The sequence below is a fragment of the Salmo salar genome, chromosome 16, assembly GCF_965601325.2.
Source record: "Salmo salar chromosome 16, fSalSal1, whole genome shotgun sequence".
Taxonomy (NCBI): Eukaryota; Metazoa; Chordata; class Actinopteri; order Salmoniformes; family Salmonidae; genus Salmo; species Salmo salar.
The window spans coordinates 63,367,054-63,488,949 of record NC_138306.1 but is presented as its reverse complement, the minus strand read 5'-3'; the positions used below and the strand labels follow the sequence as shown (position 1 = coordinate 63,488,949).

At 44.5% G+C, this 121,896-nt stretch overlaps 3 protein-coding genes across 3 annotated transcripts; all 3 read right to left on the bottom strand.

The window, feature by feature from the left end:
- Window positions 1-600: 600 nt before the first annotated feature.
- Window positions 601-19,076, bottom strand: LOC100136408 (cysteine and tyrosine-rich protein 1). Its single transcript, XM_014150194.3, has 4 exons — window positions 18,507-19,076; window positions 15,071-15,170; window positions 13,542-13,702; window positions 601-4,402 (listed from the first exon to the last, which is right to left on the bottom strand). The coding sequence occupies exons 1-4, from the start codon at window positions 18,571-18,573 to the stop codon at window positions 4,269-4,271; spliced, it is 462 nt and encodes a 153-aa protein (XP_014005669.1). The 5' UTR covers window positions 18,574-19,076; the 3' UTR covers window positions 601-4,268.
- A 3,146-nt stretch (window positions 19,077-22,222) lies between these two features.
- LOC106574336 (A disintegrin and metalloproteinase with thrombospondin motifs 1) lies at window positions 22,223-28,352 on the bottom strand. Its single transcript, XM_014150195.3, has 8 exons — window positions 27,454-28,352; window positions 26,097-26,440; window positions 25,713-25,845; window positions 25,104-25,561; window positions 24,416-24,602; window positions 23,900-24,078; window positions 23,451-23,626; window positions 22,223-23,196 (listed from the first exon to the last, which is right to left on the bottom strand). Exons 1-8 carry the CDS (start codon window positions 28,076-28,078, stop codon window positions 22,458-22,460), a joined length of 2,841 nt encoding a protein of 946 aa, XP_014005670.1. The 5' UTR covers window positions 28,079-28,352; the 3' UTR covers window positions 22,223-22,457.
- Window positions 28,353-32,592: 4,240 nt separating this feature from the next.
- LOC106574337 (A disintegrin and metalloproteinase with thrombospondin motifs 5) lies at window positions 32,593-69,745 on the bottom strand. Its single transcript, XM_014150196.3, has 8 exons — window positions 68,243-69,745; window positions 54,186-54,318; window positions 53,350-53,517; window positions 52,668-52,951; window positions 43,716-43,899; window positions 43,321-43,496; window positions 41,780-41,955; window positions 32,593-37,349 (listed from the first exon to the last, which is right to left on the bottom strand). The coding sequence occupies exons 1-8, from the start codon at window positions 69,335-69,337 to the stop codon at window positions 36,680-36,682; spliced, it is 2,886 nt and encodes a 961-aa protein (XP_014005671.1). The 5' UTR covers window positions 69,338-69,745; the 3' UTR covers window positions 32,593-36,679.
- Between the last annotated feature and the right edge of the window lie 52,151 nt (window positions 69,746-121,896).

The following is a 121,896-nucleotide window of genomic DNA, read 5'->3' as shown; positions in this document are numbered from 1 at the left end:
ATATCAATTGCGCCCATAGGCTATTTAGTGTGGTCTCAATCCAATGATCCATAACCTATAGGCTATAGACTAGGAAGTGCATGCTCGGAGAAGCACAGAGCAAAGTTATATTTCTAAGATAGATGCCAGGATGGTGTAAATAAACCGTGGCTGTATTACACACTGCTTAACCACTACGTTGGCAGTTCAAGAGTCAAAGGTTTGTTCCGAAAATTATTTTTGATTAGGCCTATAATTATTTATTTTTAACTATGTTCTATTTAGTTTGAGGAGAGCGCGAAGATGAGAATGAGAACCGGAGGTCCACTTTGATAGTTTGCTACTACCATAATTGAATTTATTTAAAAAAAAAATGTTTCTGCCACATTATGTATTTATTACAGTTATTGACCTCACAATAAGCCAGATTTGAGTAATTTACATTGTGGTGCTGAACCTTGAAGCAGCAGACCGGGCACAATCAATGGACAGCTCATGGTGCAAATTCGAGTAGGCACAATTACACTTTACTAACAACAAGAGGGCTTGGAGTACTTCGTTATCGACTGGTGTACTGACTTTATACGTTTTCTTGGGTATTTATTGAGGCAGAGTAGACAATACGATTTGGAAACTTTAATTTAACTTTCATCCTGCACATGTTCATAGCGACAACATATAAACAACACTGAAAGATTGTTGAGAAACATCTCCATCACATTTTGTCATTAACTCATCATTCCCCAGTCCTCCGAGAGCAGGTCAAGACCCGTCTTCACTGTGCACCTACAGGCAGCCTTGATCAGTGTAGGGTGAAGTTGCCCCTAGACGCTGATCTGGACAATGGCGCCGGAGGGGATGGCTGCCGTTTTACGGGCTCCCAACCAAATATTAGTTTTTTCGCATTGTTTGTAACTTATTTTGTGGATAATGTTGCTGCTACCATCTCTTATGACTGAAAATAACTTCTGGACATCAGAACAGCGATTACTCACCTCGAACTGGACAAAGATTTTTTCTTTAATGAGTCTGACATGAAATATATACTGCTTTCTCGGGAATGGCCCCAAATCCCTGTCATTTGGATGAAGAAAAGACAGAGAAAAAAGGGGCGGAGGTTGGGCTGCCTTCTGAGAATTCGTAGACGAGTGAGTAAACCTCCACTACCATCCGTTCTATTGGCCAACGTGCAATCATTGGAAAACAAACCGGAATATATACGATCAAGACTTTCCTACCAACGGGACATTAAAAACTGCATTGGCAGGACAGAGAAGCTACGTCTGGTAAGACGAGGGGCGAGGGTGTGTATCCATTTGCAGCAATTACAGCCTTGCAGACCTTTGGCATTGTAGTTGTCAATTTGTTGAGGTAATCTGAAGAGATTTCACCCCATGCTTCCTGAAGCACCTCCCTGTTGTAGGAGGAGATTGGCTCCAATTAAGCGCCGTCCGCAGGGTATGGCATGGCGTTGCAAAATGGAGTGATAGGCTTCATTCTTCAAGATCCCTTTTACCCTGCACAAATCTCCCACTTTACCACCACCAAAGCACCCCCAGACCATCACATTTCCTCCACCATGCTTGACAGATGGCGTCAAGTACTCCTCCAGCATCTTTTCAGTTGTTTATGCGTCTCACAAATGTTATTCTTTGTGACTCAAACTTCAATTAGTCTGTCCATAACACTTTTTCCCATCTTCCTCTGTCCAGTGTCAGTGTTCTTTTGCCCATATTAATCTTTTCTTTTTATTGGCCAGTCTGAGATATGTATTTTTCTTTGCAACTCAGAAGGCCAGCATCCTGAAGTCGTCTCTTCACTGTTGACGTTGAGACTTTTGAGGCATCTGTTTCTCAAACTAGACACTAATGTACTTGTCCTCTTGCTCAGTTGTGCACCGGGGCCTCCCACTGCTCTTTATATTCTGGTTAGAGCCAGTTTGCGCTGTTCTGTGAAGGGTGTAGTAAACAGCGTTGTACGAGATCTTCAGTTTCTTGGCAATTTCTCGCATGGAATAGCCTTCATTTCTCAGAACATGAATAGACTGACGAGTTTCAGAAGAAAGTTATTTGTTTACGGCCATTTTGAGCCTGTAATTGAACCCACAAATGCTGATGCTCCAGATACTCAACTAGTCTAAAGAAGGCCAGTTTTATTGCTTCTTTAATCAGAACAATAGTTTTCAGCTGTTCTAACATAATTGCACAAGGGTTTTCTAATGATCAATTAGCCTTTTAAAATTATAAACTTGGATTAGCTAACACAACGTCCCATTGGAACACAGGAGTGATGGTTGCTGATAATGGCATCTGTACGCCTATGTAGATATTCCTAAAAAATCTGCCGTTTCCAGCTACAATAGTCATTTACAACATTAACATTGTCTATACTGTATTTCTGATCAATTTGATGTTATTTTAATGGACAACAAAATGTCATTTGCTTTAATAAACAAGAACATTTCTAAGTGACCCCAAACTTTTGAACGGTAATGTACATATCCCAACCAACCATATCCCAACCAGCAACATCTGCATTGAGCTAAACGCTAGAGCAGCCGCTTTCAAGGAGTGGGACACTAATCCGGAAACTTATAAGAAATCGCGCTATGCCCTCAGATGATTCATCAAACAGGCAAAGTGTCAATACAGGATTAAGATTGAATCCTACTACACCAGCTCTGACGCTTGTCGGATGTGGCAGGGCTTGAAAACTATTATGGACTACAAAGGGAAACCTAGCCGTGAGCTGCCCAGTAACACAAGCCTACCAGACGAGCTAAATGCCTGTTATGCTCGCTTCGAGCCAAGCAACACTGAAGCATGCATGAGAGCACCAGCTGTTCCGGAAGACTGTGATAATGCTCTCAGTAGCCGATGTGAGCAAGACATTTAAACAGGTCAAGATTCACAAAGCAGCGGAGCCAGACGGATTACCAGGACATGTACTCAAAGCATGCTCGGACCAACTGGCAAGTGTCTTCACTGACGTTTTCAACCTCTCCCTGACCGAGTCTGTAATACTTACATGTTTCAAACAGACCGCCATAGTCCCTGTGCCCAGGGAAGCGAAGGTAACCTGCCTAAATTATTACCGCCTGTAGCGCTCATGTTGGTAGCCATGAAGTGCTTTGAAGGCTGGTCATGGCTCACATCAACAGCATCCTCCCGGACACCCTAGACCCACTCCAATGTGCCTAACACCCCAACAGATACAGCAAAACATGACACCATCATTAAGTTTGCTGATGACACAACAGTGGTAGGCCTGATTACCAACAATTATGAGACAGCCTATAGGAGGTGGTCAGTACTGGTACCCCCCATATATAGCCTCGTTATTGTTATTTTATTGTGTTACTTTTTATAATTTTTTACTTTAATTTATTTGGTAAATACATTTTGTTCCTTGAACTGCATTGTTGGTTAAGGGCTTGTAAGTAAGCATTTCATGGTAAGGTTGTATTTGGCGCATGTGACAAAAAGTTTGATTTAGATTTTAGATCTTGGGTCAGTTTTGTACTATCTCCACTAATAGTTAAGGTTAGGATTGGGGGGAGGGGGAAGCTGATACTAGATCTGTACCTAGGGGAAACTTCACCCCAGACACGTATGTTTACCATCCTATTTCTATGGTACAATTCATAGTTTTACCCAGTTTTCCTAGCCTGGTCCCAGATTTGTTTGTGCTGTCTCGCCATGTCCTCAGGTAATTTCCACATGAAACAATTGGCAATACAGCACAAACATATCTAGGACGAGGCTACAGTTCTCTCCTTTGCCTTGTAGAAATAAGATAGGCAAGAGCACCGACCTGAAGGAAAGTCAGCTAACAGGCATCTCTACCAGAGAAATGGTACAAGAGAGATCCACATCTTCAAATAAAGTTATGTACTTTGTCCCCTCACTCATATTCATTGCCATAAAATATATGAGTCAAATACACCTAAAGTGGTTTTCACCCACGAAAAGCTGATCAGTTGGATTGTCCACCACCCCCACATCAAATAGTCAAAAGTAGACCAGTCCACACAGTCATTTTAAGTGATTCAGAGGTTTTCACCCCCCACCCACCCAAAACACCAGTCAGTTCAATTGACCCAATCACACCCACAAGAAAAGGTCAAAGTGGTCCAGTCCACATGCAGTCATTTTAAGTGATCCAGAGGTTCGAAAGGCAATGCTTACAGTCTCATCTTTCTCTGCTAGAACACTGCATAAACTTAATCCAAGAAGTGCTCCTTCAGAAGGGCAAGTAGCCTGGTCAGGATTCTCCATTTTGTCTTCAAGTCATTTGCGATTACAGCCCGGATATGGAGGGGGAGGTGAGTAGCTGTCTATCCTGGGTGGGGTGGGGGTGTAGGGAGGGGGGCGCATGGCCGAAGGGTACATCTCATAGTCATAGGTGTAGGGAGGTGGGGGTCCTGGAGAAAGAGAGAGAGAGGCAGACAGACACAGAGAGAGAAAACTGTATGTTTGTTATCAGTAGTTGCTGGATAAATAAAGATTATGCCAATACACACATACAAGATACAAGTACAACAGACCCTGCCATGTCATTGTATCTGTTTTGATGGGCTTTAGAAACCAGTGGAGACTGCTGAGGAGAGGATGGCTCATAGTAAAGACTGTATGGCGTCAGAGGAGGCTGGTGGGAGGAGCTATAGGAGGACAGGCTCATTGTAATGGCTGGAATGGAGTTTCTGGAACAGTATCAAACACGTAAAAAAAACACCAGACTCCACTGGAGTCAATGGAATGGTATCAACCAATGGAAACAACGTTTCGATACGATTCCATTGTCTCCATTCCAGCCTTTATTATGAGCCGCTCTCCCCCCAGCAGCCTCCACTGGTAGAAACATTCTAGACCAGTATGAGTTGGTCATTGGTGGAGGAGCAATGTCCTCTAGTGATGCACTGCAGGGAAACGGGTAAATTGGTTTTCGGGTTCAGCCGGTTAGTGGAGGCGCAGTGGTTAAGGCATGTATTCATAAAGAGTCATAGTAGGAGTGCTGAGCTAGGATCAGTTTGCCCTTTTAGACCATAATGAATAAGATTAGGACATACACACCAAGTAGTGTCTGAGGAAGGCCTGAAAAATTACCAAGTCTCCAGCCACCCGTTCTCTCTTCTTCCATCCGGCAGGCGGTACCAGAGTATCAGGTCTCGTACCAACAGGCTCCGAGACAGTTTATACCACCAAGTAATGAGACTTCTACACAGATAGACAATAGCTGCCCACCCCCACCAAGGACTATATGCGCTGAAGGTCAAAAGTCAAAAGTTTGGACACACCTACTCATTCAAGGGTTTTTCTTTATTTTTACTATTTTCTACATTGTAGAATAATAGTGAAGACATCAAATCTACAAAATAACATGGAATCATTTACATTTAAGTCATTTAGCAGACGCTCTTATCCAGAGCGACTTACAAATTGTAGTAACCAAAAAAGTGTTAAACAAATCAAAATATATTTTAGATTCTTCAAAGTAGCCACCCTTTGCCTTGATGACAGCTTTGCACACTCTTGGCATTCTCTCAACAAGCCTTACCTGGAATGCTTTTCCAACAGTCTTGAAGGAGTTCCCACATATTCTGAGCACTTGTTGGCTGCTTTTCATTCACTCTGCAGTCCAACTCATCCCAAACCATCTCAATTGGGTGAGGTCAGGTGATTGTGGAGGCCAGGTCATCTGATGCAGCACTCCATCACCAAAAATCCAAAGAATAGATTTCCACTGGTCTGATGTCCATTGCGCATGTTTCTTGGCCCAAGCAAGTCTCTTCTTCTTATTGGTATCCTTTAGTAGTGGTTTCTTTGCAGCAAATCGACCATGAAGGCCTGATTCACGCAGTCTCCTCTGAACAGTTGATGTTGAGATGTGTCTGTTACTTCAACTCTATGAAGCATTTATTTGGGCTGCAATTTCTCAAGCTGGTAACTCTAATGAACTTATCCTCTGCAGCAGAGGTAACTCTGGATTTTCCTTTCCTGTGGCGGGCCTAATGAGAGCCAGTTTAATCATAGCGCTTGATGGTTTTTGCGACTGCACTTGAAGAAACTTTCAAAGTTCTTGAAATGTTCCTATTTGATTGACCTTCATGTCTTAAAAAAGGGATGGACTGTTGTTTCTCTTTGCTTATCTGAGCTGTTCTTGCCATAATATGGACTTGGTCTTTGAATGAGTATGTGTGTCCAAACTTTTGACTGGTACTGTATGCACACTCACAGGTCTCTACTCACACGCACACACACGCCTGCACTGACACGCTTGCACACACACTAACAACCACATAGACACTCACAATCATGCACACACCCACCACCACTCATGCTGTTGCTATATTGGTTACTATTATTATTTATCCTGCTACCAGTCACTTTCTCGTAATCCTTGCCTACATGTACATATCTACATGAACTACTCCATTATCCCTGCACATTGTTCATTTGGTACTGGCACTGACCCTGTATATAGCTTACAGTCTTATGTTTTTTTATTCCTTTCTTACTTCCCATGTTTTTTTGTTATAGTATTTTGATACTGAATACTGCACTGGGCTTGCAAGGTAGTAACCCTTTCCACTCATAGCCCCTGTCATCCTGTATACGGGTTGAAAATGGCATTGATATGCGCCTAAATTGGAACGCAGTGGCTGTACAGTAACATGCTATACATGACGCCAGAGCTCAGGTTCTCCGCTTCACAGCGCTGTATGGGTTTTGACTGACAGCAGTTATAAACTTGAGCACTGCGCGCGACAGGATCCTCCCATCCCTCCCTCTAATTGTGCTACTTTTGCACATTTGTTGTTGTCTATGTGAGGGAAACGCTGTAAATAGAGAGGAGTGGATGTGTTCTGAAAGATGAGACATTGGGGATTATAATAAATACGGCTTTGATGTCATACAAGCAAACCACACACCCGTGAGTCCAAATGTGCACTTCATTTTTCCATATTTGGAAACTCATGTAATTTACATTATCAACATTTGTGATCACTATGTTTGATCCACAGTTACAAGGATGACATGCATTATACCCTGGGTTGTCCTGAACAGATTAAGCCTATGTTTGTCATATTATATAAAAAATATCCACAGAACATGCACCTTTTTTAACATACAATCTACCTGCAGTGAAGCCGCTCAACATTTACATTACTTTCAGTCATCGAGCAGACACTCCCATCCAGAGCGACCCACAGGAGCAATCAGGGTAAAGTGCCCCTCCCAATGGCACAAGAATAGATCCCCACCCAGTCAAGTCGGGGACCCGAACCAGCAACCTCTCGGCCACCGGCCCAAGCTCCCAAATGCCAGGCCTCCAACCATCCAAGATCCCCCCACAGATCCCCTCGAGAGCTTCCCCTCAACCATCCAAGTCAACCATCCAAGAAACCCCCCATAAGTCCCCCTGAAAAAACCTCCCCCACCCCCCATCTCTACCCCCCCTAAGCCACCATCCAACTCAACCAAAACCACCACCGACCCAATGCGCCAACAACCAACAAAAATAACAAAAGAGAGAAAAAAAAAAAACAAAGGAAAACAACAACGCAAAAACAAAAGACATCAAAGACAACAAAAATCATTACAGCAAGGCCAACTGTATGCGTTTGTGTGCATGTGTGGCACTATTTACATTTGTGTATGTGTGTGTCCCTGTGTCTGTGCATGTGTGTTCGTTTGAATGAGAGTGTGTGTATGCATGAGTACGTGCATACAGGCGCTTGCATGGCATCAGTCTTAGGCAAACAGGCATTTGATGTAACAATGTACCTTTTTAGTGTCAGTTAAACATGCACTTGAATGCGCTAATGACTCCTCATAATCCTGGACTATTGGACCAACATTTTATTACGTTTGCCATCGCAACAAATAATCTGCTCAGACCCCAACCAAGGATCATCAAAAGCAGTGCTATAAATTCTCGGACAACCCAAAGATTCCTAGATGCCCTTCCAGACTCCCTCCACCTACCCAAGGACGTCAGAGTACAAAAATCAGTTAATCACCTAACTGAGGAACTCAATTTAACCTTGTGTAATACCCTAGATGCAGTCGCACTCCTAAAAACAAAAAAACATTTGTCATAAGAAACTAGCTCCCTGGTATACAGAAAATACCCGATCTCTGAAGCAAGCTTCCAGAAAATTGGAACGGAAATGGAGCTACACCAAACTGGAAGTCTTCCGACTAGCTTGGAAAGACAGTACCGTGCAGTATCGAAGAGCCATCACTGCTGCTCAATCATCCTATTTTTCCAACTTAATTGAGGAAAATAAGAACAATCCAAAATGTATTTTTGATACTGTCGCAAAGCTAACTAAAAAGCAGTATTCCCCAAGAGAGGATGGCTTTCACTTCTTTGACAAAAAGATCATGATCATTAGAAAGCAAATTACGGACTCCTCTTTAAATCTGCGTATTCCTCCAAAGCTCAGTTGTCCTAAGTCTGCACAACACTGCCAGGACCTAGGATCAAGGGAGACACTCAAGTTTTTTAATAGTATATCTCTTGACACATTGATGAAAATAATCACGACCTCTAAACCTTCAAGCTGCATACTGGACCCTATTCCAACTAAACTACTGAAAGAGCTGCTACCTGTGCTTGGCCCTCCTATGTTGAACATTATAAACAGCTCTCTATCCACCGGATGTGTACCAAACTCACTAAAAGTGGCCAAACCTTGACGCAGAAAATATAAAAAACTATCGGCCTATATCGAATGTCCCATTTCTCTCAAACATTTTAGAAAAAGCTGTTGCGCAGCAACTCACTGCCTTCCTGAAGACAAACAATGTATACGAAACGCTTCAGTCTGGTTTTAGACCCCATCATAGCACTGAGACTGTACTTGTGAAGATGGCAAATGAACTTTTAAATGGCGTCAGACTGAGGCTCTGCATCTGTCCTCGTGCTCCTAGACCTTAGTGCTGCTTTTGATACCATCGATCACCACATTCTTTTGGAGAGATTGGAAACCAAAATAGGTCTACACGGACAAGTTCTGGCTTGGTTTACATCTTATCTGTCGGAAAGATATCAGTTTGTCTCTGTAGATGGTTTATCCTCTGACAAATCAACTGTACATTTCGGTGTTCCTCAAGGCTCCGTTTTAGGACCACTATTGTTTTCACTATATATTTTACCTCTTGGTGATGTCATTCGGAAACATAATGTTAACTGCTATGCGGACGACACACAGCTGTACATTTCAATGAACCATGGTGAAGCCCCTAAATTGCCCTCACTGGAATCCTGTGTTTCAGACATAAGGAAGTGGATGGCGGCAAATGTTCTACTTTTAAACTCGGACAAAACAGGGATGCTAGTTCTAGGTCCCAAGAAACAAAGACATCTTCTGTTGAATCTGACAATTAATCTTGATGGTTGTACAGTCGTCTCAAATAAAACTGAAGGACCTCAAGCGTTACTCTGGACCCCTGATCTCTCTTTTGACGAACATATCAAGACTGTTTCAAGGACAGCTTTCATCTACGTAATATTGCAAAAATAAGAAACTTTCTGTTCAAAGATGCAGAAAAATGTATCCATGCTTTTGTCACTTCTAGGTTAGACTTCTGCAATGCTCTACTTTCCGGCTACCCGGATAAAGCACCAAATAAACTTCAGTTAGTGCTAAACATGGCTGCTAGAATCTTGACTAGAACCAAAAAATGTGATCATATTACCCCAGTGCTAGCCTCTCTACACTGGCTTCCTGTTAAGGCAAGGGCTGATTTCAAGGTTTTACTGCTAACCTACAAAGCATTACATGGGCTTGCCCCTACCTATCTTTCCGATTTAGTCTTGCCGTACATACCTACACATACACTACGGTCACAAGACACAGGCCTCCTTACTGTCCCTAGAATTTCTAAGCAAACAGCTGGAGACAGGGCTTTCTCCTATAGAGCTAAATTTTTATGCAAATGGCCTGCCTATCCATGTGAGAGACGCAAACTCGGTCTCGACCTTTAAGTCTTTATTGAAGACTCATCTCTTCAGTAGGTCCTATGATTGAGTGTAGTCTGGCCCAGGAGTGTGAAGGTGAACGGAAAGGCACTGGAGCAACGAACCGCCAATGCTGTCTCTGCCTGGTCAATTCCCCTCTCTCCACTGGGATTCTCTGCCTCAAACCCTATTACAGGGGCTGAGTCACCTGGCTTACTGGTGCTCTTCCTTGCCGTCCCTAGGAGGGGTGCGTCACTTTACTGGGTTGATTCACTGATCTGATCTTCCTGTCTGGGTTGGCACCCCCCCTTGAGTTCGTGCCGTGGGGGAGATCTTCGTTGGCTATACTCAGCCTTGTCTCAGGATAGTAAGTTGGTGGTTGAAGTCTTCCCTCCAGTGGTGTGGGCTGTGCTTTGGCAAAGTGGGTGGGGTTATATCCTGCCTGTTTCGTCCCTGTCCGGGGGTATTGTCGGACAGGGCCACAGTGTCTCCCGACCCCTCCTGTCTCAGCCTCCAGTATTTATGCTGCAATAGTTTGTGTCGGGGGGCTAGGGACAGTCTGTTATATCTGGAGTATTTCTCCTGTCTTATCCGGTGTCCTGTGGGAATTTAAGTATGCTCTCTCTAATTATCTCTTTCATTCTTTCTTTCTTTCTCTCGGAGGACCTGAGCCCTAGGACCATGCCTCAGGACTACCTGGCCTGATGACTCCTTGCTGTCCCCAGTCCACCTGGTCGTGCTGCTGCTCCAGTTTCAACTGTTCTGCCTGCGGCTATGGAACCCTGACCTGTTCACCAGACATGCTACCTTGTCCCAGACCTGCTGTTTTGAACTCTCTAGAGACAGCAAGAGCGGTAGAGATGCTATGAAAAGCCAACTGACATTTACTCCTGTGGTGCTGACCTGTTGCACCCTCTTCAACCACTGTGATTATTATTATTTGACCCTGCTGGTCATCTATGAACATTTGAACATCTTGGCCATGTTCTGTTATAATCTCCACCCGGCACAGCCAGAAGAGGCCACTCCTCATAGCCTGGTTCCTCTCTAGGTTTCTTCCTAGGTTCCGGCCTTTCTAGGGAGTTTTTCCTAGCCACCGTGATTCTACACCTGCATTGCTTGCTGTTTGGGGTTTTAGGCTGGGATTCTGTACAGCACTTTGTGACATCAGATGATGTAAGAAGGGCTCTATAAATACATTTGATTGATTGATTGATTGAACAGTGTAATGTTTGGAATCAGTCTCGTGTAAGGTGAACTGTTTTGTCCTCACCTTTGGTCTGACAATTTCCCCATAATCTCCAAAGTGTTCTCTTTCAATTGCTACCATGCATATGCTTTTTATAGTTATTCTTAAATAAATATATATGTATATATATGGCCCTATCCATATTGGCCAATTTCCACAAGTGTAAGGGGTTAAAGGACCAGTGCAGTCAAAAATGAGATTTTTTTGTGTTTTATATATACTGCTCAAAAGAATTAAGGGAACACTAAAACAACACATCCTAGATCTGAATGAAAGAAATAATCTTATTAAATACTTTTTTCTTTACATAGTTGAATGTGCTGACAACAAAATCACACAAAAATAATCAATGGAAATCCAATTTATCAACCCATGGAGGTCTGGATTTGGAGTCACACTCAAAATTAAAGTGGAAAACCACACTACAGGCTGATCCAACTTTGATGTAATGTCCTTAAAACAAGTCAAAATGAGGCACAGTAGTGTGTGTGGCCTCCACGTGCCTGTATGACCTCCCTACAACGCCTGGGCATGCTCCTGATGAGGTGGCGGATGGTCTCCTGAGGGATCTCCTCCCAGACCTGGACTAAAGCATCCGCCAACTCCTGGACAGTCTGTGGTGCAACGTGGCGTTGGTGGATGGAGCGAGACATGATGTCCCAGATGTGCTCAATTGGATTCAGGTCTGGGGAACGGGTGGGCCAGTCCATAGCATCAATGCCTTCCTCTTGCAGGAACTGCTGACACACTCCAGCCACATGAGGTCTAGCATTGTCTTGCATTAGGAGGAACCCAGGGCCAACCGCACCAGCATATGGTCTCACAAGGGGTCTGAGGATCTCATCTCGGTACCTAATGGCAGTCAGGCTACATCTGGCGAGCACATGGAGGGCTGTGCGGCCCCCCAAAGAAATGCCACCCCACACCATGACTGACCCACCGCCAAACCGGTCATGCTGGAGGATGTTGCAGGCAGCAGAACATTCTCCACGGCGTCTCCAGACTCTGTCACGTCTGTCACGTGCTCAGTGTGAACCTGCTTTCATCTGTGAAGAGCACAGGGCGCCAGTGGCGAATTTGCCAATCTTGGTGTTCTCTGGCAAATGCCAAACGTCCTGCACGGTGTTGGGCTGTAAGCACAACCCCCACCTGTGGACGTCGGGCCCTCATACCAGCCTCATGGAGTCTGTTTCTGACTGTTTGAGCAGACACATGCACATTTGTGGCCTGCTGGAGGTCATTTTGCAGGGCTCTGGCAGTGCTTCTCCTGCTCCTCCTTGCACAAAGGCGGAGGTAGCGGTCCTGCTGCTGGGTTGCTGCCCTCCTACGGCCTCCTCCACATCTCCTGATGTACTGGCCTGTCTCCTGGTAGCGCCTCCATGCTCTGGACACTACGCTGACAGACACAGCAAACCTTCTTGCCACAACTCGCATTGATGTGCCATCCTGGATGAGCTGCACTACCTGAGCCACTTGTGTGGATTGTAGACACCGTCTCATGCTACCACTAGAGTGAAAGCACCGCCAGCATTCAAAACTGACCAAAACATCAGCCAGGAAGCATAGGAACTGAGAAGTGGTCTGTGGTCCCCACCTGCAGAACCACTCCTTTATTGGGGGTGTCTTGCTAATTGCCTATAATTTCCACCTGTTGTCTATTCCATTTGCACAACAGCATGTGAAATTTATTGTCAATCAGTGTTGCTTCCTAAGTGGACAGTTTGATTTCACAGAAGTGTGATTGACTTGGAGTTACATTGTGTTGTTTAAGTGTTCCCTTTATTTTTTTGAGCAGTGTATATTTCCACACTATGAGTTTGGAATAATACTGTGAAATTGTGAAAATTATGATAATTCCCTTTTAGAGTGACATTTCTGGGATCTTTTATTTCAGCTCAAGAAGCATGGGACCAACACTTTACATGTTGTGTTTATATTTTTGTTCAGTGTAGTTAATAGACCAATAAGAAAGAGAGTTCCAAACCTCTCGGACAATAACGGATCGTTTTCAGTTTTCCCCTCCCCACTTAGACCACTCCCAGACAGTCCTAGCAAAATTCTTGCTTTAGAAATTTCTCTTTGCTAAGAAGCTAATCTTGTTTATTTTTTGCCATTTGAATGGAAAATAATCACAGTAAGGTACTTAATTGTTACCTGGAAATTATTTGATATTGAGATAAAAATGACTGCATTGGACCTTTAAGCATTTCACTGTACTTGTGCATGTGACTAATAAAACTTGAAACTATATGGACTCAGAGCTGGCCTAGGATCAGTTTAGCCTTTTCGATCAAAATGAATAAGATTATATGGACGGGGGGACCTGATCCTAGATCAGTCTTACCTGGGTAGCCCTGGGACACAGTGTTGATGTACGAGGTGTTGAACACGTCCACCCGGGCCCCTCGCCCGTTCTTCACACACATGCACACACACAGGAAGAAGGCCGCCAGCGCTCCCATCAGAAACACCACACCAAACACGATGCCTGAGATCGCTGTGCCCCTAGAAAAAGCACACACACACATGCATGCACACACAAACACACGTTTGCCATTTTGACTGAATGCTCCCCTTTTCATTCTAGTTTGTGGCTGCTGGTAAGTCATCTCATCCAATTCATCTTCTCACAAATCAATTCTGCATGGAATTTCAATTCACCTCCCTACCTCTTTAAAGAGTATCTTAAATAAATCCCATGGTCACCCCTCCCCCCAAAAAGGCTATTTTGTTGAAAACTACTTTGTTGAGGGAAAACGTACTTGCTAAGATTGTGATATGTTGTTGTCTCACCTAGCTATCTTAAGATGAATGCATTAATTTAAGTCGCTCTGGATAAGAGTGTCTTCTAAATTACTCAAATGTAAATGTATGATGTGACTTAATTGAAAAGTGAATTGACCCCAAGTTCGGGTCATATTCACTAGACACCAAATGAAAGAAAACAGACTGAAACAGGGAGGGTCTACCTGGGCACATGCAATATGAAACATTTCAGTTTTTGTTGCTAAATGTTTTGCTACAGTGTGCTCCAATGAATACAACCCTGCTCTATAGAGAAGCAGTGCATTTTGGGATAGGGCCATCTAGGGCTGAGAAAAAAGGCTGGGAGCAGCTGCCTATAACATACACCGGACCAAACATGTCTGTGGGCAACCATGGAGATCTGCTCAAACATCTGATTATATGACTCAGACCTGTGTGTGTGTATGTGTGTGTGTATGTGTGTGTACATATACGTGTGCTTTTGTGTATGTATGTGGTCAAACTCCATTTAAAAGGCTGTGGAGAAGCTGTAGAATGAGATGAGATATCTCTCCTGAAACAAGGAACCATTATTCCTCCCCATTACCTTATGACAACCAAGGCCTTGAAAGAGCTACATTGTATGGATAGATAAAACGAGTCCACATTCAATGGGCCTATTCAATAGCACTTTTTTTTGTGAAACCCCCACTTATTTAGCATCAACTTTATGAATCAAAAACTGTGAATTTGGGAATTTGAACTGCGACATGAATTAATGTTGCATGCATACACAACACTTTAATATCATTATTATCTTCATTGGTGGACTGTAGCAGGTAGCATGTGTTATACTCTGGTGAGGAAGAGGACAGAGAAAGTGAGAGGCCAGCTGTCTTGAGCCAAATGACGAAGGTGAAAACTCTCAGAGGGGTCATACGCTGCATGTGGAAAGGGCAGGTGGTGAAGTGGTAGAGAAGTGATTTTGTGTGTGTGTGTGTAGTTGGTGAGTGTGTGTTTATAGATTGAGGGTGACTGAGCATGTGTGTATGTATAGAAGGTGACATTGTGTGTGTGTGTGTGTGTGTGTGTGTGTGTGTGTGTGTGTGTGTGTGTGTGTGTACTTACGAGAGGACATCTCCCATATAGGCGTAGTAGGAGCAGCAGAAAGGGGGAGAGCCTTCACAGCAGTACTCCACACAGCCATCACACTGGGCCTCACTGTGACCTGCAGGAGAGATGCAATACATTATATGGAGACGCATACACACACACCTACCTCTACTACGGACACATGCACACACTCACACACACTCTCTGCATCTAACATGCTGAGAGAAAGGTAGAGTGTGCTCTTTGGAATCAAGATTTCCAAAACCCTTTAAAAGGACAAAATCACAATGCTATGTTCATATTACAAAAGGTTAAAACATAATGGAGAGCAGCTACGGCAGATACACTTAAAACTTTGTCTTTCGCTTAATTTAACCTTTCCTAAATATGGGAATGTCAGTAAAATCAAGGCTTTTTAAAGAGTAACTTAAGAGTTTTCACTAGAGCAAAACAACCATTTTGCACTTAAACTCACAAAACAAGAATTTAACTTCCTGACTGATGTCTTGAGATGTTGCTTCAATATATCCACATAATTTTCCTTCCTCATGATGCCATCTATTTTGTGAAGTGCACCAGTCCCTCCTGCAGCAAAGCACCCCCACAACATGATGCTGCCACCCACGTGCTTCACGGTTGGGATGATGTTCTTCGGCTTGCAAGCCTCCCCCTTTTTCCTCCAAACATAATGATGGTCATTATGGCCAAGCAGTTCTATTTTTGTTTCATCAGAACAGAGGACATTTCTCCAAAAAGTACGATCTTTGTCCCCATGTGCAGTTGCAAACCGTAGTCTAGCTTTTTTATAACAGTTTTGGAGCAGTGGCTTCTTCCTTGCTGAGCGGCCTTTCAGGTTATGTCGATATAGGACTCGTTTTACTGTGGATATAGATACTTTTGTAACTGTTTCCTCCAGCATCTTCACAATGTCCTTTGCTGTTGTTCTGGGATTGATTTGCACTTTTTGCACCAAAGTACGTTCACCTCTAAGAGACAGAACAAGTCTCCTTCCTGAGCGGTATGACGGCTGCGTGGTCCCATGGTGTTTATACTTACGTACTATTGTTTGTGCGGATGAACGTGGTACCTTCAGGCGTTTGGACATTGCTCTCAAGGATGAACCAGACTTGTGGAGGTCTACCATTTTTTTCTGAGGTCTTGGCTTATTTCTTTTGATTTTCCCATGATGTCAAGCAAAGAGGCACTGAATTTGAAGGTAGGCCTTGAAATACATCCACAGGTACACCTCAAATTGACTCAAATTATGTAAATTAGCCTGTCAGAAGCTTCCAAAGCCATGACATAATTTTCTGGAATTTTCCAACCAGTTTAAAGGCACAGTCAACATAGGGTGTGTAAACTTCTGACCCACTGGAATTGTGATACCGTGAATTATAAGTGAAATAATCTGTCTGTAAACAATTGTTGGAAAAATGACTTGTGTCATGCACAAAGTAGATGTCCTAACCGATTTGCCAAAACTATAGTTTATTAACAAGAAATTTGTGGAGTGGTTGAAAAACGAGTTTTAATGACTAAGTGTATGTAAACTTCCGACTTCAACTGTAAGTGGAAATATATAGTCTTTATGGAGGGTTTATGAAGGCTTCATTAAGCCTTAAAAGGTATTCATCCTGTAGAGTGGAACCTAACCCTAAACCGATAAGCACACAACACGACACATCAAAAAGGGTTATAACAATAAGATGAGTTGTGTGACAACAGGCCTATGTGAATAGGGATCATACAAGAAATTTCAGAAAATATTTTCTTTATATGAAAGGGGATACTTTTAGTCAACTACACTATTCACTAACTTCACCTCTGTGTTCTTTCTCTCTGCACTAGTCTAAACCTGCAGATACCTCTCTCTCGCCAAAGCTTTTCCCTTTGTATACCCTGTTTTTCAGTGGTTTAATTAGCCTTGGTTGGGTGGGGATTGTGTGTGTGTAAATCTTCTCTCTGTGTGTGTGTGTATATATATATTATATATATATATATATGTGTGTGTGTGTGTGTGAGTGTAAAAAAAGGCACTTCTCTTTTCTCACTAGAACTGACTTTGCAGATAAATACTTTGTTGAGGGAAACTGTACCTGATACGATTGTGATGTGTTGTCTCTCCTAGCTACAGTATCTTAAGGTGAATGCACTCATTGTAAGTTGCTCTGGATAAGAGAATCTGCTAAATTACTCAAATGTAATCTAAAAATGTGTAAACCTGTGTGTATAAACCTTATGTGTATGTGAGCACGACAAAGATGAAGCACTGAAGGTTACAGCCACTCTGAGGCTTTGGAGAGCTGGTGGTGAGAGTCCTTCAGTGGAGACACACGGATATGTGACAACTTGAAATGAAGGGGATGGCTCAGGGAGAGGGGTCTCAAAATGAGAAAGCACTTGAAATAAAGTACATTTGGAGACACTACTTGTGGTTTTGTATTTGATTATTATTTATAGAGTATTTGAACACACAGGGTCTGTCTAAAGGTGGTGTGTCCTATATCTCAGTGTTTTCCCTCCTCAACAACCACATAATTTAACCCAGACACAGCCCTGCTTTTTCTCAACCTTCAAGCATACTGCCACAAATTACTGGTGTGTGTGTGTGTTCAATGATTTTCATCTTCATTCCAGCTTTATTCTCACTTTGTTCAAAAGCTGGTGTATTTTCAACAGATCCCTCACAAACAGATGGCAGATTGTGTTTTCCAACCCCGAAAAGGAGTGTGTGGGCCTACAATAGTAGTCTTGAACAGAGTGGACATAATTTGGGTACATCCCTCTTCCCTATATACAGTAGTGCGCTACTTTTGACCACAGCCATTTGAGCTGCAAACATATTTCTCCCTGTGAAGTGTAACTACTTTGATGTGCGTGTCATCCAACGATGGGAGTCTATTTGGGTGGTCCCTTGAGGTCTAGCTCCTTACCTCCGGGTCCTGTCGCTTTTTACGCTGGGGACAATGGCAGTATAGTTCTGCGACTAGTGCTGACCAAGGCTTGTACACCCCCCCCCCCCCCTCCCCCACACACAAGCTCGCACACACTTTTTCTTCTTCTATGTAGATCGCTTCAGAGTTTTGATGTAAGGTTTTATGCATATTGTTGGGTTACATTTACGAGATTAAAACTCAATTGAGCATTTTTTTTTATTGTTGAGGAGGCGATACATTTGGTAAGCTACAGTACTTTTATTTATCGAGGGACTATTTTACCATTGTGTACATTAACGGTAGTATGTCTAAGTTAATGATCGGCTACATTAGCTACCGTTCGTTTACGTTGTGAAACCTTCCATGCATTGGGTTGATGAGTTCACATTCACAATTAGCCTAATAAAAAAGTAAACCATTGTTAAAGGAACACTTCTGCTGATAATAAAACATTTGCGCACGTTGAAGACGATAAACCATCCTAGAGAACCAGGGACAAATGAACGAACTCTTACCGGCAAAAACACAAAGTAGGAGAGAGTCCCGTAGGAATTTCCACCCCGCTGCCTCCGTTCTTTCCATATCGACTGATAATATAGGCCTACTTGTTCTAAATGTTGCGCACAGTTATTCCCAAACCATAACGTACGTGTTTTCCATTCATATGCGCCCACGAAGAAGACTATGGGATATAGTCGCTCGCCGAAACATCGCTGATATGCGCAATCAATTGAGTTCTCTAAAAAGTTCCATCGAAGAGCGCCATGAACGCAAATTAATGGATCTTTGCTCCAGTCATAAAAATGCTTAAATCAGAATGAAAAGTCTCATTCGTTTCTTCTTCCGTGTGTTCGTATCTCTAAAAGTGTTTCCTTCAGTCTTTCCTCGTTGTTTTCTTCTGTTCCCTTTTCCCCTGGAGTGGGTCCTAACGCTTCCCCTCCCCCGCAGCAGCTATTTTCTCAAATTACTCTGTTGACTGGGTGGGAAAAGGGATGGAAGTACCTCGATAACATTTGCATCTCTCCGACATAAAGGACGCCGCCGCCCCCACTATCACGACTACTTTGAAAATGAAATATATATATATTGGTCTATGTCGTGCACACACACCTCACGATCATTTTGAGAGGAAATGTTCTTTTTTTAAACTCTGTTTACCAACGTCCCTAGTCATAAACCAAACCATATCCACCCGCCCCTCTCAATATGTCCTACAAAACATCCATGAACCTCTATTTTAAATGTTCAAGGAGCACGACGTTTGTTTGATATAACTTAGAACTAAACTATTTCATCTTGTAAAATGTATTCTAAATGGGTTGCTCAAGCTTGTAGAATTGAATGACCTCCCTCTCAAACACCATCTTTAATCAACCTAGGCCTATTTACCTTGTGTGACAGTCAAACATGGTTATGCCTTAATATAGGGGCACTCATTCTGCATAAAATACTAATTGTTTTAGGTGAGAACAGTCCAGTATCTCTTTATTACGAATATATATCCTAATTCTAATAAAGACAGAATAAGCATGAATCGCGGTTTTGGCTTTGCCATGATGCACGAAAAGAGAGCTTGGATACATAGATAGATTCATTCTAAAATGTAATGCATTCGTTATAGTTAAAGTTTCCTCTAGGTGCAGTTTCCTCTAGGGAAATGCAAAACTGACCCACGACCATAGTCTAGGGGCAACTTCACCCTCATTCTTAACTTCATAGGGAACCGTGACCTTTTACAGAAATGCCACCCATTCATAATTGCTCACAGATGTCAGGGGTTTTTGGCAGTTAATTAATTAAGTGTGGGTTGGTGGGAGTTTTTGGTTTTGTCTTGCACCGGCAGGCAGAGATGAGAAAACTAAACAGAAGTACAACAATAGTGTAATTGTATTCTATAAAGAAAGTCCCAGTTCCCAAGGAAAGAAGCATTTTCCATTGGCAACAACAGCAACACCACTGTGGTAGGCTAACTCGGTGGCAACTCCACAGTGCTTATGGGAAGAGCACAGCATTTAATATATCTAGTCCTATACAGACTCGGTTGTAGTATATTTTCAATGCTCTTTAAATAAATTGTAAGTCAGTCTTTTCAGTGGTTGAAACGGTATATCACTGTAATGTGGACAAGTTAGCATTGAACTGTAACGGTTTGGGCTTCTCTTTTCATTTCCCTTCTTTGGCTCTTTTTTTTCTTATAGTCAGCATAAGCTAAATTTAGAGGGAATACAGATCCAGGACATTCTTTTTCTGTTCTGCAAACATGTTGTTTACAGAATCTGCTGACACATTGTGTGCGTCCCAAATGGCACCCTATTCCCATTATAGTGCAATACTATTGACCAGAGCCATATTGGCCATGGTCAATCAAAAGTAGTGCACTATATAGGGAATGGTTTGCCATTTGAGATGAGAACCATTATGGTGTTACCCAAATTACAGTGATGTTGGAGTCTTCTTCTCCCATAATTACAGCGTAATGACTTCCTTTGAGTCTTGGCCCGTAATCACAAAGTGTCTCAAAGTAGGAGTGCTGATCTAGGATCTGGTCTCTGCTGTCTATATAATCTTATTCATTATGGACCATTTTTTTTGCAAATCCTATATCCAAGGGCCATATTTATAAAGCTTCTCAGAATAAGTGTACTGATCTAGGATCAGGTTCCTGCTGTCTATGTTATCTATTAATTCATTATAGACTAAAAGGCTAAACTGATACTACATCAGAGCCTGTATAGGAGTGCTGGGATCATAATGCATAAGATTACATGGACAGGGGGGACTGATTTGAGATCAGCATTCCTATCCTGAGACTCATAGGAAGTCAGGAGGGGCCACTGAAACACTGCCATCCAGTGGATGATATGTTTATTACACACTGTCCATAAGAGAAATTTGATCAGACAATTGAGTATATAATGGGATTAGGTTTATTACACAAATCCACCATATATTTGCTGACGAGGGCCATGTTTGTGAGTATGTTTGCATGTGTGTGAGTGTGTGTGCACGCGCATAGAGTGGAAAAGATTGAGGTGTGTGTATAGAGTCAAATATATTGAGGTGTGTGTGTATGGATGTGTAAGAATACCAAGACACACCACACTCATGACAACAGTGTATAGGTCAACGTGATACTTTATTATTCATAAACCTAGGACCATATATATAATACTGTATAAATACTCTATATACTCTACATCCTTCTGTTATTTCAATATAATAACAAATAAAAATACAACAATAATAATAAAAAGCAACAAGATTATACTTAACAAAAATAAATAATGTTTGGATATTCTGTACAAAACGTCATCATAAAAAAAAAACCTTCTCGGAAGGCAGGAGAGACTTACTTATGAAGTAGTAGCAGGAGAGAAGACACACACACACACACACACACGTTCGTTGCTCACACACCTCTTTGGTCTAGGACAGGGCAGAGTGATATGGCTTTGAAATTGGTTTTGTTCAGTCCAGGATGCATATTGAATAATAAGTCTATTGAAATTAGTCTATTGGGAGATTCTACTGGAATATTAGCAGCACATATCAACTTGTTCAGGAATGACCAAAGTTGATTGAAATGAACTGTATTGAGTTAGTTTGGTTGCATACAAAGTCGTATGGATTAGGAGGGACAAGCCGGATTGTCTTTTGTTCCGCACCCTTTGAAACAGGAAGTGCCTCCAACCGATACAGGGAGTGGAATGTGTGGTAGTGAGACCATTCATTTGTTTCTAATACATATACATACATCCTCACCCCAAGGTAACCAATTCTGTACAGTGATACATATAGTCCCCCCAAGATGTCTGTCCAGTCCAGCTAGGACAGACAGCACACACACACACACACACACACACACACACACACACACACACACACACACACACACACACACACACACACACACACACACACACACACACCACACACACACACACACACACACACACACACACACACACACACACACACACAAGCATGTCATTGGCACCTAAAGCAGCATGCTTTTTCGAAAGGGAAGTGTCCATTTAAACTCTTCCTCCATCTCAGCTCCACTGACATGGGTGGGGGGTGGAGGGAGGGAGAAGGGCGCAGTGTGCCTGCAATGTGCCCCCGTGCCAGCCCAGCAGGCAGCTGCACCAAGTCTATGCGGTGTTCTAGGGGTGACAGTGCCACGGAGCAGACCCAAAAAACACTAAAGTCTACCCTCAAAGTGGCTGGAGGGAGTTGAGAGAGTTGTTGTTGGCTCTGCAGTGTCAGTCAATCAGTCGGCCACTTTGGACCCCTTGGACCCCAGAAAACACCCACGAAAGCACTCTGCTTGGGATGTAAACATTCTCATGATAGGTCAATGTGTTTTCAGACGCAAAGCTCATGACGATATGGTTGTTTTAGTTTCTTTCTTTCTTTCTTTCATGAGTTGTTCTTTAGGGATGTAATAATGAGGTGAGCTGACAAACTTAGCAGGCGCTCTGGTTGCACAAGTCCAGCAGTGGTCGAGGCCTGTCTTTGTGGTCGCAGCTCTCGTGGGCGAGTGTACGCCCGTTGTGTCCCACGCAGCGTAGCGGCCGCTTGCGGAACCCGCGGCCACAGCTCTTGGAGCACACCGACCACTCCCCCAGGAACCACGAAGGACAGGGGTGTGGGGCGCAGGGGCACGAAGCCAACGGGCGCAGCTCCACTGGGCACTCTCGCGATGGCCGCCCCTGGGGATCCAGACACAGCACCTCCCTCTGTTGAGTACCGCCCCCACAGCTCTGAGAGCATGGGCCCCACTCCCGCAGGGTCCACTCAGCTTCCCCCAGCTCCCGGATGGCATTGATGGACTGGCGGCGTGCCACCGTTCCTCCACTAGGTGACGTCAAAACGGTTCTCGGCGCAAAGTAGCTGTATTTGACACGGGGGCGGGGCGAGTCGCCTACAGACAACACCTGGATGGTCAGGGCCTCGGGGAGGGGCGAGAAGCTGCGTAGACGCTCCAGGGAGGCGGAGCTACCGCTGTATCGTAGCAACGCCCCCTTGAGGGCGATGTCTGATTCGAGAGTCCTCAGCTTGTAGTCGCCGTTCAGGAGGTAGGTGCCGTCCTGGCGCAACACTGCCAGGTAGCTGTTGTCATGGCGACCCCCGCCGGGGGCACGTTGCTTCACGTCCAGGTGAGTGGCACCAGCGGGGATGGTCACAACGTTCTGGTAACCAGGCCTGAGGGACAGAAACACACAAGGGTCAAACATAGCCAAGGGTAAAAAGTTATGCATGAGTGTAAGAGTTAAGTCTAAGAGTAAGAGACTGAGTAAAAAATATGTGGCAGTGCTAAGAGGTGTGATAGAGATAGATTCATTAGAGAAAAATAGGATTCTACAGACTGTAGTAAAAGATAGTAAATGGGTTCAACTAGAAAACAGTAATTTCAAGTCAAAGATGGCTGTTTTGAGGTCATAGGTCATTGTTCTCACCTGGCATGCTCCAGGGCACCTGACACTTTCTTGCAGGTGGAGCCGTTGCCTCCGCACACGCTGCACTTGTCGAAGCGACGGCTGGAGCCGATGATTCGGTCACAGCCCGCCTTCACACACTGACCCTGCACACACACTGAGGTGGAGTCCGGGCTGCAGGGAGTACCGTCAGCCACCTGACAGTTGCAGAGAAACAGATGTTAGCCTAGTTAGCCTAGACAGTGTTAGCCTAGTTAGCCTAGACAGTGATAGCCTAGTTATCCTAGAAAATGTTAGCCTTGTTTGCCTAGACAGCATTAGCTTAGCCTAGTTAGCCTAGAGACAGTGTTAGCCTAGTTAGCCTAGACAGTATTAGCCTAGTTAGCCTAGAAAGTGTTGGCTAGTCTAGCTAGCCTAGATAGTGTTTGTCTACATTTTTGCAAAAGTGTCTGTGGTGTGACCTGACTAACCTTTGGTTTCAGAATGAAGTAGTAGCCCGTGCCCTTGGCCTGGCACACCAGCTTGCAGCGGTCTTTGGGTGAGACGCCGGCATATTTGGGAACCCACTCCACGCCCTCTCCCGAACCGAACGACACCTGTGACGAAATATCGTTGTGGGCCAGACACTGCTCCTCGCGGAACGACAGACCTTTAGAGAAAGAGGGATGAAGAGAGAGAGAGAGAGAGAGAGAGAGAGAGAGAGAGAGAGAGAGAGAGAGAGGTGTGATATTCACTGTTAGTTTAGCTTGAGCCTTATGTTTACTTTACAGTAGGCTGTGATATTCAAATATGGCTATTCTCGAATGTGTAGAAAGTATAAGTATGGGTACAATATGCAAGTCAGTGGCCTATGTGCCTAAATAAGGATGTATAATATCAAAGTATAAATATATGAATATATGTGTGTAATAAGAGTAATTAGTGTATTAGCTATGTAATAAGCATGAACTAAGTATGTAATAAGTGAGGCTAGTAGAGGCTCTTACCGTTGCTCTCAGGGCAGATCTCTGTGTTACAGGAGCGATATTGGATCCTCTTGCCCTCGCAGTACTTGCCCCCGTTTTTGGGCAGGGGGCTATCACAGTCCCTGAAGGAGTACTGCACCCCTCCGCTGCAGGTACGGGAGCAGTCTCCCCATGGTCCCCATACACCCCAGGCACCATTGACTGGAGTCTGCAACAGGAGAGGACATCATCGTTATTCATAGTCACACACACTAGCCCATATAACATTTCAATAGTCTTATAGGTAGTCCTATAGCTAAAAAGCTAATAGTTACACACACTTTAGCCCCTATAGCAGGGGTCCTCAACTCTTACCCTATGAGGTAAGGAGCTTGCTGGTTTTCTGTTCTACCTGATAATGAATTGCACACACCTGGTGTCCCTGGTCTAAATCAGTCTCTGATAATGAGGGAACAATGAAAAAATGCAGTGGAACTGGCTTCAAAGTCCAGATTTGAGTTTGAGGGCCCTATAACATTTCAACACTCCAATAGCTAGCCTGATATTAAAAAATACATAACATTGGACCTAATCCTAATCCAATGTAGCTAACACTAGCCAATCCCAAAGCTGTATTATACTTCCTTTCCCCCCAATGGACCAATCCCATCACTCCCACTGGCTTTAAGACTTTGTCATAGGGCTGTGTTATAACAGTGTTAACACCCACCTGGTGACGAGCGGCCTCCGTCTTGCTCAGACACTGTCCCGCAAGGCAGAAGCTGTCATGGCCACACAGTGTCCCATCCGACCACGGGAAGTTCTTGGTCTGACAGACCAGAAGTCCGTTGGTTGTAGTCACTGTGCACCAGAGTGCCACACATGTGGTACTCAGGTCGGGACAGTGCTGTGACTCCTCCCCGAACGTCAGGCGACATTGGCGGTCGGCGTCGTACACGTTTCCGGGTAGCGTGGCAGGGAGCGACTGGGGCTTGTGGGGCTTGTCCAATAGGCACTGGCCATGTCCGTTGTCCATGAAGGAGGTGACCATGAGGGCGGAGCAAGGCGACCAGGGCTGGAGTTGGTCCAGGTTGGACAGGGTGGACGCCATCATGTGCGAGCCCCAATGGTCACCGTTGACGCTGGCACACTGCTTGGAATCGTCGTGGGGCATGTTGAACACGTGGCCTAGAGCGCAAAAGAGAGGGAGGAATGGAGAGAGGGGAGACAAGGGGTTGGTTTGGGACTGAGAGAAGAGATGTGTACTGTGTGTGGCTAGTGACAGAGATGTGAATGTATGGCGCATATGTGTCAGCTTGGCATCATGGTGGCATCTTACCGAGTTCGTGTGCCACAGTGAATGCCGCCTGCAGCCCGTCGTCCTCGATGATGGAGCAGCTCCTCTCCGGATCGCACACCGTGCCCACATCCGCCATGCCTAGCGTGTCACAGGAGTGGGCGCCGCACAGGTCCTACATGGGGTGAGAAGGGACAAAACACATCTGTCAAACTCACTGCTTTCCTACATACAGACACAGACACAAAACCCATTTCATATAGCAGAACTCTGTTTCAAATCAAAAGTAGTGCACTACATAGTGAATAGGGTGCGATTTGGAAAGCAGAATCAACCCTAGTAGTTGTGAAGGTGTTGCCTGTTACCACAGTAAACACTGGTGTAAAAACATTGTGAAAACAGTGCTAAAATGCAAAAGCAACATACCGTTCGTGTGAAGAGCACGGCCGTGTCATAGTGCTCTGGGTGGCGGTCGCTGGGCGGGTTGTGCTGTCGCTGCCACTGGCAGAAGTTGCGGAGGGTCAGGGCAGCGTTAGACGACACCTGGGGGCCGCTCTCCTCCTCGTAAACCACCAGGAGCTTGACCACGGCTAGGCTGATGGAGTTATGGATGGTGGGGTGGCGGTAGAGGCGTGATGCCACCGCCATGATGGTCAGCAGGTAGGGCTTGAGGCCGGCACCGTGGAACTCGGCCATGGACTGATCGGCCACGATCATGATCTCCACGAAGCGAGGCGTGGACACGAAGCGCTTGGACCGCTGGTGGTGGGCTGGATGGAAAGAGAGAAGAAGGGAGAGAGGTCAGACAAACTGGCCTAGAATCAGACTTTTAATACAGCTCTCTTGTGAGAGCCTGGTTTCTCTGGTTTAAATTGATGAACTGTTAGACTTAAAGATGAAATGTCAAATTGCTTATGGCAAATATCTGAGTAGTCACAAGAGATTTTATGTGAGTTGTACCATGTGATACTACAGGCCAATCATGGGTTTTGTAGGCTACAAATGTGTATTTTCTAGGGCAGATGAAGAGTTACTGAGCACGGAGCAGATCGACCTCTATTACATGTGAAAGGTTCCAAAAACACATGTTTTTACATGAGTTCACATGTGAAATTTCACGGGTGTCTTACCATCAGAGGCCCTCTTCCTAATGACTACATTCCCAAATTGACCTTCACTGGGCGGAAATTATGTGTGAGGGGGAAGAAAAAAAAATCTGGGAAAATGTCTGACAGTGCTGACCTGTAACGTGCAGTACCAGGAGGTGGCGAGACTAGTTTCCACGTCTCACCCCCACCAGCCGCCGTCCCGTACCTCCCTCCCTCCGTCACTCCCCGCTCACTTCCTCCGAGCTTTACCCTCCCCCTTCTTGCCTGAGTATACTGTCAAAGCTGAGCCCATTCCCCGTTAACACTCGCTGTGCACCGGTCAAATTATCGACTTATCCACTCTTACCTCAACATTTAAATATATAGCCTGCGCTGTGTAATTATTAGAGGCTCAGATGTTTGCGTAAAAGGGGTATTTTACGGATCACTCCAAGACAGAAGTTGAGGTAGTTTGGATAGACAAATCCTCCGTTCCACCGCTGGTACAGGAAATGGGCCAGAGTCCATTTCGTTTGCCATACATGATGTAGACACATAACACAACTAAGTGACTATGTGGAACAGCTTAGCTTATTGTTTTTCTTACTAAAAGACGTAGGCCTATGAATATGATTTAAAGTAAGCATATTCCTAAATGGATCCAAGTCAAAGGTTTTACAAGTGTTGATGCATACCTGGGTGGTCGGGGTTAGTGGTTGCATGGTTTACTTTTGTCTCCTGATTCTCTGGCAACCTGTCCTCGTCCTCGTTGACCCCGCACTTTGAGCTGCTCTCCTCTGCAAAATATTCCCGACCTCTCCGGCGAATGAGGTGGAGGTCCCCATCCACAGGCTGTGCATCACTCGAATTATTGGGATGAATGAAGTACTCTTCACCTTGGAGGTAGAAGCCGCCCCGTAGTCCGTGGCACAGGTTGAGAGCAGCTGCGGAGTCCTCCTCCCCGTTCACCGTGCCCGAGAAGAAGCACTGAGTCTCGGCTGCGCTGCTGTCAGATTCCCGCTGCGCCTGCGACTCGGGGCTCCCCACCACATGGAACACAAACCCAGGTGCCAGGAAGGTCTGATCCGGCTCTAGCTTCAAGACCAGCCGTTTGCCAAATACGTCCAACCGGTAGACCCGCATCTCCGACTCCTTTTCTCGCTCCTCTACCGAAAGGGTCCGGCCCTGCTCGGCTTCCCTCTCGGGCCAAACCGGGTCGAGTCTGACCGGTACAACTGTACATTCCTCCCATGTGCCGTGCGCAGCTCTCACGCACAGAGCCGTAATCAAACTGAACGAGACGCAAACGAACGACATCATATTCCGTGTCAAACCCTTCTAACTGAAAGAGAAAATGATATTGAAGTGTCTGGCAGAAGCAAGTAAAATCCGTAAGACTCCACTAATAACTAAACAACATCAGTCCAAGAACTAAAACACTTCCAGAAATGAAGTGTAAAAAAAAAACTAAAACGCAAACAAATCCAGTGCAAAACCCATTCAAAATATGCTACAGCTCAGACTTCATATCTTGTTGCTTCAAGCTCGAGTCTTCTTATATTCTCTTACTCAAAAAAGCTCAGAAATAGATCAATTCCAACTATTCGGAACGTTGGTGTTTCTTTCAGCCCTCTCTTGAATACTCAACAGCTGTTTGAGTTTCTAAGTGACTTCGGGGCAGGTTTTTTTTCTACTGTGCCGTCTAGTTTCTGCTCAGATTTCGCCTTAAAGACGGACAGACCCCGGCTCCCTATATACCCCCAAACTCGGGACCACCCCTTCCTGAAGCCGCTTTGATCTTTTAGAGGCGAAATCTCGTGCGCAACAAAACGCAGACATAGAGACGTGCCATAATAATCAATCAATGTGGAGTGGGACGCGTTTGGCCCAGGAAACTTTTTTTCCCCTGCTCCGCTTGTAGGCGGGACTATAGCCCTCACTCCTCTCCCCATACCCCGTCCTCACCCTAAATGTTCTCATCATTTACACAAAAAACTCTCATACTTTTCGCCCCGGCTACTTTAACGCTGTGCTCATATAGCCTACAGGCTATACCCACACGTTGAATATAAATTATACTTCATGAGGGTGGCAGTGGTTTATCTGTGGCAGGGTTGTGGTGTCTGTCAAACTGGAGATCTGGGGATAGCAGGTCAGACATGGCATCCATCGCACCGGGGCTCGAGACCCGGAGCTAGGAGTCGTTTGCATAGCTGCAGTGTCAAGCGAGCTGTGCGCCGTGGCGGCCTGGTGGGATTCCGTAGCTCTTCGGGGAGAGGGAGCGCAGAGGGGCCGGTGAGTTCTTAAGGTGGAATAGTCCCTTGGAAGCATCTCCTTCTCCACTCAGCTCTCCCATGCCGTGGCCCCTCTCCTTGGGCGGACACCCCCTCCCCGCGCTCGTCTTTTCAGCTCATCTTCTCAAACATACGGTGCAAACCGCATCTCTTGTGTAAATCCAGTACTCTGGAACCTTCCCAAAATCATTATGACGATTACTCGCCCCCTCCTAGTGACCGACACTAGCGGGTGGGAGGGGGCAACCCCAGTTGAAATGGTCTAGAACCGCCACTGGTGACCGTGTATGTATTTTCTAAGTATTATACATCACGTTTGAATAATGATACATGACACACCAATAAAATACAAAACCCAACCGTGTTTAAGTATGGTAAGTTTATTTACATGTACATTTTAGTTTATTCACCCAGATGACAGGACAGACAAGTGGTATGGGAACAAAACGAGACGTCACATGTACAGTGCAGGAACACCAATAGCCAAGAGATAAAGATCAAGAGATAAGATGGATAAAGTGCCATACACGGTGTTCTCAACCTCTTAGTGAACTGCGAGTCTGTTATGAATATGGCCTGGCAAGTAGAGTATATGAGGGAAGCATTTATAATCAATTCACTAAATGCGTTTTCAACGCATTAGTTGCAGTCCATCGTGCGAATTTAACTTACCATTTCGAGGGGAGAATTGTGATGGGCCACCTTAAGCGCAACAGGTCGGGGTGAGGGAATAGTTGTAGTGACATAGTTCTCCAACAGATGTCAGACGTGGACCGTGGAAAAGTATCAAAGGACCATGGCTATGGCTCTACTACTGCCAAAAATCCAATACATGGGACATGCTATTTGTGTGCATATCATGTCACACATGTAAGGGACGAAAATATGAATTGGCTGTATGTAAGATCATATATTCTATCTTTATTAACCCAGGTATGGAGGCATTAGGGATTCTAAATCATGTCCAAAAGGGCCACAAAATGAACAGGGCCATGATACCAGCCTCAACTGTTCACTTCTGTGGCATAGAACGGCATTTAGTCCCATTGTTTTGTTGAAGGGTTATTGATTGCCTAAATCCAATATCTTTGAATTAATTATGTATTATGAATAACATCTAGTCCTGTATGGCTCAGTTGGTAGAACATGGCACTTGCAACAGCAGGATTTTGGGTTCAATTCCCAGGGCCACCCACATGAAAAATGTATGCATACATAACTATAAGCTGCTATGGATAAAAGTGTCTGCTCAATGGCATATATTTCAATGGACACCTCTGCTGTCTCCAAATGACTTATTCTGAGGTCCAATGTTATTCTGGGAACACAAGTGAAGGCAATAGGTTGTTGTTGTTGCTTTTGTTTTTTTTGGGTATTACATTTAGGCACAGAAAAGGGTTTGCAAGGCATAGTCATGTAGTATTATTGTGTATGTGGAGATAATTTCTTGGTTACAAAAGCCCTATAGCCTGCAGATGGCAGCACAACATCACATTTGACCTCAATGTTCTGACTTCAGTACCACAGGACTGCAACTTCCATCAATTCATACACTCTACAGGCCACATAGGGACTTACAGTGACTCTACAGCATTCTTACTAGTCCCTAGAAAGGAGCAATAAATTACACTAGAACTTAGTGAACATATCAGCCCTTAAAGTGGCAATCTGGGATTGCTACATCAATTCTTCAACTTTTAAATGAGTGATCACTGAACCCCATATTGCCTCTGTAAAGGGAGTTAGGGCTATTACATAATAGCATATGCAGCTACACCATGATTCTTGTACACATATCAGTTTCTTAAGGGAGTAACAGTTATTACGCTATCTTAGCGGACATGTCATACGGAGAGCTGGAGTCTACTACACAACATTTAGCACACATATTAATTTACCTGAGGGCGTGAAGGTTAAGTACACTGCATCCCCATTGGCTATAAAAAGGAATGAATGTTACTACATTCTAGTGTGTGTGTAGTGGTGTGTGCGTCAAATCGGATGTTTGCACTTTTGCATATCAAACTCCATCCGCTGCTACTCATCGTGGAGTAGTTCATACAGTAGTCCCTGTGCCCTTTTGATGTCTTCCTAATAGCAACAGGGTAAACGCATGCATGCATGCCAGCACTGCACACACGCACAGACTACATTTACATTTAAGTCATTTAGCAGACGCTCTTATCCAGAGCGACTTACAAATTGGTGCATTCACCTTATGATATCCAGTGGAACAACCACTTTACAATAGTGCATCTAAATCTTTTAAGGGGGGGGGGGGGGGGGGGGGGGGGGGGTTAGAAGGATTACTTTATCCTATCCTAGGTATTCCTTAAAGAGGTGGGGTTTCAGGTGTCTCCGGAAGGTGGTGATTGACTCCGCTGTCCTGGCGTCGTGAGGGAGCTTGTTCCACCATTGGGGTGCCAGAGCAGCGAACAGTTTTGACTGGGCTGAGCGGGAACTGTGCTTCCTCAGAGGTAGGGGGGCCAGCAGGCCAGAGGTGGATGAACGCAGTGCCCTTGTTTGGGTGTAAGGGCCTGATCAGAGCCTGAAGGTATGGAGGTGCCGTTCCCTTCACAGCTCCGTAGGCAATCACCATGGTCTTGTAGCGGATGCGAGCTTCAACTGGAAGCCAGTGGAGAGAGCGGAGGAGCGGGGTGACGTGAGAGAACTTGGGAAGGTTGAACACCAGACGGGCTGCGGACTACTACTCTCATCTGACCTGGGATGGGGTACAATGATCTATCATCATCGTAATCATCATCAATCGTGTAGTGAACAAGTTAAAGACAACGCCTTAGTAAATGCAGGTATATGAGGTACAGCCATTGAATAATGAGAAGGGAAGCGCAAGGGTATGGTCTTCCCTGAACTCCATGAGGTGAGGGTGACACTAAACAATAGCCAACTAGGTTTTTATGTTGCCTTTCTTAACTGTGACTTTTTTTTTTCAGTTGTTTTCTCTCTTCTTCACAAAGAGTGGAAATGGCCTTTGAGTTCTTCTCTCCTAGCTGTTATACTGTTGTAGATCGGTGTAGTCTGGCTGTCCGTCTCCATCGTGCTCAAAATTCCAATTCACAAAATTAAAAATGCCATTCATTGCCAATTAAGATTTTTTAATGATTAAACTGGGATTTTAAATAAATTCCTGAATGGACTGATTACCGTACGTTCCATTTGACCTGAGTCCATTGTCACATGCTCTAACAGGAGTAGTTTTGATCACATTGTGATGGGGCACAACTTTCACTGTAACAGCTGTATGCATGGTTTCATGACCACAATCTAATAAGATCTGCCAACAAGGCTTTATCCTCTTGTATGTAATGTAAAAAGGCTGAGAGAGAGTGAGCGAGAGAGAGCGAGAGAGAGAGAGAGAGAGAGAAAGAGAGAGCGCGAGAGAGAGCGAGAGAGAGAGAATACTTTGCTACTTTAATTCAAGTCGCCCTTTCAAAAGAGGTTTCGTACCCCAAGGGTCTTTCCTAGTAAAATAAAAACAACTTCTGAACACGTCCAACAAATGAATGAAACAGACAGAGCTTTTAAATATATACATTTAATGTACATATATTCATTTAGATGACTAGAAAAAACAATCTTATTAAAAATGAATTATTCTGCACAGTCATATTCTTAGTTAAATAGTAAATATGATACAACATTGCCATAATAATAAATAAATTCATAACTTTTTTTCACATACCAGTTGTACAAACAATAAATTACAAGTTCAGTGCTGTGTTTCTGTCGTTCAACGAAAGGGTCTTTTCCCATGGGAAGAGTCAAACAGTAATACATATACAGTATATTTGTGTGTGTGTTTGTATGCGTGTGGTTTAATTTTCTTTACATATTTATGTGTGTGTGCAAAATGTATTCTGTACATATGTGATATTGGTGTTTCTATCTAAATGTGTATTGTAGTGTGTAAGTTAAAATGTGTGTATACATATGTGTGTATTATGCGTTAATGTGAGCCTAATACAGTGAAAATACTCGTAATTAAATAATTTGGGGGTGTTGTGTATTCTTTATGTGAATGTGTGTCTGTGTATGAGAAATAGTGACTTGTGCCTATGTGGCAAGAGCCCAAATGTATCCAGTATAATGCATGTCTATCATCACCCTTGAAAAGGTGTGTGGTTTAGCAATACAAGCTCATGAGGGACATAGGGATGACGGAGAAATGTGAGAGTGAGTGAAAGACTGAGTGTGAGAAATGGATAGCTTAAACAAGAATGTGTCAATATGTTGAATGAGAGATGGAGGGAGGGAGAGGGAGAGCGAGTCAGAGAGAGAAAGAGCGAGCGAGCCGTAGGAGTGTATTTGGTCAGGTATGACTAGGTTAGTTTCCCTCTTTCTGTATTTGTGAGTATCCAGTGCGCACATTGTCATACTAGCAATAATTGCTTTTTTCCTAGTCAGTCAGTCAGTCAGTCAGTCAGACAGACAGACAGACAGACAGACAGACAGACAGACAGACAGAGACAGACAGACAGACAGACAGACAGAGCCAAAGAAACACAGTGACATAATGGTAGCGACCCTCTAGCACCCGCATAGTGATACAAATGGAACTGAGGGTTAAAGTCCATTAAAAGAGTTTAGGACACTGAGTATGACAAAAACACTATATGTTCAAACTTGTATGTTCACAATACACACACACACACACACACACACACACACACACACACACGTCAAGCTTAGCCCCACACATTATGTAATCCCATAAAATTACAACCTTTAACCTCCACAAAGGTCAGAGTTGAAGGGTCACCATGGTCTTTTGGCCCAGAGTCACTCTATATGGGCCACTGGGCATTGGCAGTTGGTAGTGCTGAGCGATTAGTGCTTTTTGAGGTCGGTTCGGTTTCGGTTCGATTATTAAAATATCAATATTAAAAATATATATATTAAATGCACTATGCATTATGTGGGTTGAATGCTGTAACAACATTTATTCACATTACTTTAATAAAATATTTCTGTTGTGTATATTACATTTGTTTAATTTGATGATTTTATTATTTAATTCCAAGTTATTTCTATTGAGCTGCTACCTATGCTGTCTGACAAAAGTTCTTAAAAGTAAAATAGGCTGCTGAATACCAACTATCAACCACTTAGATTATGTATTTTCAGGTTGAGGTACTTCACAAAGTAACTGCTCTCTATCCCTCTCCATTGGTCTATAAAAAATGGTCAGATGAAGCAGATGCTAAACTACAGGACTGTTTTGCTATCACAGACTGGAACATGTTCCGGGATTCTTCCGATGACATTGAGGAATACACCACATCAGTCACTGGCTTTATCAATAAGTGCATTGAGGACGTCGTCCCCACAGTGACTGTACGTACATACCCCAACCCTGAGCTAAAGGGTAGAGCTGCCGCTTTCAAGGTGTGGGACTCTAACCCGGAAGCTTACAAGAAATCCCGCTATGCCCTGCGACGAACCATCAAACAGGCAAAGCGTCAATACAGGGCTAAGATTGAATCATACTACACCGGCTCCGACGCTCGTCGGATGTGGCAGGGCTTGCAAACTATTACAGACTACAAAGGGAAGCACAGCCGCGAGCTGCCCAGTGACACGAGCCTACCAGACGAGCTAAATCACTTCTATGCTTGCTTCGAGGCAAGCAACACTGAGGCATGCATGAGAGCATCAGCTGTTCCAGACGACTGTGTGATCACGCTCTCCGTAGCCGACGTGAGTGAGACCTTTAAACAAGTCAACATACACAAGGCTGCGGGGCCAGATGGATTACCAGGGCGTGTGCTCCGGGCATGCGCTGACCAACTGACAGGTGTCTTCATTGACATGTCCTTGATTGAGTCTGTAATACCAACATGCTTCAAGCAGACCACCATAGTCCCTGTGCCCAAGAACACAAAGGCAACCTGCCTAAATGACTACAGACCAGTAGCACTCATGTCCGTAGCCATGAAGTGCTTTGAAAGGCTGGTAATGGTTCGCATCAACACCATTATCCCAGAAACCCTAGACCCACTCCAATTTGCATACCGCCAAAACAGATCCACAGATGATGCAATCTCTATTGCACTCCACACTGCCCTTTCCACCTGGACAAAAGGAACACCTAAGTGAGAATGCTACTCATTGACTACTGCTCAGCATTCAACACCATAGTACCCTCAAAGCTCATCACTAAGCTAAGGAACCTGGGACTAAACACCTCCCTCTGCAACTGGATCCTGGACTTCCTGACAGGCCGCCCCCAGGTGGTGAGGGTAGGTAGCAACACATCTGCCATGCTGATCCTCAACACTGGAGCTCCCCAGGGGTGCGTGCTCAGTCCCCTCCTGTACTCCCTGTTCACCCACGACTGCATGGCCAGGCACAACTCCAACACCATCATTAAGTTTGCAGACGACACAACAGTGGTAGGCCTGATCACCGACAACGACGAGACAGCCTATAGGGAGGAGGTCAGAGACCTGGCCAGGTGGTGCCAGAATAACAACCTATCCCTCAATGTAACCAAGACTAAGGAGGTGATTGTGGACTACAGGAAAAGGAGCACCGAGCATGTCCCTATTCTCATCGATGGGGCTGTAGTGGAGCAGGTTGAGAGTTTCAAATTCCTTGGTGTCCACATCAACAACAAACTAGAATGGTCCAAACACACCAAGACAGCATTCTTCTGTACTAACCTAATGTAGCAGGCATAAAAGAAAGACACAGACCGGACAAGTACGCACGCAATCGATTATGATCATTGTAGTTAATCAGCATGTTTTCTGCACTAAATTATTTTGAATATTGGCCTGTTGGAAACTACAACTCCCTACAACTACATCGCACAGTTCGGGATTCAGTTGATTTATTTCTAGAGAAACTAATGTGCGCATTGAGTTCACAGAAAAAAACATAACTAAATGAAATTCAAATAATTGAAACGAAGTCTGTCAATTAGTTGTTTAAAAACCAAAATAATAAACACAATTTAGGTTAATCGCTCAGCACTAGCTGTTGGACACAACTCTGCCCCAACTCACTCCATCACTGTATGTCCATTTTCTGACCTAGGATGTTTGCAGTGCAGTTCAATCCCATTTCTGGACTGGTTACAGTACGGATTGGTTGCTCTTGCTTGTGCCCCCAGCCTACTTCCTGGTCCGCAATCCAAACAGGCAGTTGGATAGACCAATCGTATGTGGAGAATCGGCCATGGGAGGAGCAAGAAGAAAAAGGGGACCCCGAAGGGAAGTGGAGAAAAAGTGCCACGCATCAGACTAGTATGGAGGCCCATTGTCCAGAGGTGTGCAGTCACACAAGACAAAGAGACAAAGCGGACAATCATGAAAAACCCACAGTAGCAAGAACATACAGAAAAGCAAACAAAATGTGTCATTAACAGAGGAATACAAACGAAACCTTCAGATAGAGGAGGGATTTGGCAAGTGGGCGGTTGTTGATTGGGCGGCTGCACTATTCGGAAGTGTCCACATGTATCCCTCGTATGTCTGTAGCTGTGCCAAGCAGGGCTTGGCATAGTAGGTTGGGGGGTAAGGAAGAGGAGGGGTTGACTGTCAATAACCAGCGTCTCTGTCTGTGTGTACCTCCTACTTTCAGGGGAGTCTAGTTTCTGGTCCTTTCAACACTTTCTCACTAGGCATTGTTTGAAGGCGGAGGGGCGGTCCCCCAGAGGGCAACCCTTGACCAGCTTGGCCTGCGGGTCCTTGCACTGCACCGTGCGGCTCTGCCAGCCCATGTCACAAGTCCTGGAGCAGATCATCCAGGGGCCAGTCACCCACTGGGGCCCAGAAGCCGCCGTCGACACCCCTGGGGCTGTAGAGAGAGCCATGGCCGAAAACGGGGCCGATGTGGTTCTACTGCTTGATCTTGTAGAGGTGGTTGTTGTAGTAGTAGTGGTGGTGGATGTGGATGTGGAGGTGTGCGGGGGAGGTGGCGGTGGTGGAGCCGAAACCCGACGGGGCATGAAGAAGCTGTAGCGGATATCCAGGGGCCTCTTGGCGTCCGTGGCCAGAATCTGAACTGTAAGGGCCTCTCTGAGGGCCCCAGGGCCCATGCTGTGTAGCCACTCATCCCGCTGGCTCCAGCCACTGTAGTTGAGCACTGAGCCGTTGAGGGGGATGACTGTCTCTGAGGTAGAGATCATGAACTTGCCGTTGAGGAGGTAGTCGCCACCGGGACGACGCAGGGCCAGGTAGGCTGTGTACTGGGGCTGATCCTTGGGCTTGTGCTGGCGGACCTTGATGTGGGTGGAGCCCTCTGGGATCTTCACAACGTCTGTGTAGCCCTTACTGCATGGGGGAGGGAGAGAGGGGAAAAAGCAGTTACAGGAGAGTGTTTACAGGAGAGAATTTTACAAACTTGACTTGTTGGAAAGGTGGCATCCTATGATGGTGCCACGTTGAAAGTCACTGAACTCTTCAGTATGGCCATTCTACTGCCAATGTTTGTCTATGGAGATTGCATAGCGGTGTGCTCAATTTTATAAACTTGTCAGCAACGGGTGTGGTTGAAATAGCAGAATCCACTCATTTGAAGGGGTGTATATATAGTGTATGTCTATCTTCACCATTAGAAGGTGTGATTTAGAATTACAAACTCATGACGTACAGTGGAAAGAAATAGTATGAGAACCCTTTGGAATTACCTGGATTTATGCATAAATTGGTCATCAAATTTGATTTGATCTTCATCTAAGTCACAACAATAGACAAACATAGTGTGCTTAAACTAATAAGACACAAATTATTGTGTTTTTCTTGTCTATATTGTATACATCATTTAAACATTCACAGTGTAGGTTGGAAAAAGTATGTGAACCCCTAGGCTAATGACTTCTCCAAAAGCTAATTGGAGTCAGGAGTCAGCTAACCTGGAGTCCAATCAATGAGACGAGATTGGAGATGTTGGTTAGAGCTGCCTTGCCCTATAAAAAACACAGTTTTGCCTGATATGAACCATGCCTCGAACAAAAGAGATCTCAGAAGACCTCAGATTAAGAATGGTTGACTTTCATAAAGCTGGAAAGGGTTACAAAAGTATCTCTAAAAGCCTTGATGTTCATCAGTCTACGTTAAGTCAAATTGTCTATAAATGGAGAAAGTTCAGCACTGTTGCTACTCTCCCTAGGAGTGGCCGTCCTGCAAAGATGACTGCAAGAGCACAACGCAAAATGCTCAGTAAGGTTAAGAAGAATCCTAGTGTCAGCTAAATACTTACAGAAACCTCTGGAACATGCTAACATCTCTGTTGACGTCTACGATACGTATAACACTAAACAAGAATGGTGCTCATGGGAGGACACCATGGAAGAAGCCACTGCTGTCCTAAAAAAAACATTACTGCACGTCTGAAGTTTGCAAAATGTGCACCTGGATGTTCCACAGCGCTACAGTTTGTCTCTGTGAATGGTTTGTCCTCTGACAAATCAATTGTAAATTTCGGTGTTCCTCAAGGTTCTGTTTTAGGACCACTATTGTTTTCACTATATATTTTACCTCTTGGGGATGTCATTCGAAAACATAATGTTAAATTTCACTGCTATGCGGACGACACACAGCTGTACATTTCAATGAAACATGGTGAAGCCCCAAAATTGCCCTCGATAGAAGCCTGTGTTTCAGACATAAAGAAGTGGATGGCTGCAAACTTTCTACTTTTAAACTCGGACAAAACAGAGATGCTTGTTCTAGGTCCCAAGAAACAAAGAGATCTTCTGTTGAATCTGACAATTAATCTGGATGGTTGTACAGTCGTCTCAAATAAAACTGTGAAGGACCTCGGCGTTACTCTGGACCCTGATCTCTCTTTTGAAGAACATATCAAGACTGTTTCAAGGACAGCTTTTTTCCATCTACGTAACATTGCAAAAATCAGAAACCTTCTGTCCAAAAATGACGCAGAAAAATTAATCCATGCTTTTGTTACTTCTAGGCTGGACTACTGCAATGCTCTACTTTCCCGGCTACCCGGATAAAGCACTAAACAAACTTCAGTTAGTGCTAAATACGGCTGCTAGAATCCTGACTAGAACCAAAAAATTTGATCATATTACTCCAGTGCTAGCCTCCCTACACTGGCTTCCTGTTAATGCAAGGGCTGATTTCAAGGTTTTACTGCTAACCTACAAAGCATTACATGGGCTTGCTCCTACCTATCTTTCCGATTTGGTCCTGCTGTACATATCTACACGTACGCTACGGTCACAAGACGCAGGCCTCCTAATTGCCCCTAGAATTTCTAAGCAAACGGCTGGAGGTAGGGCTTTCTCCTATAGAGCTCCATTTTTATGGAATGGTCTGCCTACCAATGTGAGAGACGCAGACTCAGTCTCAACCTTTAAGTCTTTACTGAAGACTTATCTCTTCAGTAGGTCCTATGATTAAGTATAGTCTGGCCCAGGAGTGTGAAGGTGAACGGAAAGGCTGGAGCAACGAACCGCCCTTGCTGTCTCTGCCTTGCCGGTTCCCCTCTTTCCACTGGGATTCTCTGCCTCTAACCCTTTTACAGGGGCTGAGTCACTGGCTTACTGGTGTTCTTCCATGCCGTCCATGGGAGGGGTGCGTCACTTGAGTGGGTTGAGTCACTGACGTGGTCTTCCTGTCTGGGTTGGCGCCCCCCTTGGGTTGTGCCATGGCGGAGATCGTTGTGGGCTATACTCGGCCTTGTCTTAGGACGGTAAGTTGGTGGTTGGAGACATCCCTCTAGTGGTGTGGGGGCTGTGCTTTGGCAAAGTGGGTGGGGTTATATCCTGCCTGTTTGGCCCTGTCCGGGGGTATCATCGGATGGGGCCACAGTGTCTTCTGATCCCTCCTGTCTCAGCCTCCAGTATTTATGCTGCAGTAGTTTATGTGTCGGGGGGCTAGGGTCAGTCTGTTACATCTGGAGTATTTCTCTTGTCTTATCCGGTGTCCTGTGTGAATTTAAATATGCTCTCTCTAATTCTCTCTTTCTCTCTTTCTCTCTTTCTGTCTTTCTCTCGGAGGACCTGAGCCCTAGGACCATGCCTCAGGACTACCTGGTATGATGACTCCTTGCTGTCCCCAGTCCACCTGGCCGTGCTGCTGCTCCAGTTTCAACTGTTCTGCCTGCGGCTATGGAACCCTGACCTGTTCACCGGACGTGCTTGTTGCACCCTCGCCAACTACTATGATTATTATTATTTGACCATGCTGGTCATTTATGAACATTTTAACATCTTGACCATGTTCTGTTATAATATCCACCCTGCACAGCCAGAAGAGGACTGGCCACCCCTCATAGCCTGGTTCCTCTCTAGGTTTCTTCCTCGGTTTTTGGCCTTTCTAGGGAGTTGTTCCTAGGGAGTTTTTCCTAGCCACCGTGCTTCTTTCACATGCTTTGCTTGCTGTTTGGGGTTTTAGGCTGGGTTTCTGTACAGCACTTTGAGATATCAGCTGATGTACGAAGGGCTATATAAATAAATTTGATTTGATTTGATACTGGCAAAATATTCTGTGTGCAGATGAAACTATAGTTGAATTGTTTGGAAGGAACACACAACACTATGTGTGGAGAAAAAAGGCACAGCACACCAACATCAAAACCTCATCCCAACTGTAAAGTATGGTGGAGGGAGCATCATGGTTTGGGGCTGCTTTGCTGCCTCAGGGCCTGGACAGCTTGCTAAAAATGAATTCCAAAGTTTATCAAGACATTTTGCAGGAGAATGTTAGGCTATCTGTCCGCCAATTGAAGCTCAACAGAAGTTGCAACAGGACAATGACCCAAAACACAGAAATAAATCAACAACAGAATGGCTTCAACAGAAGAAAATACGCCTTCTGGAGCGGCCCAGTCAGAGTCCTGACCTCAACCCGATTGAGATGCTGTGGCATGACCTCAAGAGAACAGTTCACACCAGACATCCCAAGAATATTGCTGAACTGAAACAGTTTTGTAAAGAGGACTGGTCCAAAATTCCTCCTGACCGTTGTGCAGGTCTGATCCGCAACTACAGAAAACGTTCGGGTGAGGTTATTGCTGCCAAAGGAGGGTCAACCAGTTATTAAATCCAAGGGTTCACATAGTTTTCCCTTCCTGCACTGTGAATGTTTACACGGTGTGTTCAATAAAGACATGAAACCATATCATTGTTTGTGTGTTATTAGTTGAAGCAGACTGTGTTTGTCTATTGTTGTGACCTAGATGAAGATCAGATCAAATTTTGACCAATTTATACAGAAATCCAGGTATTTCCAAAGGGTTCATACTTTTTCTTGCCACTGTATAGAGAGATGAGGGAGAAGGGTGAATGTGAGAGGGAGTGAAAGAGTGAGTGTGAGAAATTGATATCTTTAAGAAGAATGTGTCGAATGAAAGCTGGAGAGGAAGACAATCTATAGATCATTCCTTCAAATGTACTCAAGATGTACAGATGTGTTAAAATACAGTTTACTCGCACCCTTTCACTTTACAATTGAGTACAACGGAGCGGAATGTTTTTATTTTTCAAATTTTTTTGAATGGCTATTTTTACCTATATGCACCTGCAACTTACTACAGGTGAGAGAAATTACACAATTAACAAGAATCATTGCCTCCAACCAAATATTTTGAATAATTAAGTAAAGGCCATTTTTTTACTTTGATGTGAAAAATCTCAGTTTTGATTTGTCTTTTCTTGGTGCTGTGCATCGGACAAATGCACATGTAAACACCAAATGTTTTTTCAATTTCAGTGTGTGTATGTGGGTTCCCTTACCTCTTCTTGGTGAAGTTGCCTATCACTCTGATGCAGCCAGTGCTGTCCCCTCCACAGATGCCACACTTGTCAAACTGCAGCTTGGAGCCGATGATGCCGTCACAGCCGGTACGCACACACTTGCCCTTCACACACACTGAGCTGCTGTACGGCCGACATTCTGTCCCGTCCACCACCTGGAGAATGAGGATATTGTCATATTTGTTGTTGTTGTAGTCTTCATCATCATAGAGGCTATGCCTCGTAGGAGATTGTTGCTGATTACTGCCGAGGTGCGGTGGTCTCACAGGCGCTTATAACTGCCGAAGCATTACCCGGGTGGGTGCTACAGATTTGGTGGTAGATGTTCTAGCCTACCTACAAAGGAGGAGTAGCTGTGAACTTCAATGACAGAGGTGCCTGATGAAGAGCCTGACCGTCTGACTGTTATTTTTCTCGCTGGCTGTATGATGAACTATCGACGCCACCTGCACTCAACTCTACTTTACTGAACTGCATCATTATTTATCTGTGGAAGACCATCTCCCTGAAATATATATTTTTAAAGCGCCTTTGAGATTCTGTATGAATAGCGCGGTACATAAAATAAATCTATCATATTCATCATCATCATGGGTATATTATCATATACAGTGCCTTCAGAAAGTATTCACACCCCTTGACTTTTTAAATGTTTTGTTGTGTTACAGCCTAATGTCAAAGTGGAATTTTGTTAGTAGAACATTTTTGAAATGAATAAAATTAAAAGCTGAAATGTCTTTGGTCAATAAGTATTCAACCACTTTGTTATGGCAAGTCGAAATAAGTTCAGGAGTAAAAAATTGCTTAAAACACATAATACGTTGCATGGACTCATTCTGTGTTAATAATAATAGTGGTTAACATGACTTTTGAATGACTACCCCATCACTGTACCCCAAACATACAATTATCTGTTAAGGTCCCTCAATCGAGTAATGAATTTCAAGCAAAAGAAGGGCACTGATTGATAGATGTGCAAAAACAAAAAAAAGCAGATGTGGAATAGCCTTTTGAGCATGGTGAAGTTATTAATTACACTTTGGATGGTGTATCAATACACCCAGTCACTACAAAGATACAGGCGTCCTTCCCAACTCAGTTGCTGGAGAGGAAGGATTTCACCATGCCTGTACACCAAGCATGTACTGAATAAAACATATTCCAAAACATGCATCCTGTTTGCAACAAGGCACTTAAGTAATCCTCCAAAAAATGTGGCATTACAGACTATTTTGTGTAGATTGTTGACCAAAAATGACAATTAAGTCAATTTCAATCCCACTTTGTAACCCAACAAAATGTGGGAAAAGTCAAGGGGCGTGAATACTTTCTGAAGGCACTGTATGTATATATCATTATCATGGCTATATCAATATCATCATTATCATACTAGCATAACGGACACTACAAGTCTTGCTAACATAGGTAGTGGACTAGTGGTAGTGGAAGACAGCACTCCAAAGTACTGTACCCTCACTCACACTCTTTCACTCCCCAGTGCCCTTCTCTTATTCACTCACCCTCTGCGAGAACACCACATAGTAGCCTGTGCCCTTGGCCCGGCATGTCAGCTTGCACACATCTTTGGGGAGCACTCCTGCGAACTTGGGTACCCACTCCACAAAGGTCTTCATCCCCTTAGGGTCTGTCTGGGGGCCGTTCCGCACCTCACACTGCTCCTGGCGGAAAGTCTTACCTAGAGGAGGAAAGTTCCACCACATGTTAGAGTGGGAACATTAGAATTTCAGACTGTGTGTGTTTGTGAGAGAGCGAGAGTCAAAATATTTACCATTCATTGATCTATTGTAAGCCTGTGTATTTACCTGAGCAAATGTATACTTGTGTGTGCTTATGCGTGTCTATACCACTATGTGATCACACACGTCAGCTAGTCAATCTGCAGTACTACACTCACTGGGCGAGGGGCACGGGTTGGCACTGCAGGACCTGTAGATGGCTCGCTTGCCGGTGCAGTAGCGCCCATTGTTTCGGGGCGGCGGGTTGTTACATAGACGCTGGGCGAACTGCACCCCTCCACCACACGTCCTGGAACATGCCCCCCATGGACCCCACGAACTCCAACTACCATGGTTAGATGCCTTGGAGAGGAGAATGAGGAGAGGAGAGCGGGAAGATGAAAGAGAAAGAGGAGACAGGAGAGATGGAGGTGATAGGAAAGAGATTGAGAGAGAGATAGAGAGAGAAGGAGGAGAGAGATAAGCGAGTACTGTTACAGTTGCCTAGTGAGCACGTTAAAAGTTGGATTGGCCGGCAGCCAAGCCACGTGTAAAATGTGTGTCTGTGTGTGTGTGTGATGCATTTGTCTCTGCATGTGTGATGCATGTGTTTATGTGTGTGTGTGTGTGTGTGTGTGTGTGTGATCCATTTGTGTATCTGCATGCACGTGATTGTCTGTGCAAGTTGAATACATTGAGAGGGTTGTGGGGCGGCATGATGATAGAAATGAAAGTAATGTTCGTAGGCGACCCAGTACTTCAAGGCAAAGTCAGACTGTTGCATTGTGCTATGCTAGCTCACATGCTAGCCTACAACATCTTGAGGGTGAAGTTGCCCCTAGATGCTGATCTTGGGTTAGTTTAGCATTTTCCCAACTAATGGTTAAGCTTAGGATTGGGGGAGAGAAAGCTGATCTGAACTGTCTTGATTTTTTACGATTTGTCTCTATTCTTCTTTGTTTGTTTGTTCTTATCCCAGAGATACATCTATCCTGATTTACCTCTATGACATGACCATTTACCATGGAAACGGATGGTGTAAACATTCCAATGTTACGCCATCCAGGCACAAATCGGATTCCATTTATTTTTGGACTGGTACCAACACTATCTGCTACTAGCTGCAAACACCTGCGAAATATTCAACATACTATTTAGCCTACTCTTTCTATTTTCTTGTACTCTATTTTTTGTACATTATATATTTCCTCATATTATTTGTTTTATTTGTTGCTTTGACTTTGTTGATTTTCTTGCTTTTTTTGTATATATTTGTATAGTACACTGCTCAAAAAAATAAAGGGACCACTTAAACAACACAATGTAACTCCAAGTCAATCACACTTCTGTGAAATCAAACTGTCCACTTAGAAAGCAACACTGATTGACAATACATTTCACATGCTGTTGTGCAAATGGAATAGACAACAGGTGGAAATTATAGGCAATTAGCAAGACACCCCCAATAAAGGAGTGGTTCTGCAGGTGGGGACCACAGACCACTTCTCAGTTCCTATGCTTCCTGGCTGATGTTTTGGTCACTTTTGAATGCTGGTGGTGCTTTCACTCTAGTGGTAGCATGAGACGGAGTCTACAACCCACACAAGTGGCTCAGGTAGTGCAGCTCATCCAGGATGGCACATCAATGCGAGCTGTGGCAAGAAGGTTTGCTGTGTCTGTCAGCGTAGTGTCCAGAGCATAGAGGCGCTACCAGGAGACAGGCCAGTACATCAGGAGACGTGGAGGAGGCTGTAGGAGGGCAACAACCCAGCAGCGGGACCGCTACCTCCGCCTTTGTGCAAGGAGGAGCAGGAGAAGCACTGCCAGAGCCCTGCAAAATGACCTCCAGCAGGCCACAAATGTGCATGTGTCTGCTCAAACGGTCAGAAACAGACTCCATGAGGGTGGTATGAGGGCCGACGTCCACAGGTGGGGGTTGTGCTTACAGCCCAACACCGTGCAGGACGTTTGGCATTTGCCAGAGAACACCAAGATTGGCAAATTCGCCACTGGCGCCCTGTGCTCTTCACAGATGAAAGCAGGTTCACACTGAGCACGTGACAGACGTGACAGAGTCTGGAGATGCTGTGGAGAACGTTCTGCTGCCTGCAACATCCTCCAGCATGACCGGTTTGGCGGTGGGTCAGTCATGGTGTGGGGTGGCATTTCTTTGGGGGGCCGCACAGCCCTCCATGTGCTCGCCAGAGGTAGCCTGACTGCCATTAGGTACCGAGATGAGATCCTCAGACCCCTTGTGAGACCATATGCTGGTGCGGTTGGCCCTGGGTTCCTCCTAATGCAAGACAATGCTAGACCTCATGTGGCTGGAGTGTGTCAGCAGTTCCTGCAAGAGGAAGGCATTGATGCTATGGACTGGCCCGCCCATTCCCCAGAACTGAATCCAATTGAGCACATCTGGGACATCATGTCTCGCTCCATCCACCAACGCCACGTTGCACCACAGACTGTCCAGGAGTTGGCGGATGCTTTAGTCCAGGTCTGGGAGGAGATCCCTCAGGAGACCATCCGCCACCTCATCAGGAGCATGCCCAGGCGTTGTAGGGAGGTCATACAGGCACGTGGAGGCCACACACACTACTGTGCCTCATTTTGACTTGTTTTAAGGACATTACATCAAAGTTGGATCAGCCTGTAGTGTGGTTTTCCACTTTAATTTTGAGTGTGACTCCAAATCCAGACCTCCATGGGTTGATAAATTGGATTTCCATTGATTATTTTTGTGTGATTTTGTTGTCAGCACATTCAACAATGTAAAGAAAAAAGTATTTAATAAGATTATTTCTTTCATTCAGATCTAGGATGTGTTGTTTAAGTGTTCCCTTTATTTTTTTGAGCAGTATATTTTGTATTGTTTTTGGTCTTGACGATGAAGGGGAGGTCACGAAGGCTGGCAGTCTCTAAATTGAGTGTCAAGTTTCTGTATTTTACTTGATGTATTTTATGTACTTTGTGTATTTGACTGTTTATAAACTGTTAGTAAAAAATAATCCATGATATTATTAGACTAATGGTAACAAGATCCTCATCATGGAAAGATATGTTGTTAGTAGATCTGGGTTCAAATAGGCCTAGTATTCTACATTTTCAAAGGAAATATGTAATACTTTGAGCATTGCTTAAGCCTGTCTGAGGTGCCAGATGGGCAGGGTTCACACTTTTGGGAGTATTCCATTGGTTCCAATGCGCCAGGCAAGCTCAATCAAGCACAGATTTAAACTCAGGCTCAGTAGTTAGATAGAATAAGAAGGATTCATTCTACAGGTTCTATTCATTCTAATTCTGAATTCTGTCTTACTACAACTATCAACCCAAAGAACTAGAATGATTTATTCTATGGGTTCTATTCATTCTAATTCTATCCCACTACAACTAACAACCTATATAATTACAATAATTAATTATAATTCTATATTCTATCACACTACACTTCATTCTATTGGTTTATTATATGGGTTCTATTTATTCTTATTCTATGGGTTGTTAGTTGTAGTGGGTTCAGACCTGGGTTCAGGACCTTGTCGTCGATTGAGCTTTCCTGGCTCAATGGACCCATAGAATAGTTCCAAAACAGTAAACCCCCCCCCATCTGGCACTCCAAGCAGAATAGAGCAACGCTCAAAGTATTTGAAAGATTTCATATAGTATTTGAACCCAGGTCTGAGTGGGTCATCATGACCAGCGACTGACTGTTGGACTGAAATAGGCTGTAAAATGAACATAAGAAAAGGTCAGAGTCCAACCAGAAGAAGAAGGAGTTAAGGAGGATGGAGGAGGAGTTTAATAGGAGGGAGGAGGTAATGGAGAAGAGGGAGTGGCGGGTGGAGAGGAAGGAGGTGGAGAAGAGGGAGGTGGAGGTGGAGGTGGAGAAGAGGGAGCTGCAGGTGGAGAAGAGGGAGGGGCAGGTGATGGTGGAAAGGAGGGAGGTAGCAGAGGAGAGGAAGGAGGTGGTGGAGGAGAAGAAGGAGGTGGTGGAGGAGAGGAAGGAGGTGGCGGAGCAGAGGTAGGAGGTGGCGGAGCAGAAGGAAGGAGGTGGCGGAGGAGAGGAAGGAGGTGGCAGAGGAGAGAAAGAAAGTGGTGGAAGAGAGAAAAGAGGTCAAGGTGGCAAGGAGGGAGGTGGAGAAGAGGGAGATGCAGGTGGAGAAGATGGAGAAGACTGCAGGGAGAGCAGAGAAGATTCTGAAAAGAGAGAAGCGGCAGATTGTTCTGAAAAGCAAGTGGCTGATGGAAGAGAGGATGGCTGTCAGGGAGGAAAAGGAGAATGTTCAGAACTGGGCAGAGGATGTGAAGGTGAAGGTGGAGGAGGTGGAGAGGTTGAGAGCGCAGCTGGAGAAAGAGAAAGAGTTGGCAGAGGGAAAGACAAGGAAGATGGAGAAGGAGAGGCTGAGGAAGGAAAGAGAGGAGGTGGAAAGAAACGGAGTGTAGATGGAGAGAGAGAGGATGAAAATGAATAGACTGGGACAGGAGTCAATGTTGAAGAGATGGAGAGAGGATGACTCTGGCAAATAAAGCCAAAATCCTGGACATAAAGAACGGAGACATAGAGAAGAGAGAAAAGGACATCGCAGACAAGGAGTGGATGAAGAAGGAGTTGGAGAGGAGGAAGAAGGAGCGAGAGGCGTTGGTGAATGAGAGACAGAGGCTGGTGAGTAGCATGGTCGAGAATGAAAGAGAGTTGAAATCCTACAGGGACAGTGGCTATGTAGCATTAAGGTCAGGAGTAGAACATTTTAGAGCCCTAACCCAACACATAATAAATAAACTAACAATGTACTGTAACCCCTCACCTTTGATCCTAGGATTAACCTAACCCCCCTATGTCCTGTTTTTATTTTGTTGCAGCTCTCAATGGGTCGTTGTACCCCCCTCCACTTCACCCTTAGGCCCCCTAGGGGGACCCCCCTCCAGCAGGTGTGAAACCTCCTGCCCTCTCCTATGGTCTCCTCACCTATCCTCCCATCCCATCACCTCCCCTCTCCTCTTCCCATCCAAAATAAACATGTATATTTTCATTTAACATTTTGTTTGTGATTACTTTGAAATAGATCATTGGTCTAGATAGATCTTCTGTATACTCTAGTTAGATGTCTAGCAAGTTGGTCTAGATATACAATATAGACAGTGTTTGGGAATCTACTCTGAATATATAGTTTACCAAGCTACCAAATACTGCAAACAGGAAGAAGTTAAACTACACTAAATCTACCCTTAAGAAAAATATAGTTTACTTAACTAAAGTTACTAAATCTGAAATTGCAAGAACAGATCACTCGAGTCAGACGTTAACAGAATGTGTAATTTTGCCTATTAAACACAAAAACTAATGTTTCAAGTGAGAATTAGGCAGGTCTGCTGCTGAAAAAGAAAGGGAATTCTTGCCAACAACCATATATTTTTTTCAAAGTAGTGTATATTTCCAGTAATTAGCTACACCACTACATGGCAAAAAAGTAATTAACAACTGAAAACACAAACAAGCTTCTGTAAAATGTAGTTAAATTACTAGTTGCACTACATGTAGTTCACTACTCCCCAACACTGAATATAGATATCTAGTTGGTCTAGAACTATATTCTAGTTAGGTGACTATAGCCTGACATATCATTAGTGTCAATAGCCTCAAGTCAAAATATGAATGCCCAAAGCATATATAGTAGGCTTTGTTTATTCTGTTGACAGTGATTCTGGTGGGATGTCTCTTTTAATAATTCAAAATTAAGTGACACTCACACCGTAACTCTAATAGAAGAAACATTTTTTGAACGTAATGTTTCAACATAAAGCCAACCAAAATGGTGGTGACGATTAAAGTGTAGTGAGTTCTGTGCTGCTTGTCATAAGACTGACTGAAAACTCAGGGACTCAGAAGTTGAAAAGACTCTATAGAAACAGCCTGCTAAGAGAACAGTCTGAGAGGAGGGAGACATAGTAAACACACAGGCATGCCCACATACAAAAGAAACATTCTTTCCCTCCTTCTCCGACCTGCCAAAAATACACCCAGTCACTCCTCTGGTAATCTTGTTCCAAATCAAATTCAATGGAATTAGATGAATTGAGAGTCTGTGACAGTAAAGCCTAAATAAATTACAATGTGCAGTAAATGTTACGGAAACCTTCTAATTCTTTCCAACTCTCTCCTACCCTCCCTCTACCGCTACACTGAGTGTACAAAACATTAAGAACACCTTGTACATGTAAAGACTAGATTAAATCAAGAATAGTCTGATGGGTGACAATATTAGCCTACCACTTGTGAATGATATATTATCACTTGTGAATGATGCCCAGCTTAAGACAAGAAACAGTGGCTGCTTTTTTTGGATACTTTTTTAAATCATAGTTACACACCTCATGTAGGCTAGCCCATAGGCCGATATATTTTGACAAGGTTTGTATCAAGACATTAAAGTGGCCAAATAACTTCTTAAAATTAAGCACATTAATCCGCTTTACAACGGGTGTACAGCCTAACTGGCATACATACTCAGAGCGTGAGTTTCAAGTTTGGGGAAGAACTTTTTCACCATAAAAATGCACCTTTATAATAAAAGCATTACATGCATAATCTCACTTGTGGTCACTATTGAAAATGGTGATTTCCAGCTAATGGAACATTCATACTTACACGTACTGTGTTTATTAACATTCATTCCTACTGCTGTGTGCACATTGCCGAGCTTATAATGTGAAGAAATAGCCTAATAGTTTATCAACATTTCAAGCTAAATGTTCTAATCTGTTGTGTCAGGCTCATTGCTTAAACAGGTTTTTTGATGCTAGTGGTTGTATTAATTTGGGATCCCACAATTGTCCCAGACTATGTTTGGAATATTTATTTCTTGCTCAGAATAGGTCAACTTTTGTACTATGAGGGATAGTAGATTGATGTAGGCTAGTGCTTTTGCTGTTTGTTAGGCCTAATCATCTTGTTGGCTGACGAAAAGTAAATGTGGACAGTTCTTCCAATATCTTCAATATGCACCTCGGAATTGGATAAGGACATGTGCAGTTGCATCCCCGATTTGTCTGTCTTCACTTCTAGCCTGTGAGAAAGACCCAATCACATGACGGGGAGCCTTATGAGTGAGAGGTGCTTTGTCACGCTGCCGGGAGAAGGGAATTATAATGATTATATTCAGCCCAAGGGCACAATGGCCACTGGCATGGACTTTTTTAGGGGGCATTACAGCCACACAAAAGGGATGGAGCTGGGAAATTCGAGGCACTATCATGTGCTTGTCAAATTGTGAATGAGAGACTGATGAAGTGTGTACAGCCTGCTCTAAAAAACAAAGCAGCGCTCATGCCTTTCATGTAACTTTTTTCAAATCATCATTAGAGTCACATCATGAAGCCTTAGAATGTATTAAAAATCAAAACATATAGCCCAACATTTATATCACAACTAAAGTTACATAAATATCTCTAAATTAAGCATATAGGAGTACTGTGTTTGTTACCCGCTCAACACAGACTAGCTGCAGAATATCCTTTCTACTATATTCAGTTATTTTCAATTCTATTCTTCATACTATAAAATAATATAAAATACTGCCATGGAATTCTAAGCAAATCTTGTCTACTAAATGAACTAGTGTAGCCCACAGCCATATGGCATAGCCACATCAGGACCTAACATAAGGACAACTCAGAGTATGCTATTCTGTTCTTCGGAAATAGACTACATTTTCTTCAAATCATGTTTCCTTAGACCTGTCTAAAATAAATAATGGATTTACTGTGATGGTGTAGCCTATGGATTTATTAGACTTAAAATGTAGATGTTCCAAAGGTCTGCATCAGTGGCTTGTAGGCTATGCGTGGAAGCTAGGAGATGATAAATCTGTTTATGGTAAATAGGGTCAATTACCGTAAGACTGGCAGTTATTTACATTTACATTACATTTACATTTAAGTCATTTAGCAGACGCTCTTATCCAGAGCGACTTACAAAATGGTGCATTCACCTTATGATATCCAGTGGAACAACCACTTTACAATAGTGCATCTAAATCTTTTAAGGGGGGGGGGGGGGGGGGGGGGGTTAGAAGGATTACTTTATCCTATCCTAGGTATTCCTTAAAGAGGAATTTATTTAAATATTTGCTTGACAATCACCGGCTGACAACATTTTATGACCGCCACAGCCCTACACCTGGCCCATCATAACATACCCCGTTCGTCTTGCCCATTCACCCTCTGAATGACACATGTACACAATCCACATCTCAACTGTCTCAAGGCTTAAAAATCCTTCTTTAACCTGTCTCCCCCCCCTTCATCTACACTGATTGAAGTGGATTTAACAAGTGACATACATAAGGGATCATAGCTTTCACCTGGTCAACCGATGTCATTGAAAGAGCAGGTGTCCTTAATGTTTTGTACACTCAGTGTATATTTCCTGTGGCTCTTGTCCACACTTTCCCCTAACTCCATCCCTGCCTCTCATTCTCTCTCTCCCTCTCTCTATACTCCCTCCCTCATTCCTCCTCTCCTTGTTTTATAATGTCTCTCAATGTGATTGTTGGCACTCTCACCCTACTCACCCTACTCCACAGTCCACCCGCCCCCCTCTACTACCACTCTCCCTACACTCCTCCCTCTCTCCCACCTTCATTCCTCTCACCAAGTAGTATAATTTGAGATGTTGTCACCCTATTGGGCAGGAGGTAGCCTAGCGGTTATAGCGTTGGGTGAGTAATCGAAAGGTCGCTGGTTTGAATACCCGAGCCGACAAGGTGAAAATATGTTGATGTGCCCTTGAGCAAGGTACTTAACACTAATGTGCTCCAGGGGTGCCATACTACTATAGCTGATCCTGTAAAACAACACATTTCACTGCACCTATCTGGTGTTTGTGACAATACATTTTATTTATAATTTTTGCATTGTTGCTTCCCGTTCCCTCTCTCAGCACTCTTCCTCTCCTTCCCATCCCCTCCTTTCCTTCCTCCCTCCTTCCCTCTCTAGAGAATAATACATCATAATAAAGTAGTACTCCGCTCTTTCACTATCTTCGACTCTGTCTATGCTGTCAGCCTATTGCGTTGTTGCTTCCCATTCCCTCTCCTCCCCTCCCTCCCTCTCTCCCTCCACCCTGTCCTTACCGAGTAGTGTCTCTTGCGGGTCTTGTCCACGCACTTGCCCTGGAGGCAGATGCGGCCCTTGCCACACGGCGTGCCCTCCACGGCGGGCAGCTTCTTGGTAAGGCACACCATCTGGCCCTGGCGTATCACTGCACACCACAGGCGGGCGCACACGTCCATGCCCGGGCAGACCGTGTACTCAGGCCCAAATGCCAGGCGGCACTGGCGCACGGCGTCGTAGCTCTGGCCGGGCAGCTCCTCTGAGCCGAGCATGGGCTGGCGAGGAGGGTCCAGGAGACACTCGGCTGTAGAGGAGAGAGGTGGACATGGTGTCCAATGCCAAAGGCTGTTTGTGTGTCTGGTTTGTCAAAGCTCCAATCATTCTATTCTGTCACTCGATAGGTGTGAAGGGACATTGGATTCAATTTGGCAAAGACAACAGCACATTAACTATGTACAGTAGGTGAGCCCAACCCTCATTGTTTAACCAAGTAAGTCATTGAGGTATTCTCCTGATATTTACAATAAAGGCTTGGTTACCTCCCTTACTGTTAGTTCATGGCTAGTCAACTCTAGGCCTGGAGTGCCAAAATACTTCTGGATTTCATTCTCTCCTCTCCTCTCTCCTCTTCTCATCCCCCCTCTATCCTATCCTGCCATTCTTCCCTGCTCTCCTTCACTCATCTCCCTCTTCATGTCTTACCATTGCCATCGTCAAAGAAGTCAGTGATGGTAGCTGAGGTGCAGCGGCTCCAGGGTTTGGAGGCGTCGATGGAGGTCAGGATGGACGACATGAGACGCTTGTCCGCGCTGGCTCCGAAACGCTCTTCGCAGAACTTGGAGTCGTCGTGGGACAGGCCCAGCAAGTGACCTTTGGTTCACAGACAGAGACGGACAGGCAGGCAGGCAGACAGAAATTCAAATTCTTTTTGGTGGGTGTTTGTTACACAGTGAGCATTGTGTTCTTGAAAGTGTGTAATTGTATTTGTATTTATTAAGATTAATGTATTTACTCTTCCTGGAGTCCAAACAAGATTAAGGCAAAAATAAATAAAAAACAGTACAACATACAACACATTATTACACCACTACTCTACCATTACATATCGACAATACAAAATGTATAATACCGCAATACAACAATATTGCAACATTACAAAGTACGTGTGTTAGCGTGTGTCTGCGAATGCGTGTGTGTGCCTGTGTTTGTGTCTCTTCACAGTCCGCTTCATTCCATAACCTGTAATTGCATCTGTTTTTTTCATCAGATTGTACCGCTCGCTTGAGTTACTTGATGTGGAATAGAGTTCCATGTAATCATGGGTCTATGTAGTACTGTGTGTTTTCCAGAGTCTGTTCTGGATTTGGGGACTATGAAGAGACCCCTGGTGACAGTGATAGCAATAGAGTTTGGATGTGTGTTTGCATGTGCTTGCGTACATAAAAAAATGTGTGGGAATGTGAGTGTGAATGTATGTATTGGCAGGTAATTGAGTGTGTGTGTGTATGTTTGTATGCAGGTGTGTGAGCGGTGCCCACCTATCTCGTGTGCCACGGTGAAGGCGGCATGGAGTCCGTCGTCCTCTATGACGGCACAGCTCCTCTCTGGTGAGCAGATGGTGCCAACGTCGGCCATGCCCAGTGTGTCACACGAGTGGTGCCCACACAGGTCCTATACAGGGGGCACAAGCAAATGGGTTGGTGGAAAGGGTGATATTACATAAAAATACATGCCTGCACATTGCTTTACATATTGCTTTACTTTGTCCATCACCTGAGATTGAATGTATGTATCATGTTAAATGTTGATTTTAAGTTAGTGTAAAGTTAGGGCACACATATATACTGCAGGACTCACACACTCACACCAAAACACAGACAATGCAAGGACAAGCCGGATAGATTACAGATGAGAAATGAAAGAAGATTATATGTCAATAGACCTTATTTGACCCATAATTGTTGATGCTATTGAGTTCACTATATTCACTCAGTCACTCAGTCACTCATAGGGAACTGTGTATTGACCAGTGTTCCAGCTCCCACACAGATCGATACAGATGAAGCCCAGAGGGCTTGAAGCTACTCTGCTGTGTAGAGGAATCAATCAGTCAATCAAACACTGTGTCCCTATGCTATCGACTGTCTCGTTCTCCGAAATACATACACACATGCACGCACACGGACACACACATGGAGACACAAGTATGCATGCACACACAGACACACATAGGCATGCACACACATAAACACACACACTCTCACAGTATATATACAGTGTGTACATTATTAACTGTAAAAGTGCATGTGTCATGTATGAATGAGATAAGGGCACACACACACACACTCCACTCCCCCCACCACCCCAGGCCCCCCTCCCACACACATCCTGGGGACAGGATGAAACCCTTGTTAAGAGGTGTTGACAGGCTCGCTGTGCCATTTGTGAGAGACTCTGGGGTGTGTATTTACTTGTCACAGATGGAACACTTCAGGAACAAACCCGTCTATGTTCTGTTCTGGGCTCTCCAACACATGACCAACAGGGTGGAACGCCTCATACACTTACTCTAGACACAAACTCCGGCTGTGTCCGAAATGGCATCCAATTCCCTACATAGTGCACTACTTTTGACCAGGGTCCATAGGGCCATTAGTGCCATTTCGGCCGTAGCCCTAGTGTGGTATCCCATTTACCCTATATAGTGAACATCTTAGGGCTCTGGACAAAAGTAATGCACTATGTAGTGAATAGGGTGCCATTTCGGACACACTCTTGCTTTAGACAGAAACTCTTAAAAGAGAAAGCCTTCTACTTACTAAAGAAGAAATAAAAACTAAGTCAAATACAGTCCAGTCCAATTCCATTTCACTAAATGCGTTGTGTTGGTCATTGTTCAGATTTTGCCCGCTGATGTGTGTGTAGATGGAGAGAATAGACATGACATGTTTTGAACTCCTTGTTGTCACTATCAGATGAACTAGCCAATCGGGAGGGACATTGTAGAAACCAACATGTTCACCATAGATGTGTTGGTTTTCACTCTCTTTTGTTCACTTGAACTTGTTGTCCCCAACTCGCTCTGCCTACCACTCCCCCTTACACTCTGTCCCTGTCTCTCTCATGTTCCCTCTGTGTCTTTCTCACTTTCACTCTGTCTCTCTTTTCTTCTCCTCTCCCTCCCTCTCTTCCAGCTTGGTATTTTCCTTTTTATCCTAAGGGGCTTTCACAGACATATGAGAGGGTGAACGAGAGAACGAAAGAGGGAGGGTGAGAAAGAGAGAGCAAGAGAAATAAAGTTATGGAATCAGACACCTGGGGAAAGGGATGGGAGGATGGAGGAAATGAAAAGAGAGGAGGAAAGAATGGAGGGAATGGGCAGTTATGGAAACATTGAGAAAAACAACCTCAGCACCAGTGGTAAGGTATTTAGGTCAGTAGACAATCATATAAGAAGGCTGAGGGTGTGTGTGAGAAAGAGAGTTAGGGTGTGTTTGTGTTTGCATGTACATGTGTACGTGTATGTGTACATGTGTGTGTGTGTGTGTGTGTGTGTGTGTGTGTGTGTGTGTGTGTGTGTGTGTGTGTGTGTGTGCATGCGCGCTAACACCACCAACTGACAGTGTGTGTGTGTGTGTGTGTCTGTGATTGACACTCTCCTTTACTCAGAGTGGAACTGTGTTTTTCGAACGAAGCTAGGGTGTGTTCCCCGGTTGACCCGTGTGTGTGTGTGTGTGTGTGTGTGTGTGTGTGTGTGTGTGTGTGTGTGTGTGTGGGTGTGTGAGTCTCGGGTCAACTGGGGAACACACCCTAGCTTCGTTCGAAAAACACACACACACCAACACACACACACAGTCAGTTGGTGGCGTTAGCGCGCATGCACACACACACACAAATACCACAACAACTTGTCACTCAAAAATCAGTGTCAGCAATGTAATCGTCAACTAACCGTGAAGTGAATGGCCTGCCAATCATCGGTGAGAGTGACATTAGCCTATTAAATGGCAATTGTACTAGGCTAGAGCCCGCCCCTTCAAAGCTTTTCCTGGTCAGGCCCTGACAAAACTCCTGGCCCAGTGACCTATGACACACATCTAAGCGGCTACCTTCTGTCACGTACTGACCAGTAAAAGGGGTTATTTGTCATTGTAGTTTGGTCAGGGCATGGCAGGGGGTGTTTGTTTTGTGTGTTTCGGTGTTTTTGGTTTATGTTCTATATTTTCTATTTCTATGTGTATATCTAGTTTTCTATTTCTATGTTGGGTTTTTGGCAATGACCTCCAATTAGAGGCAGCTGGTTGTCGTTGTCTCTAATTGGAGGCCATATTTAGTTGGGTTTGTTTTCACTTGTGTTTTGTGGGTGGTTATTTTCTGTATAGCCTGTGTGCCTTACGGAACTGTTTCGTCGTTTTGTTTATTTTGTTTAAGTGTTCACGTTACTTTAAATAAATTAAGAAGATGAGCACTTTACCCGCTGCGCCTTGGTCCAATCCTTACGACGCCTACGACAGAACCACCCACCAAAAGAGGACCAAGCAGCAGAAGAAGGAGCAGCAAGAATGGACATGGGAGCAAATATTGGACTGCAAGGGATCCTGGACATGGGAGGAGATCCAGAAGGGATTGAATCGCCGTCCATAGGAAGAAGTGGAGGCAGCAAGGGCAGAACGACGTTTCTGGGAGAGGGAATTAAGGGAGCTACATGAGGCCGAGAGGCATCCCCAAAAAGTTTTTTAGGGGGGGCACACGGGGAGTTTTGCAGAGTCAGGATGGAGACCTGAGCCAAGTCCCCGTGCTTATTATGGGGAGCGACGGATCAAGCAAGCACCTTGTTATGCGGAGATACGCACTGTGTCGCCCATACGCACGCACAGTCCGGTGCGGTCAATAAGGGCTCCACAGCGTTGCCGGGCGAGAGTTGGCCGGCAGCCAGGGAGAAGTGCGCCGGCGCAGGGCATCTGGCCACCAGTGCATCTCCTCGGGCCAGTTTACCCTGGTCATGCTCCCCGCACTAGCCCTGAGGTGCGTGTTACTAGTCTGGCGCCTCCAAAGCCAGCCCCACGCATCAGGCCTCTAGTGCGCCTGCCCAGTCCAGTACGTCCTATTCCTGCTCTGCGCACTAGCCCTGAGGTGTGTTACTAGTCTGGCGCCTCCAAAGCCAGCCCCACGCACCAGGCCTCTAGTGCGCCTGCCCAGTCCAGTACGTCCTGTTCCTGCTCCCCGCACTCGCCCTGAGGTGCGTGTTACTAGTCTGGCGCCTCCAAAGCCAGCCCCACGCACCAGGCTTCCAGTGCGCCTGCCCAGTCCAGTACGTCCTGTTCCTGCTCCGCGCCACTCACCCTCCAGTGTGCCTCCATAACCCGGTACAGCCAGTGCCTGCTGTGAGCACTCTGTCATTAGTACGTCCTGTTCCTGGCCCCCACACTAATCCTCCAGTGCGCCCCCATAACCCGGTACAGCCAGTGCCTGCTGTGAGCACTCGGCCTCCAGCGACGCTCTCCAGTCTGCAACCTCCGGCGACGCTCTCCAGTCTGCAGCCTCCGCCGATGCTCTCCAGTCTGCAGCCTCCGCCGATGCTCTCCAGTCTGCAGCCTCCGGCGACGCTCCTCAGCCCCGAGCCTCCGGCGACGCTCCTCAGCCCCGAGCCTCCGGCGATGCTACCCAGCCTAGGGTCTTCTGAACGGGAGTTACGCCCAGAGCCAGAGCCACCTCCGTAGTGGGAGGATTGGGAAGGGGGGGTGTAGCACAGGGACTGTTGACAGTGGCCACCCTCCCTTCCCTCCCTTTAAGTTTGGGATTGTTTTTGTGGGGGTTTTTGTTTTTGAGGTGCTTCGGGGTCTGCACCTTTGGGGGGGGTACTGTCATGTCCTGACCAGTAAAAGGAGTTGTTTGTCATTGTAGTTTGGTCAGAGCGTGGCAGGGGGTGTTTGTTTTGTGTGTTTCGGTGTTTTTGGTTTATGTTCTATATTTTCTATTTCTATGTGTATATCTAGTTTTCTATTTCTATGTTGGGTTTTTGGCAATGACCTCCAATTAGAGGCAGCTGGTTGTCGTTGTCTCTAATTGGAGGCCATATTTAGTTGGGTTTGTTTTCACTTGTGTTTTGTGGGTGGTTATTTTCTGTATAGCCTGTGTGCCTTACGGAACTGTTTCGTCGTTTTGTTTATTTTGTTTAAGTGTTCACGTTACTTTAAATAAATTAAGAAGATGAGCACTTTACCCACTGCGCCTTGGTCCAATCCTTACGACGCCTATGACACCTTCGTCCAATAACATGATAGGCTGATATGGTTGAATATGAAGGATACTATCAGAGAGACTGTGATTGTCTTCCAGAGGTAGGATATAAAAAGGAAAAATCCTAGAGCAGCGGTTCTACTCTGAGATGCTTTGTGAATATCCTCCCAGACCTTAACTGCCAGTTGATCATTTAACTTCATGGCATTGTTTTGTCTACTAAACAAATCAGATAGCGACAGACCCCCTTCCAAAACATCCATATGTCCATACTCTATCATTCCAACTCCATTGCACATGCACACACTCTATCATATGAGCCGTGGAGAATTGAGTATGTACGCAAGTGTATTATTTGACTTGAACAGAGTGTGTCCTATGTGCTCGCCTGTCTCTTCTCCTCCTCGCTCAAATTTGTTTTGAGTGTGTATGTGCGAGTGTGTGTCGGCGTACAGTGTTTCTGCTTATAGTGTGTGTGTGTGTGTGTGTGCTTTTAGATTGTGTGTACAGTGTGTGTCTGCTTCAAGTGTGTGTGTGTGTGTGTGTGTGTGTGTGTGTGTGTGTGTGGTGCGTGTGTGTGCGTGTGTGTGTGTGTGTGTGTGTGTGTGTGTGTGTGTGTGTGTGTGTGTGTGTGTGTGTGTGTGTGTGTGAACATGTGCGCATGTGTTTAAGGTGTGTGAGTTTCCCGGTCCTCTCCTCCTATAGGTCGGCCTATATCTCCTATGTTCGTTATAAGACTGGGGTATTTCACAGGTCCTATATTTCATGCCTATATAAACTCTGCCATTCAACTTTCGACCTATCACTCGGTCCACGTGATTGGTCAGGAACATCTTGTTATATGCCATAGCTGCCTAGTAAGAGTGTGTGATAGGCTACTCTGCATCACAGAACCGGCACCTGCATAAGGTGATTGTGTGTTTTGTGCATAAAGTGACAATGGCCTAGGTGTTATTGGTTTGAGCAAAGCCATCGGCCTGTGCATCACTGGGGTGCAATGTCTGTCTGTCTGGTGAAACTAACAGGGACATCTGCAGGGTACTGTACTTTAACATGGAAACAACAATAATTGAAGTTCTCATTATGAATAAGAGGGAGGATCTGATCCTAGATCAGTAGTCCTACTTTGGGACGTTTCGCGAATACGTGCCCTTAACCGTCAACAGATACGTAACCTTCAACAGATACGTAACCTTCAACAAAAAGGAGATGTAGCCTAACATTTCTATGCTTTCTTTGCTCTCTGCATACACACCCTCTCATTCTCAGAGTTCTCCCTCTGTCCCTCTCTCTCTCCCCGTCTCTTTCTCAGAGTCCACACACACTCTCGCTTCTTCTCTCTTTCTCTGCATCCTCTCTCTATCACTCTAGCCCCCACTATCTTTCTCTCTCTACCTCTCTCTGGCAACAAGGAAACCTTAAACACGTATGTCCTAGTGCACGAGGGAACAATCAAAGAGACTACAATAAACATGATCATCTCAATTGACATACAGTACAGTGTAATGAGAGAAGGTGATATTGACCTAGTTATGAATCACTGTTAGGCTATGAAAAGACAACTGACATTTACTCCTGAGGTGCTGACCTGTTGCACCCTCTACAACCACTGTGATTATTATTATCTGACCCTGCTGGTCATCTATGAACGTTTGAACATCTTGGCCATGTTCTGTTATAATCTCCACCCGGCACAGCCAGAAGAGGACTGGCCACCCCTCAGAGCCTGGTTCCTCTCTAGGTTTCTTCCTAGGTTCTGGCCTTTCTAGGTCTGTATTGCTTGCTGTTTGGGGTTTTAGGCTGGGTTTCTGTACAGTACTTTGTGACATAGGCTGAGGTAAAAAGAGCGTTATAAATACATTTGATTGATTGATTTGATTGAGGATGTAATATTTATGGTGAATATTTCCATGCTGCATATTCATGTAATTAATTATGTTTTCTTGGTTATTTCAAGTGGATTATTTCTGGGCTCTTTGTCTCTCTCTATGTCAGGGTTCCTTAACTGGCGGCCCAATTTTATTTGGCCCCCCAAGTTTTCTGAGCAAAAAACTAAAGTGTTTTTTTTTATTACTTTTGTTATTGTTGGACATAGACCGTAAAAACACCAACAAATCAACTCCAAGTGATTTTAATTTTGGAAATCTGTTTCAAAGTATTCTCACACATAATAGAGAGATATATGTGATCATATACAAATGTAAGCAATGCTTGAAATAATTATGTTTTAGTCAAATATTTGTTTGGGCTTCTTGCGGTTAAATTGCAGTCTAAAAATTATTTATAATTATGTCCCGGCCCCCTGATCATCCGCTCAAGAAAAAAAAATAGGCCTGTGGCTGAATCTAGTCGATGATCCCTGCTCTATGTTCTGTCAGTAGAGAGCTCTTCTCCTCACAGTAAGGCTTTGTTTAATGTCCCGGTCCCTGGCGAGAGCAGTCATGCGTCAGGTCACAATGTGACGTAACCTCTAATAATCACACACAGGCACGCACATACACACGCGCATGCCCACACGCGCAATCCCACAAATGCACACACATACAAATTACAGTCCCCTCAATGTGTCTCTTGTTCTGTCCTGGTGCGGCATGCACAGAGCCCGGTGACACAGGCACACGGGTCAGCTCACTCAGGACATGGGGGTGTTGGGACCGGAGTAATTGGACCCATGCATGAATAACCTCATGTTCCAATAAACTCCCCCCCTCTACATCTCCAAAGAATGGATGGGTCTTGTCTCTGACTGCGAGAATGCAGTCTGATGATGGATTTGACTTCTATTGAATGAGCGTGACTCACCCAAGCTACGACACTTACTTCTTTGATGACAAGCTACAGCAATGAGAGACAACTGAATGGAAGGGTTGTGTTTTAAAGATACAATGATCTAACACTACAGCCAATCATGGAATCAGAGTTCAAATCCTATTGGCTGAGGGGATTCACTGACCTTTGACCTTTTGATAAGTCATGGTCCACTCCAAACACCTTGCAGGTGTTATAATGTTGTTATTCTATGGAGTTGTTACTGTTGTTATGACCTGTCACTTGCCCCTGGGTAGTGCCAGCGCCAGGTATCTCAGTGCCCGTTGTTCCAACCACTGTACCAACCATGCCACCCTACCCCCTGCCGGTGACACAGAGGGAAACCACTGCCAAGTGGGTGGAAAGTCCATGCCCATGTAGGAGGTGGTGGTAATAGTTGGCACACCGTGCTCCGCCAACTTGCCAAGCCCAGGTATGCTCACGTGGCGCTGCCAACAGCATCCACCTGGGCGCCGGTGCCAAAAAAAGTTACCTCGGTATTCCCTGGTATTAGCTGCCGTCTCCAGCACAACAAGACCTTGCATGACTTAGTTACATGCACCACAATCCTGACACCTCAACCACAGCCGACAGACCAAGAAACCACACCAGAGGGCTGAAAAATGCAGAGAGCTTAGTGGGTTTGAGATGTGTGTGCTATAAACGCAGGCAGACCGCTCAAGATTGACTTAGAAATTGGAGGTTTGTCCTTGTCCTGAGGACGTCCGGAAATGCCTTCACAACCGGCCACTAGGGGCAACAGTGAGCGCAATTACCATCATAATTAGAGGTTGACCGATTATGATTTTTCAACACCGATACCAATACCGATTATTGGAGGACCGAAAAAAGCCGATACCGATTAATCTGCCAATTTTCTTTAAATTAATTTGTAATAATGACAATTACAACAATACTGAATGAACAATGAACGCTTATTTTAACTTAATATAATACATAAATAAAATCAATTTAGTCTCAAATAAAAAACGAAACATGTTCAATTTGGTTTAAATAATGCAAAAACTGTGTTGGAGAAGATAGTAAAAGTGCAAGATGCGTTTAAGTTCCTTGCTCAGAACATGTTTACATATGAAAGCTGGTGGTTCCTTTTAACATGCGTCTTCAATATTCCCAGTTAAGAAGTTTTAGGTTGAAGTTATTATAGGAATTATGACCAGTCGACTATTTCTCTCTATACCATTTGTATTTCAAATACCTTTGACTATTGGATGTTCTTATAGGCACTTTAGTATTGCCAGGCTAATCTCGGGAGTTGATAGGCTTGAAGTTATAAACAGCGCTGTGCTTCAAGCATTGCTAAGAGCTGCTGGCAAACGCAGTAAAGTGCTGTTTGAATGAATGCTTACGAGTCTGCTGCTGCCTACCATCGCTCAGTCAGACTGCTCTATCAAATATGAAATAATAGATTTAATTATAATAAACAAAGAAATATGAGCCTTTAGTCATTAATGTGGTCATATATGGAAACTATCATTTCGAAAACAAAACGTTTATTCTTTCAGTGAAATACAGAGTCTAAATATTGCTGTTACATTGCACAACCTTCAATGTTATGTCATAACTATGTAAAATTCTGGCAAATTAATTACGGTCTTTGTGAAGAAATCTTCACACAGTTCGCAACGAGCCAGGAGGCCCAAACTACTGCATAAACGCTGACTCTGCTTGCACTGAATGCAAAAGAATTTCCCTAGTTAACATTTCCTGCTAACATGCATTTATTTTAACTAAATATGCAGGTTAAAAAAATATATACTTCGGTGTATTGATTTTAAGAAAGGCATTGATGTTTATGGATAGGACCATTTGTGCAACAATTGTGCTTTTTTTCGCGAATGTGCTTTTGTTAAATCATCATCCGTTTGGTGAAGTTGAAGTAGGCTGTGATTCGATGATAAATTAACAGGCACCGCTTTGATTATATGCAACGCAGGACAAGCTAGTTAACCTAGTAATATCATCAACCATGTGTAGTTAACTAGTGATTATGTGAAGATTGATTGTTTTTTATAAGTTTAATGCTAGATAGCAACTTAGCTTGGCTCCTTGCAGCCACAAGGTCCTTTTGATGCTGCTCTCGCGTAACAGGTGGTCATCCTGTAATCGGTCATAATCGACGTCCAAAAAGGCAGATTACCGATTGTTATAAAAACTTGAAATCGGCCATGCCGAACTTAATTTTTTACTTATTTAGTACATAATGTTGCTGCTACCGTCTCTTATGACCAGAAATAACTTCTGGACATCAGAACAGCGATTACTCACCACAAACTGGCAGAAGCTTTTTTTTTCCTTTAACCTCTTGTCGTTCGCCTAGGATAGGGGGTGCTACAGCGATTTTTGAAAAAAAATTCGTGCCCATTTTAAACGGCCTCCTACTCAAACTCAGAAGCTAGGATATGCATATAATTAATACTTGTGGATAGAAAACACCCTAAAGTTTCTAAAACTGTTTGAATGGTGTCTGTGAGTATAACAGAACTCATATGGCAGTCAAAACCCAGAGACCGATCGTAACAGGAAGTGGAATTCTGAATTGCGGACTCAACTTCATCAGTTTGCCTGTAAATCACACAGTGAGCAATGGTTCATTGAGCACTTCCTATTGCTTCCACTAGATGTCCCCAGTCTTTACAAAGTGATTTGAGCCTTCTACTGTGAAAACTGAATGAATGAGACGCAGTGGAACGTGGTCACACGGAGAGGGCCATCACCATTATGACGCAGGCGCCCCTGGCTACCCTCCCCTTTTGAAACGTTTTGAAACACAATGCAATCGTCCCCCTTGAATCTTATTGGAGCTCTGGTTGAAAAAGGCCCTAAAGATTTATGTTATACAACGTTTGACATGTTTAAACGCACCTAAATTAAAAAAAAATGCATTTTATTGAAAGAGTAGTCCCGCAGCCGACGGAAGTTTTGGAGCAGCCTTCAGAACGCGCTAACAAGAACAAACTATTGGGACGTAAAGGATTAACTTTTTCGAACGAAAATACATTTGTTGTGGACCTGGGATTCCTGGAAGTGCTTTCTGAGGAAGATAATCAAAGGTAAGGGATTAATGACAATAGTTTTCAAGACTAGATTTGATATGCGATTGTTCCAAGATGGCGCTGACCTGTAACGGTAGCCTATTTTTAAATCTGGCATTACAGGTGCTTTCAAGAGATATTCATCTATAAATCTTAGAATGACAATATTACATTTTAAAAATGTTTTCGAATAGTAATTTAGTAAATTGTAGCGCTGTTTCACCGGATGTATTTGAGGGAAAATAGTTAGTCAACGTTACGCGCCGATGTAAAATGCTGTTTTTATATATAAATATGAACTTTATCGAACAAAAGAATGCATGTATTGTGTAACATGATGTCCTAGGGGTGTCATCTGATGAAGATTGTCAAAGGTTAGTGCTGCATTTAGCTGTTTTTTGGTTATTTGTGATGCATGTGGTTGGTCGGAAAATGGCTATGTGGCTACTTTTACAATATACTCCTCTAACATAATCTAATGTTTTGCTTTTGCTGTAAAGCCTTTTTGAAATCGGACAACGTGGTTCGATTCAGGAGAGGTGTATCTATAAAACGATATAACATAGTCCTATATTTGAAAAAATATATATATTACATTTCGTTATGCTAATGGCGATAGGATTTTTCACTGGATGGAGCCCGACCAGGGGTTAACGAGTCCGACGTGCCCGACTTGAATGACATACTGTTTTCCCGGGAACAGGCCCAAATCCCCGTCATTTGCGTGAAGAGACGACGGAGAAAAAGAGGACGGAGGTTGGGCTGCCATCTGAGAATTCGTAGGCGATCAAATAAACCCCCCCTGCCTTCAGTTCTACTAGCTAATGTGCAATCATTGGAAAATAGAATCGCTGACCTACGAGGAAGATTAAACTACCAACAGGACAATAAAAACTGTAATATCTTATGCTTCACGGAGTCGTGGCTGAATGACGACATTATCAACATACAGCTGGCTGGTTATACGCTGTATCGGCAGGATAGAACAGCGGCGTCTGGTAAGACAAGGGGTGGCGGACTATGCATATATGTAAACAACAGCTGGTGCATGATATCTAAGGAAGTCTCAAGGTTTTGCTCGCCTGAGGTAGAGTATCTCATGATAAGATGTAGAACACACTTATCTACCTTGAGAGTTTTCATCTGTATTTTCGTAGCTGTCTACATACCACCACAGACCGATGTTGGCACTAAGACCGCACTCAATGAGCTGTATTCTGCTATAAGCAAACAGGAAAATGCTCATCCAGAGGCGGCACTCCTAGTGGCCGGGGACTTAATGCAGGGAAACTTAAATCTGTTTTACCAAACTTCTATCAGCATGATAAATGTGCAAGCAGCGGTAAAAAAAACTCAAGACCACCTTTACTCCACACACAGAGATCTCTCCCTCGCTCTCCCTCGCCCTCCATTTGACAAATCGGACCATCATTTTACAATCAAAAATCAAATCAGGAAGCCCCATTGACCCTGTCTTTCAAAGATAATTCGTAAAAATCCAAATAACTTCAGAGATCTTTATTGTAAAGGGTTTAAACACTGTTTTCCATGCTTGTTCAATGAAACATAAACAATTAATGAACATGCACCTGCGGAACGGTCGTTAAGACACTAACAGCTTACAGACGGTAGGCAATTAAGGTCACAGTTATGAAAACTTAGGACACTAAAGAGGCTTTTCTACTCTCTGAAAAACACCAACAGAAAGATGCCCAGGGTCCCTGCTCAACTGCGTGAACATGCCTTAGGCATGCTGCAAGGAGGCATGAGGACTGCAGATGTGGCCAGGGCAAGAAATTGCAATGTCCGTACAGTGAGACGCCTAAGAAAGTGCTACAGGGAGACAGGACGGACAGCTGATCGTCCTCGAAGTGGAAAACCACGTGTAACAACACCTGCACAGGATCACACCTGCGGGACAGGTACAGGATGGCAACAACAACTGCCTGAGTTACACCAGGAACGCACAATCCCTCCATCAGTGTTCAGACTGTCCGCAATAGGCTGAGAGAGGCTGGACTGAGGGCTTGTAGGCCTGTTGTAAGGCAGGTCCTCACCAGACATCACCGGCAACAACGTTGCCTATGGGCACAAACCCACCATCCCTGGACCAGACAGGACTGGCAAAAAGTGCTCTTCACTGACGAGTTGCGGTTTTGTCTCACCAGGGGTGATGGTTGGATTCGCGTTCATTGTCGAAGGATTGGGCGTTACACCGAGGCCTGTACTCTGGAGCAGGATCGATTTGGAGGTGGAGGGTCCGTCATGGTCTGGGGCGGTGTGTCACAGCATCACCGGACTGATCTTGTTGTCATTGCAGGCAATCTCAACGCTGTGCATTACAGGGAAGACATCCTCCTCCCTCATGTGGTAACCTTCCTGCAGGCTCATCCTGAAATGACCCTCCAGCCATACTGCTCGTTCTGTGCGTGATTTCCTGCAGGACAGGAATGCCAGTGTTCTGCCATGGCCAGCTAAGAGCCCGGATCTCAATCCCATTGACCACGTCTGGGACCTGTTGGATCGGAGGGTGAGGGCGGGGCCATTCCCCCCAGAAATGTAAGGGAACTTGCAGGTGCCTTGGTGGAAGAGTGGAGTAACATCTCACAGCAAGAACTGGCAAATCTTGTGCAGTCCATGAGGAGGAGATGCACTGCAGTACTTAATGCAGCTGGTGGCCACACCAGATACTAACTGTTAAATTCGATTTTGACCCCCTTTGTTCAGGGACACATTATTCCATTTCTGTTAGTCACATGTCTGTGGAACTTGTTCAGTTTATGTCTCAGTTGTTGAGTCTTGTGTAAATATTTGTATGAACATAACATGTTAAGTTTGCTAAAAATAAACACAGTTGACAGTGAGAGGATGTTTATTTTTTTGCTGAGTTTAGTCCCGCTATTGTTATTTTACTGCTGCTCTTTAAAACTACTTATTTGATTTCTTATTCATATTTTGTAAACTGCATTGTTGGTTAGGGGCTTGTAAGTAAGCATTTAACTGTAAGGTCTACACCTTTGACTAATAAAATTTGATTTGATATATGTGTTTGAGTTTTTGACAGTCCCAGCTCTGCTCAGAAAAAAAATGTAGGAGGGGGAAAAAGGAAAACTGGAAGTTAAAAAACCATAGGGCTGAGGTTTGACTGCAGTTTCTGGGTGAGAGAAACATTCTGAACTCTAACCTTCAGCTGACTTCAAGTACATCCCTTCAACCCTGGAAGAATGTGCGTGCGCAGCGGGTGCGTGAGATCACACGGGCTCGAGACATTGTTTGTCAGGGGACTGGGAGAGTCTGAGACAGAGGAGACTGCCCATAAAAACACAAGCGGAGGAAACGCTCTTTTTTAGGGTTGTTATAAGACATGCGCAAGAGCCCACACAGAGGAGGGAGGATGTGCAAGACAGACAGAGAAAAATAGAGAGAGAGAGATAGAGAGAGGGGGGTGGGGGGGGGGGAGTCGAACTCTGTGGGGTTGTTTGTTTGTTTACCTGCCTGGTGAAGAGGATGGCGGCGTCGTGGTGGTGCTGGTTGTCGTCGTCCAGTGGGTTTTGCTGGTTCTGCCACTTGCAGAAGCTCTTGAGCGTGGCGGCAGCGTTCTTGGACACCTCCAACCCCTTCTCCTTCTCCGTGACCATGGTCACCTTCACAACGGACAGACGGATGGGGTTCTCGATGCTGGCATGGCCGTACAACTTGGAAGCGATGGAGGCCAGCGTGAGCAGGTAGTGGTGCAGGTCCTTGCCGTACTTCTTGGACATGGACTCGTCAGCGACCAGCAGAAGCTCCACGTGCCTGGCGCGCGAAACTGACCTCTTGCGCCGACTTCCCAATGAGGGCGGAGAGGCAGGTTTGGAGAATTGCTTCCACCATCTTCTGCCGTGCACTCTGCTTCGCTCCTTGCCCCTGTCCAGGGTGACACCGTGCGGGTCGCGTTTCCCGTTCTCTCTGCCCTTACGCCGGTGTTTCCTCGATGCATCCATGCGCCCACGCCCTTCCTTGGTCCCACAGCTCTCGCTCACAGGCATGGCTTCGAAGCTGAAACTCTCCTGCGTGAAGTAGTGGAGAGCGCTCTCTGCATCCTTGTCATCCAGCGAACGCACGTCGCTATCGTGTCCCATGGCTCGGATGAGGGGTGTGATTGTGTAGCGTGCGTGTTTCAAAGCGAAAAAGCCCTCTAGACCCCCACCACAGAGGCTGAAAACCGCCAGGGACTTGGGGTTGGAGTCCACGGTTCCCCGGTACACACACTCCCGGTGCAGAGGCGCGGCGCTTTCTCCCGCTCCCATCAGGGCCATCACATATTTCGGACTGAAGTGATGTGACAGAATTGACTCATCCCTCTCCATATCTAACTGAAACCTTCTCCCGTCCATGTAGAGTAGGTAACCAACCTTCCCACCTCCATGGTAAATCCGATCGACGGTCCGCACAACACCCTCTTTTGCAGGTGGAGCGAAAGCCCTGAACGTGGAGAGACCGGCGGCGAGCACCGCATCGCAGCCCGTATGCAACTCCACGATGCACAGCAAAAGAATCCGAAACACCAACATGACTCCAGCAAAAGCACAAAATACACGGGTCATCTTTACCCCAAAACAAGCAGTGCACGGCGAAACATTTATATTCCAACTAAAACAGTAATGGAAACGAAGAACAAACAATTTTCAGAACAGGTCCCGTTTGAATGCGCATGGTCTCGATATCCAGAATTCCCATGAAAAGTGTAAAAACTCTGAAAAATGAAGGCATCGGAGGGAATGGAAGAAAAGACGCCGCGGAGATGTAAGAAAGGAGCAGCGGAGAACAGGGCTTGAGGACCGAGCTGAACTTGGAGAACAAAACACAAAAGTTTCCTCTTAATAGAGGAGAGAAAAAAAGTCCTGCCCCTTTGCACTCACTCGCCACTCTACCCCCCTCTTCTCTCTCTCTGCTGCGTTCTCGTGTCTGCCGAAATCAAAGCAAAGTCAAGTGCTGGAGGCTTCCAAGTCTGCCGTCCCACTCAACTCCATTTTTTGGTCCTATCCCCGGCGCCGAGACGCAAACACAAGAGTAAAGGAGCACTATAACAAAGCATTTTTCAATAATGTCACCCATATCTTCAGCATTCCCACTAGTGGGGACAGCAAGAGCGTGGCAGTCTATCTGTGTGCGTTTTTAAGCGCGCGAGCGTGTGTGTGTAGTGTAGATATGAGCGCGCGCAAGGGGGTCATCCGTCAAAGAGGTCATCCCTCAAAATCTTCTTCCTTTGTGAGATATAAAAAAATACACTCGTGTTTTGGAAGGCGATATAAAAAAACGTGCCGTCATTTACAGTCACATGGAGTGCTATGTCATTTACAGTCACTCTATGTACTGCTATGGAAAACCAGCGCTATAAAACAACGCTCCAGCTACCCCAGTCGCCCGCGGGTTTAGCCTACTCACTGTACAGAATAACGGCTATTGTGCGATGGGAGCAGGGGCAGGGGCATTCACTCTGGTGATGTGTGGGTCTATTGGAGCTCATTTCATCATCACTACTACCAGCCACACAATGTCAACTATAACAACAACACCAGCCACCACCACAACTCATAAGCTTCTGCTCTTGTTATAGTAGGCCATATAGAAAATAGCACTCTTTATCTCAGCATTTGAATGGGTGTATTAAACACTTATCTGTTATTTTTAAACTTCCTAAGTGTGTCTCTTTTAATAATTGAAGGAGCAATTGTAACAGTGGGCTGTAGAGTGTCTGAAGTCAGAATTATACAACTGTAGAGATGGATAATTTATGGCATTTTCAGAATAGAAGTTCTCACAGTTCAACTGTCTGAAAAAGTGTGTGTGTGTGTGTGTGTATGTCCTGTCCTATATTCACAATGCTGAGAACTCATCTTTCTCTTTGTGTGCGGGAGGAATTTCTTCAACATCCTGAAGTTGAAGAGTCGCTGTTGTGTTTTCTTCACCAAGGTGTCCAGGTGGTTTGACCATTTCCGCTCCTCTGAGATGTGTACGCTGAGGAACTTGACGTTTTTGACCGCCTCCAAGGCAGCCCCATTCATGAGGATGGGGGCGTGCCCAGCCTGGTTCCTCACGTTCACAATCAGTTCCTTTGTTTTACTGATGTTGAGGGAGAGGTGATTTACCTGGCACCACGCCATCAGAGTGCCTACCTCCTCCCTGTAAGCCGTCTCGTTGTTGGCAATCAGGCCTACTACTCTCGTGTGGTTGCTGGTAATCAGACCTACTACTCTCGTGTCGTCAGCGAACTTGATAATGGAGTGGGAACTGTGTAAGGCCACGCAGTCATGGGAACACAAGGAGTACAAGAGGGGACTGAGGATGCACTCTTGTGGAGCACCTGTGTTAAGAATCAGAGTCAAAATCAAATAAAATCTTATTGGTTACATACACGTGTTTAGCAGATGTTATTTTGGGTGTAGCGAAATGCTTGTGCTTCTAGTTCCGACAGTGCATCAATATCTAACAAGTAATATCTAACAATTTAACAACATATACCCTATACACACAATTCTAAGTAAAGGAATGTAATTAAGAATACATAAATATATGGATGAGCAATGTCAGAGCGGCGTAGACAATGATATTGTAGACTAGTATAGAATACAGTATATACATATGAGATGAGTAATGCAAGATATATAAACATTATTGAAGTAATATTAATAAAGTGACTAGTGTTCCATTTATTAAAGTGGCCAATGATTTCAAGTCTGTGTATATAGGCAGCAGCCTCTCTGTGCTAGTGATGGCTATTTAACAGTCTGATGGACTTGAGATAGGAGCTGTTTTTCATTCTCTCGGTCCAAGCTTTGATGCACCTGTACTGACCTCGCCTTCTGGATGATGGTGGGGTGAACAGGCAGTGGCTTGGGTGATTGCTGCCCTTGATGATCTTTTTGGCCTTCCTGTGACATCGGGTGCTATAGGTGTCCTGGAGGGCAGGTAGTTTGCCCCTGGTGATGCGTTATGCAGACCACACCACCCTCTGGAGAGCCCTGCGGTTGTGGGCAGTGCATTTGCCATACCAGGTGGTGATACAGCCCGACAGGATGCTCTCAATTGTGCATCTGTAAAAGTGTGTGCGGGTTTTAGGTGACAAGCCACATTTCTTCAGCCTCCTGAGGTTGAAGAGGGGCTGTTGCGCCTTCTTCACCACACTGTCTGTGTGGGTGGACCATTTCAGTTTGTCCATGATGTGTACGCCGAGGAACATAAAACTTTCCACCTTCTCCACTACTGTCCCATCGATGTGGATAGGAGGGTGCTCCCTCTGCTGTTTCCTGAAGTCCATGATCATCTCCTTTGTTTTGTTGATGTTGATTGAGAGGTTATTTTCCTGGCACCACACTCCGAGCCTTCACGTCCTCCCTGTAGGCAGTCTCGTTGTTGTTGGTAATCAAGTCTACTACTGTTGTGTCTGCAAACTTGATGATTGAGTTGGAGGCGTGCTTGGCTATGCAGTCATGGGTGAACAGGGAGTACAGGAGGGGGCTGAGCACACATGCTTGTGGGGCCCCAGTGTTGAGGATCAGCGAAGTGGCGGTGTTGTTTCCTACCTTCACCACCTGGGGGCGGCACAACAGGAAGTCCAGGACCCAATATCACAGGGCGGGGTTCAGACTCAGGGCCTCAAGCTTAATGATGAGCTTGGAGAGTACTATGGTGTTGAATGCTGAGCTATAGTCAATAAAAATAATTCACATAGGTATTCCTCTTGTCCAGATGTGATAGGGCAGTGTGCAGTGTGATGGTGATTGCATCGTCTGTGGACCTATTGGGTCGGTAAGTGAATTGAAGTGGGTCTAGGGTGACAGGTAAGGAAAGGTCGAAGAGGTTATGTTGCCTACCATCACCACCTGGGGGCAACCCTTCATGAAGTCTAGGACCAGGTTGCAAAGGGAGGAGTTCAGTCCCTGGTCGGTGAGAAGGGACTGTCAGTGTGTGTGTGTGTCTTGGCAATTGATTGTGTCTTCAGGGAAGTGTATGTGTGTCAGGGGTGTCATGCCTGTGTCTTTGGAGAGAGCTGAATCATACATAGCAGTCTAGGGCCAAACTCTCAGAGGGGAAGTGTGACTCTTCATGCGTCTCCAGCACTGTGTTTGTTTGCTAGTTTACTGGTGGCTGAGTCACAGAACAGTGTTTTCCCATAGGAGTCATCAAAATACACAGAGAGAGAGAGGGAGAGAGATATGGAAACTTTCTTCTGTTTAGCTGCAAACACCCATGCAAACACACACACACACACACACACACACACACACACACACACACACACACACACACACACACACACACACACACACACACACACACACACACACACACACACACACACACCCTCCCTCCAACCCACCAGTCCCCATTTGTCCCCTTGAGAAAGGCCTAGCTAAAAACTTTAGGTTATCAATAAATGTGTATTTTTGTGTGGGTGAACCCTTCTCTCCTCTACTGAGCGCCCATCCTCCCCCTCTAAAATCCTGAGATGTCCCTTGTTGTACTAATCCAGTAATACTGTGGCCTAGTATGAGAGAGGGAGAGAGAGAGCGAGAAAGAAGGTGTGTGTGGGTGGACTTTTAAGCATGGCCAAAACATTAAACAGAACACCATGTGCTGACTGCCACCCTAAGACTCTCCCCCTCTCACACATCCACATGCATGACCCACACAACCAATGCCCCCCAAATTACAGCAGGTTAGCATTTTTTCCTCATGAATCTTGTTCTGGAGGCAGCTCTGCAGAGTGGTCACTAGCTGGCACAGCCACAAAGTCATACAATAGGATTTTAAACCTAATCCTAACCTTAACCACAATGCTAACCCTAATGCATAACCCTAACCTTAAATAAAAATGCAAATGTTGGTTTCATGAATTTTTACAATTCAGTAAATTTGTACTTTTCAGCTGGCCCATCTAGCGGAAATCGCTCAGTTCTGCCTCAAGGACAAGACTAATAAACATCAACCTGCCACATTACATGGAAAAGGAAAGGGTCCATTGTTGCGCGACGTCCCTCTCAATGATAAACAAACAAAAATAAATGCATGGTAATAGGTCACTTTTTTATATGAATTTGAATTCTATGAAAAATACATTTCCTGAGTTAATCATAACTTTCTCCCCCACTGACAGCTGAGGTTTGTGTCAGACCCAATGATGTGTATAAACTCTGGATGGCGGCAGGTACCCTAGCGGTTAAGAGCATTGGGCAAGTAACACCGAAAGGTTGTTGGGTTGAATCCCAGAGCCAAGTAGGTGAAAAATCTGTCGACGTGCCCTTGAGCACTTTCCTTAATTGCTCATTTAAGTCGCTCTGGATAAGAGTCTGCCAATGACAAAAATATTTCTTCCGATTTCACAAGCAACACAGTTCACAAAAAAATAAAAAATAAACATTGTAATAACATTGTAAACCACTGAGGGGAATTCAGAACACATGTGAATTTTACAACTACATGTAAACCAATGACAGTCAATGCTTCTGCCGGTAATTTGTTTGCTTACACAAAATCATGTGATTTGCTACACAAAGAACAACTTATAAAGCAATTGGTGATGATGGCAAAAAACCTATATGGAAGGGGAGAGAGGGTAGGAAAGGGATAGAAAGAGTAGCCTAGATGGCATAGAAAGAGGAAAAGGAGGTGGGTGGGTAACAAAGACAACCTAAACAATCATACAGTATGGCGCTTGGGCATGGACAAACTGCATCTGCCACACATCCTTCAATATGTTTCTGTCTTTCATTCCCTCTATCTCTCACACACACACACTGGATCCTTTCTAATCCTGATCAGATGAAATAGAGGATGCATGCTTGGGAAGCATATGGGCCTGAACTAACCACCCCCTCATCTCCGCACACACACACTACAATGATAGATCACATGTTCTGCGCAGGAGTCCCATAGTATCTAAAATACTCATCACCAAAACAACATGTGCATAACCACGTGTGCACAGACACGTGTGGAGCAGGGACAACCCAGTTCTATAGTCGCCTGCTGTGGGGGAATCCAATACAGCTAATTGACACCGGACCTTTTTACATAACCAACTGGCTAAGTGATGGTGGATGGTTCCAGAATTCCCAGAGCACAGCTCTTCATCTCGATGACTTTCTGTCTATGTCCCAAATGGCACCCTATTCCCTATATAGTGCACTACTTAGTGCACTATGTAGGGAATAGGGTGCCATTTGGGATGCACACACTCTTTTACTCACAAGCTCTCTCCCTCTCTCATCCATAATAGGCTACTAATGTCCGCTGGGATAAAAATACATCCGATAAAGAACGTTGGCATAATAATGAGGATCACAACATTTGTTCCCCGAGTGATGGATGACAAGTTGGCTTTGATCCTTTCTAAAGGAGCCCCTCCCTTTCTTCATCTCTCCTCCATCCATCTCTTAATCGCTCTAAAGTGTGGTGTGCCTGTTCAGAGGCGCTCTCTCTTCTGCCATCCGTTGCCGTTGCAGCCAGGGGGGTAGGTGACAAATACAGGGTGTCCCCCTAGGACCTAGGTCACAGAGGTAATGTACCTACGCCAGCGAAATAGGACTCACTGGGGCCCTTGCTCCCTGCCATCCAAAACCTCTATATCAGGTGGTGTGAACGAAAGGCCCGGAAAATCGTTAAACTCCAGCCACCCAAGCCATAGACAGTTCTCTCTGCTTCTGCACAACAAGTGGAACTAGTGCATCAAGTCTGACACCAAGTCTTCTGAACAGCTTCTATCTCCTAGCCCTAACACTGCTAAATAGCTAACAAAATGATTACACACACTGAGTTGACCCTTTTTTGCACTGTTTCTAAGCAAACTCAAAAGGACCCTACACACACGCACACTGACACTCCAACACACACGTAACACTCACTTCATAATTTGTTCACATACACACCCACTCACATACAATCATCATATACTCTGCTCCTACTCTGTTTATCATATATCCTGATGCCTAGTCAATTGATTATGGCAACCCCCCACACCTCTCTGATTCAGAGCAGTTGGGTTAAATGCAGAAGACACATTTCAGTTGAATTCATTCAGTTATACAACTGACTAGGTATCCCCCTTTCCTTTCCCTTTCCCTAGCCCTATACATATTTACCACTCCAGTATCCCTGCACATTGTAAATAAATATGGTACTGGAACTGACTGACCCTCTATATAGTATGATTACTTACTTTCTCATGTATTTCTTATTTTTATTTTTATTTATTGTGTGTTTTTGTTCTACCTTATGTTATTTTTAGTATTACATTGTTTTTGATTACTGCATTGTTGGGTTTAGAGCTTGCAAGAATGGCATTTCACTGTATTTGTGCACGCGACATTAAAACTTGAAACTCTGTGGATGAACAGTCTTCTGTACACACACATAGACAGGCACACACGCAGACAGGAACACACACAAAGACATACGTATGCATAGGGCTGCAAACTTAGGGTCGGAAATTTTCCGGTAAATTTCCGGAATAATTCTGGAAATTTTCCATGGGAAGTTAAGCCCTAGAATTTGGGGAATTTTGACTAAATTCATCAAAAAGGTTAACTTAACAGTGAAACTTTTTTGTGGGATACACATAAGGCAATTCTATGTCTTGTGGCATATTTTGGTTAAACTATCCCCAATTCAATGGAATTGCAACCTTCTGCATGCACAGTGCACTCTTCCATCACATGCACAGCTGATTCTCAAGATCTTGCACGCTAATGAGATGCTATTGAGCCCACACTACTACACTGTCTGAACCAAGGACTACATGCTTTCTGGTAAGTTTTGATTACAATACTGGGTGGGGTGAATATATTTTATATGACATACATGATTTTTGTTAACTTTTTAAGGCTAGGGGGCAGTATTCGGAAGTTTGGATGACTGAGGTGCCCAAAATAAACTGCCTGTTACTCAGGCCCAGAAGCTAGGATATCATATGCATATAGTAGTATTGGATAGAAAACACTCTAAAGTTTCTAAAACTGTTAAAATAATGTCTGTGAGTATAACAGAACTGATTTGGCAGGCGAAACTCCGAGGACAATCCATCCAGGATTTCTTTTCTTGTGGTCACTGGACTTTTCAATTTTTTTCTATGGGAAAGTCTAATAATTAGGACCCAGATTGCAGTTGCTATGGCTTCCACTAGATGTCAACAGTCTTCAGAAATAGTTTCATGCTTGTTTTTGAAAAATTAAGAAGTATTCGTATTCTTTCGAAGTATCCCTCAGAAGGACTCTAGTCTTTAGGCGCGCGTGAATGAGTGCACGCTCCTCGTTCTTTTTCTCCGGTATTGAACACAATATTTTCTGACTTTATCGATTATTTACATATTAGGGTACCTGAGGTTGGATTAGAAACGTTGTTTGAATTGTTTGGACGAAGTTTACAGGTAACTTTTTAGATTCCTTTGTAGGCATGTTGGGCAAGTTGGAACAGGTGGATTTCTGAATCAAATGCGCCAAATAAACAGACATTTTTGGGACATAAAGAAGGACTTTATCGAACAAAACGACCATTCATTGTGTAACTGGGACCCTTTCGATTGCAAAAAGATGAAGATCTTCCAAGGTAAGGGATTTATTTTATCATTATTTTTTAGTTTCGTGACACCTGTGCAGGTTATGAATTCATGTTAATGCAGGAAGTGGGTGTGGCGCTGTCCTCAGATGATCAAATGCTATGCTTTCACCGTAAAGCCTATCGTAAATCAGACAAAGCGGTTCGATTACCAAGATTCTAAGCTAAAGAATGGTGTATAACACTTGTATTTTTATGAATGTTTAATATTACTACTTCTGTATTATGAATTTTGCGTTCTGCAATTTCACCGGATGTTGTCGAGGTGGGACGCTAGCGTCCCAATGATCCGAAAGAAGTTAACTAGTAAATAGTAGCCTACAGCAAAGTGTGTTTAAATCATTTCTAACTTGTTAAAAATTTCTGCTAGTTAGTTTTTGTTACCATGTGGGGTTTAGCTTGCTTGAGCCTGCTAACTGAGAAGTGTTAATTCACCTATTTCCATACATGTTTCATTTTAAAACATTTATCTTACAAAGGAGTTGTTTAATCTAACGGCTTAATTAACTGTACATGGAATTGTATTAGTTTTTTTTACTCATTTTTTCAAATCTTTACAGGATAATGCCATGTGCACTATCTGATGTGTGGAGACATTTCACTGCAGCTGATGTAGAAGGAACAGCTGTGTACATTTGCAAATACTGTGCCAAATCATATGTGAAGAATGCAACACAGCTGCAGAATCATCTGGGCAAGTGCGTAAAGTTCCCTCAGCGCTTACAACAAGCAACCTCTGACAAAAGTCTTTCTACTTCTATTCGAGGTGAAAATGATGAATCAGAGACCTTATTGATAGCAACAGCTCATGATCCTCCTGGAATCAGAAGTTTTTTTGACTCAATGGAGGAACGTAGTCAAAGAAATGCTGATGAATGTCTTGCTTGAGCTGTGTATGCAACTGCATCACCTCTGATGCACCCAGGCAATGTGTATTGGAAGAGATTTCTGAATGTTTTTGACCCAGCATACACCCCTCCAACAAGACATGCTTTCTTTACTCATTTGCTGGATGCAGAGTTCAACAGAGTTCAACAAAGTTCAAGTGAACGTCAAGCAAATCATAGAGAAAGCAGGCTGTAATGCAATCATCTCTGATGGGTGGTCTAATGTTTGTCGGCAAGGAATAATTAACTACCTCAGACAGTATTCTACAAGAGAACAGACACAAGGGACAACAGACACACCGGTCTTTACATTGCAGATGAGCTTAAGGCAGTCATCAATGACCTTGGACCACAGAAGGTATTTGCACTGGTGACAGACAATGCTGCGAACATGAAGGCTGCTTGGTCTAAAGTGGAGGAGTCCTACCCTCACATCACACCCATTGGCTGTGCTGCTCATGCACTGAATCTGCTCCTCAAGGACACCATTGCACTGAAAACAATGGATACACTCTACAAAAGAGCCAAGGAAATGGTTAGGTATGTGAAGGATCATCAAGTTATAGCAGCAATCTACCTCACCAAGCAAAGTGAGAAGAATAAGAGCACCACATTGAAGCTGCCCAGCAACACCCATTGGGGTGGTGCTGTCATCATGTTTGACAGTCTCCTGGAGGGGAAGGAGTCTCTCCAAGAAATGGCCATATCACAGTCTGCCAATATGGACTGCCCCATCAAGAGGATCCTCCTGGATGATGTATTTTGGGAGAGAGTGGTAAGCAGCCTGAAACCTATAGCAGTAGCCATTGCATGGATTGAGGGAGACAATGCCATCCTGTCTGATCTGTTTTATCTCTCCCTCCCTTTCCCCCCACCCCCTCTCCTTCATTCACAAAAATAAACACAGTCAGGGGCATGTCACTAAGCCCAGTAGACATATCCCAGGCCCAACAGCATACAGGCTGGATTCCATCACAGTTTCAACCACCATCCTGTCTCCATTTACCAGTGAGGACACAACAGAGGGGCAGAGGCCTTCCCATCTCCATAAAAACATCCCCTGACCCCCGATTCCGTTCTGTCCATTGGCCGTATCATTGGCTAAACCAAGGGTATCATTCGCTAAACCAAGGGTGGTCGTCCCTTGGGTTTCCGGCGGTGAGAGCCAGACAGGGTTCAAAGGTGAGAGAGGTGGTCCAGTGGTCCATGGCCAAATTGGAGTCGAGGGCAGGATGACACAGCCGGCGGAAACGCTACGGGCCAACAGGAGAGATGGACGGGTTGTTACAACATATGCCTTAATGCACTGTATGCTTAGTACAGTCTTGTGCACTGAGTTACAGCATGATGGGAAGGTACAAGTTATTTTCAAGACACACTAACTAATGTCTTGTGTAGTCATAGGGTAAGTCACAGGGGAGATGGAGGTAAGTAAGTGTAGAGTCAGTCCACATAGTGCAGTGTTGGACGCTAGGGGCAAGAGTAACAGTTAATGTGGGAGTCAGGGTTATGGTCGGGCCAAGTGTAGTAGTTGGTTGTTGGTGTAAAAATGTCACTGTGTGACTGACCTGTGTTAGGCTGCAGGGGATGGTGGCCAGGGTGTAAAGTGCACAGGGGGGCAGCAGTGAGACAGAGGGGAGGGTGAGAAGCCAGCCCAGAGTTGTGGCCCACCCTGGGACTACTATGCACTTCCCCAGGGACAGAGGGATCCAGCACACCAAGGAGAACACAAACGTCGCCTGGAGAGAGAGAGAAGGAGAGTTGCACACACAGATTGCTTTTCTGAATATGACCCATTGGATTCATCTTGGACCAGTGTATCAGTTTGATCCATTTGTCGGGTAAGAAATGTACAGAGAAAAATCACAACGAGATTCTGCAAAAAAAGGTAACCAAATAATTCACACAATTACTCACATGTGTACACAGATATACAATTACAGACACAATTGGGATATATAAAGTTCACAGGACTCTTCCCACACACAGGGGTCAAGGGTTAAAGGTCACTCACCGTGCACATGGCTGACGTCAGGTAGCGCCAGCACAGCTTGAAGAAGGGCAGCGGGCTGTAGCCAATCATGTGCTTAATGTTGTCAATGAACCTGTCAGGCCCTAAGGAACAGGGCGAGGGGTCAGGGGTCATTACATGATTCTGTGGTCAAGGCCTGGTTCTGACCACAACAGTGGTTGAACCATAGTTCTGAATTGTAAGGACCATACAAGGTCAATCTGAAGTCCAGGCACAATCGTAAAGACTAGTAATTGAAAACCAGAAAATGGTCCTAGAGACCCCAAACCACTTAAATCGGAGACCCATATAAGACGGTAGAACCGTAGAACAGGATATTGTCTAAGGTCCTGAACAGACGACCTTTAAATCCCACGGAAGTAAAGACCATAGAGGAACCACTGACCTGACCGCAGTCTAAACAACCATGGACAAATGCCATTTCCACAGCTCTCCACGGGGATGCTCAGAGAGTAGTAAAGCATGGCTACCTCAACTCTCCCAAGTGCATTCGGGAAGTATTCAGACCCCTTCCCTTTTTCCACATTTGTTACGTTACAGCCTTATTCTAAAATGTATAAAATTTACTTTTTTCCTCATCAATCTACACACAATATACCATAATGACAAAGCGAAAACAGGTTTTTAGAAATGTTTGTACATTTTCACAAGTATTCAGACCCTTTGCTATGAGACTCGAAATTGAGCTCAGGCGCATCCTGTTTCCATTGATCATCTTTGAGATGTTTCCAACAACTTGATTGGAGTCCACCTGTGGTAAATTAAATTGATTGGACATGATTTGGAACGGCACACACCTGTCTATATAAGGTCCCACAGTAGACAGAGCATGTCACAGCAAAACCAAGCCATGAGTTTGAAGGAATTGTCCGTAGAGCTCAGAGACAGGATTGTGTCGAGGCACAGATCTGGGGAAGGGAACCAAAAATGTCTGCAGCATTGAAGGTCCCCATGAATACAGTGGACTCCAAAATTCTGAAATGGAAGAAGTTTGGAACCACCAAGACTCTCCCTAGAGCTGGCCGCCCGGCTAAACTGAGCAATCGGGGGAGAAGGGCCTTGGTCAGGGAGGTGACCAAGAACCCGATGATCACTCTGACAGAGCTCTAGAGTTTGTCTGTGGAGATGGGAGAACCTTCCAGAAAGACAACCATCTCTGCAGCACTCCACCAATCAGGCCTTTATGGTAGAGTGGCCAGACTGAAGCCACTCCTCAGTGAAAGGCACATGACAGCTCGCTTGGAGTTTACCAAAAGGCACGTAAAGGACTCTCAGACGATGAGAAACAAGATTCTCTGGTCTGATGAAACCAAAATTGAACTCTGGGACTGAATGGCCTGAATTCCAAGTGTCACATTTGGAGGAAACCTGACACCATCCCTATGGTGAAGCATGGTGGTGGCAGCATCATGCCGTGGGGATGTTTATCAGCAGCAGGGACTGGAAGACTGGATCGAGTGAAAGATGAACTGAGCAAAGTAAAGAGAGATCCTTGATGAAAACCTGCTCCAGAATGCTCAGTACCTCAGACTGGGGCGAAGGTTCACCTTCCAACAGGACAACGACCCTAAGCACACAGCCAAGGCAACTCAGGAGTGGCTTCGGGACACGTCTCTGAATGTTCTTGAATGGCCCAGCCAGAGCCCGGACTTGAACCCCATCGAACATCTCTAGACCGGGCTCCTGAGTGGCGCAGCGGTTTAAGGTACTGCATCTCGGTGCTAGTGGCGTCACTACAGACCCTGGTTCAGTCCTGGGCTGTATCACATCCGGCCGTGATTTGGAGTCCCATAGGGCGGCGCACAATTGGCCCAGCATCGTTAGGGTTTGGCTGGGGTAGGCCGTTATTGTAAATAAGAATTTGATCTTAACTGACTTGCCTACTTAAATAAAAAATGTAAAAAAGACCTGAAATAGCTGTGCAGCGACGCTCCCCATCCAACCTGACAGAGCTTGAGAGGATCTGCAGAGAAGAATGGGAGACACTTCCCAAATACAGGTGTGCCAAACTTGTCGCTGCATACCCAAGAAGACTCAAGGCTGTAATCCCTGCCAAAGATGCTTCAACAAAGTACTGAGTAAAGGGTCTGAATACTTATGTAAATGTTACATTTCAGTTTAAAATGTTTTATACATTAGCAAAATTGAATAAAAACCTGTTTTTGCTTCGTCACTATGTGGTATTGTGTGGAGATGGCTTTTTTTTTTATCCCTCATCTATTTCGTAACAAAATGTGGAAATAGTGAAGGGGTCTGAATACTTTACGAATGCACTGTAGGCACGCATGTATGAAGCTAAACGCACACACACACACACACACACACACACACACACACACACACACACACACACACACACACACACACACACACACACACACACACACACACACACACACACACACACACACACACACACACACACACACACACACACCTTCCCACTGCTTAGGAATCCACCAGAGCAGAGAGGTTCCCACCTCACACAGACTGCTCCTGTCCCCATCATCATTCCTATCTACAGCCCATGTCTCTACCTCCTGGCTAGGGCTCTTATCGTAAAACAACAATCGTCTCTTACGCTCTCAACTTACATGGAAACAAATTAAAGTAGAACACCCAAAATCCCTCTGCAGTTCCACTGCAGATTTTCACCCTGGCTTTTCTGTCTGAGCTTGTCTATGTTAGAGACACAGTGTTAGCATTTGAGGCAGATCTATGCCTAGGCTTTTCTGTGTCTGTAGCTTTTGGGATGTTAGCGTTAGAATGTTAGCATGTTAGCGTTCGAAGAAGATTTATGCTCAGGTTTTTCTGTCACCGGAGTTTTTCTGTGTTAGCGACTTAGCGTTAGCATGTTATCATCTAAGGGAGATTCATGCCTGAGCTTTTCTTTGTCTATGCTTTTGTGTGTTAGTATCTGAGGCAGCTACTGTGGGCTCCCTAGGGCCCCATGGCTGAGACTGTGTGGCGTAACGTTCAGTGGGAAGATTTAGGGGCTGGGGAGACAGTGACTCATTTAATAGGGCTGGCGCTGTCTCCACTACACTACAGCTCATACTGAATGTCTGCAGCCCGCAATAGACTACTCCAGATTCATATACTGTTGACCTGAGTAGGAATGTGGAAGGTAAGGGTAGAGGACATACAAGATTTGTGCATAGTTAAACACCACTGTTAGCTCACTTTGTGTGTATTTGCACAATTGAGAGAGAAAGCCAAAACGAGATCTATAGATAAAAGAAAGAAAGAAAGTACTGTGTTTCGAGGCACACGTCAGGTGTGTTCATTACAGGTGTACAGTGTTAAGTCTACATTAGGGTGAAAGATGTTGTGTTAAGGTTGTGTTAAGGTACTTATTGTGCATAACCTCTGGACTCACGGCCACCGACTGGAAGATGGACAGGAGCAGCAGACTGGCCCCACTGCAGGAGTGGTGGTCATAGGTCTGGAACACATAGAGACCACCCTATCCAAAGAGATTGAGAGAACATTACATCACAGATGTATCACCACATCATAGATCTATACAATTGAAAAGTTAGAGGGAGATAATTTAATTGGGAGAAGACATTTGGATAATGTACTAATTGTAACACAGTGTTTAGCGGTAAGTGGATATGTCAACTAGTCAGACATTAGTTCAAATAGACAGACAGACAAACAGACAACCAATCATGTAGACCGATAGACAGACAGGCAAGCAAGCAGACTGAAGTTAGCTAGCCAGCTACCCAGCCAGCCAGTCAGCCACCCAGCTAGCCATGTAGCCAGTCACGTAGACAGCCCCCTAAGCTAACCAGCCAGTTATGTGGCCAGTAAAACAGGCAACCATCCATTCACCTAGCCTGACGACTCATACTAAATGATTCTGCTGCTCGGTCATTCGCTACAGACTTTAGGGGCACAAGGGGCGTTTTACAAAACAAAGTAATCAGTGATTGGATCGTCTCTAATCAATCAAAGTATCAAAGCCAAAGACAAATTTTCAAACCGCCGCTTTACCCATGTGTGCTCTGGCTGTGGCCCAACCCATCGGTTTCTTGACCAATCAGATGGCCCTGAATGTGTTCGCATTCGGTGAAGGGTTGGGGAGGTACTCAGATTCAGACTTCCAGAGAAGAAACTGGAGAGAAACACACACAGTCAGACATACAGTCAGACAAACAGAGGCATACAACACAGAGTCAGACACTTATAGAAAGTATTCACACCCCTTCACTTTTTCCACATTTTGTTCTGTTACAAAGTGGGATTAAAATGGATATAACTGTACTTTTTGTCACAAAAATACTCTGTAATGTCAAAGTGGAAGAATTAAAAATAAATAAAACAGTAATATATCTTGACTATATAAGTATTCACACCCCTGAGCCAATACATGTAAGAAACACCTTTGGCAGTGATTACAGCTGTGAGTCTTTTGGGGTAAGTCTCTAAGAGCTTTGCACACCTAGATTGTACAATATTTGCCCATTATTCTTTTGAAAATTCTTCAAGCTCTGTCAAATTCGATGTTGATCATTGCTAAACAGCCACTTTCAAGTCTTGCAAAATATTTTCAAGACAATTTAAGTCAAAACTGTAACTCGGCCACTCAGGATTTGCCCCAAACATAATGCTTTGTATTCAGGCCAAAAAGTTAATTTCTTTGCCACATTTTTTGCAGTATTACTTAAGTGCCTTGCATTCAGGATGCATCCTTTGGAATATTTGTTATTTTGTACAGGCTTCCTTTTTTCACACTGTCACTTAGGTTAGGATTGTAGGATAACTACAATGTTGTTGATCCATCCTCAATTCTCATATCACAACTTGGGCTGTTGCGGTGACCGTATTATCGCCCCACCGGCGGTCACAAACTCCACATGACCGTTTAGTCACAGTAATTACACTTCTATACTATTGACTGTGTTTATTGATACACCATCCAAAGTGTAATGAGCAACTTCACCATGCTCAAAGGGATATTCAGCATTTGCTTTTTTTTTTTTTACACAACTGTCACGTCCTGACCAGTATAAGGTTAATTGGTATTGTAGTTTGGTCAGGACGTGGCAGAGGGTATTTGTTTTATGTGGTTCGGGGTGGTGTTTTGGAAAATAGGGTGTTTGATTTAGTGTTTCCGGGGTTTTGGTTTATGGTCTGTGTGTATGTATTTCTATGTGTTATCTAGTTAGTTGTATGTCTATGTTTGGTTAATTGGGGTGGACTTCCAATTGAAGGCAGCTGTGTGGTGTTGCCTTTGATTGGAAGTCCTATATTAGTTGGGTGTGTTTGTTTGTCTAATTGTGGGAGATTGTCTTTGGATTTGCTGTGTTGCCTTTAAGGCTGTCATTTTGTCGTTCGTTCTCTGTTGTTATTTTTGTGTTCATTTTGGATTGAATAAATGTTCAAAATGAACAACCGCATGCCTGCTGCGTTTTGGTCCTCCTTCACCGACGACAACTTTTGTGACAGAATCTCCCACCAACAAAGGACCAAGCAGTGGAAGAAGGCTGGCGAGGTAAGGGAGACCGAGAGCGACCCCCAAGAATTTTTTTAGGGGGGGGCACAAGGGGAGTTTTGCGGGCAAGAATGGAGCCCCAGGCCAGCTCCCCGCACTAGCATGGAGGTGCGTGGTCACAATCTGGTACGCCCAGTACCAGCACCACGCACTAGCCTTCAAGTGCGTAAACCCAGCCACGCCAGTCAACAGTCACTGGAGCTGCCCGCCAGTCAACAGTCGTCATCGGAGCTGCCCGCCAGTCAACAGTCGTCATCAGAGCTGCCCGCCAGTCAACAGTCGTCATCAGAGCTGCCCGCCAGTCAACAGTCGTCATCAGAGCTGCCCGCCAGTCAACAGTCGTCATCAGAGCTGCCCGCCAGTCAACAGTCGTCATCAGAGCTGCCCGCCAGTCAACAGTCGTCATCAGAGCTGCCCGCCAGTCAACAGTCGTCATCAGAGCTGCCCGCCAGTCAACAGTCGTCATCAGAGCTGCCCGCCAGTCAACAGTCGTCATCAGAGCTGCCCGCCAGTCAACAGTCGTCATCAGAGCTGCCCGCCAGTCAACAGTCGTCATCAGAGCTGCCCGCCAGTCAACAGTCGTCATCAGAGCTGCCCGCCAGTCAACAGTCGTCATCAGAGCTGCCCGCCAGTCAACAGTCGTCGGAGCTGCCCGCCAGTCAACAGTCGTCGGAGCTGCCCGCCAGTCAACAGTCGTCGGAGCTGCCCGCCAGTCAACAGTCGTCGGAGCTGCCCGCCAGTCAACAGTCGTCGGAGCTGCCCGCCAGTCAACAGTCGTCGGAGCTGCCCGCCAGTCAACAGTCGTCGGAGCTGCCCGCCAGTCAACAGTCGTCGGAGCTGCCCGCCAGTCAACAGTCGTCATCAGAGCTGCCCGCCAGTCAACTGTCGTCATCAGAGCTGCCCGCCAGTCAACTGTCGTCATCAGAGCTGCCCGCCAGTCAACAGTCGTCATCAGAGCTGCCCGCCAGTCAACAGTCGTCATCAGAGCTGCCCGCCAGTCAACAGTCGTCATCAGAGCTGCCCGCCAGTCAACAGTCGTCATCAGAGCTGCCCGCCAGTCAACAGTCGTCGGAGCTGCCCGCCAGTCAACAGTCGTCGGAGCTGCCCGCCAGTCAACAGTCGTCGGAGCTGCCCGCCAGTCAACAGTCGTCGGAGCTGCCCGCCAGTCAACAGTCGTCGGAGCTGCCGGCCAGACTGCGCTGAACTGCCGGAGTGGCCAGACTGCCCTGAACTGCCGGAGTGGCCAGACTGCCCTGAACTGCCGGAGTTGCCCGACTGTCCCGAGTTGCCCCGACTGCCTGGAACGGCCTGAGCCGGAGCCACCTCCAGAGATAGGTGGGTTGGGGAGGTGGGGTGTAGCACAGTTCCGTCGTTGACGGCAGCCACCCTCCCTTCCCTCCCTTTAGTAGGGGGGAATTTTTCTTTTTGGTGTTGCTTGGGGTTATTTTTGTTAAGGTGCTTCCGGGGTTAGCACCTTTAAGGGGGGGGTACTGTCACGTCCTGACCAGTATAAGGTTAATTGGTATTGTAGCTTGGTCAGGACGTGGCAGAGGGTATTTGTTTTATGTGGTTCGGGGTGGTGTTTTGGAAAATAGGGTGTTTAATTTAGTGTTTCCGGGGTTTTGGTTTATGGTCTGTGCGTATGTATTTCTATGTGTTATCTAGTTAGTTGTATGTCTATGTTTGGTTAATTGGGGTGGACTTCCAATTGAAGGCAGCTGTGTGGTGTTGCCTTTGATTGGAAGTCCTATATTAGTTGGGTGTGTTTGTTTGTCTAATTGTGGGAGATTGTCTTTGGATTTGCTGTGTTGCTGTCATTTTGTCGTTCGTTCTCTGTTGTTATTTTTGTGTTCATTTTGGATTGAATAAATGTTCAAAATGAACAACCGCATGCCTGCTGCGTTTTGGTCCTCCTTCACCGACGACAACTTTTGTGACAACATCTACCAATCGGTGCCCTTCTTTGCAAGGCATTGGAAAACCTCCCGGGTCTTTATGGTTAAATCTGTGCTTGAAATTCATTACTCGATTGAGGGACCTTACAATTATGTGTATGTGTGGGGTACAGAGATGGGACAGTCAATTAAAAATCATGTTAACCACTATTATTGAACACAGAATGAGTCCATGCAACTTATGTGATTTGTTAAGAACATTGTTACTCCTGAACTTATTTAAGCTTGGCATAACAGAAGGGTTGATTACTTATTGACTCAAGATCTCTCAGCTTTTAATTTTTAATGAATTTGTAAAAAAATAAAAAACACTGACATTATGGGGTATTGTGTGTAAACCAGTGACAAAAAAATCTTAATTTAATCAATTTTAAATTCAGGCAGTAAAAACAAAATGTGGAAAAAGTAAAGAGGTGTGAACACTTTCTGAAGCCGCTATCTATACAACTGCATATGTTACACACCTCTTTGGTGACAGACACAAATACAGATGTGTTTAAATAGTCAAACACATATATTGGCATAGAAAACAACTACAGAAGAAACCCAGCAATTAATCTTTCAAACAATACTATATAGCCCCATACAATTGATCAATCCAATCAATCAATGCAATCAAGACAGATCAATCAAAACAAGACATGAATCATTCCATAATGGTATAAAAAGATGGGATCATGTTCAAAAGAGTCTAATCAATTATCTTCATGGTCCGTCATCAGCTTCAACTTTCAAAGAGCTGTCCAGCTACAAAAGAAGCCTGGGTCATGTTTATTGTGCACCAACCCCCCCCCTCCCCCCCACCCCCAAAATGACTGAAACAGGGAGGGACTAACTAGACCTGTCCAATAAGAAACGCATATTTTAGAATTTCTGTGGCAAAATGCTTTAAAACGTTTTCCATTATGTTCCCTAATGAGCACGACCCTGGGTTTGTAATTGCCAGGACCTGCATGTCAGTGTGGGAAACAGAAGGTGTGGGATTTTGTTCTAGGTGGGGTACGGTCTCTGTGTTTTCCTCGTCAATCCAGGCATTCTTTATGTAAAATATCTGGCGACTGGGGTCCGGGATGATTCCTAAATGGCTCCCTATTACCTATTCCCCGGGTCAAAAGTAGTTCACTACATAGGGAATTGGGTGCCATTTGGAACAAAGGCAGGGAGTACCTTCAAAAGCAAAAGTTCTACAGATAAATTTGCCAAGTCATGAGATTAAAATTGAAAGGTGAAATTAATCCTTTACTTCATTTGTCTTGGTGAGCTAAGCTGATGAAATTACTACCACTTTGTGTGTATTTGGTTTCTAAACTCACCAAAAAAAGAAACGTCCTCTCACTGTCAACTGCAAACTATTCAGCAAACTTATCATGTGTAAATATTTGTATGAACATAACAAGATTCAACAACTGAGACATAAACTGAACAAGTTCCACAGACATGTGACTAACAGGGACTAGCAAGGAAGAAGCCACTGCTCCGAAACCGCCATATAAAAGCCAGACTACGGTTTGCAACTGCACATGGGGACAAGATCATACTTTTTGGAGAAATGTCCTCTGGTCTGATGAAACAAAAATGGAACTGTTTGGCCATAATGACCATTGTTATGTTTGGAGAAAAAAGGGGGATGCTTGCAAGCCGAAGAACACCATCCCAACCGTGAAGCACAGGGGTGGCAGCATCATGTTGTGGGGGTGCTGCAGTAGGGACTGGTGAACTTCACAAAATAGATGGCATCATGAGGTAGGACAATTGTGTGGATATATTGAACAAACATCTCAAAACATCAGTCAGGAAGTTAAAGCTTGGTTGCAAATGGGTTTTCCAAATGGACAATGACCCCAAGCATACTTCCAAAGTTGTGGCAAAATGGCTTAAGGGCAACAAAGTCAAGGTATTGGAGTGGCCATCACAAAGCCCTGACCTCAGTCCTATAGAAAGTTTGTGGGCAGAACTGAAAAATTGTGTGCGAGCAAGGAGGCCTACAAACCTGACTCAGTTGCACCAGCTCTGTCAGGAGGAATGGGCCAAAATTCACCCAGCTCATTGTGGGAAGCTTGTGGAAGGCTACCCGAAACATTTGACCCATGTTTAACTATTTAAAAGGCAATGCTACCAAATACTAATTGAGTGTATGTAAACTTCTGATGGAATAAATAAAATATGAAATAAATAATTCTCTCTAATATTATTCTGACATTTCACATTATTAAAATAAAGTGGTGATCCTAACTGACCTAAAACAGGGAATTGTTACTTGGATTAAATGTCAGGAATTGTGAAAAACGGAGTTTAAATGTATTTTGCTAAGGTGTATGTAAACTTCGGACTTCAACTGTAGGTACTGTAGGTCAAATACCTTCAAATACTTGGACCGGATAATTGAGCTGCACTTGATTTAGTTTTTCCGGTACAATGGAACCATTGGAATAGTTGCAAAAATGCAAACTCCAACCTAATCAACCACACCTCCAATGCTGTCAAGTATTTGATATGTATAGACCTATTTGACATTACCTCTTTGAAAATAAGATAACCTATCAAGATCCCCAACTTTCAGTACGGTTCCAGCAACTATTTTGGATGCATAATCAGGCCAGCCAAGTACCGTTTGGCTCAGTTTGACTCAGTAGTGTGAAAAGGGTATCAGTGCATGGTGTACCTGTGTTCCAGGTGTTGTTGCAGTGAGCCCAGGGCAGCTCTGACTGGAAGCTGTGGCCCAGGTAGAAGAGAGCCCAGGCCAGGACAACAATGTAGTACACAGACCATGGAGGATCATCACCTGACTGGCAAAGCCCAGACCTGTGGAAACACATTCCAAATTCTTTATTTAAATCTACAAATCACATTCCAGGTCTCTCTTGAAACTAACCTGGTTAAATAAAGGTTAATTCATAAATAAAACATTACATTCAAGGATTAAAACATTTCAAAAGTCACATGGACACTCATGGATACAAAAGTACCAAAAGTGTCTAAAACTTTGACAGACCTTTACTGCATTAATAACATCAGTTACACACCCACACACACAGGCACACAGACAAAACACACAAACCCACACACTCAAACACAGGCAGAGGCACACAGATAACACAAACGCAGGCACAGGAAAAAATACTGATACATTCTCAGGGATACACAGTTATAATTCAAATAGAACAGTTAGAGTGCATTTGCTGTGCTATTTCGTGAACAATGCACAGCTTGGCTTTTAACCAATCACATTGAGTGGTCGTTACTAACCGTTTTTATAACACACTAGACAGACCCACCCACACACAAACTTCAACTCCCATGTAAATCATGGATTAACAAGGGTAAAGAAAATATACACATACATTTGAGTTACATGCCTGCATAGTTTTCAAGATAGGATTTCACCCTTAAAACTTAGGACACACTAAAGAGCATGCACACATGCACAGCCATAGACACACACACATCTAAAAATCTACTAGTAGCTAGTACTAGATGTACCAAAACACAGATGTAGCAGCAGCAGCAGCAGTGTTTGTCCATCTGCTAACACTTGGCTCTGTTGGCCATCACACAACTCGCTGTAAACACTCCACGCCTGCTGTCTTATCTGGGCTCTGTGTGTGTCTGTACGAGCGTATACAGTGCATTTGGAAAGTATTCAGACCCCTTGACTTTTTCCACATTTTGTTACGTTACAGCCTTATTCTAAAATTGGATCAACTGATTTTCCCCCTCATTAATCTACAAACAATAACCCAAAACAGGTTTTTTGAAATGTTTGCAAATGTATATATATATATATATATATATATATATATATATATATTTTTTTTTTTTAAATATCACATTTATGTATGCATTTAGAACTTTTACTCAGTACTTTGTTGAAGCACTTTTGGCAGCGATTACAGCCTAGAGTATTCTTGGGTATGACGCTACAAGCTTGGCATACCTGTATTTGGGGAGTTTCTCCCATTCTTCTCTGCAGATACTCTCAAGCTCTGTCAGGTTGGATGGCGAGCGTCACTACACAGCTTTTTTCAGGTCTTTCCTGAGATGTTTGATCGGGTTCAAGTTTGGGCTTGGGTGGGCCACTCAAGGACATTCAGAGACTTGTCCCGAAGCCACTACTGCGTTGTCTTGGCTGTGTGCTTAGGTCATTGTCCTGTTGGTAGGTGAACCTTCACCCCAGTTTGCGGTCCTGTGCGCTCTAGAGCAGGTTTTCATCAAGGATCTGTCTGTACTTTGCTCTGTTAATCTTTCCCTCGATCCTGACTAGTCTCCCAGTCCATGCCGCTGATAAATATCCCCACAGCATGATGCTGCCACCACCATGCTTCACAGTATGGACGGTGACAGGTTTCCTATAGATGTGACGCTTGGCATTCAGCCAGAGAATGTTGTTTCTCATGGTCTGAAAGTCCTTTAGGTGCCTTTTGGCAAACTCCAAGTGGGCTGTCATGTGCCTTTTACTGAGGAGTGGCACCGACAGAGGAGGCTGAAGAAATGTGGCTTGTTAACCCAAAACCCTGACTAAATTTTACAGATCCACAATTGAGAGTATCCTGTTTGATCGAGAGCATCCTCTTCAAGATTGTTTCAATCACGCGGACTGGGATATGTTCCGGTCAGCCTCAGAGAATAACATCAGCCTATACGCTGACTCGGTGAGTGAATTTTTAGGGAAGTGCATTGGAGATGTTGTACCCACTGTGACTATTAAAACCTACCCTAACATTAGCGCAAAACTGAAAGTGCGAACCACTGCATTTCACCATGGAAAGAGGTCTGGGAATATGGCTGAATATAAACAGTGAAGTTGTTCCCTCCGCAAGGCAATCAAACAAGCCAAGTGCCGGTACAGGGACAAAGTGGAGTCGCAATTAAACGGCTCAGACACGAGATGTATGTGGCAGGGTCTACAGGAAATCACAGACTACAGTACAAAAAGAAAACCAGCCACGTCACGGACACCGACGTCATGCTTCCAGACAAACTAAACACGTTCTTTGCCCGCTTTGAGGATAATACAGTGCCACCGTCGTGGCCCCCTAACAAGAACTGCGCCCCCCCTCTTCTTCTACGTGGCTGACGTGAGTAAAACAATTTAAACCTCGCAAGGCTGCTGGCCCAGACGGCATCCCTAGCTGTGCCCTTAGAGCACGCCAGCTGGCTGGTATGTTTACGGACATATTCAATCGCTCCCTATCCCAGTCTGCTGTCCCCACATGCTTCAAGATGGCCACCATTGTTCCTGTACCCAAAAAGGCAAAGATAACTGAACTAAATGACGACCACCCCGTAGCACACACTACTGTCATCATGAAGTGCTTTGAGGGACTAGTCAAGGATTATATCACCTCCACCTTACCGGCCACCCTAGACCCACTTCAGTTTGCATAGCGCCCTAACAGGTCCACAGACGATGCAATCGCCATCACACTGCACAGTGCCCTATCCCATCTTGACAAGAGGAATACCTGTGTAAGAATGCGGTTCATTGACTAGAACTCAGCATTCCACACCACATATTACCCTCCAAGCTCATCATCAAGCTGGAGGCCCTGGGCCTCAACCCTGCCCTCTGCAATTGGGTCCTGGACTTTCTGACGGGCAGCCCCCAGGTGGTGAACACTGGGGTGGTCAACACTGGGGCCCCACAAGGGTGCGTGCTCAGCCCCCTCCTATACTCCCTGTTCACCCCCGACTGAGTGGCAATGCATGCCTCAACTCAATCATCAAGTTTGCAGACGACACAACAGTAGTGGGCTTGATTAGCAACAATGACAAGACAGTCTACAGGGAGGAGGTGAGGGCACTCGGAGTGTGGTGTCAGGAAAACAACCTCTCACTCAACGTCAACAAAACAAAAGAGATGATCGTGGACTTCAGGAAACAGCAGAGGGAGCACCGCCCTATCCACATCGAAGGGACAGCATTGGAGAAAGTTCCATGGCGTACACATCAACGACAAAATGAAATGGTCCACCCACACAAACAGTGTGGTTGAAGAAGGCTCAACAGCGCCCCTTCAACATAAGGAGGCTGAAGAAATTTGGCTTGTCACCCAAAACCCTGACTAAATTTTACAGATCCACAATCGAGAGCATCCTGTTGGGCTGTATCACAGCCCGGTACGGCAACTGCTCCGCCCTCAACCGCAAGGCTCTCCAGAGGGTGGTGTGGTCTGCACAACGCATCACCGGTGGCAAACTACCTGCCCTCCATGACACCTATAGCACCCGATGTCACAGGAAGGCAAAAAAGATAAGCAAAGAAAACAACCATCCGAGCCACTGCCTGTTCACACCGCTAACATCCAGAAGGCGAGGTCAGTACAGGTGCATCAAAGCTTGGACCGAGAGACTGAAGAACAGCTTCTATCTCAAGGCCATCAGACTGCTAAACAGCAATCACTAACTCAGAGAGGCTGTTGCCTACATGGAGACCCAATCACTGGCAACTTTAACAAATGGATCACTAGTCACTTTAAACAATGCCACTTTAAATAATGCCACTTTAATAATGTTTACATATCTTACATTACTCATATCATATGTATACATATCTTACATTACTCATCATCTATTGCACCTTGCCTATACCTCTTGGCCATCGCTCGTCCATATATTTATATGTATATATTCTCATTCACCCTTTCAGATTTGTGTGTGTCAGGTAGTTGTTGGGGAACTGTTAGATTACTTGTTAGATATTACTGCACTGTCGGAACCAGAAGCACAAGCATTTCGCTACTCACATTAACATCTGCTAACCATGTGTACGTGACAAATAACATTTTATTTTATTTTATTTGACTGGCCACTCTACCATAAAGGCCTGATTGGTGGAGTGCTGCAGAGATGGTTGTCCTTCTGGAAGGTTCTCTCATTTCCACAGAGGATCTCTGGAGCTCTGTCAGAGTGATCATCTGGTTCTTGGTCACCTCCCTGACCAAGGCCCTTCTCCCCCGATTGCACACTTTGGCCGGACAGCCAGCTCTAGGAAGTCTTCCATTTAAGAATGATGGAGGCCACTGTGTTCTTGGGGACCTTCAATGCTGCAGAAATGTTTTGGTACCCTTCCCCAGATCTGTCCTTGAAACAATCCTGTCTCAGAGCTCTACGGACAATTTCTTCGACCTCATGGCTTAGTTTTTGCTCTGACATGCACTTCCAATTGTGGGACCTTATATAGACAGGTGTGTGCCTTTCCAAATCATGTCCATTCAAATGTACCACAGGTGGACTCCAATCAAGTTGTAAAAACATCTCAAGGATGATCAATGGAAACAGGATGCACCTGAGCTCAATTTCGAGTCTCATAGCAAAGGGTCTGAATACTTTTGTAAATGCACAAACATTATTCTCTTACATATTATTCTTTTTTATTTTATTTTTATAAATTTGCTTTGTCATTATGAGGTATTGTGTGTAGATCGATGAGGATTTGTATTTTTTTTAATCCATTTTAGAATAAGACTGTAACGTAAGAAAATGTGGAAAAAGGGAAGGGGTCTGAATACTTTCCGAATGCACTGTATGTGTGTGTGTGTGTGTACGAGCATGTAAGTGTGTCTGTGCAGCTGTTGGCCATATGGACAGAGAACAGCAGCTGTCTGGAGGAGGGGGAGAGGAGGAGGAGGAAGAGGCATGTTTATGTGAAAGCTATCCAGAGGCAGAGAGTTTTAACACCAGCTTGTTTACAAGACAGATAACGTTTACAACGTGCCAACCAGGTGGCTTTGCTGGCTGCACCTGACTGGCTGCACCTGTAGAAAGTACCACACCCGGGTTGTGTTCAGCAGGCACGAAGCAGAGCCGGTGTACCAGTCTATTTGAGCCATCATGCCACTCACAAGGAGTGGCAAGGCGTGGTATGGTGGCACAGACTGGTGCCCAGGTTATGAAACGGGACAGAACGGCACAAAACAGGGAGGCAATATCTGAACTTAATAAGAGATGCATGTTTTTATTTTACATTGTAAAATGTTTCACTACGGTGTTCCCTCATGAACATGTCCCAGGTGGAACAGTTTGGACCAGTTTTAGTCACTAATATTTCAGAGTGAATCCCTTTTGGAGAATGGGGGTTGGAGGGGGTCACAAACTCAAATTGATTCATTCATGATATTAAATTAATTTATTGTAATGTTCAGGAAAACATCAGGGATGATCTTCAAACAATCTTATGTATGGTTGTTTATGGAGAATCAATTCACTTCCCTCAGTTATCCTGTGCAGATTCATCACTCTCCCTTCTAAAAAGTCCTGCACAGCTTGTGTCTTAGATGGAAACAGATGACACATACTTGTTGCTGAAAGTCTTAGCTTTCAGGGATGGTAATAGCTCCAACCACTGAAGATCTAGAACCACATTTGTAGGAAGAAAACAATTTCAAGATGCGCCAGAGGTGCTAGAAACCGCCACTAATACCACTCCGCCACTGATACCACGGCCCTATGAACTAAGCGCTGTATTCAGCTGACTGAGGAAAACACATTCTTTCAGATGATTGCCACCAATTAAGTCGCCGAGAAACGAATGTGTCTGGCGAGACACGCAATGACTATGCCTGGTTTAGACAATGCAGTTGGAGTAGTATGATACAGTGGGTGAGACTGAAAAGTATATCCTAGACTCATCTACTTCTAAAAACGTCTACGGGAGACGAGGAGACTATTTGAGAATAAGATCAAATGAGAGGGTTGAGTGTAGCTTAGTTTAACTATACCTCTGCTCCAGCTGAGCAGTTCAATCTAGAGATGTAGCTATCATCAAGTCTGTGGCTTTAACTCATTTATTTCAGTCTGTTCAATCCAATCCAACTAAACCCTCTCACTGTTTTGTCAAAACTAACAATAACTCATGGCACCACAGATGAGTGAGAGAGTGTGTGTGTGTGTGTGTGTGTGTGTGTGTGTGTGTGTGTGTGGTGTGTGGTGTGTGGTGTGTGGTGTGTGGTGTGTGTGTGTGTGTGTGTGTGTGTGTGTGTGGTGGGTGGGTAGATCCCCACTTGTTTTTAGCCCCAAATACATTATTATAAAAAAAAAAAAAAAATGTTCTTGGGTTTGCCTGTTTTGCATGAATGAACTGTTTCGCTGCCAGACAAGGCTCCACTGATAGCCAGGTGTAGCAGTGGTATAGTGCAATTAATGTATTGTTTAGTGTTGTGTAGTGCTTTGCTGGCATGCATCCCACATGTTTTTTGTTGTTGTTGCCCCACCAAGATTTACATGCTAAAATCGCCACTGCATTAAGGGAAAGATACGTGTCCACTCCAGGGAATGGTCAATTATGGGTAACACACCGATTTAATCAGGGCATGTGTAAGCATTACAGATTGTCAGCATGACAATGCATTAAAATCAATTCAAATTTTATTCTTCAAGTAAGGCATGTATAAAAGGTGCGTGTGTGTGTATACGTGTGTGTATGTGCGTATAATTTGAGTAACATAATCCATTGGATTACTCTAAATGAGTAACGCAATCTGATTACTTTTGGATTACTTCATTGGTTAGCAAGATGTAAACTATTCAAAGTTTGCAAAAATGTGAATATTTCTGCAAAGAGTTTTAGTGTACTTTTTCCCGCTGAAACTACAGATTTAGCGGAGTAAATTGATGACTTGTTATGTGTGTCATCCCAGTGTTTAGGAAGTGAACAGGAAGGAGCTGTGTTGACAAATTAAAAAATGCCTTTTGACACAAAGATCCTGATGAAATTTGGGATGATTCAGTTTTCATTAAGTAGGGGTCTGACTTCAATTTTTTGGTTAAAAAGGTTTCTGTGGAAAGCCACGAGGAGAGCAAATTTAGCAACAAGAAAAAAATATTCTACACAGATTAGAACAGAAGAGCAAAGCTTCCAATGACTGAAATGGAGTGAACGGAATGTTATGTTTCCATGTGTTTGATGTGTTCGAAATCATTCCATTTACTCCGTTCAAGCCTTAACTATGAGCCAGTCCTCCCCAATTATGGTGCCACCGGCCGCCTGTGATTGCCATTGAAAGGTAACTACGTGATCTTTTTCACAGGCTACAAGTGAAGACAGACTCATCGGGGACTCAACTGCGTGTGTGTCCTTATCCAATTCTGAGGCGCATTTTAGGAGATATTGGAAGAACTGTCTATATTTACTTTTCATCAGCCAACAAGATGAGTAGGCCTAACATACAGCAAAAGCACTAGCCTATTTCAATCTAACATTCCCCCTTAGTACAAAAGTTGACCTATTCTATTCTGTGCCAGAAACAAATATTTCAAACATAGTCTGGGACAGTTTTGGGATATGAGAGTTCCCAAATGAATAGAACCATTAGCATCAAAAAACATTTTGTAAGCAATGAGGTTGACGCAACAGATCAGAACGTGTAGCTTAAATTGTTGGTAAACTATTAGGCTATTTCTTCACATTATAAGCACAGCAATGCGCACACAGCAGTAGGATATCAGCACAAATGTTCCAACATGCAATCAATTAGCTGGAAAACACCCTTCTCGAAAGTGACCTCAAATGCGATTAGGCATGTAATGCTTTTATTATAAAGGTGCATTTTAAATGGTGAAAATGATCTTCCCCAAACTTGAAACTCATGCTCTGAGTATGTATGCCAGTTAGGCTCTATACCAGTTGTAAAGCGGATTAATGTGCTTAATTTTAAGAAGTTATTTGGCCACTTCAGTTGTGATTCAAATCTTATCAAAACATATAGGCCTATGGGCTAGGCTACATGAGGTGTGCGACTATGATTTGAAAAGGCCCTCTAAAGCAAATTTCCTGCAATTCTACACATCTTCCATGGGGCTAAAAGAGAAGTTTTAAAGCTAATTTCATGGAATTCTACACATTTTGCCATGGCTTATGCTAACGGAGAGACTCAAACATTATAACAAAATCAATGTGGGCCCCATACAATGACAAATCTACACCTGTGTCACGTCCTGACCAGTAATAGGGGATATTTGTTATTGCAGTTTGGTCAGGACGTGGCAGGGGGCGTTTGTTTTATGTGGTTCGGGCTATGTATTTAGGTAGAGGGGTGTTTGGTTTATTAGTCCAGGGTTTTGGTTATTGTTCTATGTTAGTTTTCTATGTTCTGTCTAGGTGTTTGTATTTATATGTTTTGGTAATGGGGATTGGGGCCTTCAATTGGAGGCAGCTGTCTATCGTTGACTCTGATTGAAGGTCCTATATTTTGGAGTGTTTTTGTCATGGGATTTTGGTGGGAGATTGTTGCTGTGTATAGCTTTGTGCCTTACCGGCCTGTTCTTTGTCGGCGTGTTTTTTTTGTATACGTGTTTGTTTTGGTTTTCCTTCTTTGTCCGTTAATAAAAGAAGATGAGTATACAATTTCCCGCTGAGTTTTGGTCTAAACCCTACGACACCCGTGACAGAATCTCCCACCAAACACGGACCAAGCAGCGGAGGAGGGAGCAGCAACAGAGCCCAGTGGAATCATGGACATGGGAGGAAGTTCTGGATGGGGCTGGACCATGGCACCAGGCTGGGGAATATCGTCGCCCACCGGAGGAGATAGAGGCAGCCAAGGCGGAGCGACGATGGTATGAAGCTTTGTACGCGCCGATGGGGAAGCACGAGAGGCACCCCCAATAATTCTTTTTTTGGGGGGGGCACATGGGTAGTTTGGCTGGGCCAAGGATGAGCCCTAAGCCAGCTCCCCGTGCTTATTATGGGAAGCATTTGGAGTGGAGAGTGCCGGAGTATGCGGTAGTGCGCACGATCTTGCCCATGCACACGCACAGTCCAGTGCGAGTGATCCCAGCCCCTCGCAAGTGCCGTGCTAGAGTAGGCATCCAGCCTGGAAGGAGGATGCCTGCACAGCGCATCTGGCCACCAGTGCGCCTCCTAGGCCCAGGCTACCCGACGCCTGCTCTATGCACGGCAACCATCAGGCCTCTGCACAGCCCAGTTCGCCCTGTACCAGCACTCCGCTTGTGCAGGGCTGCTATTTCCATCCAGCCAGGACGGGTTGTGCAAGAGGTGCGCTCCAGACCTCCAGTGCTTACCCATGTCCCGGTGTATCCAGTTCCTGCTTCTCGTGCTGACCCTGAGGTGTGTAGTCTGGCATCTCCTAAACCAGCACCACGTACCAGGCTTCCAGTGCGTCAGCCCAGTTCAGCTCGTCCTGTTCCTGCTCCCCGCACTAGCCCTGAGCTGCGTGTCCCCAGTCTGGTACCTCCACTACCAGCCCCACGCATCAGGCTTTCAGTGCGTCAGCCCAGTCCCGAGCTTCCGACGACAGTGCCTCGTCCAGAACGTCCGGTAACAGTGCCTCGTCCAGAACTTCCGACAACAGTGCCTCGTCCAGAACTTCCGACAACAGTGCCTCGTCCAGAACTTCCAGCAACAGTGCCTCGTCCAGAACTTCCGGCAACAGTGCCTCGTCCAGAGCTGTCCGGCAACAGTGCCTCGTCCAGAGTGTCCGGCAACAGTGCCTCGTCCAGACTGTCTGGAACCAAGAGAGACGGCCCACTGTCCGGAACCAGGAGAGACGGCCCACTGTCCGGAACCAGGAGAGACGGCCCACTGTCCGGAACCAGGAGAGACGGCCCACTGTCCGGAACCAGGAGAGACGGCCCACAGCCCGGAGCTCCCAGAGTCGGCCCACAGCCCGGAGCTCCCAGAGTCGGCCCACAGCCCGGAGCTCCCAGAGTCGGCCCACAGCCCGGAGCTCCCAGAGTCGGCCCACAGCCCGGAGCTCCCAGAGTCGGCCCACAGCCCGGAGCTCCCAGAGTCGGCCCACAGCCCGGAGCTCCCAGGGTCGTCCCACAGCCCGGAGCTCCCAGGGTCGTCCCACAGCCCGGAGCTCCCAGGGTCGTCCCACAGCCCGGAGCTCCCAGGGTCGTCCCACAGCCCGGAGCTCCCAGGGTCGTCCCACAGCCCGGAGCTCCCAGAGTCGCCCTACAGTTCAGGGTCGACGGAGAGGGACATCGCTGTAGAGACGTTATGTGAGTGGAGTGAGCCAGGGGTGGAGCGGGGTCTGCGTCCAGCTCCTGAGCCACCTGCTGAGGGGGGAGTATTGGGGAAAGGGGGGGTGTTGCAGGAGCACCGTTTTGGGATTTATTTTGCATCCGGGGTCTGCACCTTTTGGGGGGGGGTTGTACTGTCAAGTCCTGACCAGTAATAGGGGTTATTTGTTATTGTAGTTTGGTCAGGACGTGGCAGGGGGCGTTTGTTTTGTGGTTCGGGCTATGTATTTAGGTAGAGGGGTGTTTGGTTTATTAGTCCAGGGTTTTGGTTATTGTTCTATGTTAGTTTTTCTATGTTCTGTCTAGGTGTTTGTATTTCTATGTTTTGGTAATGGGGATTGGGGCCTTCAATTGGAGGCAGCTGTCTATCGTTGCCTCTAATTGAAGGTCCTATATTTAGGAGTGTTTTTGTCATGGGATTTTGGTGGGAGATTGTTGCTGTGTATAGCTTTGTGCCTTACCGGCCTGTTCTTTGTCGTCGTGTTTTTTTTGTATACGTGTTTGTTTTGGTTTTCCTTCTTTGTCCGTTAATAAAAGAAGATGAGTATACAATTTCCTGCTGCGTTTTGGTCTAAAACCTACGACACCCGTGACAACCTGGATGTATAATTATTTGAATTTTAGATTCTCTCTGCCTGTCTAGCTTTTATTTTGGTGATTGATAGTTCTCAAAGATTATCTTATTTAAAAAATATATAGGTCCATTATCCTTTCTACATACTTTAGATCTAGTTTTAGTCATTTAACTTTACACTGAAAACATTTTTACATCTCCAAAAATAATGTTTTTTGATTGTTTGGACATAGGAGGCCTGAAAAAACACCTGGGCGGCTCACCCAAGACTTTTCAAACCTTTATTTAACTAGGCAAGTCAGTTAAGAACAAATTCTTATTTACAGATGGCCTACCCCAGCCAAACACGGACGATGCTGGGCCTATTGCACACCACCTTATGAGACTCCCAATCACGGCCAAATGTGATTCAGCCTGGATTCAAACCAGGCACTGCAGTGACACCTCTTGCACTGAGATGAAGTGTCTTAGACCACTGCACCACACAGGAGGCAGTTACTCAGTGATGTGTTTTGTTGGATTTTCCCCAAACATAAGGCTTTGTATTTAGGCCAAAAAGTGTATTCCTTTGAGGTGTTTTCTTTTTCAGTATCACTTTAGTGCGTTGTATTCTATATATTGTTATTGTTCTTTTCACTCGGTCATTTGAGCTCTTAGAAAAAAAGTGTACCGAAAGGGTTATTTGGCTGGCCCCATAGGAGAACCCTTTTGGTTCCAGTTAGAACCCTTTTTGGTTCCATGTAGAACCCTCTATGGAAAAGGTTCTACATTGAACCCAAAAGGGTTCTACCTGGAACCAAAAAGGTTTCTTCAAAGGGTTATCCTATTGGAACAGCCAAATAACCCTTTTAAGGTTGTAGATTTTTTTCTAAGTGTAAGTCATTATTGTAGAGTTACTACAATGTTGTTTATCCACCCTCATATTTTCTCCCATCACAGCCATTGTACTCCATAACTGTTTTAAAATCACCAATAGCCTCATGGTGACATCCCTGAGAAGTTTCTTTCCTGTCCTGCAGCTCAGTTCAGAAGGACACCTGTATCTTTGATGTGTCTGTGTGGTTTCATACATTATCCACAGCATTATTATTAACTTGACCATGCTTAAAGAGATATTCAATGTCTGATTTGTTATTGTTACCCATCTACCAATCACTACCCTTCTTTGTAAACCATTCAAAAAATACCCTGATCTTTGTAGTTCAATCTGTGCTTGAAATTCAATACTTGACTGAGGGACCTTACATATGTTGTATATATGTTGTATATATGGGGGACAGAGGAAGGGGTAGTCATAAAAACATGTCAACCCCTATTATTTCACACAGAGTGAGTCCATGTAACTTATTATGTGATTTCTTAAGCCACATTTTACTCCTGAACTAATTTAGGCTTGCCTAAACAAAAGAGGGTGTAACGCAATATAATCCCACTTTGTAATGCAACATAACGTGAAAAAATCCAATGGGGGTGAATACTTATCATATCCACTGTACATGTAGGCCTACTTTAGTCTCTTGTGACAGACTCTTACTGTAACATTTAATTCTGGGTTCCAAGATTAGGCCTACATAGTTTTATGTCTGTACAGTAGGTTGACCCTAGGGTTAGTTTATAGCGCCCACTTTCTGTATTGTTCCATTGAAGCTATGATTAACATCTGACATCTGTGGTAGCGTCTTTCCTTCAAACTTAGTTTCTCACCTCCTCCGTTCTTGTAGCACAGGTAGGGGAATCTCCACACGTTGCCCAGGCCTATGATCTGTCCCGCCACTACCAGCAGGAACTCTGCATTGCCAGCCCACTGGCCCCGGGCCTGCAGGCCTTCCACTTTCCCGGGCTTCAGCCCCTTCTTGCGCTTCACGAGCAGGCCACTGTTCAGCAACACACCACCCTGCAGGCTGGGACGACAGGACGGATCCGGTAGAGATAGACACACCCCTACAGAAAGAGAGGGGATGGATGAGAATAAGGCAGCCATATGGGAAAAATATGAATTAGGCAAGAGTGAGACTGAGTGAGTGAGTGAGTGAGTGAGTGAGTGAGAGGAGAGAGATGGCAGGGAGCTTGCATCTCTGTAACAGCGAAAATGAATGACAACTGAGGAGCCATTAGGGGGAAAAACAAAGGAAAAATACAAATCTGGCTACAGAATGGGAGAGAGCGAGAGAAAGAGAGCACGCGAGAAAGAGGGTTTACATGACTGCTTACATATCTGCAGCCTGCGATGGAGTAACCAACTACCTTAGTTGGGTGCTTCCCTGACAGCTGGCCTGGCTGCGTAACTTATCTGTACCGCCTTTCTCAGGGCCAGCCCTGTGTGGGGTGTGTGTCTGCTATCTGACTTCCTCAGGCTACACAAGGTCTACATTCCAAATGGCACCCTATTCCTTATAGGGCTCTGTTCAAAAGTAGCCCACTACCTAGGAAATAAGGTACCATTTGGGACACAGATATGGTCTAGAAGGTGTTTGGTGTTTCAGGGGGTGTCAAGAACTAAGCAGCAGGACTGTAAATCGTGATTTAATTACACGTACAAGTCGTAGACTGGCACCACATATGCTTCTGTGCCACACATCAATTCTGCAGTCTGTTATTTTTTTTTACCCCTTTTTCACCCCAATTTCATGTTATCCAGTTAGTAGTTACAGTCTTGTCTCATCACTGCAGCTCCCGTACAGACTCAGGAGAGGCAAAGGTTGAGAGCCGTGCATCTTCCGAAACACAACCCAACCAAGCCGCAATGCTTCTTGACACAATGCCCACTTAACCTGGAAGCCCACCGCACCAATGTGTCAGAGGTAACACCATACACCTGGCGACCATGTCAGCATGCTCTGCGCCCAGCCGCCACAGGAGTCGCTAGTGCACGATGGGACAAGGACATCCCTGCCGGCCAAACCCTCCACTAACCCAGACAATGCTGGGCCAATTGTGCACCGTCACATGGGTCTCCCGGTCGCAGCCGGCTGCGACAGAGTCTGGACTCGAACTCAGAATCTCTAATGGCACAGCTAGCACTGCGATGCAGTGCCTTAAGACCACTGTGCCACTCGGGAGGCAATTCTGCAATCTGTTTATATGTAAAAGTGAGCAACTCCATTCCTAATCCCCCCTCCTCCTATCCCATCCCACCCCATCCGATACCATAGAGCACACCAGCTTGTAGTCCAAAAAAGCTGAAATGATTTACCTCTGGTTCATTCAGTGATTCCTAGAGACAAAATTAATGAGGAAAGAATAGGGTTTTGGAATAAACGCCAAAAATAAGGTTTGAGTTCTTTTGTAGCTCAGTTGGTAGAGCAAGCATATTGCTTGAAACACTAGGGTAGTGGGTTCAATTCCCGGACCACCCATACTTAAAATGTATGACTGTAAGTCCCTTTTTTGATAAAAGCTTCTGCTAAATGGCAAATATTCTAATATTAACACAGCCATGAGTTCTTATACGTTTTGTTCTATGAGAAAATATCAGTCAGAACATCATCTTTAATAATTATAAAGCTTTTAGGTGCGTTGTTTTTTTTTAATTACATAAATGCTTCAAAATTGAAGTTATGTTAGCTGATGAAGATAATCTCAATGAACAAAACGTATAAAATCTCCTAAACCTGTGTTTACCACAGACTTTATTTTCTGCATTTATCCAAAAACCCTCCAAAAACGCCATTCATTTTCCAATAGGCTTTGTCTAACGAACCATGGCAGACATAGTGCCTAGGAAAGACACCGTTACTATTGCTTTCTATTGTCAGCTGGGTTACTCAAACTACAACTGTCATGTGACTACTATGTTCTTACCACAGTCTGTGGTTGTTACATGTGTCTAGTGAGATAGTGATGTAAGTCAAGTGCACCTATATAACCCTGCTTCCCCCCCCAGGAATCATATAGATTGAGGGAAAGAGAGAGCAAAGAAACATGTTAAACATTAAGAGGATTTTCACCGTTTACAACGGATATGCAATAGCCTAGTCAGAAGACAAAGGTCACATTTTTGCATCCTTTTTACAACCAAGATGCAGGGGGCTAGAGGCGTAGCTTTCCATTTTTGGGGGGGCTACAGTGTAGCCGCTGTAGCTACACTATTTAAATTATTCTATATTTTTTTTATTTAACTAGGAAAGTCATTTATGAACTTTTTTACAATGACGGCCTACCACGGCCAAACCCAGACGACGCTGGGCCAATTGTGCACCGGCCTATGGGAATCCCAATCACAGTCGGATGTGGTGAAGCCTGGATTCAATCAGGGACTGCAGTACCTTAGACCACCGCGCCACCCGGGAGCCCTATTAGGCAATAGAAGCGTAGTTTGCAATTATTTTGGACTACAGTGTGGCCGCTGTTGCTACACTATTATCTATATCAGTTCGTATTTGACCGTTAACGATACACAAAGATGACATTTGCTTAGCTTTCTTATCAAATGCAAAAGCAGTTAGTGGAAAAAACTTTGCCTACTGGACCTGGTATGATAGCCTACAATGAATGTAGAGACGGATCTCCACTTCCTAGATTGAGTAACATGTCTCCTTTGTGTCTTTCATAACATACCTCATGGGCTGTCACAATTGTCTTCGTCTTCTGACGATAATGCGAAATCGTCATCAGAAAATGTGGACCAAAACGCAGCAGGTACGTGAATGCTCATCTTGATTTTTAATTAATCTAAAAAATGAACATACAAAATAACAAAACACGAAAAACGAACACTCGACAAATAAACAGTCTGGTAAGGCACAAGGCTATACACAGAATAATCACCCACAAATCACACATACAAACACACCCTAATATATGGGACTCTCAATCAAAGGCAGATAGACAACACCTGCCTTCAACTGAGAGTCCCAACCCCAATCAACCAAACATAGAAACACACAACCTAGACTAACCATAGAATTAACTAAACATAAACCAAAACCCGGAATTACTAAATCAAACACCCTTTACACAAACACACCACCCCGAACCACATAAAACAAATACCCCCTGCCACGCCCTGACCAAACTACAAAACAATTAACCTTATATACTGGCCAGGACGTGACAGTACCCCCCCCTTAAAGGTGCTACCCCAGAAGCACCTTAACAAAAAATAACCCCAAGCAACACCAACAAAAAGTCCCCTTTTCTAAAGGGAGGGAAGGGAGGGTGGCTGCCGTCAACGACGGCACTGTGCTACACCCCCCCTCCCCAACCCACCTATTTCTGGAGGTGGCTCTGGTTCCGGCCGTTCCAGGCTGTCGGGCCACTCTGGCATCGCCGAGGGGCAGTCGGGCCAGTCTGGCATCGCCGGGGGGCAGTCTGGGCAGTCTGGCAATTCGGGAGAGTCTGGGCAGTCTGGCAATTCGGGACAGTCTGGGCAGTCTGGCAATTCGGGACAGTCTGGGCAGTCTGGCAATTCGGGACAGTCTGGGCAGTCTGGCAATTCGGGACAGTCTGGGCAGTCAGGCAATTCGGGACAGTCTGGGCAGTCTGGCAATTCGGGACAGTCTGGGCAGTCTGGCAATTCGGGACAGTCTAGGCAGTCTGGCCAGTCTGGCCACTCCGGCAGTTCAGGGCAGTCTGGCCACTCCGGCAGTTCAGGGCAGTCTGGCCACTCCGGCAGTTCAGGGCAGTCTGGCCACTCCGGCAGTTCAGGGCAGTCTGGCCACTCCGGCAGTTCAGGGCAGTCTGGCCACTCCGGCAGTTCAGGGCAGTCTGGCCACTCCGGCAGTTCAGGGCAGTCTGGCCACTCCGGCAGTTCAGGGCAGTCTGGCCACTCCGGCAGTTCAGGGCAGTCTGGCCACTCCGGCAGTTCAGCGCAGTCTGGCCACTCTGGCGACTGTTGACTGGCGGGCAGCTCTGACGATGACTGTTGACTGGCGGGCAGCTCTGACGATGACTGTTGACTGGCGGGCAGCTCTGACGATGACTGTTGACTGGCAGGCAGCTCTGACGATGACTGTTGACTGGCGGGCAGCTCTGACGATGACTGTTGACTGGCGGGCAGCTCTGACGATGACTGTTGACTGGCGGGCAGCTCTGACGATGACTGTTGACTGGCGGGCAGCTCTGACGATGACTGTTGACTGACGGGCAGCTCCGACGACTGTTGACTGACGGGCAGCTCCGACGACTGTTGACTGACGGGCAGCTCCGACGACTGTTGACTGACGGGCAGCTCCGACGACTGTTGACTGGCGGGCAGCTCTGATGATGACTGTTGACTGGCGAGGCTGGGTTTACGCACTTGCAGTTTAGTGCGGGGAGCGGGAACAGGACGAGTCGGACTGGGTGGACGCACTTCCGGGTCCGCACGAGAGACAGGAGCTGGAAACCCAGGGCTATGGAGGCGCACAGCCGGTCTAGATCTTACCTCCTGCACAACCCGCCTTGGCTGGATGGAACTAGTAGCCCTGTACGAGCGGGGTGCTCGTACAGGGCAGACTGGGCTGTGCAGGGGCCTGATGGTAGCCGTGCGTAGAGCGGGAGTTGGGTAGCCTGGTCCTCGGAGGCGTACCGGCGACCAGATGCGCTGCGCAGGCATCCTCCTACCAGGCTGGATGCCCGCTCTAGCACGGCACCTGCGAGGGGCTGGAATAACGCGCACCGGACTGTGCGTGCGTATGGGTGAGATAGTGCGCTCCTCAGCGAAACATAGCGCTCTCCACCCCATACGCTCCTCCATATAACCACGAGTAGCTGGCTTCCGGCTGTTCTTACGCCTAGCCAAACTACCCGTGTGACCCCCCCCAAAATTTTCTTGGGGGTGCCTCTCGTGCTTCTCCTTCAGCGCGTACTTGGCCTCGTACCACCGCCTCTCTGCCTTGGCTGCCTCAATTTCCCACTGCGGGCGTCGATAATGCCCAGCCTGATGCCAGGGTCCGGCCCCGTCCAGAACTTCCTCCCAAGTCCACTTCTCCCGCCAGTCCAACTCGAACTCCGTCTGCTCCTTCCTCTGCTGCTTGGTCCTTTGGTGGTGGGTGATTCTGTCACAATTGTCTTCGTCTTCTGACGATAATGCGAAATCGTCATCAGAAAATGTGGACCAAAACGCAGCAGGTACGTGAATGCTCATCTTGATTTTTAATTGATCTCAAAAATGAACATACAAAATAACAAAACACGAAAAACGAACACTCGACAAATAAACAGTCTGGTAAGGCACAAGGCTATACACAGAATAATCACCCACAAATCACACATACAAACACACCCTAATATATGGGACTCTCAATCAAAGGCAGATAGACAACACCTGCCTTCAACTGAGAGTCCCAACCCCAATCAACCAAACATAGAAACACACAACCTAGACTAACCATAGAATTAACTAAACATAAACCAAAACCCGGAATTACTAAATCAAACACCCTTTACACAAACACACCACCCCGAACCACATAAAACAAATACCCCCTGCCACGCCCTGACCAAACTACAAAACAATTAACCTTATATACTGGCCAGGACGTGACATGGGCAACACAAATAGTTATGTGAGCATATGCGAACGAATGTAAACGGTGAACTTTAGAATTATTGGGTTAATAATAGATGTATAATAATCAGGTTTAATTTGGTACGGTAAGCGAAAACTGCCCTGCGCCATTCAACAGAGCACGGCGCAAATTAAACCACACAACTAAATAGCCTAAAAACAATGCGTTTTTCGTGGACAACATTTAGCATTTCACAAGGATTAAGACAGGTATGAAGTCACACACAGCATATAATACCCCCAATAGATACAAGACTAAGCATGAACCTGTTTAGAGCCACTGGTCGATTATGTTTAGAGCCACAGGTCGATTATGATCGCTCTACTTTTGGTAAAACTGAACCCCCTAAAACGACGCAGCAGGTAGCCTAGTGGTTAGAGTGTTGGGCCAGTAACCGAGAGGTTGCTATAACGGGTCCTAGAGCTGACAAAGTAAAAATCTGTCCTTCTGCCCCTGAGCAAGGCAGTTCCTCATGGTAAATAAAATGTATGCTTAACTGACTTGCCAAGCTAAATAAAAAAACTGTTGGAAATTGGACCCCACCTCATCTTTAATGTCCTTCGCATCTCCAGTCTTCTCTAAGTCTCCTAATATGTACTTTGGTAATTCACGATCCTCTTCGCAAACCAAATGAAGCGTTGTTCCGTGAAAGAAGAGACTTTTATAGGGTATTACTTTTCTAACTTTTCCAGTTTTTTAAAGGGGGAGGCAGGTAGCCTGGCGGTTAAAAGTATTCGGCCAGTAACCAAAAGATTACTGGATCGAGTCCTCGATCCGACTAAGTGAAGAATAGGTTAATTTGCCCTTGAGCAAGGCACTTAACCCCAGTTGCTCTGGATAAGAGTGTGCTAAAAATGTTTAAAAAAATGATATATATATTATTTAAAAAATTTGTCCCCTTTTTTATAGATGTCATGCAATTGTCAATAGTGTTCACACTGCACTTAGCCCAGGGCTAAGAGCCTCCTTAGCCCTGGACTAAGAGAGCTTTTAGCCCAGGGCTAAGTGACTGCTTACACATATGAATGTAGGATAGCGCCAACCTTAGCCCAGGGCGAGCCAATCACAGTCACCTAATATGAATACTCTACTCCAGAAAAGTGACAGTCGGTTTCAGTTAGCCCTGCTTGTGTGAACACAGGCTAAGCTAGCCCAGGGGCTAAGAACAATGCAGTGTGAAAAGGCCTGAATAACTGTGCACTGAGTGGATTCAACTATAAGACTTTCAAAAGTGTCTGTATTTGCACTCCCTCCCCATTCCCCAAGCACGCAAAGCTTATAGCCTTGTAGGCTCTAAAATGTATTGACCAGTGTATAGCCTACCCATTTTGTTTATCCAAGATTGAGACCTTAAATGGATTACTTAGTTTCTTGACTCAAAGTCCACATGAAATCTAGTATGTTTATTCAATATTAAAGTAACCGTACATGACAGCCTTTCTATTAATTCAGAATAGCTCTTCGCCCGCCCAAAAGCCATAAAAAAAAAGTACAAGAATGTTGGTGGATGGATGTAGGTTGAGCAACAGCTGCACGAAGTGTTAAGGCAAAAATGAAGTGAGGTCGCTGTCACCTGTTGCTTTATCCAGTTTTTGCCACCTGCAAAGGAAGTGAACATAAGGTTCTGACTAGACTATAGTGTTGTAGGTTAGGTAGTGCGTGGACATTTGTGTCAACGGCGTTCTCCTCCAGGTGTCCCCAGCCGTGTGTAAGACTTCTGAGACACCCATTACCCATTTGAGTAGAACAAACAACTTAGTTAACATAAATACCTGCTTTTCCAAGTTTAGCATACATTCTCTACTGAATCAGTTTTTGGCTGATGACAATTCTAAGCTGAGTCATGTCTGGATTCAGTATACTAGCTTCAGTGTGATCTTACATTCATTCCATCCCTAGTGCACCTAGCATAACATGCCACAACTACGTACAGGTGACCTTAGCGGCCTAGCTGCCAGGGTCTCCTGCTACCGCCATCCCCAATGTCAACATCCTGTCATCACCAATGTCCACCAGGGACAGAAGGAACATAAGAGAGAGAACCAATATACCAAAATGCACTTCCACCTTCGACTGCAGTTGTTATTTCCATGTCAGTTGGTGCTATTTTGGAAAAGCTCACATAGCTTCATAAATTCCATCTGCCTGCTATTACAAAGTGCAGGCCTATGGACTTGCTTGTACTGTGAGGTTGGACTTGCTTGTAACGCATGCTTGCACACACACTAGACACTGACCAACTTAGATGTGTTACACCATAATTCTGTCATTTGTTTTGTGTGCTATTTGTTCTATACAAGACCAAGGTAATGTTGATTAGAAAGTCTTTACTTAAGCATCACTCGGTAGCATGCATACAGCTCCATTCAGTGCATAGGAAGTAATTTCTAACTTGGCTCACTAATACTATCAGGGCACAAGGCGAGACCCAGATGCAGACACAGGAGACAGACGGTTGGAGTCTTAGATGTTTATTGATCCAAAAAGGGGTAGACAAGAGAATGGTCTTGGACAGGCAAAAGGTCAAAACCAGTTCAGAGTCCAGGAGGTACAGAGTGGCAGGCAGGCTCGAGGTCAAGGCAGGCAGAATGGTCAGGCAGGCAGGTACAGAGTCCAGAAACAGGCAAGGGTCAAAACCAGGAGGACTAGCAAAAAGTGAATAGAAAAAGGCAGGAGCACAGGAAAACCACTCTGGTTGACTTGGACATACAAGACAAACTGGCAAAGAGAGACAGGAAACACAGTGATAAACACACTGGGAAAACAAGCAACACCTGGAGGGGGTGGAGACAATCACAAGGACAGGTGAAACAGATCAGGGTGTCACAAATATTATATAGTATCACACTCAGATACACATAACAGCAGCACCATCTTTTGGCTTGGCGACATCTCGTAACATCACTATTCTGATCTATCATCGGTTTCTTGTTACAAGTCTGTCATCTTCTCTTTAATACTCGGTTAGATCATTGGCTGTTTACAACAGGGATCTGTCATATGGGGCCCTTAACATTCTGAGCTGTTATCGTCTCACCATCCCAAGCTGTCAGTTTGCCTGGGATGCTAATTGCTAGCCTCAGTGCTAAAACTGTCTCCATTCCTATTTATTTATATTTATCCTTTATTTAATTAAGAACAAATTCTTATTTACAATGACGGCTTACCCCAGCCAAACCCTAACGATGCTGGGCCAATTGTGCACCGCCCTATGGAACTCCCAATCACGGCCGGTTGTGATACAGCCTGGAATCAAACCAGGGTCTGTAGTGATGCCTCTAGCACTGAGATGCAGTGTCTTAGACCGCTGCGCCACTCGGGAGCTCCAAAATGTTATTAAATTAAGCAAAATAATAGGACAGGAGAGAAGCCAAATAGATGAGAGAGGAACGCCATCTCCAATCTGATGAGTTGAGAATAAAGAGTCATCCATCTGTGAAGACGAAGCTAGCTATAAGCTAACTATAACTTGAGAAATTCTTAATAAGTTGCTCTTAGTTTTGGCTATTGTGGAGCCTGTCGTTCTATAAATGGCTTCTTTGCCATTTAGGCCATCCCAAGCAATTATCAACAAGTTAACAAGCTGTGTCATTGGCTGTGCTCCTCCAGCCTGCTTTTTATAGGCACTGTAAAACCAAGACTCCCGCCCATAATGTAAAATATATACACTGGAGTTGCTTACCAAGACAACATTGAATGTTCCTGAGTTGCCTTTTTCCAGTTTTGACTTAAATCGGCTTGAAAATCTATGGCAAGACTTGAAAATGGTTGTCTCACAATGACCAACAACAAACTTGACAGAGCTTGAAGATTAAAAAAAATAATAATGTGCAAAATATTGTACAATCCAGGTGTGCAAAGCTCTTAGAGACTCACCCAGAAAGACTCACAGCTGTAATCCCTGCCAAAGGTGAGTCTAACATGTATTGACTCAGGACTGTAATCACTTATATAAATTTGACATTTCTGTATTTCATTTTAGTAAATTGTTGAAATTTTGTCATAATGGGGTATTGTGTCCGAGATATTAAAAAAAATATTTAATCCATTTTAAATTCAGGTTGTAACACAACAAAATTAGCGATAAGTCGATGGGTATGAATACTTTCTGAAGGCATTGTAGATGCCTAAATCATGAACTAATACATGGAAAATCAAGCAAGAACATGAAAGTCGAATAATACTGGTGCAAGAGCAAACACAAATAAGGTTGCAAAATTCCTGAACTTTTCATAAAATTCCCTGGTTTTCACAAAATCACAGCTGGATGTTTCCCGGAATCAGGAAGGAATAAGCAGGAAATCTGGAATCCTTCAACCTGTGCAGGATTTATTTTTGCTTGATATACAGTGCATTCGGAAAGTATTCAGATCCCTTCCCTTTTTCCACATTTTGTTAAGTTACAGCCCTATACTTAAATGGATAAAACATTTTCCTCATCAATCTACACACAATACCCCATAATGACAAAGCAAAAACAGTATTTTAGCAAATTTATAAAAAATATAAAAACCTTATTTACATAAGTATTCAGACCTTTTGCTATGAGACTCGAAATTGAGCTCAGGTGCATCTTGTTTCCATTGAACATCCTTGAGATGTTTCTACAACTTGATTGGAGTCCACCTGTGTTAAATTCAATTGATTGGACATGATTTGGAAAGGCACACACCTGTCTATATAAGGTCCCACAGATGTCAGGGCAAAAACCAAGCCATGAGGTCAAAGGAATTGTGAGTCACAGATCTGTGAGTCACAGATCTGGGGAAGGGTACCAAAAAATGTTGGCAGAATTGAAGGTCCCCAAGAACACAATGGCCTTCATCATTCTTAAATGGAAGAAGTTTGGAACCACCAAGACTCTAAACTGAGCAATCGGGGGAGAAGGGCCTTGGTCAGGGAGGTGACCAAGAACCCGATGGTCACACTGACTGTCACGGTTGTTGTCGGTGAATGAGGACCAAAACGCAGCAGGTACGTGAATGCTCATCTTGATTTTTAATTACTCTCAAAATGAACATACAAAATAACAAAACCGAAAAACGAACAACTAACAAACAGTCTGGCAAAGCAAAGCTCAACACAGAACAATCACCCACCAATCACAAACACAAACACACCCTAATATATGGGACTCTCAATCAAAGGCAGATAGACAACACCTGCCTTCAACTGAGAGTCCCAACCCCAATTAACCAAACATAGACATACACTCACTAAACTCCACATAGAACTACCTAGACATAAACCAAAACCCGAAAATACTAAACCAAACACCCTTTTAACAAACACACCACCCCGAACCACATAAAACAAATACCCTCTGCCACGCCCTGACCAAACTACAAAACAATTAACTTTATATACTGGCCAGGACGTGACACTGACAGAGCTCCAGAGTTCCTTTGTGGAGATGGGAGAATCTTCCAGAAGGACAACCTTCTCTGCATTACTCCACCAATCAGGCCTTTATGGTAGAGTGGCCAGAAGCCCCTCATCAGTAAATGGCACATGACAGCCCACTTGGAGTTTTCCGAAAGGCACCTAAAAGACTCTCAGACCATGAGAAACAAGATTCTCTGGTTTGATGAAATGAAGATTGCGTCACGTCTGGAGGAAACCTGGCAACATCAATACGGTGAAGCATGGTGGTGGCAGCATCATACTGTGGGGATGTTTCTCAGCGGCAGGGACTGGAAGACTAGTCAGGATTGAGGGAAAGATCAACAGAGCAAAGTACAGAGAGACCCTTGATGAAAACCTGTTCCAGCGCGCTCAGGACCTCAGACTGGGGTGAAGGTTCACCTTCCAACAGGACAACGACCCTAAGCACAGAGCCAAGACAGCTTCGGGACATGTGTCTGAATGTCCTTGAGTGGCCCAGCCGAGCCAAGACTTGAACCTGATCGAATATCTCTGGAGAAATCTGAAAATAGCTGTGAAGCATTGCTCCCCATCCAACCTGACAGCGCTTGAGAAGATCTGCAGAGAAGAATGGGAGAAACTCCCCAAATACCAGTGTGCCAAGCGTGTAGCATCATACCCAAGAAGACTCAAGGCTGTAATCGCTGCCAAAGGTGCTTCAACAAAGTACTGAGTGAAGGGTCTGAATACTTATGTAAATGTGATATTTAAGTTCTACATATTTGATATATTTTCCCAAATTTCTAAAAACCTATTTTTGCTTTGTCATTATGGGGTATTGTGTGTAGATTAATGAGAAAAAACAACAACAATTTAATCAATTTTAGAATAAGGCTATAAAGTAACAAAATGTGGAAAAAGTCAAGGGGTCTAAATAATTTCCGAACGCACTGTAGATAGGCTATGTTTCTGCTTATAATTTCCAACATTTTGGTTGGCTATTTATTAGTCAACTTGTCTATTTTTAGATACATGCGGCTTTTCTCCTGTCATTACAGTATTTTATGTGGTTGAAATACAATCAGCTTTTTTCAGTGCAGTCTTTGATTTTATTGATCATAATTTGTTGTTGAAAAAAACTCACTTGTTATGGCTTTACATCAACTGCCATCACATGGTTGGAGAGTTACTTATCCAATAGAACGCAGAGAGGATTCTTCAATGGAAGCTTCTCTAACATCAGATATGTTCACTGCGGGATCCCTCAGGGCAGTTTCCTTGAGCCGTTACTCTTCTCTATTTTTACAAATTATTTTTTCCCTTGTCTTAGAAGAAGCTAAAATCATTATGTATGCTGATGATTGCACACTACACATCAGCACCTACAGCCACTGAGAGTCTTAGCAAAGAGTTACTGTCAGTGTCAGAATGGGTAATTAACAATACACTGTTTAAATACATCTAAAACCAAAAGCATTGTATTTGGTTCAAAGGATTCTCTTAGATCTAAACCTCAACTGGAATTTTGCATAAAGAGGGTGACCATTGAATGAGTTGAAGAAACTGAACTCCTAGAATTATGATTGGATGGTCAGTTATCATGGTCAAGCCATTTTGACAATGTGGTTGTGAAGATGGGGAGAGGTATGTCTGTTATAAAAATATGTTCTGCATTTTTGACACAAAGATCAACTTAACTAAATGTTCAGGTTATGATATTGTCTCATCTTGATTACTATTACTATTGATTATTATTATATGGTCAGGTGCAGCAAAGAAAGACCTAGAAAAGCTGCAGCTGGCTCAAAACAAAACAGCACGGCTTTCCCTTAACTGCACACACAGAACTAACATAAACAACATGCACAGTAGTCTTTCATGGTTGAGGGTAGACTACTTCTCTTCTAGTCTTTTTAAGAAACATTTGTGTGTTAAAAATGCTTAACCACTTGTAAATGTATTTGCATACATACTTACATACCCCACCAGATATGGCACTATGGGTTTCCTCAGGGTACCCAAACCAAAAACAGATTTAATGCATCGCTCAGTTATTTATACAGCCTTGTCATCGTGGAATGCTCTGCCACCAGAGGTTACTCAGGCAAAAAGCAAGTTTAGCTTAAAAAACATCTTGTATCACAGTGCCTCTCCTCTTTCTAAAGGTCAAACTTAACTGTACTGTATATAGGAATAGGAATATGTATATATGAATAGTGTGTAAATAGTATTCTTGTTGTGTCTTGGTGTCTTTCCCATATATATATATATATATATATAACTTTTGAATTTGATGTAATATCTTATGTTGTTCTTGTCTATTACTGTTCTGTACTTTGTCATGTATTTGTACGTTTTATGTGGAACCCAGAAAGAGTAACTGCTGCATGTGCAGTAGCTAATGGGGATCCTAATAAACTAAACTAAACTAACCTATCTGGCACTGTTATCATCCTCTATTACCACTTCACCAAATCTTTCCCAAACATCACTTTTCAGGCCCTCCCTTCTCTTTATTTTCAACTCCATTTGCAGCTTTTCTCTTATTGAATTCTACTCTGACATTGTCACTTTTGCCTCCGTGGATAGATTTTTTTGCCTGTTCTCCAAAGCATTTGGTGATTGGTGTGTAGGCTATTTGGTGCACCTACAGTTAGGCTCTAAAGCTTAGACTTACGCACTAATGCCAGATAGCTTAATAATGAAATAAAAACCTCATTGTAGCCTATAGATATAAATTGCACAAGAATGATACATTTATTTATTTTAGGCAAGTCAGGTTAAGAACAAATTCTTATTTACAAGATTTTGTAAGGCATTGTTTTCTCTTTATTCAACCCACCAGCCCTTCATCCACACAATATTTAGTGACCCTAAAACTGCCTGCTCAGCAGATATAAAAAGGTGGGGACTGCAGGTTGTGAGTCAACCCGTGCATCACAACAACACGTACTACCATAACACGACTCAGTGGTAATGCCATTCATCCAGAGCAAAGCTAACTATTGACCCACACAGGCTGGTCTGCACTGGGCTGGTCATTGAGGGTCAAGAGTAAGGAAGTCCAGAAAACAACACACACATACACACACGTTGGCAATTCAAGATCCTCTTCAGACTCTGTTTTTGTTAATAGTTGTGTACCTGTTAAATATTTCTGTTTGACAGAAAGACACACACAGAAATCCCCCCCCCCCCCCCCCCAACACACACAGACCCCACCCCACACGCTTTTTCATATTCACATTCCAAACCCAACTCCAGACTCCATTCAGCTACTTGGGACAAATCAAATAGCACCGCAAGAGTCTTTTCACACAGTGGCCATTGTTCTATGCAGGACAGACCTGGAGTCCCTGTAAATTAGTGCCATAATTCAGCCCAGGCCCAATCATGGGCCTCGACTAGCATCCCACTGGGCAGAAACTGGTTGAATCAACGTTGTGTCCACGTCATTTCAACCAATATATTCAATGTGATGATGTTGAATCAACGTGGAAAGGTAATTGGATTTGCAAAAAGTAATCAACATACAGGAAAATTGTATTTTTTTCACACTTTTAACCTAAGTCCAATGACATGGTAATTATTTTTGTTGATTTTACATTGAATTCACATTAGTTGCCAACTCAAATGTAAATCAAAACTAGACGTTGAACTGACGTCTGTGCCCAGCGGCATGCTTTATGGTGCCTTTAACTGGTGTCTGGCAGGCAGGGCACTGGTTCACACATTCCCCACCTCCCCCTTCCCCATGTTGACACTACTAGACCCCCAGCATCACTCACTTAGACACCACACACCTCTCACCTGGATTCAGCGCTATCCGTTACCACAGAGGTCTAGCCATTGGGGTATTGCGGTATTTTGGGGTAATTAGGGGTAGCTGTATGAGGGATTTTCGTGTTAATAATAGTCCTTGATTTTTTTAATTTTAAATCTTTGTGAGAACTGTAGCTGTGCTTGATTGAGTTTACCTGGATGAATTTAAACAATGGAATAGTCCTAAAAGTGCAAAGCCTGCCTACCTGGTACTCCAGGCAGACTCAAGCAAACAAACAACTAGCGCTATGTTCTGACAAAACTCACTGAGCCACTGTATCAACTTAAGGTGCGTTTGCTACACACAGTGCATTCGGAAAGTTTTCAGACCCCTTGACTTTTTCCACATTTTGCTACGTTACAGTCTTATACTAAAATGTATTAAATAGTTTTTTTCCCCATCGTCAAGATACACACAATACCCCATAATGACAATGCAAAAACATATAGATTTTTTGCTAATTTATAAAAAATAAAAATCTTAAATATCACGGTTACATAAGTATTCCGAAACTTTACTCAATACTTTGTTGAAGCACCTTTGGCAGCGATTACAGCCTCAAGTCTTCTTGGGTATCACGCTACATTCTTGGCACATCTGTATTTGGTGAGTTTCTCCCATTCTTCTCTGCAGAAACTCTAAAGCTCTGTCACGTTGGATGGGGAGTGTTGCTGCACAGCTATTTTCAGGTCTCTCTAGAGATGTTCGATCGAGTTCAAGTCCGGGCTCGGCTGGGCTACTCGAGGACATTCAGAGACTTGTCCCAAAGCCACTCCTGCATTGTCTTAGATGTGTGCTTAGTGTCGTTGTTCTGTTGGAAGGTGAACCTTCGACCCAGTCTGAGGTCCTGAGCAGGTTTTCATCAAGGATCTCTCTGTACTTTGCTCTGTTGATCTTTCCTTCGATTCTGACTAGTCTCTCAGTCCCTGCCGCTGAAAAACATCCCCACAGCATGATGCTGCCACCATCATGCTTCACTATATTGATGGTGCAAGGTTTCCTCCAGACGTCTAGCTTGGCAATCAGGCCAAAGAGTTCCATCTTGGTTTCATTCAGAGAATCTTGTCTCTCATGGTCTGAGAGTCTTTAGGTTCCTTTTGGCAAACTCCAAGCGGGCTGTCATGTGCATCTTACTGAGAAGTGGCTTCCGTCTGGCCACTTTACAATAAAGGCCTGATTGGTGGAGTGCTACAAAGATGGTTGTCTTTCTGGAAGGTTCTCCACAAAGGAACTCTGGAGCTCTGTCAGAGTGACCATCGGGTTCTTGTTCACCTCCTGGACCTACGCCGTTCTCCCCTGATTGCTCAATTTGGCCAGGCGGCCAGTTCTAGGAAGATTCTTGGTGGTTGCAAACTTCTTCCATTTAAGAATGATGGAGGCCACTGTGTTCTTGGGGACCTTCAATGCTGCAGAAATGTTTTGGTACCTTTCCCCAGATCTGTGCCGCGACACAATCATTTCTCGGAGCTCTACGGACAATTCCTTCGACCTCATGGCTTGGTTTTTGCTCTGACATGCAATGTCAACTGTGGGACCTTATATAGACAAAACAAAGGAGATGATCGTGGACTTCAGGAAACAGCAGAAGGAGCACCCTCCTATCCACATCGACGGGACAGTAGTGGAGAAGGTGGAAAGTTTTAGGTTCCTCGGCGTACACATCATGGACAAACTGAAATGGTCCACCCACACAGACAGTGTGGTGAAGAAAGCGCAACAGCCCCTCTTCAACCTCAAGGAGGCTGAAGAAATGTGGCTTGCCACCTAAAACCCTCACAAACTTTTACAGATGCACAATTGAAAGCCTCCTGTCAGGCTATATCACTGCCTGGTATGGCAACTGCTCCGCCCTCAACCGCAAGACTCTCCAGAGGGTAATGAGGTCTGCACAACGCATCACCGGGGGCAAACTACTTGCCCTCCAGGACACCTACAGCACCCGATGTCACAGGAAGGCCAAAAACATAATCATGGACAACAACCACCCGAGCCTCTGCCTGTTCACCCCTCTACCATCCAGAAGGCGAGGTCAGTACAAGTGCATCAAAGCTGGGACCAAGAGACTGAAAAGCAGCTTCTATCTCAAGGCCATCAGACTGTTAAACAGCCATCACTAACACTAAGAGTCTGCTGCCTACATACAGACTCAAATCATTGGATCACTAGTCACTTTAAATAATGCCACTTTGATAATGTTTATATATCTTACATTACTCATCTCATATGTATATACTGTATTTTATACTGTATTGCATCTTGCCTATGCCCCTCGGCCATCGCTCATCCATATATTTATATGTACATATTCTTATTCCATCCCTTTACATTTGTGTGTATAAGGTAGTTGTTGTGAAATTGTTAGATTAATTGTTAGATATTACTGCACTGTCGGAACTAGAAGCACAAGAATTCCGCTACACTCACATTAACATCTGGTAACCATGTGTATGTGACCAATACAATTTGATTTGATTTAGACAGGTGAGTGCCTTTCCAAATAATGTCTAATCAATTAAAGTTACCACAAGTTGACTCCAATCAAGTTGTTGAAACATCTCAGTGATGATCAATGGAAACAGGATGAGCTCAATTTCGAGTCTCATTGCAAAGGGTCTGAATACTTATGTAAATAAGGTATCTGTTTTATAATTTTAAGACATTTGCAAAAAGTCTAAAAACCTGGTTTCACTTTGCCATTATGGGGTATTGTGTGTAGATGGCTGAGAAAAATGTTTTATTTAATCCATGTTAGAATAAGGCTGTAACGTAGCAAAATGCAGAAAATGTCAAGGAGTCTGCATATAATGCACTGTATTGGTGGTCTAAGATGTTACTTCAGGTGTGCAAATGAAATGTTCATCTACCCAGACACTACTGACATTAGCGACGTACTCAGATTTTTTTTTGGGGGTGGAACTCAGTCGGGATCTCAACTTACTTTTGACAGTAAAAATACTAGAATACTCCAGTTGCAATTCTTGGTTGTCCATAATACAACAGTTTTCCTCCAATTTTGAGATTGGTAGTTAGTCTAGCCAACTATCTAAACTTAAAATAATCATGGCCGATGCAGATTTTTTTTGTGACTGCGGTACAGATGGCTATAGCTGTCCGCTGATACAGGACTAGTAAAGGCCCAGTGCACTACTTTTGTTTTTATTTAGATTTTTCAGGTGGTGCTGCAGCACCCTCAGCAACCCTACTTCACGCGGCTATGCTCATGAGCTGTCCTAACCATTTAAGAGTTACCAGCAGGTGTCCTGATAATAGAAAAATGGAGCAAGTTAGTGGTTCAAGTCAGTGGTTTGGAGTTGTTCAAATAAAGTTTTGATATTTCTATATGCCTATGATCGATCCATAAATATTCTAGACCTACATGCAAAAGTATCTCTTGCGTTTTTTGACAATGATTTCACATTAGGTCCATTTTACATGAGATGCATGAATACTTATAACCACTAGGCTAATAAATAAAACACATTTTTCTTTCGATTATATAATTATCATGTTATTTCAAGTTATCCATTTGGAGCGCGACATCACGTTGTTAAAAACAATGTCTAAATTGGGCATGCCTATAAATTGGACAATTAAAATCATCTAGGGCTTATGTTAAAATTTTAGACCTTTCAACATAGCTGCAGGAAGATGTTTGGGGGTGGGACTGATGGAATTGTTTCACCGACGGGCTGGGGGCAAGAAAACACTTCTTTGCATGTGATATCGTTCCGCTAATACAGGACTAGTAAAGGCCCAGTGCACTACTTTTGTGAAACAATAAAATGTTTCAATATATTTTCTTTATTCTGATTTTTCAGGTGGTGCTGCAACACCCTTAGCACTCCTTCTTCCCGCGGCTATGCCTTTGAGACATTGTATGCAAGGTTGTATGCAACATTATCAGCAAGTGACTTCATGCCTACTGTGAAAGTGATTTTGAGTT

Bases quoted from the DNA above. Each gene is read 5' to 3' on its own strand.
- LOC100136408 (XM_014150194.3), bottom strand. From the start codon at position 18,573: ATGGAAAGAACGGAGGCAGCGGGGTGGAAATTCCTACGGGACTCTCTC. The intron at 15,171-18,506 runs GTAAGAGTTCGT...TCTCTCCTGCAG, and splicing joins CCTACTTTGTGTTTTTGCCG to GTCACAGTGAGGCCCAGTGT. The intron at 4,403-13,541 runs GTAAGACTGATC...CTCTTTCTCCAG, and splicing joins TGTGTCCCAGGGCTACCCAG to GACCCCCACCTCCCTACACC.
- LOC106574337 (XM_014150196.3), bottom strand. From the start codon at position 69,337: ATGACCCGTGTATTTTGTGCTTTTGCTGGAGTCATGTTGGTGTTTCGG. The intron at 52,952-53,349 runs GTAAGACATGAA...TCTCCTCTACAG, and splicing joins CTTCTTTGACGATGGCAATG to CCGAGTGTCTCCTGGACCCT. The intron at 37,350-41,779 runs GTAAGGGAACCC...TCCCCCATGCAG, and splicing joins GGCAACTTCACCAAGAAGAG to TAAGGGCTACACAGACGTTG.
- LOC106574336 (XM_014150195.3), bottom strand. From the start codon at position 28,078: ATGATGTCGTTCGTTTGCGTCTCGTTCAGTTTGATTACGGCTCTGTGC. The intron at 25,846-26,096 runs GTATGTTGCTTT...CACCCCATGTAG, and splicing joins CCGTGCTCTTCACACGAACG to GACCTGTGCGGCGCCCACTC. The intron at 23,627-23,899 runs GTTAGTCAGGTC...TGCAACTGTCAG, and splicing joins ACTTCATTCTGAAACCAAAG to GTGGCTGACGGTACTCCCTG.